At 33.8% G+C, this 140898-nt stretch overlaps 15 protein-coding genes across 30 annotated transcripts; 10 read left to right on the forward strand and 5 right to left on the reverse strand.

Moving 5' to 3' along the window:
- The first annotated feature begins 528 nt into the window (after nucleotides 1-528).
- LOC18051124 (cysteine desulfurase 1, chloroplastic) lies at nucleotides 529-6759 on the forward strand. The gene is made up of 9 exons (XM_006446295.2): nucleotides 529-888; nucleotides 1012-1171; nucleotides 2043-2229; nucleotides 3348-3493; nucleotides 3572-3644; nucleotides 3757-3820; nucleotides 4928-5027; nucleotides 6075-6233; nucleotides 6411-6759. Exons 1-9 carry the CDS (start codon nucleotides 572-574, stop codon nucleotides 6579-6581), a joined length of 1377 nt encoding a protein of 458 aa, XP_006446358.1. The 5' UTR covers nucleotides 529-571; the 3' UTR covers nucleotides 6582-6759.
- A 1330-nt stretch (nucleotides 6760-8089) lies between these two features.
- Nucleotides 8090-19354, reverse strand: LOC18051125 (protein DGS1, mitochondrial). 2 transcript variants are annotated; one of them, XM_006446296.2, is made up of 14 exons: nucleotides 19036-19354; nucleotides 18697-18811; nucleotides 18385-18588; nucleotides 16755-16892; nucleotides 16420-16581; nucleotides 16090-16284; nucleotides 14381-14481; nucleotides 13003-13092; nucleotides 12202-12274; nucleotides 12091-12119; nucleotides 11873-11996; nucleotides 9804-9914; nucleotides 8539-8639; nucleotides 8090-8402 (listed from the first exon to the last, which is right to left on the reverse strand). In XM_006446296.2, the coding sequence occupies exons 1-14, from the start codon at nucleotides 19245-19247 to the stop codon at nucleotides 8282-8284; spliced, it is 1776 nt and encodes a 591-aa protein (XP_006446359.1). In that variant the 5' UTR covers nucleotides 19248-19354; the 3' UTR covers nucleotides 8090-8281. The 2 variants fall into 2 exon arrangements, with proteins under 2 accessions (XP_006446359.1, XP_024047263.1); XM_024191495.1 differs by having other exon boundaries at nucleotides 8336-8427.
- Nucleotides 19355-20627: 1273 nt separating this feature from the next.
- On the forward strand, nucleotides 20628-22051 carry LOC18051126 (cysteine proteinase inhibitor). 2 transcript variants are annotated; one of them, XM_006446298.2, is made up of 3 exons: nucleotides 20628-20842; nucleotides 20968-21179; nucleotides 21787-22051. In XM_006446298.2, the coding sequence occupies exons 1-2, from the start codon at nucleotides 20741-20743 to the stop codon at nucleotides 21166-21168; spliced, it is 303 nt and encodes a 100-aa protein (XP_006446361.1). In that variant the 5' UTR covers nucleotides 20628-20740; the 3' UTR covers nucleotides 21169-21179; nucleotides 21787-22051. The 2 variants fall into 2 exon arrangements, with proteins under 2 accessions (XP_006446361.1, XP_006446362.1); XM_006446299.2 differs by having other exon boundaries at nucleotides 20630-20842; nucleotides 20968-21174.
- A 1410-nt stretch (nucleotides 22052-23461) lies between these two features.
- LOC18051127 (elongation factor 1-beta) lies at nucleotides 23462-25248 on the forward strand. The gene is made up of 5 exons (XM_006446302.2): nucleotides 23462-23916; nucleotides 24008-24080; nucleotides 24291-24411; nucleotides 24541-24654; nucleotides 24760-25248. The coding sequence occupies exons 1-5, from the start codon at nucleotides 23714-23716 to the stop codon at nucleotides 24921-24923; spliced, it is 675 nt and encodes a 224-aa protein (XP_006446365.1). The 5' UTR covers nucleotides 23462-23713; the 3' UTR covers nucleotides 24924-25248.
- Nucleotides 25249-25953: 705 nt separating this feature from the next.
- LOC18051129 (tyrosine-specific transport protein) lies at nucleotides 25954-33623 on the reverse strand. The gene is made up of 14 exons (XM_006446301.2): nucleotides 33314-33623; nucleotides 33189-33229; nucleotides 32794-32886; nucleotides 32650-32724; nucleotides 32491-32540; nucleotides 30988-31077; nucleotides 30779-30835; nucleotides 29576-29645; nucleotides 28626-28727; nucleotides 28497-28549; nucleotides 27505-27655; nucleotides 27325-27409; nucleotides 26470-26598; nucleotides 25954-26302 (listed from the first exon to the last, which is right to left on the reverse strand). The coding sequence occupies exons 1-14, from the start codon at nucleotides 33594-33596 to the stop codon at nucleotides 26121-26123; spliced, it is 1461 nt and encodes a 486-aa protein (XP_006446364.2). The 5' UTR covers nucleotides 33597-33623; the 3' UTR covers nucleotides 25954-26120.
- A 7119-nt stretch (nucleotides 33624-40742) lies between these two features.
- Nucleotides 40743-47433, forward strand: LOC18051128 (syntaxin-81). Of its 5 annotated transcripts, XM_006446304.2 has the most exons (12): nucleotides 40743-40902; nucleotides 41048-41140; nucleotides 42685-42784; nucleotides 43127-43210; nucleotides 43394-43498; nucleotides 43810-43953; nucleotides 44693-44935; nucleotides 45050-45181; nucleotides 45437-45902; nucleotides 46466-46759; nucleotides 46853-46894; nucleotides 47120-47433. In XM_006446304.2, exons 3-9 carry the CDS (start codon nucleotides 42707-42709, stop codon nucleotides 45578-45580), a joined length of 930 nt encoding a protein of 309 aa, XP_006446367.1. In that variant the 5' UTR covers nucleotides 40743-40902; nucleotides 41048-41140; nucleotides 42685-42706; the 3' UTR covers nucleotides 45581-45902; nucleotides 46466-46759; nucleotides 46853-46894; nucleotides 47120-47433. The 5 variants fall into 5 exon arrangements, with proteins under 5 accessions (XP_006446367.1, XP_024046896.1, XP_024046897.1 ...); XM_024191128.1 differs by having other exon boundaries at nucleotides 45437-46759; XM_024191129.1 differs by having other exon boundaries at nucleotides 45437-46759; nucleotides 46856-46894.
- Nucleotides 47434-60491: 13058 nt separating this feature from the next.
- On the forward strand, nucleotides 60492-73053 carry LOC18051130 (protein FAR1-RELATED SEQUENCE 3). Of its 3 annotated transcripts, none has more exons than XM_024190376.1 (6): nucleotides 60492-60807; nucleotides 61182-63607; nucleotides 63693-63782; nucleotides 64081-64230; nucleotides 68303-68419; nucleotides 72144-73053. In XM_024190376.1, the coding sequence occupies exons 2-6, from the start codon at nucleotides 61268-61270 to the stop codon at nucleotides 72186-72188; spliced, it is 2742 nt and encodes a 913-aa protein (XP_024046144.1). In that variant the 5' UTR covers nucleotides 60492-60807; nucleotides 61182-61267; the 3' UTR covers nucleotides 72189-73053. The 3 variants fall into 3 exon arrangements, with proteins under 3 accessions (XP_024046144.1, XP_024046145.1, XP_006446368.2); XM_024190377.1 differs by having other exon boundaries at nucleotides 61219-63607; XM_006446305.2 differs by having other exon boundaries at nucleotides 60493-60807; nucleotides 61284-63607.
- Nucleotides 73054-74079: 1026 nt separating this feature from the next.
- LOC18051131 (serrate RNA effector molecule) lies at nucleotides 74080-84259 on the reverse strand. Its single transcript, XM_006446307.2, has 12 exons — nucleotides 83510-84259; nucleotides 80691-80815; nucleotides 78871-78928; nucleotides 77654-77728; nucleotides 77481-77555; nucleotides 77361-77408; nucleotides 77136-77204; nucleotides 76230-77030; nucleotides 76094-76142; nucleotides 75304-75584; nucleotides 75027-75203; nucleotides 74080-74523 (listed from the first exon to the last, which is right to left on the reverse strand). The coding sequence occupies exons 1-12, from the start codon at nucleotides 83989-83991 to the stop codon at nucleotides 74463-74465; spliced, it is 2301 nt and encodes a 766-aa protein (XP_006446370.1). The 5' UTR covers nucleotides 83992-84259; the 3' UTR covers nucleotides 74080-74462.
- Nucleotides 84260-88679: 4420 nt separating this feature from the next.
- Nucleotides 88680-91755, forward strand: LOC18051132. Of its 2 annotated transcripts, none has more exons than XM_006446309.2 (3): nucleotides 88680-89086; nucleotides 90481-90808; nucleotides 91297-91755. In XM_006446309.2, the coding sequence occupies exons 1-3, from the start codon at nucleotides 88933-88935 to the stop codon at nucleotides 91511-91513; spliced, it is 699 nt and encodes a 232-aa protein (XP_006446372.1). In that variant the 5' UTR covers nucleotides 88680-88932; the 3' UTR covers nucleotides 91514-91755. The 2 variants fall into 2 exon arrangements, with proteins under 2 accessions (XP_006446372.1, XP_024047010.1); XM_024191242.1 differs by having other exon boundaries at nucleotides 88680-89082.
- Nucleotides 91756-94425: 2670 nt separating this feature from the next.
- LOC18050894 (surfeit locus protein 1) lies at nucleotides 94426-100045 on the forward strand. 2 transcript variants are annotated; one of them, XM_006446310.2, is made up of 6 exons: nucleotides 94426-94652; nucleotides 94755-94870; nucleotides 94984-95222; nucleotides 95526-95697; nucleotides 95781-96064; nucleotides 99479-100045. In XM_006446310.2, exons 1-6 carry the CDS (start codon nucleotides 94481-94483, stop codon nucleotides 99546-99548), a joined length of 1053 nt encoding a protein of 350 aa, XP_006446373.1. In that variant the 5' UTR covers nucleotides 94426-94480; the 3' UTR covers nucleotides 99549-100045. The 2 variants fall into 2 exon arrangements, with proteins under 2 accessions (XP_006446373.1, XP_024047756.1); XM_024191988.1 differs by having other exon boundaries at nucleotides 94540-94652; nucleotides 94739-94870.
- A 409-nt stretch (nucleotides 100046-100454) lies between these two features.
- LOC18050895 (non-structural maintenance of chromosomes element 1 homolog) lies at nucleotides 100455-105212 on the forward strand. Its single transcript, XM_024191350.1, has 6 exons — nucleotides 100455-100722; nucleotides 100863-101059; nucleotides 102803-102883; nucleotides 103910-104143; nucleotides 104606-104683; nucleotides 104771-105212. The coding sequence occupies exons 1-6, from the start codon at nucleotides 100455-100457 to the stop codon at nucleotides 105023-105025; spliced, it is 1113 nt and encodes a 370-aa protein (XP_024047118.1). The 3' UTR covers nucleotides 105026-105212.
- Nucleotides 105213-108312: 3100 nt separating this feature from the next.
- On the forward strand, nucleotides 108313-117464 carry LOC18050896 (nitrate regulatory gene2 protein). 5 transcript variants are annotated; one of them, XR_002907071.1, is made up of 7 exons: nucleotides 108313-108522; nucleotides 109120-110288; nucleotides 110564-110635; nucleotides 113040-113254; nucleotides 114161-114384; nucleotides 116140-116914; nucleotides 117286-117464. XR_002907071.1 is itself a non-coding variant. In XM_006446313.2 (6 exons), the coding sequence occupies exons 2-6, from the start codon at nucleotides 109181-109183 to the stop codon at nucleotides 116819-116821; spliced, it is 2301 nt and encodes a 766-aa protein (XP_006446376.1). In that variant the 5' UTR covers nucleotides 108313-108522; nucleotides 109120-109180; the 3' UTR covers nucleotides 116822-117193. The 5 variants fall into 5 exon arrangements, 4 of the variants coding, with proteins under 4 accessions (XP_006446376.1, XP_024046121.1, XP_006446375.1 ...); XM_006446313.2 differs by lacking the exon at nucleotides 117286-117464 and having other exon boundaries at nucleotides 116140-117193; XM_024190353.1 differs by lacking the exon at nucleotides 117286-117464 and having other exon boundaries at nucleotides 108313-108516; nucleotides 116140-117193.
- Nucleotides 117465-119843: 2379 nt separating this feature from the next.
- On the reverse strand, nucleotides 119844-120767 carry LOC18050897 (NDR1/HIN1-like protein 13). Its single transcript, XM_006446315.2, has one exon. The coding sequence runs from the start codon at nucleotides 120657-120659 to the stop codon at nucleotides 119889-119891; it is 771 nt and encodes a 256-aa protein (XP_006446378.1). The 5' UTR covers nucleotides 120660-120767; the 3' UTR covers nucleotides 119844-119888.
- Nucleotides 120768-123430: 2663 nt separating this feature from the next.
- LOC18050898 (probable inactive receptor kinase At5g10020) lies at nucleotides 123431-129187 on the reverse strand. The gene is given in 5 exon segments (XM_024191009.1): nucleotides 123431-124259; nucleotides 125456-126896; nucleotides 126899-127006; nucleotides 127009-127028; nucleotides 127591-129187. Coding segments are annotated over 5 exon segments (3078 nt in total). The 5' UTR covers nucleotides 128492-129187; the 3' UTR covers nucleotides 123431-123651.
- A 2559-nt stretch (nucleotides 129188-131746) lies between these two features.
- LOC18050899 (protein ETHYLENE INSENSITIVE 3) lies at nucleotides 131747-134765 on the forward strand. Of its 2 annotated transcripts, none has more exons than XM_006446319.2 (2): nucleotides 131747-131933; nucleotides 132428-134765. In XM_006446319.2, exon 2 carries the CDS (start codon nucleotides 132601-132603, stop codon nucleotides 134464-134466), a length of 1866 nt encoding a protein of 621 aa, XP_006446382.1. In that variant the 5' UTR covers nucleotides 131747-131933; nucleotides 132428-132600; the 3' UTR covers nucleotides 134467-134765. The 2 variants fall into 2 exon arrangements, with proteins under 2 accessions (XP_006446382.1, XP_006446383.1); XM_006446320.2 differs by lacking the exon at nucleotides 131747-131933 and adding an exon at nucleotides 131990-132195.
- The last annotated feature ends 6133 nt before the right edge of the window (nucleotides 134766-140898 follow it).

The following is a 140898-nucleotide window of genomic DNA, read 5'->3' on the forward strand; positions in this document are numbered from 1 at the left end:
AATGTCCTAAATAAAAATTTATGACTTTAATTAGTTAATTAGGCCTAAAAGTTTAATAATATAAATATTTTGATATTTTTATTTTTACCAATATTTATAATTTTATAATTTAAATTTTATTATTTATTTACTAATAATTTTAAAAAATTAAAATAAAACTAAAAATTAAAATGGGGAAATGGGTAGGGGATGCAGTTTCCACCTTATCCCCGTCCCCTCCCCAAATAAGAAATTGAGTAAAAAAATTTCTCCATCCCCTCCCCGAATAAAAAATTGGGTATGAAATTATCCCCATACCCTCCCCGAATGAGAAAAATCTCCAAAAATACCCGTTCCCGTAGGAATTTTTACCATCCCTAATCAGGCCGAATATCCGATCAAGGATTAAGGAACCACTAGCCGCCCTTATAGCCACGAACAACAAATGAAAACTTATAAAAAACAATAATAAAATAAAATAGCATAATTTTGAAAAAAAAAAGAAGGGTAAAAATGAAAATTTACATGGTAAGGCCAATAAATAAAATCAAAACGGCCGTCTGAGGATAGTGTAGTGGTTGGCGTCGAAAAAATGGAGGCCGTGGTTCCGAAACTGGCGTCCTTCAATCTCTTAAACCCTAAATCTAAGTCTAAATCCGCTATTAGAAGATTTTCTTCTGCTCTCTGCGTATCGTCGTCGCCTTCTGTAACTTCGACCGACTCAGTTTCGCTGGGTCACATAACCCGACCTGATTTCCCAATTCTATACCAGGAGGTGTATGGGTCGAAGAAACTCGTGTACTTGGACAACGCCGCAACTTCTCAGAAGCCCATTGCTGTTTTGAAGGCCTTACAGAACTATTATGAAGCTTACAATTCCAATGTCCACCGTGGCATTCATTTCTTAAGGTTCCTTTTCTTTCTTTTTTTTTAAAATTATTATATATTATATATTTCTCAACTCAATTTCAATTTTTTTTTTGAAAACATAATCTTGATTTTTTTTAATTGCCTGTGAATGAATGAACATAGTGCAAAGGCTACCGATGAGTACGAGTTGGCTAGGAAGAAGGTTGCTGCTTTTATTAACGCTTCTGATTCTGGAGAGATCGTTTTTACCAAAAATGCGACTGAAGCTATCAATCTAGTTGCTTATTCCTGGGGCCTCTCTAATTTGAAATCTGGAGATGAGGTCTCTCTTTCAACTTCAGCTCATTTTTCTTCTTCTTTATTGCAAATTCAATAAATTTACATGTTGATTCTGGGATTTTGGATTTTGATACTGGGATTTCATGTGACTAGTCTTGTTTGCAGAATTGCTTTATGAGGACAAAATCTATTAGAGATTGCTTGCGTAACTACATAAACACAGAGTTGTATGGTTGCTAAATGAATTAACTCAATCTAGGTTACTTTCTAGATAGTGGCTCAAGGTAAGATTGATGTTACTGATAAAGTTGAAAAGAGGATGTCTTAATTTCTCTTTATGCCTCAATGTGGTGTGTTGTGTCAAACTGTATAGGGCATTAACCGTCCTTTTTTCCAACTACCCAATTGCTATAAAATTTTGGCAGAGTTTTCTCAAGGCAGTGAAGTTGGTGTGTGATTTTATTAGCACATACTTGTCTGTGTTGTTGAGCAATTCTGTCCGTTTGGTGGGCCCAAAAAGCTTTGGTTTAAGTAAATGAATTGTGTTGCAATCTTTTGCTGATTCGGCGAGAAAGGAACAATGGATGAGTTTATTTATTTTGTTTTGGAGGTTTTTTGTGGACTACCAGTTTGGTTTTGTATCTATCTCTCTCTCATTTTCTTTTAAATAATATTTCTGGATTCTTATCAGAAAAAATAAAAAGTAAACAAACCATGAATATCTTGATTTTTTGCAGAACGAAGATGATCACCTCTTTGTTTTTTTAGCTTCTGGTTTTAAAGCATATAAGGACACCGGTTTATGGCCTAAATACATTTCAGTAATAGTATTTATATGGAGGAGATTAATTTTGGCTATTACATTGTTCTGCATATCCAGCTGAAGATGCTGTCTGACGTTATATTTGCTGCAGGTGATACTCACAGTTGCCGAACATCATAGTGCCATCGTTCCCTGGCAGCTTGTAGCTCAAAAGACTGGTGCCAATTTGAAGTTTTTGAATTTAAATGATGATGAAAGTCCTGATCTTGACAAGTTGAAGGAAATGCTTTCAAGGAAAACCAAACTTGTAGTTATTCATCATATCTCTAACATGCTTGGTAGGTATCTAATGATAGATATTTCTGCTTAAGGCTATTGGTTATTAGTAGTCAATGTTAGACACACTCTAGTTTCTTGTTCTCTTGATCTTTCCTTGTGTCTGGCACATACTTTTGGAACCAAACTGCCTGTCACTTCCTGTTAAAAATTGTCATGCTTAATGGTCATTTTTTTAAAAAAAGATATATAATTTTGGTAGGAGTGGAGAGCCTTAAGGATCATATCTGAGCCAAAGTAAGAGTGGGTTTGTTTTGGGTGGTAAGAAACCAAAGTAGCTTTGCTTATTACCTCATTTTGTTGATCGTAATCATTTCATTTCAAGTTGTAACTTGCCCATTGATTGTCATTCAGATTTTCCCACATCATTCAATGTAAGATTGCATACTGTATTTTGCTTTCAAACATAGAGGGAAGCCACTACAAAGTAGATATCTTCCTTTGATGAAGAAATATGCCTTAGTGGGTACATCTGGTGTAGAGTTAGTTTCCTTTTCTTTCTTTTGCATATGAATGGAAGCATAATTTCCCTTTTGCTTTATTTTGATTAATATTAAAGAAGTTTATCCATGCTGGAATTACAGTGATTGTTTTCTTGGAAGTCTATGTTGGAGTATCCAATCTTGTTTAAATACTTAATTGCGCTACGTTGGATGCTACCATTACTAGATTGCTCTTGGTTGCAAATTCGTGTTTTTGTGCTCATGTTTAGCTAGCTGCTTTTGGTTAAGTTTCTGGTCAGCTTGAAAATGTTTTTAGTTAGCTTTAAATTGATTTTGAAAAGTACCAACATTTGTTAAGTATAATATTGTTTCTTTTATTCTGGTTCTATCCTCCATTTAACAACGTAAGCTTTGGGCTGACTTCGCTTAACTGATAATGGTCTACATTACTAATATTTTGACGTTGCTTCTTGTTGTTTTGATGTATGAATTAACTTTCCATGGCAATGGTTGTGTATATAAAGGCCGAAGCTAAGTTGGTTACTCTAAGTGCATTTGTTTAATATATTGTATGGTTGATTTACTGATGCTACTAGAATAGTCCTACTAGGATGTTGATAAATAGTGAATACATGGAAAAAGATATACTCATACATTGGCTTTTTATTCATTTGTAGCTTCTATTCTTCCAATTGAAGAGATTGTACATTGGTCACATGATGTTGGGGCGAAAGTGCTTGTAGATGCTTGTCAAAGTGTTCCGCACATGGTGGTTGATGTCCAGGGCCTTGATGCCGATTTTCTTGTTGCCTCTTCTCACAAGGTTAGGTTGTTGCCTTGTAGGCTGAAGTCTAAACTTTATTATTCATTGTATTGAGCTTAAAAAATAATCATGCTTCAGATGTGTGGGCCTACAGGCATTGGATTCTTATTTGGTAAGAGTGATCTCTTGTCTGCCATGCCTCCATTTTTAGGTAAGTTCTTATATTCTAAACAGTTCTGCATCTGTGTTTATGACAGTTATGATGCAGATGGTAACTTACAAGCTGTTTCAAACTTTTTTTTTTTTCCTCCCAATCTCTACAGGTGGCGGAGAAATGATTTCAGACGTTTTTTTAGATCATTCAACTTTTGCAGATCCTCCATCTAGGTTGGTGGATTTATTTAAATATTGACCCAATCTTATAAATGAATGCATATCAGTGGAGGGCTAGCACCATTGTTTTCTGTAGCTTGTATTTATTGCATGAGTTTAACTTGGTGACTTGGTATTTATTAAGCTCATTTACATTGTCATCAAGACTTCTTAGAGTGGAGGTAGAGAAATATAAATCTTGAGCTTATATCTTTGTTTATAATTGGGTGAAATTTTCCACAAAACTGAAGGGGTTACACTTTGGAAATTGTGACATATCACAACTTATGAGGAGAAATGCCTTGAGAAATTCTTGGGAAAGTAGTAAGATTGGGCTGAAACTGATTTGTCTACTCATTCATCATGCTTTTAAGCGCAGAGTTCCTTTCAGATATCTATTTGTCAAGTACTTGTTCCTTTATCTCTAATTTTTACTTTGATTTTCATTTCCACCGTTCCCAATACTCTCACTGGCATTAAGAGTGGTTCCAGTATGGGTTGCCCTTTTATGTTCCAATTGATGAGTCCTTTTTCTTCTATTATTCCTTGGCATCTTTTTTCTTTGTTATTCTCACAACATTGGAAATCAGAGGTCGTCAGCTTTTACTTTTTGTGCTACTAGTCAAATATTTTTATGGAGACATCTCCTTGAGATGCCTGCTAGAAGCCAGAGTGACAAAAAGATTACCCAATGAAGGATTATGCCTCCGTGAGATGAGTTCAATCTTCTGTTTGATCTTTGCAGACTTCATTGGGTAATTCGATATGTTCCCAAAAATGCAAAAGGCATTTCATATTACATATAAGAAAAGGGATTATCCAAGGATCTAAAACCCCAACTCATTTTGGAGGTCATATTCTTCCAGTCTTTACCATAGGTGCCAAAGAATGAAAAATGCCCAAAAGGAAAGACAAAATCTGACACAGTCTTCATCATTAATCAGGCTCCTTAAATCTACTGGCAATTCCCATTAAATGAAGTTAAAGATCATTCTGCTGTGATGCATTTAGTTGTCTAGTAAAATGGTTTTCTTTTTCAAGCACCCGTTGTTTGGTTAACTTTTATGTTTGTGCTATGTGCTATTTTTGTCTTAATGCTGTTAAACTTTTTATGTGGATTAGATTTGAAGCTGGAACACCAGCAATTGGTGAAGCCATTGGATTAGGAGCAGCAATTGATTATTTGTCAACAATTGGAATGCAGAAGATTCATGCTTATGAGGTAAAGTGGATAATCTGCTCTATAATAGTAATACAGGAGAGACACAATACAACTCTGTGAGGCAGAAATATGTTACTGTCATTGACCATAGGAGTTGCTTTGTTCTCAAGGGTTCTTATGAAATGGGTTCCATGTAGTTCCCTAAAGTATCAACTAGGTCCAATCCTAAGGTTTGTCATTTATGCCAAACAGCTACTGTTTGAAACAGAGTGCATTAGCAGGGGCCTCTTTAATCCACAAAAAGGAAGCAAACAAAATCTCATGGACTTAGTTGATATTTTAACTAAACTCAGGGACCTATTTAATGAAACTCCTTTTCACAGTGTTGCCCACATCTGTTTCCTTATCCTTCTCTCTCAAAGGACTAGGATTTTGTATAAGGAATTTATTGTCATGTAGACCTAAAGTAATCGCTTAGTTTATTTTTTACATATGAGTTAAGGTTGAACTTGCAGGATTTATTTTTGTGTAGCCATTGGCACATTACTTTGTATGATATAGACTCGAACTTATTATTGGGGAATAAGGAGATAAACTTTTTTAACATTGTCTTGTGGCCCATGAAGAATGGTCTCTTATAGCTTGATTGGAGTGCGTTGAGTGTGCCTCAGTTTGTGTTTAGTTAGTGTTCCAAACTGTACTCGGGGAGAATTTTTGGGGAAAAAGAGCATTAGTATGTTTGGTGGGGCCGTGCAGGAGGTGTTTGAGGAGGAAGATAAGTCATCAATTGGTTTCTGAGATGAATTTTAAGGTGATGTTCTTTTATGGGGCACTCACTCTTCTCTGTTTTTACCATCTTCCCTTTTATGACTTTTTGGAACTTCGAACTTTTTGGTTTTTCACCCCCTTAGTTTCCTTAGTTTCCTTTTTTTTTTTCCTACTTTCTAATTGGCTTCAAGTGTACATAGAGTTGCACATGCTGTCTTATAGGCTTTTTCTTTCTTCTCATAAACGAAGAAAGGGGAAGAAAAATCAAAGGGGAACGAATTAGGATGCTATTCAATATAACTATATGTTCTTAGAATGTTTGCAATTGTGGTTTCACAGATGGAGCTGGCCAAATATTTATACGAAAATCTTCTGTCCATCCCAAATATACGCATTTATGGGCCCAAACCTTCAGAGCATGTTCAGCGTGCTGCGCTCTGTTCTTTTAACGTGGAGAATATCCACCCTACAGATATTGCAACTCTTCTTGATCAACAGGTACCATAACAAATAAATTCTTGTCAGTCGTACACTTGGAAAAGTTATGCAGTAATTGTTTTTTCCATTTTATTCTTGTTGATCTTTCTAATGGATAATGAAAGTTCAGGAAAAGCTTGCTTAATAGATTGAAATAGCAATAAATCAACAAATATAGCTAACATACTTAATTCTCAGTATGGCGTCGCTACCAGATCGGGTCATCATTGTGCTCAGCCTCTCCATCGTTATTTAGGAGTCAATGCAAGTGCCCGTGCCAGTCTTCACTTCTACAATACTAAAGAAGATGTTGATGAGTTCATCCACGCACTCAATGAAACTGTTAGCTTTTTCAATGTGTTTAAGTAGGGTTTCCTATTATTGTTCTGTACTCTAATTTATTTTAATCAACTGTTCAACCCACATGTACCATATTTATACACATGTTTGATGCAAATATTTTCTTTTTATGTGAATTATAATGGCCGACATCTGTAACATTTCTACATATAATGTACCACATCTATGAGTTCTTTTTTAATTTTTAGTTTTGTCTCCCGTTTTATGTGGTATTCAAGCTTTTATACGGGTCAGCTTACATTTTTTGTTTGGTCATTATCATGTACAGTTTTTGGAATTCCTGTGTTTCTGGGATTTGTGTAAATTGGAGTATTTGTTAGCTCAAATACATTGGACACATGGCTGAGCGCATCACAGCAATTATCACAATAATGTTATGGGATCATATCCGACATTCCTTCTTGGAAATTTTAAATTTGAGTAATATTGGAATGAGTCTCGATTAATATGATAATTTATTTGTAATTGTCAAATCCTTACGTGCTTAATAATTTATTTGATATGATAGTTATGGTTATTTAAATTCAACCGTTGAGATTTTTACTATTACTATTTCCTTTTTGTATTGGTGGATCTATAATTACTTTGTCCAGCACATTAGGCTACAAATAATTTGAACCAAGTACATTAGGCTACAAATAATTGAACGTATCTTGATTTATCAACACTATATTTTAGATTTTTTTAAGGTGGGAATTTGCGTCATAATACTCAAACTTTTTTAACATTTTAATATAGCATTCTTATGATAACATGAGACTTAAGCTTAGCAACGAGTTAAGTCAGGCTCGGGCCATGCCAAGCCTATCTTGACCTAATTACTTTAAAAAAAAATAACTCTTAAAAAGTCTGATCCTTTTATTAGGCATTTTTGTCATCTCTAATGAGACCATCACTACTTATAATAATTTTAATGCCTAATATAACATATGCTCTCATACCCTTTATATCAAAATTAGAAGCAAGCATCTTCTCAATCTCGTTTATCATTCCTAAATTAGGACTCAAGATGAGCATGTCATCAACATACAAACAAATGATCACATTAAGTAGCAACATTAGTAGATTTAAGATAGATACATTCATCTAAGTCATTAATATACATTCATTTGATACCAATACTCGATCAAATTTCTCCTAACACTTTTTTTGTGCTTGTTTTAAACCATATAATGACTTAACAAATTTGTCATATATATATAATAATAATAATAATAATAATAATTTTCTGATCAGGAATTTTAAAATGCGGAAAAGTACGGGAAAACTTTAAAACCATGCGGTTTAAAGTTTTCTTGCACTATACTGTTTTAAAATTTTCTTGCACTATGCGGTTTTAAAGTTTTCTTGTACTTTCCCGTACTTTAAAATTCCGGACTAGAACATTTATATATATATATATCTTATGTCTTTCATCAATTGTATATATTAATATTTTTTATTTTATTTTCATAAATGTCCCTAATTTAACTTCTTGGTTTTTACGCTACTTTTGACAAACATAAATTTGGTATTGCATAAATTTGAGAAAAGGATTATACAAATGTCCCTACTTTTGACCCCATAACAACGAAAGTAAAAATGATGCACCAAAGCCAAAAAGTCCATCACTTCTCTCCCAAAATTCAAAACCTTAAAAGAGGACCAAAAACATGCCTACCACAAAACTGCCAAAAAGGAAAGAAAAAGAGAAAAGAAGAAAGAAACAGCTATTGCCTTTTAAGTGAAGGAAGCAAACAATCATACATCCTCTCCAAGCGTGATGTTACTCTGAGCTTATAAGCAGTCTGAAGTCCAGGCTTTGCCAAATCAATAATATCCTGTCTCAAACTGTTCATTATACACTGGTAAGCACCTGATCAAATTCAGACTCCTTAAATTTAATGCTAGCACGCCATCAGATAAGGAACACAGACAGCATAAACTGAGGGAAAAAGAATAATTGAAATTGGTTGCATAAACTTACTATTGCCATTCACCAGTTTCTTTTGCATGCCCCTTCACAGCATGAAGTAGGCGATCCAGACTGTATAACACTAATCCAAACATGCAGTGTGCTTCTTTTTCCTGTAAAATACAGGTGCCAATAACTTTTCAGCCACTGGTTATGCCCATATTTGTTTCTCATGCACATATGCAATTATAAAATCAGATCAAGCTTCCAATATTAATGAAAGATCAAGCCAAGAAAAGAAGCAGAGCATTTCTTAAGCTCATGGAACAACAAGATCAAATTTGCAACTTGTATTAGACAAAGATATATCAACGGAATATTAAGACAATATATAAGGTAATTAATACAAGACAGAAAACATTAGGAAAAGAAAATCTGATCAGTTATAAAGAACAAAAACTGAGCATAACATGGCTAGAATACCGTCAAATTGGTTAGATATAATACAAAAACGTCATGTTTTCAACCAATTAATACATTCAAGGATTTAGAAGGAATTTCAGTTGTGAAACAAAAGACCTTATTAAAGTTAAGATTTGCAACAATAGAAATAAAATTATGGGCTCAAAGAATCAAAGAAGTCTTAAGATTTTTAGGTTTATGTAAACTGATAGGAACACAAAAACAACAAATAACAAAATACCCTTTGGTAAGAATTACAAACAGTTGTGCCCAACATCAAATAAATCTCAACCATTTAAATGGATTCAACATTTCAACTCATGCAATATCACAATATCTTGGTGGGCTTGACAATAACACCAACCCCTGGAAAGGTTTATTTTTACCATCACAGACTATTTGTAGAATAAAGATATTCTGTCAAGAAAAATAATAATTTACCTTGGTATCATCACCTGTATGACTAAAAGAGTTACGTTCTTGTAGTTAAATTAGAGTTACGTTCTTGTAATTAAATTTTCAAGTCACAATGTCATTAACATTGTTACCAAAAGCAGCAGTAGCAATAGAAGCTATGAGCCAAGAAATTTCTTACTATCTGCAAATCATCTCTATTTGATGTCTATTTTCTATACTTAATACTTTATTGCAAGATTTCAATGAAAAAGAAAATTCAGAACTTCCAGTTTTCTGAATGTGACAACCGTTCTAATGCAGGTCTCCACACAGACTGTAAGATCAACCTCGATTGAATATGATTGTCATCTTAGAATGTGTTAATACAAAGCAGCTAAGGGAGAAAAAGACCCAAAAAGAAAGATCCCAAACAAATTAAACTAATTAAAGGAAAATCTGGAACACATTTAACTTCTTACCAGTCCTTGATCAACATAGATTTGGTATTGCATAATCCTTTTCTCAACCTCCACAATGATTAGCCTCCTCTGGATTCGGGCAACTCTGCCTCTTCCTTCTGCTCTAGAATCCTGATTTATAGAAGCAAAAATATCAGATGAATGACCTAAGAATCAGCTCCAGAGTAAAAATACGAATTAATAAATGAAGACAATTGATATTATGACAAGCATCAAACTTTCGCATTCAAAGTTTAGGACTTTTCCACTAAAAATATGGAAGTCTGCAGACTTGAATTTACCATATCTCATCCACCAATGCTTGTCTCTCATGTGGATGGTCCTTAATTGGCGAAGCTCTCATTCCCTCATTAATTTATATCTCACCCACTAAAGCTTAACTTAAATATGGATACTCCTTAATTGGCCAAGATCATTTTCCCTCTTCTATATGTTGACCAACTTTTCATTCTTCTCTCACATTTTAGATTTATCGAGTGAGAGAGTGAGAATTTAGAAAGAGCTGCTCTCAAATTTCCAATGTGAGAGAAGCTTAAGATTTAAGTCATCAAAAATTTGAGAGCTTATATTTGTAAAATTCTTACTCTTTCACTTCAGAAATATAAAGTCGTCAGCTGAGTCGTTAAAAGGTTGCTTAAAAACCACCAAGGGCCACCATGAACACTGTTGCTAGACACCGAATATCACCCCTCTCTCCTAGAAAATTTTAGAGCAACTCTCTCTAAAAGTCTCACTCTCTCAATAGAAAAATTTAAAATGTGAGAGAAGAATGAAAAGTAGACCAATATATACAATAGGGAAGAGGATTTTGACTAATTAAAAAGTATTCAAATTTTAAGGCAAACATTGGTGGGTAAGATATGAATTATTAAGGGAAAAAGATCTCAGCCAATTAAGGAGCATCCAAGTTCCAAATAAAAGGCAAACATCGGTGGATAAAATATGAATCAATGAGGGGAAGTTCTAGAGAGAACTTTCAAAATTAAATTTTTTGGAATTTGAAAGTTTAGAACAAAAGCTTCAATCCTAGGAAAGGCCCAAAGTTAACAATAAAGCCCAAAAATCATAGGATAAAAATATCATTGGAAAGATATTATCCTAGGATTGCTATATCCTTAGAAAATCATCCTAAGATAAAATATATCCTATGAGGGAAAATCATTTAAACATCCTAGGAGAAAAATTATCTAAGCATGAAAATTTTCAAGGACAAAATATCCATAAAAATGGTCCAAGGATGAAGTTTTTAAGGATAAAATATCCTAAGGAGGAAATCGCCCAATAACTAAAATAAAAAGCCCAAAGATGAAGGAAAGAATCTCCAAAGACCAACCCAAGAATAAAGTATCACTTTCTACTTTCTGGGCAACTGTTGGATCAAGTTCAGAATGGGCCCAACAAAAGCCCAAACGGAATTGTCCCAACAAAGCCCAAAAGAGAATATGGTTTAATTCATCCTCGTCCTGAGGCAAAAATAAGAGGATGGCGGGGACATCTCCTCCTCAGACCCAAGGTGGAGGATGAGGACACCTCTCCTTCGAAACAATGAAAGGGCAGGGATACGTCCTCCTCAGACCTAAGGAAAAGGACAAGGATATCTCCTCCTTAGACCTGAGGAAAAGGATGAGGATGTCTCCTCCTCCAATCCAAGGAAGAAGACATGCATACATCCTCCTCCAATCTAAGGAAGAAGAAGAGGACAACGTCCTCAAATAATTCAATGAAGGTAAAAGCTCCAATGTGAAGGCTTCATTGAGAAATCATATCCACCGAGTCAAAGAAGCTACTCATCTTACAGACTAGGATTGAGTCAATCTGGCTAGACAATGTGACTCAAAAGAGGACACACATGATGCCCATAAAAAGGAAAAATAAATAAAGGGAATCATGATTCCTCCTGATAAGCAGAGGCAGCAACCAAAGCTAGTGTAGAATTAAAAGCTACAGCAAGATATCTGTGCCAACAACTAAACAGTTTATGAAACCACACCTTTATGGTAATACTCTCCTGTGAATCAGATATTATACACATGCATGAAATATAACAAGCAACCTTCAGTATTACTTACCTGCTTAAACCATGCACGCACCAACATGAGCAAGATAAAAGAGAGAATGAACGCAGGTAAGGCAGCAAGGACAGCAAAGTTGATTTCATTTGCTCTGAGAATCTGATCCAGTTCAAGCATTGCCCTGTAAAGACCCACATAATTAGGTCTTGGAAGGATGAATAAAACTAGGATATCAAAAACTTTGCTGTGTTCACGATAGCGATTCAAGAACTCACGTCTCAATATCTAACTTCAGCTTCTGAACCTGCAGTGCATGTAACCCTTGATACATTAACATAATTCAAACTGTACACAGCAACCAAAAGTTAAAAAGCAGCACGAACTACCTGAATCAGGAGAGCACGAGCCAGCTCTCCATTTACAAGATTCTGAATAGGATGCATAAGTTCCTTTTCATACCTACAATCACGATAAAATGTATACTTCAGTAGTTCAGAGCAAAGAAGGAACAAGAGTAATTTAAATTACAACAAAAGAGAGATGATTAAGTTATTGATTGTAAGATATTTTAGCACGAAGGTAAATTCTGCTTTATCTTTGACCAAAGGATGAACTCAGCAAATATATTCACATGTTCGACGATTTAGGATTATTCTTCATCAAGTTTTTCCACTTCGGCGCTGACACAGTTATACTGATCCTTCTATTTTTCTTAATGAGCAATTATGAACATCGTGACTAATAATTCCTAACCCTAGTGACATTAGGCTAAAAAAGAAATAAGCTGAAAACAGAAGATAGAAGAAATTAGAGGGGATAGGTAGAAAAAAATAAGAGGAGAAAAATTGAGAAGAAATGGAAGACAGATCAAGGGAATTAAGGAAGAAAATCAATATTCATCGTTTAACTAATTCAGATCTGCTGGATGTATTTTGCTTTATCTTTCCTGTTTCTCAAGATTTGAACCATAAGGAGAAGGTTTGCAATCCATATTAGCATCCCTTTCAACACATTGTTTGGAAAATAAAAAAATGGTAAACAGAAAAGGAGGATGAACTTTGAGGCAACAGACATAGTATCCCCCACAAATCATTTGTTTATTGTTATTAAGCAACTGTCTTTTAGCAAATCCTCATCGTATAAATCAATTATATTTGGCTCCAATTAGAACCAGAAGAAGATCCCACCTGGACATAACTATTTCAAGCATTTCCTGATCTGATGCATTCTCTGGGAGCTTTTGACCTTTAGTCTGCTCACTAAAAGCCAATAACATCCTGCATATAAAGGAATTATATACATGAAGGTTACAGGGGAATCAACCGCAAGAAGTCACAAAAATTAGTGCCAAACCACCCATCAACAGATGAGATTTCACATGTATGATCCACAACTAGGAATTCATTAGGAAACAGATACTTGAGGCTAGCCACATAACTTCAAATATCAGACCACATATCGTGACTATTTTACAGAAGAGCAAAATTAAATATTCCTCTGTCTCAGCCATCTAAGTAGCAAGGGAGAAATTCAGAAGTTAAAGTTTCTCTCTGATATAACATGATATAACTCATTATAGAAATTCAATTTTTTATCTGATATAACATGATATAACTCATCATAAAAGTTCATTTTCTTTTATTACAGTAAGCACGTCCTCAGTAGATTCATCTTTCCTAGGCTGCAATAACACCGAAGAGTGATTTACCCTTTTCTTTTTTTGGTTTTCTTTCTTTTTTACAGCTCTAAAACATTTTTACCAAAATTAAAGAAACTGATACTCCGTTCATGGTTTATCACCTTGAAGCTTTCTTTTTTCTACATTGAATTTAAAAAAGGAATAGAAAATGTGTTGTTAGTAGAACTTGTAAACATTGATAAAACATAGTCATGTCATCAAGCTCCCCTTGCTAACTACAACTTCTCCAGTCAACATGCATTTCTCAGTCCATTACTACGGATGAGAAGCTACAGATTTTTAGATTATCACTTATATGTTTCAGCTATACAGATGCATAATTTATTCTTCAATTAACAGACCTAAAGTGAAACCAGCCTCAATGTCTAAGAAAACTATTAACAACGGTAAAAGCAAGCTCCAGAAAAAAAAAGATGATTCGGAATTGGATACGGTTTGTGGAGAGAACAAAAATTAAAGCTAGGTTCTTGCCATCATCTTTTTCCCAATTCATTGCTGGCCTCAACTTCCTTTTTTTCAATTGTCGAAACAAAATGTTGGTTTTGCTTGGTCTGGTCAAGTTAAAAAGGATATCTGGGATGTTGGAAGGGATGAGATAGGTTGAAGGGTAGTTAAGACTGTAAGTTTGAGGCCAGATCTTTTTATACGGAATTAACGTAAGAAGAAATGGGTATCAATTACTTAGCTTTTGGTGTGGCTGTTCCTCATAAAGCAGGTTTATTTGCTTGGACAACTTCATTATGCAAGATTCTTTATCGCATAAACTCAAAAAAAATAAAAAAAATTCTGTGATTACAAGTAACATACATATTTAAAATGTAATATTGTAACATAGATGAAAGCGCAAGTCATTGTCAGGCATTAACCTGTGCAAAGAATTTGAAGTCATCTGTACCTCTTCAACCTCCATCACACCTTTGTGCCTTTTCCTAAATGTCTCAAATAGTTCATCTCTAATTGACAGAAGCTGGCAATGGATTGAGTTAGGACACAAATAAAGAAAGAGATGGTTAAGAGATAGAAATTGTGTCGGTTGTGGTTCTACATTGTACATATTTGAGAAGTAAACAACACAATTAGAAGAATGCAAATCCTCTTTTGAAACTCATTTGCATTCCTTTTATGTGAAAGTTAATCCTCATTTTCCATTGCATCAATCTTCTTTCCCACTTTGTTTCTATAATCATATGCTTTATGCATATAAATAAACAAAAAAAGAGAAACAAATGCAGAACCAACTTCATGATCCATTTTAATTCAAAATCATGTTTTACTCCTAATCATTCAAAAATACTTTTCATAACCTATTAAAAGTTAGTCATAGTGTTAATTTTGGAACTATTAAAGTCACCACTCTACCTAAAAGTTTAAGATTGCAAGGGCCCAACAGTGTTTTAGCTCCACACACCCCTTCACAGCCAAGCTCAATTTATTCAACAGACCATCACATGGATGCAAACATATGCCCACTTATTGTAATTTAATGAATTTAGAGAATGGAGAAAGAGAAGAAAATAGGTTCGAAATTGACTTTGATTTGACCTAAAAGCTTAAACTTGAATGTAAGAAGCCAACACTAGTACTTAAAACTCTAAAATGAATGTTACTGCACTTCAGTGTACTCTTAAGGTACAATTTCATGCTAAGTCTTTCCACATTTTCATTAAAATTTTGGCATTATAATAAATGTATCAATTATTAGAAATCCATTTCATTCATGTAGTGAAGCAGTTTGTGCCAGCAAACATGATGAAGCAGTTTGTGCCAGCAAACATGATGAAGCAGTTTATGCCAGCAAACATGCCTCGATAACTTTGGCTTTGGAAAATTGGAAAATTCTTTCTTGATCAAAATCAGATTAGGCTAGGGGAATCTTGATGAGAGAAGTATTCTTTTCTGTGTAAATGGCTATCATGACTTCCTTTCCTAACAAAATTCCTTGTGGGAATGAAATAAAAAGCATACATGAGCTGCACGTGAACATTTATGAATCTTTAGGGTAGTGTATGGTGACTGGAAGTTAGTGAAAATTTTCTATATTTTCATCCATTTGGAGGATATAAAATAGAAAGAGTAAAATTCTCTTGAGATGTTATAGCCTGTTGGTCAATAGAGTGGAAGAAAAGGGGTAGAGAAGTTCAAAGTTCTATGATGAAGAATTGTGTACCTAACCAAAATAAGGGCTTCAATCTGCACTGTTTTTGAAGAAACATCTAGAAGCTCTGATTTTACACTTAGGAAAAGTGTTGTCTAGAACTACTTTTATTCCTTTCTTCAGTGTGTTGAATCCTTTAGGACTGTTCTGATAGCATAGGATTTGACTTCTAGTCCTTTGAGCTTTTCACATATTTTCAATCAACTTTGTTTCTTACCAAAGGAAAAAAAATTCTTGAATTTTGAATAGAAAATACTTTTAGCCTCAAATCTGTACCAATTCTACATAAACTTCATTAATGTCTTATACAACTAGCTTTCTCAAAATTCCATGGTAGCACAAACGAGTCAAAGCACTGTATCACCCAAGAATCAAGGTGAAAGTACTCAGAAGAGAGAAAAAAGACAAATTATGTCATACCGGTTGCTCTACATGGTCATTGAAGAAGCCAACCATTGAGTCCTTTGCTTCACAAATCCAATTCTCAAGATCAGAACTACCCATTAAACTACTATGCCGTAGTAGCCAAATAGAACAAAATGATAAGCCAACAGCTCCACAAGTGTAATGGACCCAATATCGAGTTATCTTCCTTGGCTTTTGGTGTTTAGCAACCTACAAGAAGAGCATAGAAAAGCACTGCAATTTGTATGTTTCAAAACAACCTAACATTTTGCAATTGAATCTCATCAGAAATAGCCAGTCAGCAAATTTATCACTGGTGGCACAAAAGATGGAAGAATTCCATACCATATGAGATAAGTATACATCTAGTTTTTGTAGATTTTGGTAAATCAAGTTAATAGAATCTTTAATTTCACAATCTGTCCACTGAGACCCTCCTTGATTAACTTCCGGCAGTTTCTCAAATAGTACAGGAAATGAATGACTCCCATCAATGGAAGAGTCGCCCTGCATAGCCATCAAATAAGAAAACAAAGGAATCTGAAATATATTTTGAGGAGTAAACAATAGAAGCAGACTGTGTAAATCTATATGACAATTGAAGTGGAAACAATTCAAAAGAGAAAATTGACATACAACAATAGTCACAGAAGGAACAGCTCGATGGACTTTGAAGTTACCTGACGTGTTGCATGCAGATGACCAATCAATGCCTCCAACTTTGAGAAGAGATCATTGATTGTGACCAATAAAAAGGGCAATAACTTCTCAGGATCCTCCACCAACTCTTCCCCATATTTCTCAACTTCCATGTAAACCTAATTGAATAATCAAGATTTCATGGTTAACTTACTATTAATGATTTAAAAAAAAAATTGAATACAGAATTAAGTAGCTGAATAGGGAGTAAATGTGAGTCTATATGACATAAATGTGAGTAGCTGACTTGCACAGGAGACGGACACAAACACAGACAGAGAAAAAGATAGAGAGAGAGCCCAATTCATGTACTTAAACATGGTTCTTCACAAAGTCCTCGAGCACTGTGTTAAAAGCTCAAAATGGGGACCCAGCCAACAATCAAAATTTGTATTTCAGAAGATAAACAAAGCTGAACTTTAACCCGACAGTGAATATAACCAAAACTGAACTGTAACCCGACAGATGGCAAAAGTAAAAACTACTACCGTTACAATCGCAACATAGAAGATACTTTGTTCGATCAGTAGTGAAGAGCCTTAGAACAGATTGCAAAGAGATAATTACCAAAAAGGCAACATTTACAAGAGATCTCTTGCAAAAGATGGCATTCATCTTGAACTACATCATGGATAATACGAAGTTACCAAGCAGTGTACAAATTAATGTCAACAGAAAAAACTATCCATGAAATACAAGGCATCTAGCATTTTTAAGTTGTAGCCTGTCCTAACAATCAACTAAGCTTGGAAGCATACAAATCTCATAAAAAGCCAACAACCAATTATTCCTTCTATGTAAGCCACCTCCTGCCTCGTACACACTCAAGTCACCCACTGGCACCTAAAGAGAGGAACTCCTTAAAGCTTTATAATATTACTATTGATCAACGATTGGAATCACAAAGTCCAAATTGTCAGCACAACATTATACCCAGTTTATATGCATTTTATCTCCTCAAAGGAAAAACTTAATGTCAAGATACTTAGCAAATTTCAAAACACTCTACATGTTCCATATTTTTATTAGTCCCTGCAGTGGCCCAAAAAGCATGTTGGGTGACATATCAAAACTAACGATTATAAAACAATAAAAAAATTTTAATTGGAAAATGATAAGTTAAAGGAAAAGCTTCAGACCAATGTTCACAAGTGAAAATTCCCAAGCTGATGCTTATTAGGTACCAATGCTCACGGAAATAACTACCAGCATATCTCAGTATAATATCTAAGATCTTTGAATACTTCCTATCATTAAATAAACAAAGAGTATAAAGATAACAAGCTAATAATACTCTATTGTTCAATCTTTAAAATCTAGCAAAAGAGATATATTGTGATATTCCTCCAGCAAAGAACTTGATTACGCTGGGGTTACTAAGCCCAATTAATAATAATCTGTGCATGTTTTGAGTAAAAGGTCACAAAAAATGGGAGTTTCACATGCTTCACTTTTTGCAAACACAAACATGAATTACCAAATGCTACATATATATCATTTATAAGAAGTTGAAAAAAGCCATAAAAAGCAAATTTTTGCAAGGAAGAAGAATAGGACGACAAAACATCATCTTAATATATACAAATTGAACTAAGACAAGATCAGGAAAACCTGTGCTAAAAATGTAGCAAGAGAAGATCTTAAGGTAGTCAAAACAGTTATCCTCTCAGATATGTGAACAGACGCTGATTGGCATAGATGTTGAACAGAACCACCTTCAGCCATACAGTCTCGTAATATCTGAGCTGTTCCATTGATAAAAGCAAACGGCCCTCTCTCAAACATCATGAAGTAAGCTTTTTGAGCATTAGACCCCTAAATGAGGAGAAAAAATGGTGTAGAATTAGGAAATCAACAAGTACATAACTACATTAAGGCTCTATTTGGTATTGAAGAGTTATGGCTTAAATGCGGCTTACTAACCTCTGCTCTAGATTGCCAAAATTGCAAATTCTTCTGAATATTATGCAAATTCAAAAAGATGTGCTCCATTATGTCTTCCAATACATCGCATATCCTACATGCCTCTGTCATAACCCTACATTGTAGAATTTCATATATATATATATATAGACACACACATACAATATTAAAAAAATTTCCAATAATTTCATATGAATCGATGTTGAGGCAAAAATTGACAAAAGCAGCTGCTAGTATGGTTCTGCAACTCATAACAACAAAATAAAAGCCTGGACATTCCATTCAACTCAACAAGTAACTTCAATCAAACTTAAAATATAAATGGAGAAGAGGACGTACACAGAGGAGTCAAGTGAATGCGAAGGCAATGGAAGAGGGAGAAAAGGCCGGCGTTTGCGTGATGCTTGAGGATATAGAATTGAGATTTTCCCGAGAAAATTGGAACCCGAAGAGGGAAAGAAAGTGGCAACTCGCTTCCAGACATAATTGGAGTAGGACGAAATTAGGGTCTTCAAATCCTTTTCAGCTCCACTTTCAGACTGCCCCTCCATTTTTCAACTGCCTCAACTTCTCAGTATTCTCACACTTCGCAGCTTTCAACTTTAAAAGTTCTGCGCAATCCAACTTTCTGGAATTTGAACGTTTGGTTCCGTAAGTACTGTACATATCCAACTTTATATAGTGGACCTCGTTTTGATAGGAAATTACGTCAGTATCCCCACTCACTCTCGCTTGAGCACGTGATGTTTACGCATAAGCATTTTTACCGATCGATAACAGAATCAATATTGCTTCCGGTCGGGGTTACCATTAACTGAAAAACTAACGAAAAGTTAAACCCGACCGGTATTATTTTCAATTGAAAAATAAATGAGACGAAACTTGTTACATGGTTTTCTTAGGCCAAAAACTAAGTTATGGAATCATCAAATTGGAAATGACACTTAAAAATATATGATGCGCAACAAAATGTGTAAGCCAAGGCCAAAATGGAATGAAATGTTGGCATGAGGTTTCGGCAATTTCAACTCTATTTTCACACTAAGAAAATCTGATGTGCAACAAAGGGTGTTTTTCCGTAAAATTGTGCTCACAATGAGGCTATTTTATGTCCATAACAAGACTAAGTTGTCGGCAAACCAAGGCAAGGCAATAAGTCGTGGCCCATAGTTAACCTCGCCCGTGCAATTTCGTTTGTGCGAGAAATAAGAATAACCGTGTTTATTCTCTTTTGCGCCACAAATGGCCAACCCAAGTAGCCAACGCACGAAAAGGCCAGAGAGGTCAAGGAAAGCCAAGGCAATGCCAAGGTTGAGGCAAAGGTGGTGGCGACTGGCGAGGCAAAGCCAAGCAAACGAAGGGAAGGCCGTGCAAGCCACGGCCCATAGGCACATGAAGGCCGTAGGCCATGCAGGGGAAGCCAAGCCCATATGGAGCCTATGGCCTTTGTATGCCAAGCCCAAGCCTTATTATTATTTTTTGAAAGACTAACTTATATATTATTCAATTAATAGAATATTTTATTTATTACTGTGTTTACCAAAGCCACCGCCTACATTGCAATTTGTCCGTCAATGCGAAAACAGAATAATAGGTAACGTCCATTTTGCTTCGTTGACTCTCCAAATGCTTAACAATTACGCAAAGTGATGTATTCTTGAGGATTTGCCATGTGGTAAGGTAAGAAAGTCGGAATATACGAACGAAGTTTAGATTAACAATAGTACTACTCTCAGCCGCTGCATGAAATGAATCACGATCAGCTGTTTCCATAATATATAATTAAACTCAATTTTATTATAATATTATTTATTTGTTGTATAACCGCGTGATAAAATTGTACACTAGAATATCTCTGCGTGATAGGATAAAACAAGTACGAGCCAAGCCACGTGTGTGATGACGATGACTTGAGTAAACAACTAACGATGGAGACGATTCAAATTGTGCGTCGCCCTTGTCTCTCGCTCCATAAGGAAAGTAGAAAAACACAACAACTTAAAATCTTTCTCATCGCTTTATCATCAGACTTACGCAGAAAACAATGGCTACAGTAGGCGGTGTTCGTGAGGTTGAAGCAACAGCCAACAATCAGGAGATCGTTAATCTCGCACGCTTCGCTGTGGATGAGCATAACAAGAAGCAGGTAGGTACTTAGGGTTGGGGTCTGTTTGTGGACGATAACGATTTTGGAGATCAATTGTTTTGCTGATCATCAATTGATGAATTTTGTTGATTGATTTCTTTATTTATTTTTATTTTTTTGGGTAGAATTCAAATCTGCAATTTGTAAAAGTTGTAAGTGCGAAGCAGCAAGTGGTTTCAGGGACTCTGTACGACATCACCTTGGAGGCTGTTGAAGGAGGTCAGAAGAAACTTTTTGAAGCTAAGGTCTGGGAGAAGCCTTGGATGCAATTCAAGGAGTTGAAAGAATTCAATCCTGTTGCTCAGTCTCACTCCTCAACCGCTTAGCTTGTGGTACCGTACGACCATTTTTTTTCTTTTTTACATTATGGGGTTTTATAATGGGGAAACAACAAACTTAAGGATCTAAGAACATTAGAAACTTAGACCTTAGGGGCCAACACGTAAAATTATCATAGAATTAGAGCAAATTTCAGCGAAGCCCATACCTTTGCTGAAATTGGGTTTTCGATTGTAATTGTTTTCATTGCATATGCAAGTCATCGAGTTGCCTTGGGTATGGATCTGAGAGTTTCTGCTATTCTAGCGGAGATTAATTTATTATTGTACTTGGAGACACTAAAGGATTTGGTAAACAATGTCTTTTGTAGTTTACAAGACAAGCTAATTTTATATGATAAAAGCTAGTGATAATATCTCCAGTATTTTTGTTGAAATTATTATGTAAAATCGTACTTACCACGTAGTATTAATATTTATTTCATAGCAATTTTTAAGTTACAGTACCTTAATACCAAATAAGACATTATTATACCTCTAAAGCTTTTGGTTTTGGACCATGTAGAGAGTTAAATATTTTGAACTTTTGTATATGTATTTGACTATTTGCAGAGATGCGCTTGGCATAGTTCAACAATTGGTATTCATTGTACCTTTTAATTTCAGGTGACTGAAGATGACATCTACGTGTAGCTTGCAATGGATCAAACAAAGAGACAGTATCAATAAGAATGGAGCTATAACCATGTTCAGAATATAAAAATAAATGTAACCGGATTTATGAGTTTGGTTCTTTAATCTTTTGCAAGTTATGTGTCGATTATTTATGGTAGTAGCTGCAACTCAGCGCAACTTTTATAACTGTGTGAAAAATAATTGAAATGACCTTTGGTCTGTAATATATATACAAGATTAATCTCTTTCTACTTTATCTCTTTAGTTTTTGGTTTAACTTTGCCATTCTATATGCAAACAATTTGTCTATCAGGCAAATTGTTTCTCAATTCTTTTGAATTGGATTTTGCCTATTTAGAGTTGCAGCCGCGATGATTTTTTAGCAGGGAGGAGTCTGTATTACCAGGAGGGACAGGGTATTTTTCATGCATCGCGTTCAGAGGCGATGTTAGCCACTTTAAGTACCGGCAGAAGGATTTGGCATGGCCTTTAAGTACTCCAGGTTCTCTTCCAAGTCAATATTAAGGTGAACGTTTCTGTTTCCCACCTTTGAAGTGCCAGCTGCAATACTACTATTCCATTCCTGGATTCTTCGCCCTTGGATGGTCTTTCAAGGTTTGCATTGTTCTTGTCCTGGTGATTTGAAATGTGTTTGATCATCTTCGAACTTTTCATGATGCCACTCCCTCTGCCCCCGCCCCTTTGAAACGAAGTCACTTTGCACTTTGTCATTGATAAGTCACTTTGCACTAGATCAATCTTTGAAGCTCATAAGAGGACAGCCAGCGTACAAACACTTCCTGCTCATCATCTTACTATAATAGACACTTGGTGCTGTCATTCACAAAGGAGGTGAAAGCTTAAAGAGCCATATCCAGCATTAAGCGGTCAAATTAAATCCGAGCATAGAGCAAATAAAGCTGCTTAGACGTGATACAAATACAATCGCTGCAGCCTGCAGGCCCAAGCTAAAGAAGATACTCCGTAAATTGTGCTCTTACTAATCACAAAAGATTTGGTATATACTGGATGAGCAACAATCTTGTGTTCCATCAACTCAGATTAACTCAAATCCGATGAATTCTTAAAAAAAGGACACATTTGTATTTTTGTCAAGAATTCCATCTCAACTATTTTCTCTCTTTCTTCTCGTTTCATTATTTAATTTTTCTTTTAATTGCATAAAATTTATTTGTTGTTTATCAAGTCAATTTTTTTATCTTTTTACTTACAACGAACCTCCAGTAACTTCCATTATGTACACATATGAGAAAATAGAGGTGTCTAAAGACATGACTCGGAAACGCATTAACCACAAAATTTAAAGCTTAATAAAGAGAAGAGTCTAGAAATTGACGCAAACGTAATCATTAGTAGTAATGATCTACCTCATAACTTTCTTTTTCAGATATTCCTAAGTTATAAATTTTTTATATTTACATTTAAAGTATCTATAGAGACAATCTTAAATTAAATGAAATCTAATGCAGTTAAAATTTCTACTCTCGTGAATATTTACTCTACCCAATAAATCTGACTATGGTGAGGAGATATTTACCCCCACATAATATTGAGGTAGGAATTTATTGCCCTTGGCAGTTTCCACTTGGCCATAGGTATAATAGAGAAAAGCAGCATTGTCCGGTAACTTTGAAACCAAGAATTCTTGCGGCCAAATTTGAGGGCGAGATTTGTACTTTTACCTTTTGTTTTAATTTAAATGAAAGTAAAAAGAGTGAACTTCACTCGCCGCTTGACTTGAGTATATTCGAATCCGATTTAGGGTTTTGAGGGGCACATATATATATATATATATATATATAATACACGCACACATAATTATCAATCGCAAAAGTAGGAACTGATTATCCTGTGTTGAAGTTGTGCGTCTCTTCTTGCCTCTGCCTTGAAGACTAAAATGGCCATCACCTTTTCAGATCTCCACACAGAGTCAGGCCTTAAGTCTCTCGATCAGTATCTTTCTGGGAAATCTTATATCTCCGGTGATCAACTGACAAAAGATGACATCAAGGTCTACGCTGCCGTTTTGAAGAAACCTGCCGGTTCTTTCCCCAACGCCAGCAGGTGGTACGACAGCGTTTCTTCACATATCGCCCCAAGGTTTGCCTTTTCTTTTTCTTCTCCCGTTGCTACAATATAATTTAATTGTTATAATACAAATTACACTAATGTTAATTATTGGCATCGGCAGCTTCCCTGGCAAAGCCGTTGGTGTGAGAGTTGATGGCAAAGGTGCTCCAGTTGACGCCGCCCCAGCCAAGCCTGTATGTATAATTTCATGCTCTTATTTAATGTATCACTAATTATACTAATTTGATTTGTGTTGAGTGGTTTTGTCTCCATGTGAACTTAACAATGTGCTTCTATATTATGATAAAGCTGTAATTTTGCTGTGTATTGGAGCAATCGACGAGTACGATAATTGACTGAAATTTGTTGGAGTGTTTTAATGTTTTTTTTTCCATTGTAATCAGGCTGCTGCTGGAGGTGGTGATGATGATGATTTGGATCTCTTCGGAGATGAGACTGAGGAGGATAAGAAAGCAGCAGAGGAGAGGGAGGCTGCTAAAAAGCAATCATCCAAGAAGAAAGAGAGTATAATTTCTTCTCTTTATATCTGATTTGTGTGATTAAACAACATTGAAACTGTCGGGATAATAATATAACTTTTGCTTCCTGCTGCAACGTCCTTGCCGTTATTGATTGCCTTTTATACCATTTTAGGTGGAAAATCATCGGTACTTTTGGATGTAAAGCCTTGGGATGACGAGACAGACATGAAAAAGCTAGAAGAGGCAGTTAGGAGTGTTGAGATGCCGGGTCTCTTTTGGGGAGCATGTATGTGTTTTTATTTATTATCAACTTATTTTACTAATTTTATTTATAATAGACATGACGTAAACAACATTTAACATGAATATTCTTGCATTGAATTTGTCACAGCAAAATTGGTCCCAGTCGGTTATGGGATTAAGAAGATGCAGATCATGATGACAATCATTGATGATCTTGTTTCTGTGGATTCACTCATAGAGGAACACCTCACAGTTGAGCCCTGCAATGAGTATGTTCAGAGCTGCGACATCGTTGCCTTCAATAAAATTTAAGAATCCTCTCATTGTTTTGCCTTATAGTGCAGCCATTTTTGGCTGCAATTTAGTTTTTGTCGTTTTAATTGTGTTCTGCTTTTTAATGGTTTTGCTTGGCCTGCATTTTCCGTTGCTAAATTGAGAAGAAATGACAAGATGATCTTTCAAATTTCCTTGATATACTTCTTTATATTATCCATTGCCTCACTAATATCATAGAAGACTCTGATGGTGTATACCAAATATGGAGGATGTGTTTTAAAATTTTAATGCACATGAAGAATGGGATGTAATATTGTTTTGTAGCGTGCCTATTTATATGATGGTACACTATTGCCCTGAACGTCTGGCTCCGATTGCATAACCTTGAATCACTAAAGATGGTACACCCCTAGAATGGTCTGTCAAAATCTTAAATGGCTTTATGTATGCTTGCTTTTTATTTATTATTCGTAAATCTTTTTCATTTTCAACTAAATGCATCACAATAATGCTGAAGAGTACCCCCAGCCTTGCCTTCTCTGCTTGGTTAGTGACATGCATGCCAGTTACACCCAGAATCATAAGATTCACGCCAGGTTCTAGAAAGAGATACACTTATTTTCAGGATAATATTAGGATTTAAAAACATGCAATTACTCTTTGCCCCGCTTTAGGAACACCACATATTTTAAAACTCAATAGAGTCAATAGATTATAATATATTAGGTTTATCTATTTGGATGTTTTTTCCGCAAGCGAACAAAACCTGGCAGCTTTTGCAGATGAGGAGGTTGTTGGCTTTGGCTTATATGGTGTCAGTTCATAGTTTGATAATGAGAGGGGGGGGGGGGGGGAGAGAGAGAGAGAGAGAACGAAGGCATTTAAATTTATCATTTAAAAAATTCACATACCCTACCAAATCCTGCTGAATTATCAATGCTTCAAGCCAACAGCCATTCGACCTTTGTTACCAAATTCAATCTCATCGTCAAGAATTTACAAATTAGCCTCCCTAAAGCTTTAGATAATTACTTTTCTATACTAATCTTCATCAGCGATCTCTGTATTTTTTTTTTTTTGTGGTATAAATCACTTTTAACACTTACATATATAAATACAATTTGCAGAACAAAGCAGGGTAATTTGTAAGACTCAAGTGGAGGATCATAACTCTTGGATCAGAACCAGAATTTCCCGTGATTTTAATTACTCTATGCAACAAATCCCTGGCATTCATGGGAGGCCAAACTTCTCCAGTATTTCTGAAAGAATGATGTATCCTGCACCTCCAATCACAAGGGATAGAGTGAGCTTTCCTCCGGGAACAATTCGTGGTATTGTCATTGATGGCGACGAACTGGAGTACCTGTCTGACCATGACATTACAGCCGGAAGAATTCCAAACAGCACCAACACTAGCCCCAAAAAAAAAAAATTGCAGCTCATTAATAATGAAACACCGAGATAAATAGTAACTGAATTGTCAATGTCTGCAGCATGTACAAAAGCTCCAAACATCAGTGCGTGGAACATGAATCCGAAAAGGAATCATATACAAAAGAAAAGAATGGAGCAGTGATACCTCCATAAGTCCCAGCAAAATCTAGGGCTTTGAAAAATATTTCAGGATCTAACAATGACAGTACCAATGGTGGAATCAGAGTCAGCAAGTAGGGCTGAGGACTGCTTTGACCAGATGGGAGTTTCAGCACTGAATATTTACAGAAATGAAGAGAGTAAAGAATCTTCTGAAAGTGGGAAAACTTTATAAACGTGAATAGTGTAAATTTCCATTTGAATCTTGTAAAGTACTAACCAATGAAAGACCCTATATGTACGAAGACCTTTTAATTCAAGAAATGTGTTATTAAACCTTTGCAACTTCATACACATTAACTAGTCAGACAATATGCATAATATGAAATCTAATATACATTAATTGAATCCATATGCCTGTTATAATGGCATTGCTTCCCTATTTGATGCATTTTTACGAATGATTAAGAAAACAAAAGAACCATTCTGCAAACTAATTCCACAACATACGATGCCAATATGCATATTTGTACAGTTATGGCCTTTGTCTTTTTGACACTTCCCATGACCAACACCAGATATCTCCCTCAAGTGAAACCCAAGACACTTGATAACAGCTTTTCATTGATCCATTGCAGAAGACAAGCAGTGCAAGTGCAAGACTTTTGAGTACAAAATTCTGCTAGGAAAAGTTAAAACTCGAATCTACTTATCAAGGCTGTGCTTTAGAAAACATAATTCTTTTTTCTTAATATCAGTAATTTGTTTCCTCTGTCAATAATTTCCTAGTACAATGATAGGCATGTTGCCGGGTGATACGGAGGAACTAGCAGCAGAAAAGAGCACAATAAATAAAGTCAAATAGACATCAGTCTAATTTGAAAGAAAGAGGACCACTCACAGTCGGCAAGGAAATCAGACAGGCCTAGTATAAATCCAATATAAGATGTTGCAATTGCAAGAAATGAGAAAACCTCTATAATAGGCTGCACAATAAGAAATTTCATCACAGCAAATCCTTCATGTTTGAGTTAGTTTGAAGTTTGGTTCAAAAGCACTAAGATTTTGGAAGGAAACTCACTCCAACAGCCCCATTGGATGATCGTAATTGTTGTATTGGGTCAACAATCTGACCTGAGTTCATTTCAAGACCTGAAATAGATCCTAGAATAACAGCATTCCAGACAAGAAATAAACCAAGGGGTATAGATGTGCCCACAACAATTGCAGTCCTGGAAAAGAAAGAACCCAAGGATTAAAAACCCCTGTTAGGTGATAACACAGTGGCTCAAAATTTTAAAAAAATATTGGTAAAGATAAAGATAGATGACAAGCCATGTCCGCTATAAACAGCAAGATATGAATATAAACTGTGGCCCAGGATTTTAAATTTGAATCTGAAACGAAATCATATATTTCTGTGTAGTACATCATGGGTTTTGTTTTGGAATGTGATAGACCCATAATAAAGCCTGTTTGGTAGAACTGCTGTAGCTGCCATGCAACAAGGCATTTTAACTCAATTTTAACTTCACTTGCATTTGGAAGTGTGACGTGGCTGGGCTGCATGGGGCCTAACAAATTCAAGCTAAGTTGATTTACACAAAAAAAAAAAAAAATTGGTTTAAGAAAGTTCCTCGCCTCTTTCCTAACTAGCTGTGATTTAAATCTCTTCCATCTAAAGCTTGTTGGAAGTTACCATCAGGTAATTTCTGTACATGATTACAATCATTCTCTTCACAGATAGCTATAAAATATCTGGAAAGCAGAAAAAGCTGCTGTCATTCATATAAAATGGAAGTGATTCCAATGCAAGTATAAGCTTTGAATCAATCATTACTTAAGAATTAACAAAACTATTTAGCCTAGTCCTGCTATTTTTGAAAGGATAACAAAAACATTAACTAAATATTGAACTTCGTAATTTGTTATTTTAACTTGATAATTAAAATTGCTTCATGACAAGCAAAACCGTGATGATAATATGCTTCATTTCACAATAAAAATAAACCAGATGATCAAATACTATTATATTTCAGAATCAAGGAAAAGTGAGATGGAAAGATCTGTCACCTTACTTTTGAAAGGTTTCCTTCAAGATTTGTACAAAGGACAGGCACTACATTCTGAACAAAGCAGATATAATATGTTATGACTGCTTCAATACTGCATTACTGCAGGTTGAGGATGTACGAATGTTACCTGGTAAACAAATGAAAGCGCAATTATGGGTATACTCATAGGAACGGCTTCAAAGTTGGCTTTCAGAAGAGCATTCCATTGCAGGTCTCCAGAGGCAACAAACTAAGAGAGAAAGCTTTCTCTATATTATCATGTGCGCATAAGTAAACTTTCCACCAGAAAATATCAGTTTGGACTGTGATCAATGTATAAAAGTGAAAGTACATATAGATGAATCATAAAAAATAGATGAGACTAGAGGTCATGAAATAGACTGCTAATTTTTCCATAAATTTGGAAACATTTCTTATTCACTTTGGCAAGAAGTACAATTATCAACAGCTTAGCCACGTAAGACTTCTTTACTGCAAATCAGAAAATTAGTTTTGAATAGCTGAACATTAAAGTTCGAACCAGTTATAAAGTGTGGGATGACTATATTTGCAAAGATTGTCGCCCAACTAAATATTGCTCTTTCTTATTCTTGCAAACTAAGATATTTGAAAGGTCTTAGCCAATTGTTTTATGTGTATCAAGGAAACTCTTCAAGAAGGAATAACTACCAGAAATCTAGAAAAAAATCTTTTTATAGGTATCGAGAATTGGTGAACCTCTATTAAAATTCCAAGAGAAGGGAGAGTAGCTAAGGTGGAAAAAAGGATCATGGTTTCTTATTTATTTATTTTCCTTCTTATGATGCTGGGGTTAAATAAAGATGTTAATGAGAAGTTTCTGGTACTCTATTCCTAGATTCATTGTTTCCTATCTTTGAGAAAAAGATAGTAGTAACATTTTGACATGGTAAACCAATTTGTTGCTTCACTGGAGGCAGAATTGGCTAATATGATCATGCTCAATATGAGCCTCTGTTTAAAGACGCCAGTGGCATACATAAAACTCATTGTTTTTACATAAAACTGCCATAACCCAAAGAACATGGAATTTGAAATGATGAAAAGTTGTGTAATTACCACGAGAGCTGTGAATGAAATGATGATTCCAACTACCAAAGCCCCATTGACAGCACCAATAAAGCGTTGGCTACGATCATAGGTAAGCGAAAAGTCAGTTCTAATTTAATTGATAGATGCATTCACTCATTCAGGCAAGAGAGACAGAAAAGTAATAATTTTTGTACAGAAGCAACATAAATTTAATAGCTAAATATCTCATGAGGTCCATGAACCTCAGGTTTCCTCCATTAAGCCCACAAGATTTCAATGTCTAATGCTTTTCATACATTGACTAACCTATCTATTAGTAGTTGTTTTATTATAGTATTGAAAGCTTAGCAAAAGATGACAATGTAGAACTTAATCAAGCAACCAGACTCCTGGTGTTATCTAGTGGTATGTCATTCTGTGAATGGCACCAGGTCCTCAGTTCAACTTTTAACAACCAAGTGAACTAGGCCAAGAAGAAGTAAATTTGCTAGATAACAGTGACATAGCTCATACACATCAAAATAATAGGGATAGGGAGATGAAGTTTTCAAATCAATCCCTTGACCAATTAGTGTATGATTTCTCTTTTATTGAATATGTATTCCTTATTGAGTTTAAGTCTATTTCCTGTTTTATTTTTGTGTTTCATATCTGGTTCTCTATAAGTAATAGGCAGAAAAATGAAGAGAAGATGAAAAGAAGAAATAATTGGAAGAAAATTGTGAAGCCATAATGAGTTTGAGGGAGCTCGGTGAAACTAGAACTAGGTAGTCTTGGCTACTTCAGATTTGCACTTCATTGCCTAAATCATGACAGGAAGAAGGAATAAATGGTTGAAAATATTCAATCGCAACTGCAAGAGTGCTCATCCAAAGTTTTTTCTCTTCCTCTTTTAAACAGTATAACAACATGTTTTAAAGCGACCATAATAAGCTTTTAAGGAGAAAACGAAAACAAGGCTTTAGTAATGGAGATCCCCATTAAAGCTAAATTCCTACTATTGAACCATTTCCTAATAACTCAAACTTTTAGCTCAATGGTAACTAACAGAAAAGTCTTAACAACTTTGAATTTTCTGTAGTGTTTCTCCTTTTCTCAAACTTCTTGTCCCTATATTCTTCAATTTGATCTTTAAGTGAGGACCCAAATGATTTAAATTATCATATGGATATTGAAGATGTAATGACTTGAAATATCAAATCCAAGAAAACAGGAATAAAGCAACAGTACCTTCCAAAGTAGCACAAGCCTCCCAAAATCAATGAGAATAAGGTTGCACTCTCCCATCTGCAATAATAATGCTGTCCATCAACACCTAACAAAAATGCAATAATTCTTGAAATATAATCCACAAATTACTCATCAAGAAATTATATTTTAAAAACAGACAAAAGGCAGTGCAAATTTCGGTACACAAGAGGATTAGAATTAGTACATACAATGGAATGCCAAGAAAATTTGTCAAAATATCTGAAGATCGAGCCACATATGCAACAAGAAGGGCGTAGTGTATAAATATGTATGACCAGCTGCAAGTAAAAAACAAACTGTCTCAGCTTGACAATATAATACACAGCAATCTGTACAAGGCCATATAGGTGGCCAGAACTCTCAGCTCATTGTCTTCCAAGTGTTGTAGTGTGAATACAAACTCACTTGCCAGGGAAATGTAGTTCAGAATGTACATAATCATAAGAAAACTCACTGATCAGATTGCAGTTCTAGGTAAGGAGTAATTGATTCAATAATTTGAGAGTCAAAATAAGGTTCATGACAATGGAAAAAACAAATTTACATAATTTGGCATCATCAGAAAACAGTAAATGACATCATAATATTCAAAATGAGATATTAGAGAGAAAAAAAACGAATGCTGAGATGGAAATAACATCAAAGTACTCTGTCAGCAGTCAGTCAAGTACAAAATTAGTTCCATTAGAGAAAATATGCTCAAAAGCCAACCCTTGATAAATTTTCTGCTTTATTGAAGGTTTGGTAAAACCAACCAACTGAAAAAAAAAAAAAAAGAATCTGCTTTTCAAGGATACGTGGAAACAAATTACAGTACTCAACTTCCATGTTGAATGAGATACTCACTGCCTGTGAAATACATATTTCCTTCAACAAAGAATTTATAGAAAATAATATTGTGTGAGAGAAAGATGAAAAGAGAAAAATGACATTCCAAATCCTACTTTCATTTTGGGATACGAAGCCTGATTTTGAGTTTGGTGTTATACCCCAAGGTAGCGCAAGAAAAGGACAGTCATGGATAGTTCTAATTGAAAAAAGTTCTAACCTCAACTATCCAAAAAATGGCTTTCACCAGATATCAAAAAGTTATATTACATCTTAAAATGCAGTAATTGTTATATAAATCAACCACTGAGAGGATGTAACGTTATGTTTCAGAGGTGTACAACATTTTACAAGTCAAGAATGAATTTTATAGTACATCAATATAAAAAATACAATGTTTTTACGCAATCTCATACACCTTAGCAATTATAATGGTAAAGGTTTCTTTTGCCATCTAGTATATAAGGATTGTTGATTCTGAAAATAATACAATAAAAACAACAGAACTTGGAATCTTACGAGACTGTTCACCATCTGTTAATCTTTTCTGTTGTTATCTTTTTGTGGAAAATGTTAAGTCAAGAATATGGTATCAATTTTTTCCTCAATGCACTCTGCTTCAACATGAAGGAAAAGCAACAGTTTCAGATCAGTATCAAGATTCATGTGAGGCATTAGTTTTAAGAAACTTGATCCACATCAACCGTGACGTGCTCATAATATGCCGATTTTGAAGCACCGAATAAAACAATGATGAATAAGAATACATTATCAGAAAAGAATGTAGATATTACTTCCTCTTTCATAATGCTTATTCACATACACATTGACGTGAAGATGAGCATAAACAAATATCAGCCTACCTTGCAATTTGAACTCCAACTGTACCAATAGTTCTCATGGCCATTGACACCTGAATTATTAACGCAGAGGGAAAATGAATTGTATCATCCCCATAAACCAGAAGTGAACAACTAAGAATTTGTTTTTTTTTTTTTTTCTATATGAAAAAAGCTACTTACCAATGATACACCACCTGAACCCAGTTCACACATTGTGTTGACATTGACTTCAGCAATGAGCAATCCTGTCACAACCTGCAGGAATAAAGGAATGGTAATTATATGCCGAAACATCTCATTTCAAAACATTAATATATGAGTTACCATGAAAATCCAACAAAGAATGACAGCAACTGCAGAGGCCAAAAATCCAGCTTCTTGAGTCACAGCAGGAATTGCCAGGATCCCAGCACCTACCTGATAAAAAACAATCATCCACTCAATCACCAAAGTATAATTAAACTATGACTCCGTTTGGAACTGCTGTTGCGGACACATTTGTAAACTACTTAGTAAACACTTTCAACTATAGTTTAGAAGCTAAGGTGATTTCACTCTATAATTGTTCACTGAAAAATTTTTCATTTGAAAGATGTCTTACCAAACACCATAGCATAGGCTTTTATTTCACAGTAGTTGTGGCTTATGACTTACAAGACACAATACCACAATACCAAACAGACCCTAAACAATATGAATTTTCAAAATAAATAACGTACTGTTGTGCCGGCAACAAGAAAAATGGCACTGGATAAACTTCCTGTAAAGAACATTAAAGCATCGATTCAGCAAATGAAACTATAAGAAACCAAAAAAAAAATAGAATTAAAAAAAAAATAGTTACCAGATTCCCTCTTCAAAGTGGCTTGGTTAAGATTAGAAAACAGTCTCTCGAATTCAAATTCAAATTCTTGTTCGGTGGACTGACTCTGCCTATTAGAGAAACACTTAATTACTCTAGGAGTTGGAGATTGAGAATGTAGTTGATGTTTAAGTGAATGTGTAGGAATTTGAATACATTGATGGTGCTTCTTTTCTCTTGTTGTTGTTGTTGATGATGATGATGATGATGATATTGATGGGATTAACAATGTTGGAATTTGCATACAACTTAAGAGAGCAGACATTGTTTCCTTTTAATTATTTATTTGAGTTTCTTTCTTTCTTTCTTTCTTTCTTTCTTTCAGTGCTGTGAGCATGAGCGACAGCAAGAAAGAAATTACAATGAAAGGAATTTGAACTTGCTTTTGGAATTTTTTGATAACGTGGTACATTCCTGGACCATACATCCATCCATCATCCATGCTTTCCTTTTTGTCAAATTCTATAGTGTGGACAAGTGCCCGCTAATATTCTCAACAGACCAAGTGAGTGTTTCCTATTCAGTCCACGAAAGCAGTATGGCAATGGGAACTAAAGAAAAGTATGCATCTCGTGTAGTAAATTTTTTCCCTTTTTCTTGCGGTTAACGCATTGGTTCAGGGATTTGTTCATTCGTTGGCAAAAACTGTTGCTCAAAGGATTATTAGGCCTCGAGATTGTGCAGCTGCTTGCGTCTGGAGGTGGAAGGCTTGGCATCTCGACTAATTATTTGCATTTTCGATCCCAATTTAATTGCTCCACGGAAACATTTAAGTATTTGTGATCTTTATTCATGCTTTGAGCAGGTTGATAATGCTGGAGCTTCTTCGGAGACAGTTGATTAGGATAATTTGAAGGCCTTAAACAATGTGGATCCAAGTGCTTGGGTAAGTTAAAAAAGTTTTTATACCGGGTTTCCCCAACAAGGGATATACACGTATGAGAAAGTACAGGGGTGCTTGAATATAATAAGAGTTGGACTATTAGCACCCCTCTCATCTCCTCATAAAACTTCGTTTTTAGTTATATTTATTTTATTTTCAAAAATATCTTTTTTATTATATACACTTTTTTAAGTTCTTAATTTTCATTTGATTTGTTTTATTGTTAAAACTCAAAGTATTATTGTGCTATTTTTTTAATTATTTTTAATTTTATTATTAAATCTACACACAAATTAAAAAGTTATATGGGTGATAATTTTTTTAGTGTTAATCATTGACTGAAATAACACATATTTTAAATTATAATTTCAAAATAATTTTAAGTATAAAAATATTTAATCAATAAGAAATTAAAAGAGAACAATAGATTATTCTAAATTTGTAAAATTTATTTTAGTTAAATGGGAAGTAACATATAGGATTTTTTTTTTGAAAATGATTATTAAGAATTAAGTAATTTGCTGGAAAAAAAAAATTATATGTGTTTAATTTTCAATTGTCCTTAATTGTAATTTTATTTAAAGTGGAGTTTTGTAAGAAAAATGTGGGGGTGCCAATAGCTCCACTCATATAATAATGGGAGTCAAGTTTAAGTTGGGCTTTCTGAAGGCCCTAAATTTTAAATTGAGTAGGGTTTTTGACACCCTTCAAAACTTCTTATAAAACCTCTTTTAAACTGAAATTACTAAAATAATTAATTACAATTTAACTCATTTATTATTTTTTTTAAAAATTAAATAAACACTTAAATATATTATTATTATTATTATTATTATTATTATTATAAAAAATATTTTACACTCACTCCAATCGATGATTTATGTTTATATTTTAATTTTAATAAAAAATATTTTTGAGAAAATTATAGTAGTTTAAAGTTATAAAAATAGAAACTTTATAACAAGAAAAAATATTAATTTAATATATTTAGGATTTGTATGTAAATCTTTCAACCTTAAGAATGAAGTGAAGAGACTTTAGTGAGAAGTATAAAAGGCTATGGGCCTAATTCAACTCAAAAGTTAATTCAAGAGTTGAGAGTTGTCCAAATACTGAACCCAAGTTCAATACTAAGTAAATATGGGATATTTTTCTTAACACTCCTTATTAGGTGTAGGCTGAGCCATTCGATGTGGGATATTTTTCCTAACACCCTTCATCATGTGTAGGTCTATCTTTTTGTCATGTGATTAGGTAGTGTAAGCCTACTCATGCATGAGCTAAATTTGATTAGTTCTTGTCACATGAAAATGTAGCGTGGGCCCATTAATACATGAGTTTTTAACTCTTATATTCTATAAAAGTGTATGGGTCTAACTCAACTCAAAAGTTAGCTTAAGAGTTGAGGGTTGTCCGAGTCTTATATATTTAACTCAAATTCAATACTTACTCGATATAAAATGTTTTTCCTAAAAATTAGGTGCTTGAACAACTCGACTTCCGGGATATATATCTATATGCTTGATAATTATCAAATTGTTTTTTACGTAACCATTTATTTTTTCGCATAATCATTTTGTTGAACTCACACATACGCGCGTGCCCACGCGCACACAAACACACACACATGCACACATGCAAATGCACACGTACACACATGCACACACATACGCATACGCGCACACACACACACGTTCAAATACACACTTGCACACATGCACACGCGTGCACACACAGGGAGAAACAAAGAGTTCCTATGTTTTGAGTGGCTGGTAGTTGCGTTATTGCTATATATTTTTAGAATTATTTTCATTATTAATTTTCTTGTGAAGATGTCGGATCTCAATAAAAGACACGTACTACAAGGAAAAGAGAATACTTGACTTTTAAAAAAAAAGATTTGTGAGTTAATAAGAAGTGTCAAATAGACTTGATACCTCGTTGAAAACTAGGTAAATGTAAAATATAAATGACATTTTTTTACAATGTGTCAAAAAAATGTATCTTGTAAATAAGCTTATAAAAAACAAAGAAAATAATGGCAACTTTCCGATCTCCGATAATGATGCCCCCAACTACAACAACGATGTTGAAGAGGTGATCTTTTAATTTGTTGCTTGCTTTATGTAAGAATTCATTTTTTTTTTGTTATTGTTAACTTCATAATTGATTTTATCCAATTACAGATTAAAAAATCAATAATGTCAAATTAAGAATTCCTTATACGTAGTTGAATTGAATTGAAGAAATTCAAGTGGAATCAGTTGAATCACTTCGAATTTCAAAATTTTCAACTGTTTGTTGACGTATTCAAAATCTCTATTATGTGAATCTTCAATTAATCATTTTATGTTCAACTCTAGCAACTGAAGTTGCAAGTTGAAATTCAGCTGATGGTCGTGAGATTATTTGAACTTCGTATCTCATCTTCTTTCTTTTTAATTTTTACAACTTAGTTTGATATAATTGTAGATATGCAAAGCCTTCAAATAGCTTTGTGAGGGATTTAGTTGCAAGTTGAATTTTTTATCGTTGATTCCACTCAACGATAAAAAATTCTGGACTTAGTTGAACGAATTGCTGTAATTCCTTTGCTTTATATTATGACTAAACTTCATTTTGTATTTATAAGACTTTCATAGAATTTTATTTCAGTGACTATAGCGATCATATTAAGTTTCCTCGATGAGCGATAAATGGAAAATTCATGGAAAGTTACAATCCTCACCACGTAATAGTGCACCTACCCGTCTTCATCGATATTGTTTTTTGACCGGAAGGCCGAGAGCTAATTATCGAGACTTTGGACTATCCGGACAAATATCAACAAAACCACCTTCCTGAGGGCTAATTAGGGTCTAGTTGCCTGTAAATGTTATTTTCATTTTCTAGATAATTTCCTTCATTTAGAATCGCATATTAATTTGCAAATTATGAAAGATAGCCCTTGAGGTTAGTTTCATTTGATACTGAATATTGACTGATGCTTACGTGTAGAGATGTTACGGTGATTTAAAGATTTGCCAAGGTGAAGAATTGCTGAAAAGTCAAAGACTTTTGGTGAGTTTATTCAAATTGGTTGAAAAAGAAAAGGTAAGCCACATGCATAATTGACAAATTGGAGGAAGTTAGCACCGCATGTTAACAATACAGTTTATGTGTACTTTAGTTAATATATAGTTTAAAAAATAATATCATAATTATTTAGACATTTATGTGTACTTTCATGTTAACAATACAGTTTTAGGTTTGCTTTTCTCACTTTGTTGTTTAGCGTTGGCTTAAACAATAATATATATATATACACACACGCGTATGTTTTGCAACAAGAGTACAAGATGAAATCTTAGAGAATTTTCTAATTAAAATCAATGGTTATTCATATAACAAAACGCATGTTTGGATCCAATTTCACAACATATAATGCTAAAAATTATTATTAAATCCGAAAGATTCTAAATTTCTAATCATCAAGTCCTGTGAGCAGACTATGTCAAATATCATGCATCTTTGGCCACCCAAATTTACATACAAATACAAATATAAGCTCTGTCCAACAGGTTAGAGAACTGGGTTTGCAATTAATTAAAATATATATTCTCATGATTTGGTAAATCTAATAAATAATATACGTATATATTCTGATCTCCAAAATTTAAAAAGAAAAATCTCTCTATCTCTCAATTTTATATAATATATATTAAAGGCTCCCTTAAGCCACCCACTTCACTTTCCTCGATAACGGAGAGAGAGAGAGAGAGACAGAGACAGAGACGGTTAAGTTTTGGGTTTCTTGCTTCTGCAACTAGAGGATAAATCCAAAGGGATCGCATTGATCCTAAGCCTTAATTATAATTCTCATACTTAATATTCATTAGGACGATGCTATCCCTCTGGATTCCTCCTTCGGTAGCTCATATGTATATATATAATCTCTACATATTATCATATTTTATCTTATATGATGTTTGTGTGCCAGTTTGTGTGCCAGCGTGTGTGTGTATATATATATATATATATGTATGTATATGGGATGGTTCCTACACACTCACCATGCATCACCATGACTGTTCATCTCTGCTCTCCGAATGACTCGCTGATAAACTCACCGGATAGTTGCCCGATACACCACGTAACGTTGTCGCCGAAGAAGTGGAAGACACTGCAAACTTGTCTCCTAAATCAAGTAAGTCAGGATGTCACATGAGCAAATTTACCCTTTCTGCTTTGTTCTTCTTAACTTACTATTATTATTATTCCCTTTTTTTCCCTTTTTCTCGCTATCAATTAATATCTGTGTTTACATTTATATAGCTTGTGTTGATAGATCATAAACTCCAAATCCCACATGAGCATATATATTTGGGTCCGAGTTTTTCTCATAGATGCGAAATTGGCTCCAGGAGGTCAGCTGATGATCATCTATATATGTTACTATTATAGTCGTATATGTACAGTTGTCACGAATGTGGGTTTTGCTTATTTTATACAAACACAAACTCAGTTTCTGGTACTTACGAATTATTATAAGCCAAAACTGAAAACAAATATTTCATTTTAATATTTCTAATTCCATCAGCACATACATATATTTCTAGCAAAACATTAAGCAATATTTTAACTAAATGGTTGAGGTTTCTAAGCAGTAGAATTGTTATTTTTTTTCTTAATTAATTTTGCTGCGAGTTATCTGTTTCCTGCAATAAGAAACGAGTATGGAGCTGCTATCAATGAATCATCGTTAGCAGAGGAAATTTGTTTTTTGTTTTTTGTTTTTTTTTTAAAAAAAAACCAAGTGGAGGCTAGCAATGCATGCAAATAAAACAGTCATTAAAACACGTCAATGATCAACTGACCAAATAATTGTAAACTTGGAGAGGAATTTTATCCATGATAATTTTCTAGTCACTCTCTGCTTGACCAAACAAGAAACGTGAAGAGTCAAGACTCCAAGTCACAAGCTTAAAGGACTTTAATCAGAATCTAAGGCACTGGATGATTATTATGCTAATTTAAGCCTTAAGTGTTCGCTTCTTCTTCTTCTTTTATGTTCCCCCCCTCCAACTTTGGGGCCTCATATTGAGAGCCTCAAAGGCAAAGAAATCACATACATGACATGTAATGAGACCTTCAAAAATGTCCTTTAAAACTTACTCAAATTTTGAAATAAAGATTAGTGCATGCATGATCAATCTTTCTGTGATCTCCCTTCTTAGAGAAACATCAAACACCCTTCTTGAATGGGCAGTTAAAAAACAACAAAGTCAATGTGGCCATTTTCCTTGCATCTTATATTAAACTTTTACTGGTGTATATATGACTTTTATTAGCATTTAATCAATAGAATCCAAGCACCCAAATAGCTTTTCTGCTAATATTTATCATGTGATATGATCATTGTCATGTTGTTTTGGTGGAAGCAAAAAACTTGAAGTGCTTTAATGAAAGGAACTGAAGCTGAATATATTACCATTGTTATCAGCGGCCTCTGCAGTGCTTTTAGGTTCAGTAAACATGCAAACGTGGTTATAAGAAGTAAGGGTAATATCGTAATTTCGGTTCACTTGCATGTAAATAATTACATTAAGTAGATAAGCAGACATTAATAAAAGAGTATTTAAGTCCATAAACTGTGTAAATAGCACCACTTCATTTATTCCCGATATAGTTTTTTGAATTTTGAAAGCCTAATTTTTTTTTTTTTGAAAAGTGAAAGCCTAATTTTTAAATCAAGGGCAACCAAGTCTTTTTCAATCAGTTAACGGAGTATTCATCAAAGAGATAACGGCCGAATTTGTTGATTTGGGGGCGCGGAGATGGTTGTTGAAACATAGGGTGCGCGCCAACTTTTTGTTGAAACATGTGGGGGCTGGCGAAAAATAAGGGTAATTTTTAAAAATCTCCCATGAGGTTTGGATTTGTTGTAAGTAGATGGCAAGAATCTGTTTATTTATAAAAAATTTTCTACCGTCAGTTAACTTTAACATTGACCGTTAGTTGACTGTGCAAAGACAATATTACCCTTAACAACAATTTGTAGACGGAAATAACTAAAAAAAATTTAAAATTATTGGCGCAAAAAGCACAAACTCTATTTTTTGACAATTTTATCCTTGTCAATTCTAAAAATTTACAATATCATAGGTAAAAATTATAACTATTTCATTTTCAATTTTTTAATTTTATCTTTTTTGTAGAAATTTTAAAAAAATATTAATAATTTAAAGAGAATTTTTTAAATTTTTAATTTTATCTTTCTTGTAGGAACTTTAAGAAAATATCAATAATTTAAAGAGGGTAAAATAGCCAACAATTTTAATTTTTTTATAGTTATTTCCGTTTATAAATTATTGTTAAGAATAATATTATTTTTACACAATCAACTAACGGTTAATGTTAAAATTAACTGACGATAAGATATTTTTTATAAATAAATTAATTCTCGCCGTCTACTTGCAATAAGCACAAAACTGAGGGGAAGTTTTTAAAAATTACCTCGAAAAATAACCCTCAAAACTGAAACCGAATCGATTACAATTACAGACACATCTTCGATTGCAATTTTTTCCCCCACGGGTCACTTTCTTTCTTCTCCAAATCTCGCAGCCGACTGCTTCAGTCTCTCCATCACATCTAAGATAAGCAGCCGTCGTCGTTCGTTGCTTGCCGTCCGTCATCCGCACCTGAGGTCAGTTTCTCTATCTTTTCTGCACAGTTTCTTTCTTTCTCTTTTTACTTTGCCATTGTTTTGATTTTATTTGATTTTATGATATGGGATTTATAAATTGAGATTTTCTGAATCTAGGTTTTTTATTTTGTAACGTGATTTACAGTTCCATCTTAGCTGATTGGTGTTCTCAGTAGAAGATGAAGAACAAATTGTAGCTCTGGCTCTGCCCATTTGCTTCAATTGTGAAGACTGAAGGGTAAGAGGCCGACGCCCTCGCGCTTCTATAATTTATGGATACTGTGTCATGGGTTACTCTTGCTGGTAGAAATTCAGTGATATATTCTTGCTTCTATAATTCTTGCCCTTTTTTAAATATAGGTATTTAATTTTTTTAACGATAAAGAGTAGTGCTACTGTATAATTAAAGTTGGAATTAATAAAAAAATTTATATCGCAACTGATTTTTTCTTAGTTGTCTTCTGGACTGGAAAGTAATTAAATTAATCCCAACTGATTACAAGTGCTACAACAACTTGAAGAACAGTTTGAAGATTTAAAAGTAAGAGTGTGTTGTACATGGACACAATTCATTGATGCATATATGTGCTGAAAAGAAGAAAATGTTACGTGATGGGGTGCTATCTTGGCTTTTGCAATTCATTGATGTAATAAACTGAATTCTTGCACAGTTGCATTAAACTTTCAGATGTTTGAGTGCTAACTTGACTTTTGCAGAACAAAATTGAATTCGCTAGATTGATCTCAGGATAGTTTATGAGAAAGATATATTACCATTAACTATATATCACTGTTATACATTTTTTCCCCCATTGCATTCATAATTTTAACAATACGCATGGTTTAACTAATGATTCATTTGTTGTTTAGTGGAGGTATATGATTATGATTTTTCTGCCAATTTTTTTTAAATGTAGGTCTATAACGTCGCTGCAATGTTGAATGTTTTCATCCTCTTTTCTTTCATATTCTTTTATTTCATGTCTGAATGTTTCTGATTTTCCTGGATGATTGTTTAGTTTCAGTTTCATTTCTGGTTTTCGAATTCTGTAAAATGAGGTGACAAATTCATGTGATTGATCTTGATGAATTAGTTAGTGAGTCAGTTTATCTAAACATTATGTATGAGTTCTACATCACGGTTGCTAACATTTGGTTGATGATTGATTATATTTTGGAAGCATTACAGGTCATTAGTAAAGCAATATAAAAATAGGTCATCAGTCCCGAATTCAGATGAGAACCCACAATCCAGCCCATAACCCATTTCTCTTACCCTCACTGACAGAGTTGAATCTTTCTAGCTCCAATGGCAGTGTTTCAGAATTCTTTTAGTTGAGATTGATAAAAAATGAATACCAATCCCTTGCAAAGACTGAGATCTGCTTGAGTTTCAGCAAATTACAGTACAATTAGTCTGTCTTCATCCTCTTTTTTCCCCCCTTTTATGTGTTTTTCCTTTCAACATTACTGTCCGATCTTGTTTACCAATTTTTAGATACGTTATGGAATTGAATTAATAATTTTTTTTAAAAAAAGCGTTATACCGATTCTTTAACAAGGACTCAGTATCTATACAAATGGGTATCTTTATTTTTCTCAGAAGAATCCAATCTCAGCTTGTTTGGTAACCTTATATTCTCGCATGAATTTTCCAAATTTGCATTTCTATGACACGGGTTTATTAGTAATTTTCTATTTTTCTGTTTAATTATGAAAATGAGGAATCTTCATTTGATTTCTCAAGTGTGTGAGGTGTTGATGGTTCTATTTTTGCTGAAGGTATTACCTGTGGTGATAAATTATGGCGAGAATTAGGGATAGAACTGAGGATTTTAAAGATGTGGTGAGGCATACTGCTGTTTCTTTAGGTTATGATGAGGTATGTTTACTCTGTCAGTTCATTTTGTCTCTAAATGTTTTTTTAGGATGCTTTTTACTGTTGAAGAGTTCTTTGGAAAATTTGAGTTATTGGGGTAGGATTTTTATAGTGTCTTGCAATATGTATATGGCATCTATATGAAAGATCCTAAACATCGTGTGGACGATTAATAATTTTGTATTTTGAGGGCAAAGCACGGGTAGCCCTGTAAACTTTCTGGAAAAGGATATTTATAACATTCATATGTGTGGATTTGCTTGTTATTGTTCAAATTGCAATCACCACTTCTGATATCTTTTAAGTCTTAACTCCAACTTCCCATGTTTTGATTGCTTTTAACAGTCCAAACTGGCAGCCATAATGGCTTCGTTCATAATTCACAAACCACGGGAAAGATCGTCTTTTACCAAAGCTGCTCTCAAAACGGTATGCTCACGATTGTTGCTTCGTGCTTCGAAATATGTTAGTTATTTATTCCACACAATGGTCAACTTTGCTGGAATTCAATTTCACAGGAAGAATTGTTGTTGTTTACTTTCTTCAACAAATAAGAAATCAAATATATGTGCTATCCATATGATTAATAAAGTTTTTCACTCCTTTTGTTAGCTTGAAAGCGTTGGAGCTTTGAAACAGTTTATTTTGAATCATAGGAAAGATTATGTTGAGATGCACCGTACAAGTGAGCAAGAAAGAGACAGCATTGAGCATGAAGTAAGTATTTGTCTGTTATGAATTTTTTTGTTGTTATAAATTTTTTGTAAAGGAAAAAATCATTGGAGACATTGTCTTATCTTTCCGTCTTGCACGATATACAATATTCTAGCTTATTGTAGATTCATTGACAAAACTATCTGTGTATCTATCTACTTGTGAAAGTCATTTTTGTGTTTATGCAAGAATCTATGGAAATTGTTCATATCAAAATGCAACATGTGATTTTTTTTCTCGGTAATGAAACTGCATATTTTCGAAGAGTAAATTGTTTATTCCTCAAATGTTGATGGTGTTTCAAATTTATGCAGGTTACGGCTTTTATTAAAACTTGCAAAGAAAAAATTGACATTCTCCAAAATAGCATAAATGATGATGAAGCAAATTCAAAGGGCTGGCTGGGCCTTAAAGTGGATAGGTCCAACGCTGATACAATAGCTCACAAACACGGGGTGGTATGACTATGTTTATCTGCTGTAATGCATATCCTATGTTTAATTTACTTGCTTATCTCTTGATATTTGAGCTTGATTAAATTTTTTGTGGTGTATTTGAAGTCACGTTGAAAATGAAAACTAAGAGGCTTCTTTCTCCCTTAGCTATTTGTTTATAACCAAGAAATTAATAGTCTTGCAAAATTAGATCTTAATAGAAGACTAGCTGCTTCTTCTCTGCTCGTTCCCTTAATTTTTGACACAATCACTCAATCGTTGCCTTGGTTTTGAATGGTTAGGGACTTGTACACATTGTACACGCTGCTCATGTTGCTTTCATTTGATGAAAAGGCACTCGAATGTTGATAGATTTGTGTTGGATGGGCAATAGTACTATCAGTGAAGGGGAACACAAGTTATTGAAGGATATTAACTATCCATAAATAGTGGCAATTTTTTGTTTTACAACTATGGATTAACTTTGTGGGTTTCACTAGGATAATATGCTTGGTAAACAAAAAATTAGTTCATTTGTTTCCATTGTGGAGCAGTTAAGCAATTGCTTAACGAGTGAGCTTTTTCGGAACTAACTCATCTTATTTTCTGAAATTCTTGTATACCGTTTTCTTACGCTGTTGATTCAAGAGCAATGTTTTTCTTGTTTATTTTCTTGACTGTAGATTCCATTGGGTGACTTCTTGTTTCTTAGCACATTGTTTAGCCAATTAATTTCCTGTATACTTTTATTCATAATCTGCAGGTTCTAATTTTAAGTGAGAAACTCCATTCAGTTACGGCACAGTTTGACCAGATGAGAGCCATCCGTTTCCAAGATGCTATTAACAGAGCAATGCCAAGAAGAAAACTCAAGCGAGAGACTGTTTCAAAATATGCAGATACTTCTAATCCTAACAAATCTGATATGAGGGAGCTTGATGAAATTCAACCTGAACCCCTTACTGTCCAGCAGCAATTATTGGATGATGAAACACGTGCCCTTCAGGTTGAATAGAATTTGTTTCCTATAATTTTCACAGGGTTTTCAACCATGTGTGTCCTCAATAGCATTAGATCCTTGTAAAATCTATGGTGCTTTTCTGATGAAATTATTATGCAGGTAGAGTTGACTAGTCTCCTTGACGCTGTTCAACAAACCGAGACTAAGATGGTAGAGATGTCTGCATTGAATCATCTGATGTCAACACATGTTCTGCATCAAGCCAAGCAGATAGAGCATCTGTATGAGCAGGTCAGAAACTTTTACAAAATTTTACATATATAAAGTTTGCTTTTTGAGAACTCTACTTGTATCTTAATTCAATAATCAAAGGAGCATTTAACAATTGTTGCAATACAGTAAATTGAGACATACCTCTTTTCTCTTGTTATCATCATAATTAGTCAGGATTCACTTTGTGTTTCTCCATTGGTTGGAGTTCCAGTGCTGGGATTATATTATATAACCTCTCTTATATTTCTTTCTCCTAAACTTATGTTCACACAGGCTGTTGAAGCTACAAAGAATGTTGAGCTTGGTAACAAACAACTATCTCAAGCTATCCGACGGAACACCAGCAGCAGGACCTTTCTTTTGCTTTTTCTATTTGTACTTACTTTTTCAATCCTCTTCCTTGATTGGTATAGCTAAAGAAATATTCATTTCCCCACTTAAAAGGGTCCCTTTTAGTCTGACAAAGTAAAGAGAAAAATTGTGTCTATTAGTTATTCTTTATCAATAACTCAAAAAAATTGTGTCTTTTTGAATAAACTCAAAAGCCCATATTTTGAAAAAAACTCAAAAAAAAATGTGTCTATTAATTAAGAAGGTTAGGGTTTTAGGGTTTCTCCTGGTTGCATTTTGTATAATCAATTGCAGCCTCAGTCTTAGTTGCAGAGCTTCAGTCTTAGTTGCAGAGCTTGTTGTGTCGTTCAGACAAAATGGTCAAGGGACACCAAGGAGAGGGAGTCAGGTGAGGTCCCTATGAAAATGATCTCACTCACCCAATAAATAACCCTAATTTTTTACTTTGATTTCCCCTTTTTTCTCTATTTAAAAAGTTACTTGTGTTCTCATTTTATGTCATCAAGAGTTAATCATCAATTCATCGTCTTTTGTGTTGGAAATCATCTCCTCTTTTTTTTTTATTAAAAAAAAACAAAATTAGTTGTTTCTTACACATTTGCTAATAATCAGTCAAAAGTTCAATTTCAATCGTGGGTTTTATTTCTAGGAAATTGAAATGGTGTTTTTACTTTTTAGTCTTAACCAAGTAAAGCAAAATACTGATTTGATAATTCAATCATGTGTATACTATTAAAATTTAGAAGTAGCTTCTGTGATGTGTTTTGTTTGATGCTCTCTGTAACAACAGAAGGATTAATTTGTGTTGTTATGAGGAGTTTGTTCAAGGAGAAGTTTTTAAATGCTAGCGTTAGATATTCTATTTGATAAGTAGTGTATATGGTTTGAAAATTTTTCATGACGATTATCCTATCCTTAATTCCTTAACCACTCTTAATCTGAGTTTTATAGGGACCTAGGATAGCATCGGAAGAGCGAGGAATCTTGAAATTCTTTTTAATGCTATTACAACTTTAAGGTCAAAGTCCAACCAGTACCCAAACACTTCATTGATCCATATTGAGGGAGTGAACACCAAGGAAGAGGTGTCATGGTACTGTGGGAAGCGTATGGCTTACATTTACCAGGCTAAAGTGAAGAAGAATGGATTGCACTATCATTGCATCTGGGGCAAGTTCCAAGGCCTCATGGTAACAGTGGGGTTGTTCGTGCTAAATTCAAGTCCAATCTGCCTCCAAGTCCATGGTATCTTAACCATGTCATTATTACTACTGTTATTAAATGGTTCCCTTGTCTTCAGATTTGATTTTTGAGTTTTTTTTTTTAATGTCGTTCAAGGAGACAGAGTTAGGGTCGTCATGTACCCCGGCAATATCTGAGGTAATTTTACCCTTTTGTTCATATGCATGTCAGTTGCATTGTGGTATAATTATAATTATTTGGTTTGAGAAGTTCATATTTCATGCTGTTTGCTTTGCGAAATGCCTTTTTTGTCCTTATGTGAACTTTGTTCCTAGTATAGGATTCAATCAGTTGTCTCCAATGCAAGATTCTGTCCTCTCAGTTGGGCCTGGGTTCTGATCCAGCTCATATTTTCTGTTGCAGGTCCTCCAGCCCCTAGATGTCGGATTAAGGCTGTCGACAACTTGGAAGGAATCTCTGCCTTTTTACTTGTGTTATAAGCTAGGTTTGAATTCATGTGTTATGGAGCCGAATCATTTTTGTTTCATTAAGATGGTAAATGAGACATTATATTCACTGAAACTGATGTCAGATCTTTTTGCTCCAGCAGTTTCTATCTCATTGCATATTTGGGTGATTTACATGGTTGATCTAAAACTTCAGTTAGGTTCTAGCAACCATATTCTGCTATTATTTCAAGTACTACTTCTCGACGTATCAAGTTTATGAAACCATTAACCTTGTTGCTTATTTGTTGACATACTCCAGTATGGACCAACCTATTTGATTTTTCTGGTTGCATGGAGTGTTCCGATTTCATGGTATGATGTGTTATAATCTGTTCATATAATTATATGATGCTTCTGTGCTGTTTTCAAGGTTCTGTCCCTTGTTTATTTGGTTGTAACCCTTAGCAGGGGCAAGCTTTCCCGGTGCGAACTGAATCTGAAAAGATTTTGACCTTTTTCTCCACTTGACATTGTAGGATTCAAGGATTCATGCACTTAGTAAAATATTTGTTTATGCTTAATAAGTTTTGGTGGAGTAATTATCTGAAAAAGGCAAGATTCAAGAACAAAGCAGAACGTTACAATGCGGCCTCCGATTTTTAATTTTTCAGAAAAGATTTGATCGTTTTGGTGGTATATGACCATTGATTCGTTGGATTATAAACATCTAAATCTACCCAAAAGATTTGAAGACTTTGTTGAATCAAGTAGATTTGGAATTAGAGAGGGTAGGGCCAGCAACGTGGAATGCATTTGCATTATCTCGTGTTATGTTTATATCTTGGGAGGGAGATTTCGACTAGGTTAGTAAGTTATTAGACTAAGATTTTGACTTCATTCGAATCATTCCTAACAAATTGCTACATATTATTGTAAATTTCGCATTTACAATGGGTTGTCTTTAACTAATCTTAATTAAATTAAAGTCTAAGGATGTGTTATAATTAAGCTTCAAAAACTAGTTTAAAAAAAAAAACTTGAATAAGCAATTAAAAATCCAAGATCGACGGCAATAATGAAATATTGACTGAATCAAGTTTTTTAAATACTTAAATGTGCCATTTCTTTCTTAAATAAATGTTGTATTGAACTGTTGATAAAGCATCCTTTCTTTGTTTCTTTCCTTTTTAATGTATATATGAAAAATTATTTCTTTAGCATACTGTAAAATGGATAGATAGATCTGGGTCTGTGCACATTAGCACGCCAGAAAATTGCCATGTGAGAAAACGCAAACATTATGTAGAATATTTGTAGAGGAGCACTAAGGAGAATAAATATTGTGAAAATATCTCTTAATATTAAGAAATAGGTGGCGAAGTGAAACAACTGCATAATGTGGGTCCTGTCAAACACGTTTTAATGGGAATCCATCAGAAGAATACGCCACGCATGATTCAATATCCGAAACCTGGAAATATTTTGTAAACATGAGTGAGCCAGAACCTGTGATTCACATAATAAAATTTTTTAAGTAAAATTTTAAAAATTAATTAAGACTGCATTTGGACCAACTTTTACAGCCTAACCCCCCTTACTATTTCTCCGTAGATTAAGGTCCAATTTCTTGGATTATAAAGTCTTAACATACCTAAAACATGTATCTTGAATTTTTCTAATTTATTTCACTCGTTGTTTTTTCATCAAAACTAATTAATGGTCAATTATTTCATATGTATAAAATCGAATTACATTTTATTATAGCTTCCAAATATCCAATTTATTTTTCTTATTGAATAACCTTATTTTATTATAGCTTCCTAAGGGAAAGAGAGACAATTGCTTTGTGCTGAAACTGAGCCAAGAAGAAATATAGCAATACAACTCTGGTTTTTAGATATAGTGTTGCATGGGCCTTGTTGATACGTATAGTTTCCCATTAGATGGTGTAGTGCAATTGCAGAAAGTTTTTTGAGTGTTTCTGCTCAAAGGACCTTTGATTTTCCTCTGTCGTATGTAGCTGTGGGGTGAACCAAGTTTTCCACTTGTTTGGATTCATAATGTGTAGTGCGGCGACGGCTGCGAGGGCACTCAAATCAGTGCTACAAGGGATTTTTGCTTTCTTCTGAAGGGTAAGAATTGTGTATCAGTTGGAATGTAATTGACCACAAGTTCTTGATTTTGTTGTTTTAATCATTTTTGAAACTGGAAATGGGTACCGAGATATTTGTACTTCTATTACAGGGAGAAGCTGAATCCCATGAACCTGCTCCTTCTGTACATGGCTCCAATAGCTGTTTTGTTTCTACTCTCTGCACTTTCTCTTGCAAGGGATCATCTGGTATCTGCTATTCAACTCAGCGCTCGCCTATTTTGTTAACCCTGCCAACTTTTTGGTTACAAAAATATACAAGTGCTAGTTTTGACTCTCCAGGCATTCCTAACCAGCCCTCTTGATTGTTTCTTCCCTATATGTTGTTATACAGTTGCGATCATTTTTTTTTTCTGCATACTTCAGCGTCTAGGCCTTGAAATGTCAATGTTCTTCTACAGAAAATCATTTTTTTCTACAGAACGTACAAGCACTGTGGTAATCCCCTATGCTGGTTCTGAATTTTGCTTACTTGTAAAATAAGGAGGGAGAATGAGAATTAAATTAGTGTCGGGTCCATTATTATTGACTCATTGCATTACTGCAGCCAATGGTATAGCTAGAAAATTAAATCAGTGGGAGTAAAATGACCGGCATAAAATATAAACAAGGAAAAACTTTGGTAGTTCTCCTTATACTAAAGCTTGAAATGATGTCTTATTTAGTATTTTATTTTACTGTTTTTCTAATCTTATTAATTTTTCTCCTTATACTTCTTAGGAAGCCAAAACTTTAAGAGAAGGCAGTCAAATTGTAAAGATTGAAGAGCAATTTAATTCTTTAAGTACTCTTCTAATTTAAATACTCTTGGAGAATCACCAAAAGACTCTTTTTAATTTAACAAATACTTATTTGCTTAGCTATTTAACAAATAGAAGAGTGAAAAAAATAGGTTATTTCCTAAAAAAACTCTTCAAATAAAAATAAGTTTATATTATTTTTAAATCAAACTTTTTCTTCTACCAAAATAATAGTAATTACAACACTTCTCTCGCTTTAAGAATAATGAGAGAAAAATAATAAAATATTAAATCAAAGGTCTAAAAGACTCCTTCAATAAGATTTTTTAAATGAAACAGTGCTTCTTTCTCTTTAATATTGAAGAGAGAAAAATAATTTTATTTGAAAAATCTCTTTTTTTTTTTAATACATTGATATATTACAATCAAAACTCTACTGATATTTACAATCAGTAATCAGTCGGGACTCTCCCCGAATAATCATATTACAGCACAACCTAAATATCAACCCTCACCTAAAGTTGGAGGAAAATCTATCCTCACTATTAATATTGGAGGGAGATCGATTCTACCCCAATATGAAGAGACAATTAAACCCATATTATACAAGGGAGTCAAGTCCCAGTGTTGTGCGAGCGCTGGGACTCGAACCCATGCCCTCAAGGTTGTTGAGGGCATGGGTGTGCCAATGAGCTATGGGCTGCGGGCCCTCAAGCTTGAAAAATCTCATTTGAAAAGTCTTTTGAAACTCTTTTTATTGATGTGGTTTTTTAAATAAGTGGTAAAATCTTATTTAAAGAGTTTTTTGGTGGTGCTGTAAATATATGATTTTAGATATTTTTGTTTCTTTTTTTAGATAATAGGTTTAATTTAATTTATTTTTAACATTAAAATAATGCAAGAGATCTCAATAATTGAATCCTAACTGGAGTCCTAACTGTTACGTGTTATTTTTCTATTAGATAATAAATTTCATAACTAGTAAAATTAGTATTTCTATCATCCAATAAATAAATATTATATTAGTTGAGATTCTAATGATGAATTCAACTACTGATATCCTTAACATTACTCTTAATATTTAATAAGATTTTTTTTTGCTAAATTAAATCAAATATCAAATTAGATGTTAGGGTTTATTTTTAACGGATGCAATTGGACTTTGGACATTTAAATTATGTAATTGGACTAATAAATCATAAACGGATGAGATTTTTGTTAAATTTTAAAATAAATCTAATCTTGAATTTGATGTATCTAATCTTGAATTCTAAAGGGTAAATTTATGATTTCAGGTAATCTAATAGAGCAAGTCATTTGAATTTTTTGGACAAGTTGAGGCAGCTGCCTCAACTTGTCTCTTAGTGGCTCCACCACTAATTGCTGTGTTCCATTTAACGAATATCTTTTCCAGTCCAATGTTTCATGCTTATTATGTAATATAAATATATAAATTACGAACATAATGTATAAGTAACATGTCTAACACATACAGCTACTGTGTAGAAGGGTGTTGAATGTTGATACATATTTTATGTAGTCGGAAGTTTTTAACTTTTTCAGCTAAAGAAAATGTGTCCACAGAGGATTGATTAATTCCAAGCGAGATGACAAGAAATGAACTTAAGGATATAGAAATACCAACAGAGGAGACACTGGATGGAATAGTGAGAAGATGAAAATGCAATTGAAGCCAATGGGTGGGTGGCCAGGCCAGCAGATGGTCCAAGGCCATTCTCAATGCCAAGAAGTACCCCAATCCAATATGTGCATAAAATGTGTTCATCCTCGCTGTGTTAAAACGGATGAGAGAATTGGCATGCCATGCAGGGCAGGAGGGATAATGACTGTTGAAGAAGAGGCCAAAGGTCCTGTCATGTCATGTGCTCACTTTTACCAGATGGAGGCCCTACAGGCTGCTGTTTTGATCAGAAACAAGTGGCTGAGTTGAACATTGCTCTTCAATTTCAGCAAGTTGTGAACTTAACAAGTCAACAAGTCGGCAAGTCATATATGAATATTCTATCTTTTATAAACATTGATTTTTATTTTTATTTTGGTTTGAGAAGTATAAATATTGAGTTTTAAAAATGAAAATTATTAGCGTTATATTTGTAGCTGGTTTTATGTATTGAAATCAAGGACAATTATAAGCAGGGCAAAAACCCAAAACTTTGGTTGCAAGGCTCGCGTATTTCAAAAGATGAAAATATATGTTAATTTCTTCTATCTTTCAATAAGTACTTTATTCGTATTATTTGAATGTATCAAGTTAAATAACATTTAGATATATATATATATATATAAAAGTAAAAGGACAAAAAAAAATCTCTTAAATTTCGGTTCAATGTTCTTTCAAAAAATAAAAATTATAAGTTACTGACTTCTAAAAGGATAATATAAAATATTAATTGTTATAGCTGGATGTGAAAGCGTATTGTGCTTATTTTCACATAAGTTCAAGTCATAACATAAATAAATGTTGGTATTTAATAGATGAGATTTAGATATAAGTTGAAAAAAATAGATTTTTTGAAGTGAATATTAAACTCGAGAAGAATTATGATTTGTTACTGCCTATAAGAAAAGATAAATTATAATAAATTTGTGGGATTTCAGTGGTGGTGTCAATGATTAGACCATTTACAATAAAAACTATTATACAAAAGAATAAAGATATTAGGAATACTAATTAATTTAGGGATATTTTTTTAACTTCTATTGTAATTTACACATTATTTTTTCTTAAATTTCTCAATAGTGCTCGAAAATCAATTCACGTTCAATATTTTGGTGCTTAGTATTTTGTTGAAAATTTGTACTAAGCTTCTTTAGATTCAATTCACGGTCAGCCATCACCAGAATGGTACATGTTTGATTTCAGGTGGAATTTATTAATTAGTGCATGAGAAAGCGTGTTTAATAATTACAATTACGTAACAAATTTATAATTTGAGAAAAATTACTTAATTTCACAAATTTATAATATATATTTTTTTAATTCGTGAACAAGCTGATGCACGGTGACTAATCGAACAAGCCAAGGCGCATCTAAAATAAATAATAGACATTCAAAAATTTTATTCTAAATAACGTGGCATGTGATGTGTTGTTTATTAAATAAGAGTGGAACTATTAGCATTCTGTAATTTTTTTTTCATACTCTTTTTCTATCAAAACCTACTTTAATTCCCAAAATATCATTTTCCTTTTTTCAGTTTTTTTAATTAAAAAAGAAAAATAATTCGGTTTCTTCCAAACAACTCTAATTATAAATATTGTTTTTATAAATTTTTGAATTATTAAATCATAAATATTTTACTCAAAAAATCAAATATATGTATGAATTAAGTAGAATTAAAGTGAACTCAAATAGTTATTATTTATTTTTTTAAACTAAAAATAAGTTTAGAAAATTTTATAAATTAAAAATAAGTCTACAAAACTTATTATTAGAAAGTTTTGTAAATTAAAGTGGACTCAAATAGCTATTATTTGTTTTTTAAAATTAAAAATAAGTTTAAATTAAAAATAAGTTTTGTAAATTTCTCAAAAAAAAAGTTGTTTGTGAGAAAACAAAAATTGTAAAAGATTTTGGTGTAGTTGTATGGGTGTAAAGAGTTGAAAAGAGAAATATAATGGTATAACTAGATTTATTTTGTCCTTTAATGTAATTGTAATAGGAGGGGTTTTATAAGGATTATAGAGGGGTGCTAATACTTCAACTCATTAAATAATGGGAGCCTCTAAGTTACAATCATTGGGGTTTTTAATTAAATATGCCTTAAAAGTAGGGTATTTAGTTAAATATATCTCATGCTTGAAAATTATGTAGATATATCTTTTTATGTGGTACATTGCCTAAAATATCCTTAAAAAAAAATATAAAACACACACAACTCACAACACTCTTTACTTCTCACTTTTTTTAACTCCACACAACAAAAACTCACAAACAGTTAATGCACTAAGATTTTTGTTTGCAGCTAGGTGCATTATTCATCCCATGAATAAGGTATCTGAAACTTTTTTTTTTATTTTGTGTTATCTATTTAATTTGTTGACATTATATTATTTTTAGGGTTTTGTTTAGTTTGTGATAAACACTAAAGCAACTCATATTTTCATTACATTTGCATCATATGACTATTATTTGATGGATTTTATAACTATATTTGTTAAAATCTGAAGTTGTTGTCAAATTTTTTTTCTGCACCCGACATACACGACAATAGTCGTGTATGTCTGTATTTACACGACTGTAGTTGTGAAAATGTGTAAAAAATTCTAATTATTATGATACCTTATCGTTCTATTGGTTCAAACAATATATTTTTTTACTATATATATCGTTTTACTATTATTGGACTATAGTCGTGTGTGTTAATAAGTCACACGACTACTAGCGTGTACGTATGAACTTACATACTATAATTGTATATATATGTAGAATGTTCCAATTGTTATGAAATCCCAACATTTTTTTAAGAAGAAATATGTTCTCTAATTTTTTTTTTTGAGAGGCTCTAACTATTTATTGAGTCATGTATTTTTGTAACTTACATGACTTCTGTCATGTATGTATGAATTTACACGACAACAATCGTGCAAGTTTGAAAAATATAATAGTTGTTATCACACCTAACATTCTGTTAGTACAAAGATTACAATTATTTTTTTTATTAAATATATCATCTGACTTAGGGTTGAAATTATGGATAAGGGCTCATAATTGACAAAGCCCATAACATATGAGCTTAGTCAAGGGCCTGAATGAAAAGCCCGGACTTTATAATAAATAATAAATATATATATTTTTTAAAAAAAATTGTATAATATATTAATATATCATAAAATTGAAATAAAAAAAAAACTAAAACAAAACAATTTATAATATTGAACTGTGACAAAATCCCTAAATCGGTAAATCCCTCATTCCCTCACTTCTCACTCACCTCTCAGTTCTCACTCACTGTCACGGCGTCACCGTGCCGGTGTCTCACTGTTCTCGCCGCCGGCAGCCAGCAACAGCGAGCATCTCCAGATTCCAGCAGCGTCCAGCCAGCATCAGCCATCAGCGACCCACCGTCCAGCAGCAACAGCAACAGATTCCAGCAGCAGCAACAACAGATTCCAACAGCAGCAACAGATTCCAGCAGCAACAGCAACAGATTCCAGCAGCGGCAGCAACAGATTCCAACAGCAGCAACAGATTCCAGCATCAGCCACCGCCCAGCCACCCAGCAAGGCAGCAACAACATCTCCCGCGTGTCCAGCAGCGCCTCCCACCCACCAGCACAGCCGCGCGATTATCTAATTTTTATAGAAAGCTCTTAAGGTTTTTGTGTTCTTATTTCAAATTTTTACTTCTTCAGGTCTTGCTATGTATGAAAGAAGTTGTTCAATGTGGTTAAACTTTGATTTGTGCTTAAATCAGATATGTTTAGCGAAGCAATAACATGTGCACTAGTTTTCGGGGAAACAAAATAAATGAGCCATTACTTAATTAACTTAGCATATTCCTTTCTCAAGTCACCAGTGGAGAGTGGAGAGTGGAGGCTGTATTGAATATATTACCTAATTTATTGGAAACGGTGGTGTTATAATTTTTCACTCTTTTTTTTTTTTTGTTCTGTCAAAGTTTTAAGTTACTGAAATGGAATGATTCGGATCAACACATATCTTTACATGCTTGATTTTGTTTTTTTTAAAACAATCATTTGGTGATTTCTGGTGATAATTTAATTCACAATTATGAATCATTACAAGATTACAATATGTACATGTTCAATTGGGCTCTCACGATATTATGTATTGGATAATTATGTTTTGAAAATTTATAGTTTTATTTAAATTTTTTTTGACAATTCATAAAAGCCCAGGCCCGTCGGCCTGTCCAAAGCCCACCCAATTTGGATGGGCTTTAAGAGGGCCTGGACTTTTTAAACATTATATGGGCCTAGTCCTGGGCTTAGCAAAGCCCGACCCAGGCCCTTAAATTGCCAACCTTAATCTGACTGTTTACAGAATTATAGTTGTGTATTTTAGCAAGCTACACAATTATTGTTGTGCAAACATTCATATTTAGTGATAAATTTTTATCTTTTTGTTTCACAGATGAATAAATGTGTTTGTGTGGCTTTCTAAGAATAAGTATTGAAGGGAGGCGACCAGAGGCTTATAAAATATGGACCAAGTGTTTGGGTTGAAGATGTCAAAAATTTATGACGAATGTTAAACAACTTCTATTGTATTACGACTTATTTACAATTTCAATAAGTATTGGATTTATGTTATTTGATAGGCAACCAAACTACAATTAGTTTCATTTATTTGAAGTTTGATATGTTAAAGTCTATATTGATCGTGTCATCAATATAATGAATGTTTTAGGAGAGTTTTTATTTTGTGCACATACCCAAGTACAATCGTGTATTTTGGCTGTTACAGAACTGGTCATATTTATTTCTAAATACCCGACTGCAGTCGTGTATCTGTGCAAATACCCGACTACAGTCGTGTATTTTCTCACAGAGAGCTTGGTAGTGTCGTTAAGGTGCACCAAATTTAAAACCTTACCATTAATATAAATAATTAGTACAGAGCGAGTAAGGATCCATCCCACAGAGACTATGCTCGTTATATTTATTATTAACTCCAAAGCAAGATTTAAAATAAAATAATAGTAATAGTAATAATAATAATAATATAAATTAATCTAACTAAAGAAAATGCCAATTAAAAATAAAATGGGGTTTATGAATTTTTAACTAAATAATAAGAAGTAAAGAAATTAAAATTACGAACAAGAATTTAATAAAAACTCTAATTAAATGAGAAAGAAATAATAATAATGAAAACTTTGGTTAAAGGATCATTCGCCACCACCAAACATGCACATAATATATTAATTCTATCATCAATTTATATTGAAACTATCAACCGTAGATAACAATAAGCTCTGTTAGTCTCAATCTTTCCTTAATGTGTCGTTAGACAAAATAAGCTCTTCACCTAATCTCTAACCATTAAATAATTTAAAACATGCTCTTAAAATTTAAGATAATGGAAGCATTAAACAAAGAAAGATATTAGGTTGATCTAGGCAATAAACACACAAGCTCGGATTATTTAACCTAGGTTATGTTCTTCAATTGAAATCACTAATTTCAACCTGCTACTAATGATTAAAATATCAAGACAATTACGGATCAAGAATTTTAATCTAGCAATAAACACACAAGCTCGGATTATTTAACCTAGGTTATGTTCTTCAATTGAAATCACTAATTCCAACCTGCTACTAATGATTAAAATATCAAGACAATTACGGATCAAGAATTTTAATCTAGCAATAAAATTTATTCAAGTCCTATCTAATTGGCCACTCAAATAAAACAAGAATAAACCATGAACATTAATTATAGAAGAACATAAACAATCTCAATTAAATAAATTAAATGATAGAATTTAAATTTAATTGCATAGCATGTTTAGGGTTTTAAATTCACCCTCAACCAAATAAAAATCTAGCCTAACATAATTGAATTGGGAATAAGAGAATTGATAAAACCAATCATGGAGATTAATTCAAGCGGCTGTTGATTTTCCTCTTGCTGCCGAATTGGATCTGCCCTCCTCCAAAGTCTCTTGCTGCCCGAATTCTTCTCCTTTGTTTTTTTTCCTTCTTGCGGCTCTTGGCTTTTTCTTTTTCTTGCCGAATTGGATCAGCCCCTGCTCTCCCTCTTCTCCCTTCCGTCCAGCAGCTGCTCTCCTTTTATAATGCTAGTTGACCGAATTCTTCTCCAACAAATCCAAAGAAATCCTTTTTCAATTAGAATTGAAATTCTTTTCCAATTTAACGCCACCCAAAGCCATTAATTCCAACTTTTGAAAGTCAATTGTGGGCCCGTTTAAATGTTTTCCACTTTTGCAATGCCATGCACGTGTACTCCAATTGCCAATTGGAAAACATTAAATATTTTAATTATTCAACATTTCTCAATTGGATTAATTGCTTTGATTTTTGTCTTCCAATTTAATCTTCATTCCTTCTCAATTTGAATTTCTTCATGCCTTTTTATTATCCACAATCTCCAATTAATTTCCTATTCAATAAAATAATACAATGAATTAAAAATAAGAAATAAAAATAACTAGCAAATATATAAAAAAAATAAAATATGTATATTAATTAATTCCCTATTAAATTAAAAATTAACTAAAATAACTAGAATATTTAAGATCAAAATAAGAAAAAGATGGAGAAATTAAAAGCAAAATATATGGAAAATATGCACTTATCAGAGCTTGTCATGTTTATTTCTAAATAACCGACTGCAGTCGTGTATCTGTGCAAATATCCGACTGCAGTTGTGTATTTTCTCACAGAGAGCTTGTCATGTTTATTTCTAAATACCCAACTGTTGTCGTGTATCTGTGCAAATACCCGACTGCAGTCGTGTATTTTCTCACAGAAATCTTGTCATGTTTATTTCTAAATATCCGATTGCAGTCGTGTATCTGTGCAAATACCCGACTGCAGTTGCGTATTTTCTCACAGAGAGCTTGTCATGTTTATTTCTAAATACCCGACTGCAGTTGTGTATTTGTGCAAATACCCGACTGCAGTCGTGTATTTTCTCACAGAGAGCTTGTCGTGTTTATTTCTAAATACCCGACTGCAGTCATGTATATGTGTAAATACTCGACTACAGTCGTGTATTTTCTTACAACGTATTCCCTGTGCATATATGGCAATCATGTTATATCACATAGATTGTACAAACTATCTTATCTATCATTAATATAATTAACAAAGAAATAAAATATATGTCAAGTTATTTTTAATTACATCAAATATCAACAACATCCTCATCATAACTATTACATCTCATAGTCCAAAAAATGACACTATAAAGTTTTTTTCTATGACTTATGCCCAAATAACTTGACAGCCAAGACTTTTCGAAATTGTGTAACATGATCTTGTTGGCAATATAAATTGACATCAAGTCCATGAGCTAGGACCTCCAAGTACTGCAACAAAAATGCTCCACAATCACCAGAAAAGCCCAATTTGTGAGTCATGTGTGCCTTGTGTTTTTGCAGCGGTTGTGGCAACGGAAAGTCGGGAGAAGAAAGTAAGGCGTTGGGTTTAGGGGACGGTGAAGAATAAGAGGAGAGCAAAGCGCCAATGGCGCGCGAAGCGCATGCGGAACGGGCACGGAGAAAAATCAGTGTGGAGGAGAAGCAGCCGAGCTCATTCCCTTCGCTTCTTGGGCCAAAGTAGTGCAGTCTTTCCTGGCCAAATCAAGGATTGCTAGTTAAGAATGTTCTTTAGGCGAAGAGAGGGAGCTTTGTATCTCTGAAGAAGAGACAATAATCAATTGGAAGAACGAACGCGATGGTCTATGGTGCGCGGGATAGGTGCCCCTCTATTTTTGTAACTGGGTTCTAGTCTTTGAACTCGAAACAGAAGAAACAAATAGAAGCATTGAGGGCGCTATATCGTGAATGCTTTTGGGAAATAAGATTTTTAATTAGGGTAATTTAGTACTTGCACAAAATAAAAGGTATACGTGCAGAAATTTGAAATACAGGGGTGTATCTAGATAAATAACCTATTTTAAGAGTATAGCCAGGACAAATCCATGCAATCATTGTAACTTACAGCTCTCATGTGAACCACACAAAATTATAGGACCTGCAATTTGTGTGGTTCACATGAAATGTGTAAGTTACAATAATTGTAACTTAGCATTTGCCTTAAATAATTGATAGTTTTTATAAATGTAAATAAATAAATTATATTATTAAATTAGTTGGTGAATAAATATTACATAATTTAAGATGAAATTTTGAAATAAAATTTTAAAACGTGTAGATGCACGGCTAGAGGGGTTATTTAAAAGTATATTGATATGGGTGTTGTGGCGGCCCCAGGGGTAGAGGTGGCAAAAATACCCACCCGATCTGGACCCGAACCGTATCCTGGCGTTGCGGGCCGGGTATTTTATGAAGCCGGGTCGATCTTGGGCATCACTTGATAAACTCGGAACCCGAATTTTATTAAAAAAATTATAAAATATATATTATTTTAAATATTTTATATTTATTTGACTCATTTATTATACATATAAAGTTTTAAACACTTAAAGTTTATATTTTCATGTCAAATTTTATTGAAATAAATTTAAGACTTATAAAATTACCAAAAAATAAAAAATATATACACATAAAATATTTAAAAATATATAATTCGAGTACCCAAATTAAAACTTGGCCCGGACCGATTGCATCCGGACAGGGTCCGGTCATGGCAATACCCGGATCCAGCCTGGGGTTTTGCCATCTCTACCCGGGGGGGAAGATAAATTTATCGATTAAGTTTTATCCAGTTGTAAATAGGCGGTGTACGTGGGGAGATATCGAAAAAAATTGCCCAAAATTAAAATATCCGTTTGATAAATGCGGGTTTAATACCCAGCAGAAAGATCCGCTTGATAAACCGGGTTTAATTCCCAACAGAGACGTACAATGCGCGACAGGCCTGTTTCTGTTTTAAGTTTTCGTTTTGTCAAATTTTAAAAAGTTAAAATTAAACAGCCAATTGAATAATATAATTTTAGGGTTTCTCAAATTCTTTCCCAAAAATGATGATGTGATCAAACCCACTCTCCCACTCTGGAACATTTTTTCTCGTTTGCCATTTCATCTTCCGTTTTGTACTTGATGTACTAGCGACTTCAATTTTCATTCAGCACAAAGGTACTCTCTTTCTTCTCCCTCCCTCTGGAGTATACGTGTGTGTTTGCTTCATACTGAGTTGCGAGTTGCGAGTTGCGAGTTGCTTCATTTGGTTTATGTTTCAGCTCCATAAACTTTAAATTTTGTTGTTGTGTTATTCTTTTGTGGACATGCATGTTGAATCAAGTTCTAAATGCTGAGACTGGGAATTGGGTTGCATTCTATCTGAGTTCTAAGTTAGTGTATGTGCATATTGCCGCTACTTAAGATTCAATATTCTACTTCAATGTTATTCTTTTTATCTTTTCGTCTATTCTTTGAACTTTGGTTTCTTAGAAATCAAACTGGTTGTTTTCCATTTATGTCATAATTAAGATGGTAAAAACTATGTGCAGATTGCATTAACGAGACAGAAATATATGTGTATTACAGCTGCGCAGTTGATTCTCAATTAGTAGAAAGAAATGAACGTTGAATTTTTATGGATGTTGATGTAGTTGAAGTTGAAGGGGGTATGGGTCAGCGTGGAGTGTCAGATGATGGAGAAATTGAACCCAATGAAAGTGCAGAAGCAAACAATGCTGAGAATTCCTCGGCCCATGGTGATGATGATGGGATTATGGACCCTTACGTGGGTATGGAATTTCATACTGAAGATGCTGCCAAGACTTTCTATGATGAGTATGCTAGACGTGTAGGTTTTAGTTCCAAAGTTTGTCATTTTAGTCGTCCCAGGCCCGATGAGCCAATTGTTTTTCGAGAGTTTGTGTGTGGAAGAGAGGGTTTGAAAAGAAGGCATGGTGAGAGCTGCGATGCTATGCTTAGGATAGAGTTGAAGGGTCAGAACAAATGGGTTGTAACAAAATTTGTGAAGGAACATAGCCACCCTATGGTCAGTCCAAGTAAGGTGCATTACCTTCGTCCCCGAAGGCATTTTGCCGGTACTACGAAAGCTGAAGTTTATCAAGGTGTGGGAATTGTGCCAAGTGGGATTATGTATGTGTCAATGGATGGGAACCGTGCAACTGTAGAAACAAACAATCGTGGAGCTAGGACAGCTACCCCTGTAGAGACTCGGACAGCTCCTCCCATAGAGTCTCGGACAGCTCCCCCTGTAGAGTCTCGAACAGCTCCCCCCATAGAGTCTCGGACAGCTCCCCCCATAGAGTCAAATCGTGCAGTTAAGAACACTGGGGCCCTGAATTATGTTGTAAGGCCTGCTAATAGAAGAAGGACATTAGGGAGGGATGCTCAGAATCTGCTGGACTATTTCAAGAAAATGCAGGCTGAGAACCCAGGTTTCTTTTATGCAATACAACTTGATGATGACAATCGTATGGCTAACGTATTTTGGGCTGATGCAAGGTCAAGGACAGCATACAGTCATTTCGGTGATGCAGTTACATTAGACACAAGGTACAGAGTATATCAGTATAATGTACCATTTGCTCCGTTTACTGGCATAAACCATCATGGACAGATGATTTTATTTGGTTGTGCTTTACTACTAGATGATTCTGAGGCTTCCTTTGTTTGGCTTTTCAAGACGTTTTTGACAGCGATGAATGATTGCCAACCCGTCTCTATAACCACAGACCAAGACAAAGCTATACAGATAGCAGTTGCTAAAGTATTCCCAGAAGTTCGCCACTGTATCAGTAAGTGGCATGTCTTAAGAGAAGGCCAGGAAAAGCTGGCTCACGTATGTCTTGCACATCCCAATTTTCAGGTAGAGCTGTACAATTGCATCAACTTGACTGAAACAATAGAAGAATTTGAATTGTCTTGGAATTCAATCCTTGACAAATATGATCTCAGGGGACATGATTGGCTTCAGTCATTGTATAATGCTCGTAGTCAATGGGTTCCAGTTTATTTTCGGGATTCATTTTTTGCTGCAATATCTCCTAATCAAGGATTTGATGGTTCCTTTTTTGATGGTTATGTGAATCAACAGACGACAATACCGATGTTCTTCAGGCAGTATGAAAGAGCTTTAGAGAACTCATTTGAAAGGGAGATAGAAGCTGATTTTGATACAATTTGCACGACACCACGCTTGAGGACACCGTCGCCTATGGAAAGACAGGCTGCCAACTCTTTCACTAGGAAAGTATTTACAAAATTTCAGGAAGAGTTAGTTGAAACTTTTGTGTACACTGCAAATGGAATTGAAAGTGATGGAGCTATCAGCACATTCAGGGTCGCCAAATTTGAAGATGATAGCAGGGCGTACATCGTTACATTTAATCATCCTGAGATGAGAGCAAACTGCAGCTGCCAAATGTTTGAATATTCAGGGATTCTCTGTAGACATGTATTGACAGTTTTCACAGTCACAAATGTTCTTACATTGCCATCTCATTATATCTTGAAACGATGGACAAGAAATGCAAAGACTGGGATTGGAGTGGATGAACGCACTGCCGAACTACATGGGCAAGAGTCTTTGACAATGCGGTATAATAACCTATGTCGGGAAGCAATTAAATACTCAGAAGATGGGGCAATAGCCCAAGAGACTTATAATGTTGCTATGAGTTCTATTAGAGAAGGCTGGAAAAAGGTTGCGGTTGTGAAGAAAAATGTTGCCAAAGTTCCACCTCCTGGTTCACATGTTAGTGGCACTGGTTATGATGACCGGAAGATCTCTGCATCACCTTCAGATAGTACTCCTTTGTTATGGCCTCGACAAGATGAAATGACAAGACGATTTAATCTTAATGATTCTGGTCCTGCAATCCAACCTGTTTCTGATTTGAATCTTCCACGCATGGCCCCTGTGTCCCTTCACCGAGATGATGGTCCTTCTGATAACATGGTTTGTATAAGGAAACTTAGATTTGTTTCTTTGCTAATTTGTCCTTTATATTGACTTGGCCCGTATATTTGGCCCTTTTGTATAGGTTGTACTCCCTTGTCTAAAGTCCATGACCTGGGTGATGGAGAATAAGAATTCGGCCCCGGGGAATAGAGTAGCTGTGATTAATCTGAAGGTACATATCTTATAATCTGAAACCATTGTGGCAAATGGGAATTGTTGGATTATGACCTATGTCAAGTTGGAATTATGGTTTATCTGACAACTAACAACCGCTGTAATTTAAATACATGGTACCTTTGAGTAATGTAAAAATAATCGTTTGTGATATTCTTTGGAGCTTTCATTGAATTTTTTGTGTGAACTTCAGCATTGGGTGTGGAACAACTGGCTGTTATGATCTATTGCCCTTTATTAACTACAGAATGGGAGCTATGGTTTTTTATTCATATATTCCTTTTATTCTTCTGCAGTTGCATGATTATAGCAAGACTCCCTCAGCAGAATTGGAGGTTAAGTTTCAGCTCTCTAAGGTTACACTGGAACCCATGTTAAGGTCCATGGCATATATAAGTGACCAGCTTTCAACGCCAGCTAACAGGGTTGCAGTCATCAATTTGAAGGTATGAAATCGAAATTCAAGACCTATGATCCCATAAAGCTTGCTTCTGAATTTTGGTAACCTGCAGCTCTTATATCCTTTTGACTTTTTGCTTTGCGGCGAAAGAAGGTAACATATGAAATGCTTCTAATATTGTCAAACTGCTAAGTGCTAACTTTTAATTAATATAAGCTCATAATTAGTTATTTCCACCAAGCCTGCACCTACATTAAAAATGAGCATGACTAGAAAGAGAGTTGAAGCTTTTGTGATTAGACATCTTGATGGTTGGTCTATATTTGGGATTATTTAGAATCTAATAGTTTTGGGCTCTGTTCAGTTCTACACCGCTGAATATCTGTTCTTAGTATCTTATTAAATGCATCTTCCTAACCGAGGTTTGGTGGTAAAAGGAATAAAATAAGACAAAAGAGAGAGAACTGGGTTCTGATGCACTACACAGACAATTTACTTCTTCTTTTTCTATTGTTGATGTATGGATTGAAATCTATTTTCCTTGTTAAAAAAAATAAAATAAAGATATTAGCTTGGAGATAGGCGGTAAATTAATGGGATTTTGAGATGTAAACATTGTAGTTTCCAACCTTTATTGAGAAAGTCATTGTTGGGCAGCAAAAAGCGCTTAATACAATGGAACATTTGCTTTCACGTTTGAAAATCTTAACAATTGATAAGAGCAAAGCAGATTCTTTTTTTCCCTGATGCCTTTTTATTTATTTTTTGGGTTTACACCCTCTTCTCCCCTTGTTTACTGCTTTAAGAATTTTTTACAGTCCAGTGGTTGGATTATTTCAAATACTGTGATGAGAGGTGTGTATATGTGCATGTCCTGTTTTCTGAAATTTTGGGGTCAATTATGCTTTCATTTTTTGTTTGGTCTTCACTTTTAAGTGTCCCATTAAAACCTTTACTCACTATATTTACTGTACTTGTTCCCTATGATATAGATCACAGCAACAATTTTTATTATATTCAACCATGAAAGAAATTGTATGAAGTTTCTAGAAGAAATTGTAAGATGTATTTCTAGAAGAAATTGTAAGATGTACACTTGAAAAACTGTGGCACTCATTGATTAATTACAGTTAACAAGGGTAAACTAGGAATACACTAGCCGACAGAGGAGCATATTAGACATTGCATTATGACTTATAACCAGAAGATGAAACTGAAATCAGTAGACATAATTTCAGCATAATGTTTAACTAAGTTGAATGAACTCTAGATGATTTATTGTGTTGAAAATGAATCAAGATGGAAAGCAATTTAAATTTGTTCATAAAAAAGGTAGAGACCACCCTCCTTGTAACGCTTGCTTTAATGCCTCTTTAAGTTCTATTTCATAGTGGTACTCGAAGTTGTATGACTGATCTGCATGTTTTGGCATAAAAAAATTCAATTGTTTTTTCTGATCATGCATCAAACACTGGAAATTCAGTGTTTGAAAAACCATTTTCGCACTTCTATAATGTCTTATTCTTCCTCATTGTCATATCTATAATGTCCTTTTCTTCGTCATTGTTATATCTATGTACAGTGTGTGTGTGTAAATGCGGTGGATTACAGATTTACAACAGATACCTACCATCCCTAGTTCTTCTGTATACCTTCTCTGGACATGAACATATTTTGAATTAATATATAGTAATGCCCTAGAAACGTTTTTATTGTACTTGTTTGAGTTGGAATCTTAGATTTGGTTTTGTTAATGAATTTGGGGAAGGTTTCTAGTTTCTTGTTTTTGTTACTTGGCCACAATTTTTAGGACCTTAAAATTATGTGTTTTAGGAGACTTGAGGATTATTGGAATAACAAATATTCGTTTTTCTGTTTATCTTACCCCTTTTCTTATCCCAAATTCTCACTGTTTGCCACCAACCAGCTTATATTTATTCTTTTCTTGCTTATGTCTTTGTCAATTCGTAGTTGTTCTCTTTTAAATATTTTCTTAATCAAGCCTGTAATAATTTTCTGCTGATTTTTTCATTGAGAAACAGTTCCAATTGATTGGATTTATCCATTTTTCATCTTTCTTCTACTTTTTCCCTATTGTTTACTATGAAAATTTATGTGGTCTTTAAGCCTTTTTTTTGGAAATGACCCTTAGGTCCCAATTTTTTGTTGAATGTAACACTTAGGTCCCCAATTTTTCATAATACTCTATCAGGTCCATGTTGTCATGATAGTGGCTGAAAATTTATCTTTTCAAGGACAAAATTGTCTTTCACTATACCATTTTTCTTTTTCAAATTATAATCTGACAAGTACAGTAAAAGAAAAAATAGAGAAAATTCTCACATCCTTTGACTCTTCCCTTTCTTTTTTCTTTTTCTTTTTTTAAAACAGGAAACAGAGAAACTTGTATTAAGAAGAAACACATGTACAAAAAGTGAACAAGGTGTCCACAAAAACCCCTTAAGATCAGGAAAAGATCTATACAATAGAATACTGATCAGATTTTTGACTTTTCTCTTTCTTTTCGACATTATTTGTCTGTGAAGTGGCATAGCAAAGACCACCAAACCCATGCGGGTATACTCATACTGAATTTTGTTGTGAAAGAATTGTGAAGAAAGATGAGAGTAAACAGATATCTTGATGGCTAATTTTGAGGATGGTATTGGTGGTGGTAGTTCTTGGAGGTTCTTCTTCTTTTTTTTTTTTCCTGTTCTTCGTCTAACTTCTTGAATTTTTTTAATTATTTGTTTGAAGGGCTCATGAATGAAGGTAAAGGGTCTTTTCTGCAATTAATGCTAAATGTGATTTTTCGAAATGCTTTGATTAGTGGATGTGTGCAAAATGATGAACTAAAGTTTCAAAAGAGCTGTTTGATAAAATTGCCAAGTGGTTTTGGATGAGAGATTTTGAACAATTCAGTGGCTCAAAAAAGTTTTTGGGTTTTATTTTTAATTTTTTTATGAGTTAGATTTTTGAATTCTTAGAATGATTCATCTTTTGAGTTTGTTTGAAACTTTGAATTGTTTCTGTCTTTGTTTTGATTTCATTTACCTTGGAAATTAGAGGCTGAAGTTTATGAGAGATACAGAAGTTTGTGAGAGATACAGAGAACAAGCGTTGAGAGAGGGAATGAAAAACAATTTTTATTTTCGTATTCTTTTTTTTAAAAAAAAAATCATTAATTTGTAAGCTAGATGTTTTTGGTTTATTTGAAGGGGTAAAAAGGTAAAATGTTATAGAAGTATTATACTCTGTCACAGATATAACAATAGGGATTCAATGGAGTCTTATGAAAAATCTTAGGCGCTGGGGTGGCGCTTTTACCCCCCAAAAAAAAGAAAAAAAAAATTTGGGGACCTAAGGTCATTTTCCTTTTTTCCCATCTTCTTCTACAGACCCTAGGTATTTTTGTTTTTAATAGATTTACCTATTTCTTTTGTACAACTGTATTTTACCTTGTCAACTAATTTCACAGCCTTAGGAATTGTAGCAGGGATCTCATCCTTTACCCCTTTTTAACCACAAAAATGTTAAGAGGAACAGTGTGGATTAGTCGTATGTAGATTTTGGTTCTGAAGACGTTGGAATCAGCATATGATGAGGGTGTTAAAGTTAATTGGTTGCTAGATTTAGAAGGGAATTACTGTGCTTGCCTCAGGCTACAATATTTTGAAGCACTGGTTTGTTAATGTGATGAATGGGAGTACTGATTGGATCCTTCCTTTGGTAATACAATGATGAGAATGGGTTCAAAGTTGAGGTGAATTTAATATTGTCAAGCTGCTTATTTTTAACATTTATGATAGTCCATTAACTTCTGAGTTATAGTTCCCGTGGGATTTTAGAGAGAATGAAGGAATACTTAACTGCAAAAGAGAGTTGGAATCTTTAATCCTGTCTACTTTCTTTCTCTCTCTCTTTCTCTACCCTTCCCCATACCCCTCCCAATTTTTAGAAAAAATAAAAGTGACAAGAACATTATTTGTTGTATATCATGTGATTTTTTATTAAGATTAATGATCTCCCAGCTAGAAATTGTTCTGTTGGCTTATTACTTGCTCTCTTTTAGTTCATTATTCAATTAGTTTATTTATTTTTTTGTTCTTTCATTTCAGCTTCAAGATACTGAGACAATTTCAGGAGAGTCAGAGGTTAAATTTCAGGTCTCCAGAGATACCTTAGGTGCTATGTTAAGATCAATGGCCTACATCCGGGAGCAGCTTTCAAACACTGTAAGCATTGACTCTTTGCTCCTGTTATCACTATGTTTTCTAGTGCATGAATTATGAATATTGTTCTTTAATACAATGTTTACATTTTCCCTTCTTCCTTCAAGCACTGTTTTCCTTTTGAATTTTTTAAACGTTTCTAGCAAATACTGGACGTTTACATGATTCGTCGAATCTTTTCAACAAGCATGATGTATAAAGACAAAACTGATGTGATTGCATATGCTGTCAAGGCACTTTTCTTTTATGCTAATTAAACTTAATATTGTAATGAACTTTTCATTGGAACATTCGTTGTAGTGTTTGGATTTATTTTTTTTCGAATGCATATTTCTGCATTTTCGAAATAATACTGCTCACTTCTGAGGAAGTACATTGAACTTTACACACACGCACGCACAGAGTAGTGCTCCTATCTGTATGTCCAGATTTTTCCCAATATCCAGACATTTACTCTCAGTTGTTAACATTATATATATATATATATATATATTGATTTGACCAGTAACTGCAGCTCTCTCTCTCTCTCTCCCCCTCCCCCCTTCCCCCATCTCCATTTAATATATCTCCAGAGTCCGGTCACTAGCTTTCTTCAATGTCAGGGCCAAAATTTCTCTCCTTTATCAGACATCATCATCCACCATAGCGCCATCACCAGTGACAACATTAATTTCAGAAGCTAATGCTTGCCCAGCCAAATTAATTTGTTTATAAAAGCAAGTTTGCAAAAAACCTCATGAAAACCAAAGCTTTTTTCTTGTGATGGTATTGACCAGGAGTAATCCAATGAGAGAAAATAGACTGGAGAGGAATTTCACTCATTTGAAAATTTTGTTCCCGAATTTTTAAGTTTTTCGCTTGTGTTTTGATTTTTTTCCTTCATTGCTCAAAATTTGCAGAGGAAATATAAGAAATTGTTGAAGATGATTTTTTTTTTTTTTTTTTTTGAGAATATCACTAATCAAAGTAATTGGCTCTTTCATTTTGGCATCCTTCTATTTTATTTCTGGAATCAATTTATGAATCATTTCATGTGTTCCCTGGCATAATGCATTTTTTAAAATTCAAATTTAACAAACAAACGAAATTTTATTTAATTTGTGAGAATTTTTTTTCCTTAAAAAGCTCAGTCCATGATTGCCGAAATTTCAATAGCTTGACTTTCATCTTCTTTTACTTGTGAAACTAATCGAGAAAGGTTTTTCTGAAATAATTTTGATAGAGATTGTTAATGTTGTAGAGAGAGAGTGAGTGAGTGAGTTTGAAGAAATTAATGAAGAGAGAATTGATGCAGTATTATACTTAATAAAAAAGGATGATTCATGGGGAGAGAAAAACTGCAGTTATCAGTCAAAATCATGTCAGTAAAAGTTTTTTTTTTTAATTTTTGAAGTTATCTGCTCTCGGCTGTTTGATGTACCCAACGGCTGAGAGTAACTAGTCCGGATATTGGTAAAACCCGAATGTCCAGATGGGAATGCCATTGGGTGTCTATATTTTAGATATTAGTTTCACTTTTGGATCCATAATGGGCCTAATTGGACTACCTTGGCAAGTTAGATGCATCCTTGTACTCTGGTCCAATTAGCTGACCTGCTGCCTTCGTCAACAAGAAAAAGCACAGGGAAGTTATGCTATTTATTTGAAACCAAATGTGCAGGCCTGTTGTTCATCTGTTTCTTTTGCCTTGGTATTTGGACTTTTTGTTCACAGACGGCAGATATACTAGAACATGTCATAGTCTGAATGCAAATGAGTCACTAGGGATAGGGTGGTGAATATCCTACCTATTCCAGGCAATGGGCAAAAAGATATCAAAGTTTTCCTCTCTCTGTGAAAGCTTAATAAAATTCAAACAGCTTAGAGAGTTTATGGATCCATGTTTCTTTTTCCTACTCCTTCCAGGTTCCCATACTAACACTCTCTATCTTCTTCCCCTGTTTAGAACCTGCCCAAAGTACTATATTTTTAAATTATGTACAAGGAATGAAAAAATGAGAGAAATAACATGTGATTGCAGTGCCTATTAGATGCCAAAGGAGTCTTAGACTATGTTTGGGAGCTTGGATAAATTGTGGGATTGGATTAGAAATTGGGACTAACAAAATAATCTAACGTAAGGTTTGTTTGGTTGCCATGGACTAATAGAGTAGACTAAAACTTAGTCCAAAACTAATCAGATTATAATCCTTATTTTTATATGGGTTTAGGTGGGATAAGATTAAATGAAAAGTTTGTGTCCTCTTTATCACTCTTTTCTTTTTCATTTAACCTAATATTTTAGGAAAAAATTAAACTTGGAAGCTAATTTCATAATTTTTTTAACCTTTAATTTTAGATCATATAGAATATCAAAATTTTATTCATTAATTTATTTAAACTAGTATTTGAATATTATAACATAAATATAATCAATTATTTCTTTACAATAATATTGGAAATTGAATATTAAAGTCAGTAAAAATATTATATTATTTAAATAGTTATTTAGCTTTATTAAATTAAATTAACATAGTCCCTTTCGATATTGTACCAAACAAAAGATAGTATTATATATAACCCAGTCCAATCCAATCTAATCTAATCCAATTTAATAATAAAGTTAATCCAATCCAATCCTGCCTTCCAAATGTAGCCTTATATCCATGTCTTGTGTTAAAAATATGTTTTGATTGGCACATTGGAATGGTTAGACACATACAAGTAGTACCGAAATGTAGTTCGTTGGTAACCAATGTTAACGTAGATGGAGCACAAGCAGCCCATGTTGATGTGGATAAGACCTTAAGAAACTTCCATATATAGTTGGAAGAGAGAGCTATGGATATTAACTGTATAGTTAATGAATATACTTCAGTAATTTGACGATCCTTGTTCTATTTCTTTTGTAGTCTATGTATATGCGTGAACCTGTGTTCTGTTTGCAGAGTAAACTTAACCTTGAAGATCTAAAAGAATATTTCTTTTGTGTAAACGGTTCGCAATTGGTTGGTAATTATGTCAAAAACATGTACAATCTGAAGCTCTTCATCTCTATATGTTATTTTCTTTCTCCATAGCCTCTCACTTACTGATTTAAGGCAACGATTTATATCTCCTTGTCTAGCCCTTCTGAATTAAAATAATCCATGATAAAAAATCTCCAGTCATTCATGTGTTTTCTTATGCTTTGTCTTTCTATCTTCCCATAGACATCTCTAGACTTTGCACTACACTTTCCAGGCCTGTTGTCTTTCTATATATAGTTGAGACCTTGTAATCAGAATTAGCATCTATTGGAGTTTCTGATTGAAGTAACTGCCTGGAATAAGATATGGTGCCATCTAACCTAGGTTAGACATTGTATTTTTTTGTATTTTTTTAAGTCAAAAAGGCCTTAAAGTGGTGAACTTGTCTGTTGACTCTCTGTGATAGTTCTCCACTTGAAAATGTTTATTAACTTGTTTGAGTATATAACAAGTGCAATCATATAGCGTTTTTCTTGTATGATTTAGCCATTTAGCGAGCAGGTCACTTATTTGCTGCAATTTTTATAACCTTTATAATTTGAAATTAACACAAATGTGCTGTTCATCAAATTTTTAGGTTACACTTTGTATTCAGTGAAACTGCTTATGTGTATTAGCAATTTTACAATCAAGCATTTATTTAGGACCATGAATCTTATTTTCCCCTCAAATTACTTCTAAGAGTATCCTGACTGTGAGAGGTTTTTCTATTTTCACAGGCTGAGCCACAGTCAGAACCTCCATCAAAGAAGCATCGTAAATAAGTCGTTATTTGAATTCTGTTCCCAGGTGTGTTCAACTAACTTGCCTCTATGGGTGGAAAGTGTTCACCAAAAATTTGGTCACGTCTCAAGGAGCCATGTTGCTCTGTTTCACCGAATTTTTGATCACCAGTCAGTCTTTAAGGCGCTGGGATGCTATGTTTAGTTCTTGTATTGGCTAGCCTTCTTTTAGCTTAGTTAGGTTCTGCATTTTTCTTCACTTTGCTTCATCTTTGTGTAAGCTTTTTCTGTACCATATTTGTACATGAATGCATCAGATTCGGAAATACGAGGCATCAGAGAGAGCCCTAGTTTAAGGGTTTTTTTTTTTTTTCTAATCCTCGCTGTATGATAACCTTAGGAATAGTTGAGACCTTAATGGAGAGTGTCAAATTATCCAATTTAATTCTGCTTGCTGTGAATGCTTTTCATGAGCAACCATTGTTGTAACAGTTAGCGTGCTATATGTTTTTCAGTATCTTACGTTTCATGCGTGCATTATTCGTTGTGCATGCCAAAGCAGTAATTGGAGACGTTAGGAGAGTTGTTCTTGGGAGTGATTGTCCAGTGTTTTTGCAAAATTCGGCTGCCTGCACCCAGGCTCTCTCCCATTGTAGACTTTGAATCTAATTATTTTCAAAAAGTTGAAACCTTGAAACTGCAAAAGCAAAATTCTGTGTATCAAAGAACGAAGACCGATTGGAAGGGAGTTCGGAGGAGTGGTAACAATTTATCGGATATTTCTTGCAGTTACGATATTTTAGTTCAACTTTGATGAGTAGTCATGACCGGTATGTTCTGTAATACAGTTGTAATACTGAGTAGGCCAAACTGTACTTATACAAATTGGTATGGAAGTATTATATCATGCTTACATGTCCCACAGTTTTTTCACCTTCGGTGGTATGGGAAACGTGGCGGTTATATGATACCATCACATCGATTTGTGTTAATAGAGTGTGTATTCTTGGTATAACCATTTGTAAAACACACAAGTTAATTTGTAACAGTAAGAGGAAGTATTGTACACGTGACTACATCTTTTTTATCATTGAAAATGTTTTGTAGAGCTAGTAATTTGTGTAAATTTATTTTGTATAAATTAATATGGTATAAATGTTTTGGTTGAATGAAACATATAAAATTATAAAAATAAATTATGTAGGTCATGAGATATTTAATCTAACTAATTAAATGGTATTATATAAGTTTGTATCCTAACCCTAGACACTTGCTAAAAAATGTGAATGCATTGTGTGTGGACTTCATAGGTCAAATAAACATGCTAGCACCCTTTATCTCTGAAATCTTTTGCCACTTACATTCCCCTGATTGCAAAGAGGCGCTTCTTCGAGTTGGACTACATGAAAGCTGAACAAATGTTGCGAGTCCTACACATTTTCCGATAAAATCGGTTCGTTTTTGTTTTCTTTTTTGGGTGGGGGGAAGGGGGGAGGGGATGGAATTACTGTTTATGAATGTATATGTGTATGATAAAAATAATTAAGCTTATGACCTGTTTAGTATTGATGTTCTATAATTTTTAAATCAGAATTATCGATTATTATTAAAAGAAATTAGAGTCATGAAATAAAATATGAGATAATTATAAATTTTAAATAATAATTTAGATAAATAATAAAAAAATTATATATTTTTATATATTGTTGGAGCTGGGGAGTTCGGTTGACCCTCGAATCATTTCTTCAATTGCTGGCTGTGCATCAGAGATTATATCTAAAATAAGTAAGCGAGACTCAATTGGGATAAAATAGTATAAACAACGTGAGACAAAACTATTATAAATCGCGCAAGTGCCAGTCATCGTCATTGGACATTATAAATAGCATCCGCCATAAGGTTTACGACACATTGTCAATGAACACCCAATATAAATAAGATTTGAAAGAAAAGGAATGAACCATCAAAAATCTATTTCCATTGCCCATAGTTTTAAACCCACCCAACCCCCCAAATTTATAAATTTGGAAAAAAAAAAAAAAAAAAAGATGTCTTGTTTCAAGTCTGTAAATAAATAAAAGTGGACCAAAAAAATTACAGAGTTTTATATCACTAGCACAGATTACGCAGGCAGGCAATATTGCAGCTGCAGCAGCAAAGAACACTACCATCAGACGGGATGTAAGCACGGTGCCAGCAATCAACGTCCACAATGGGTAATCAAGCAAAAGACCTGATTTCTTCAATAACAGGAACACTACAATACAATCCTAGTTGTCTTGAATTGTTTCAAAATCCCACCAGTTAAGAAGATATCTACAAGCTCCTGTAGTCCATGACAGTAACTTCATCCTCTGGTGCATCTAGGTCTTGATAACTGAATGAAACAAGAAAATGAGTTATAACCAAATTCCAACCAACTCCATTGAAAAAAAAGTAGGAACAATGTGTTTTAGACAAAAAATGGGTTTGCTAATAATGAAAATTTTACATGCATCAATATAGCAGTCACAATCTGAAGCCACTCATGTATTTCATTACTTTAACAATAATGATAAAAGGAGTCCAAACTGAAAACATATAATAAAGCTTCCCAGGAAAAAATATATATAGAGAGAGAAAGATGGAATGTAAATTTAGTGGGTGAGAGACCAAAAATAAATAAATAAATAAATAATTGAACTAATTTCTCTAAAATCCAAAATAATTCCCCCAACGTTGATGCCTTGACATTCTTGACAAGTTGACCATAACCGACTTCAGATATTGATAACAATTTCAGCCATAATCCCAACCGTCAAGTTTAAATAAATTATATATGCGTAAAAAACAGCAGTAAATAAAAACCATGAAGTTGGCCAAAGATGCCCCAATGAATACCTTCTTATACGTCGAGGATCCTGTCGAAAGGCTGGAGATAAAAGAATAGGGCCTGGACCACTTATTTGGGGTCCAGGACGTCCGTGTCTACCACCCCCTTCAAAAGGAGGGCCACCCTGATCTCTAATCATCTGCATAGCGACTTCAGGAGGCGCTGGAACAAAGGGCCCCAGTGGACTGCAATTAGAGTAATAAGTAAGCTGTCTAGAAAAATAAAATCTACAGCCTATCGGCTTCAAGATGACAGATAAATTTGTTGCACTAACTGTTGACCTACCCAGCACCAGGAACAGGCATCAATACTGGTGGAGGAGGTATATCTGACGGAAAAGGAGGAGCAACACGAATGCCTTGTCCACCAAAGGTATCAAACATCGATTCATCGCGATTTGCCCCTTCAGGAACATCATCATTGGAAGGAAAATCACTTGCCTGTGCATTATCAGACCTATCGTATCTATCACTGCCATTAGGCCGATAGTCACGATCTCTACGGTTACCACGTTCATCTTTCAATCGGTTGTCTGGACCTAGTTTGCGTCTCAATGGCCTGTCCTTCTGCAAAGAAAAAACAAAAATACAAACATATAAAAATATGAATATAAATATAAATAAAATAACATTACTACCAACAACAATGAAAACAATGAAAATGATAATCATGAGTTAAAGCCCTAATAACAACATAAACAGCATATAGCAGAGGTTTCCAAAGGAGTAGGTGATTATTATTTTTGGTCAATTCTTTTAATTTTATTTTGTAACAGCTTCAGTACGTTAGTGAACAGAAGTTGCAGCTTAAGACAACAGAAACTAAAATGCAATCTTTTGGCATATGCAAACAAAAATCAGAACAAGTGAACAGAATGAGGGTTGAATACTCAGTGTGTATGTATTTGAGTCTGTCTGTGCAAATAAAAACACAACTGAATGTTACTATCAAATAACTACTGTGACTAACTCGTTTCCAATGACATTTTGTCAGTCAAATTAATATTTGCATGTATAGCAACACATTAGCACATTAAGCCACACATATTTTTCTAGTATAATCGAATAAATCATACCGGCATGGGTTGCTGCATAACAGGGGTCCCACCAGGTGCATCAGGATCACTGTAAATGACAAAAAAAAAAAAATTGTGATAAATCTTCAGAAGAAATGTATAGAGAAACCCAACAAGCAACAAAGTCAAGACTTACTTCATGTAATTCTGGAAATACAGCTCTTCGCGCACTTTGGAGGTGAGCTCTATCACAAGTTCTGGGTGCTTGAGTTTAAGATGCTTGTGCACAAACTCAGCAGCATGAAAAAGCTTTGTGCAACCTTTGGCTCCACAACCATACTTCCAACCATATTTTTCATCCCTAATCTTTCGGACAAAGGGATCCAGAGCATCAACAGCAGCAGCATCAATCTTATCCTTAGCAGTCATTATTTCCAAGGGATCTTGACTTCTCAATCTCTCTTGCCAACGAAAGTCAAGTTTCTTTTCCCACTCCGCTCCATTATTAGTTATGTCAGAACTCTTTCCCTCAGCTCTCACATGTCTGAGACCCTTGGCTTCACTTGTTTCAACCATCCCATAATAATCCACGCCATGTATGCGCCACAGATAAGTAATAAGTGTATCCAGCAGCTCAACTCCCTCGAGGCCCTTAACAGAGGTCAAGCCTCGAATGATAATAACTGGACCAGTGGAGCCATGGGATTTCTCCCGGTTCATTTTATCATTATCAGATCCACATAAAATATTTTCCGTAATTCCTTTCTCAGAGTCAAGTTTACGAACAAGGGCCTGCGCTTGTTCAATGTCAACTTGAATTCTTCTTGGCTCTGAACTAATTGGGTGAGCCTTAGGTGCAGCAGAAAGAAGATCAGTTTCTTTAGCTGGTCCCCGACCGTGCCGTCTTCTTTTACCACCATTGTCTACATCATCATCAGAATTTGGTTCACTCGTCTGTCCTAATTTATTTGACGATGATGCATTGACACTGGGACCTCTGCATTGTTGAGTTGGAAACATTAGTTTACTGTAATAAAAACAAAACACTGGCGACCGGCAAAATATCCACATACACATTTTAAGGGTGAAGTATGGATCTTACAAGTCCAATGTTCCACTCTGTAAATCAAGCAAAAAATCCTTTGCCACCTTTCGTGCAAGATCATTCCTCCTAAACAAAAATTCCCCATTGAATTAATTCAATATCATAAAGATAATTAAATGCCAGAGAAGAGATGATTATAAAATTGTTGGTGAGAACACAAAACTTTGATAGCATGTTTCCAACTTCATAGATACCATGGATCTGATAATCAGTGGATCTCACCTCTCTATAACAGCAACTAAATTTGTTGGATGATATTTGTCTTTTAACCTACAAACAAAGCACATATAGTAAGAACAACGAAGTGTACAAAGCAGGAATAAAGTGAAAGACGAGAAGTACCATTCCTCATCTTTATGAGCATCAAAAAATACTCGCTTCTGAGTTGAAATATACTCCGACTTGTATTCTTGGTATCTACAAAATCAAAGGCCACCTTTATTATTATAATTTCAAAACTTCAGGTCCGATGTATGCTGCACAATCAAACTCTATAAAGACCAAAATAGTCCCACCTGCGTTCTGCTTCAGCTGGCAGTATATCATCTTCAAGCTCCTGGATGAATTGCTTGTATGACATCAAGCCTTCCCTGAAAGAATTTAATTTATATGTATTTAGAACTATAAATGAAATTTCAACATCAAATGGAATGTCATCTTTATTGAGGTCAAAATAAAGGCAGGGAAAAAAAATGGGAAAGCAAAGAGAGAAACAAAAACAATGGAAAATGAGCAATCAAGGAAATTGGATCAAACTGATAACTATTCCATATTTTCTTCTGTCACATTTCTCTTTCATGAAGCAACTACAGTAACAGAGATAGGGTTGATATCTTTTTTGAATCATGAAATTGTATAAGCTTTAAAGTGATCTTTGAATTACTACCTCTCAATTTTGAGACTAAAAACAACTCAATTTCAAGGGAACACTGAAATTGCAAGAAAGCAATGATTTCTTGTTGCAACACGTGCATTCTCCAGGCTGTGTATAAGGACAGTCAGAGCTGGTGATGCAACACTAGTATGCAAGTCTTTAATTTAAAATGTCAGCCTAACTTTAGTGTTGTATCAAAGAAAGTTTCTGAGTACCAAGTAAATATGTATACTCAAATTTGCTTCACTAGAATTCCGATACAGCTAATTGAAGATCTGCAACAATGAAGATACTGATGAACAAATTCATTTTAACTTAACTATCTCACAAGCAAACTGCTTTTCAACTACCTAACAGTTTAAAACACACAAAACTGTTCCACCTGAACCTTGCTTTTTAACAGGCTAATATAAGATAAAAATGAAAATACAAGAAAGGACCAGACACCCACTTATGCGTCACATACAACCCTGCAGAAATACTACTTAGTATATATACAACCCAAATGTAAGCAAATCAATAAGAGTACAAATGTGCCCGTGCAGGTGTGTTACACTCAGAAAACTGTTCATTTTCATTCAACTAGCTCTCCACAACTTTAGTACGAAGTGAAACCTACTCCCCTACTTATATTAACTCCTCAATTAGATAATAAGATTTCCCATCACCTCCCTCCAGACAGAAATCATGCCTTGTAAATAATATGGTAAAAAGACAAAATTAATATTTTAGTATTCATGCAAGGATTTAAATGAGTTGAACAAAATCAACTGAACAAAAAATCATGCAGTAACAATCAGAAGAAGAATAAGCCAATCTCTCTGAAAACTAAAGTCCATAACATCACGGAATGCTTACCTTTGTGTACTCCCTGTGTTGGAAGCATCACCATATCCACCACGACTTGAGTCCCATTCTGCAAAAGTAACCGAATTAGTTCTACTAGAAAAACAAACATGAATGCTATATACATTTCTGCACCACTACAGAAATTGCCAACAGCAACGAGATTTAGAGTATACACTCTTGTATCTGTCAAATCAGAATCACACATACATCCTACGATATGCAACAGAATTCCCTAGATATTTTTTAGTATATTCTCATTCCTACAGATGGTGCAGATGCAAATGCTGTACATATATTTTAATAATAACTGTGATAGAAAATTAAAATCAAACTGTTCTCGTAAAGCTCTGCCCCAAACATATCCACAAAAGCTATATTTATAATATTACATACGAGCTACTAATAACAACGAGATTTAGATTATAAACTATGGCATCTGTCAAATCAGCACCACACATATGGCCTGCAATATGCAACAGAATTCCTTAGATATTTTTTAACATGTTCTCATTCCTACAGATGGTGCAGAAGCAAATGCTGTACACGTATTTTAATAATAACTGTGATAGGAAATTTCGCAACACTCTGCCCCAAGCATATCCATAAAAGCTATATTTATAATATTACATACAAGCTACTAATAACCAAGAATGCTACAAAGATGTAATCATATAAGATCCGAAATCTTATATTATCAATTTTCTTTCTACACGTTCATGGCAAATGAAGGTTCATTCTCATATAGTTAAAATGTATATATGTGGTCAGAAGGACATACAATTAAATGTATACACCAAATCTCAATAGGAGACCTATCACAAATCATAGGGTAGTTCATATCCATATAATCCTACACCATCTACGTTCAGAATGTCACATAACAGTTTCCGCATGTCGATATTTTCAAAATTATGCCATATCGAAGCACGCAAGAATAAGTTTCAGCACCACCACCAATTTGAACTAACTACAGGTGTATGTTGCACCAGATAGCAATAATGCCTTGAGTCGAAAACCAAAGTAGATGCTCCATGTCAAAGATCCAAACACACATTACAATTTATATGTGCGTGCCATGTCCAACAGACATGCTTGATTAGGTCCATTTTAAGTATATCACTAACCAGAATAATTTGACAAACCCATCTTTGAAAAGGAGTTGACCAATAAGATAAGAAAATTTCACAACATATGAAAAATTGAAAATATGTGCAACAAGAAGCATGCAACCAGACCCATGCATACATACACACATCATCTATGTGATTATATCAAGCCAGGACTAACATTGGTCACTACGCTAAAACGAACATGCCTAAACAAAGGCACTGTAAACCACAGAATTGTTCTATGAAAGTCTGTTCCTTATCTAAAACACGTGCACACTCCTACAATAGGACACCTTTTTCCAATGCTCTTCTGACAAACGTCAATTAGGTATAAATTACATGCTCCTTTGGCCAACAAAATATCATTTAGTATAGATGTGATTTTTTTTTTTTTGGCATAAAAAACTCAGACTAGCAATAAAAGCAAGCCCATAAAACAAGTATTTCAATTTTTCTTTTTTTCCTTTTTCCCTTTCGCATGAAATCTCCTAATTAGGGTCATCTGGTGAGTAAGAGAGAGATGCATATAGAACAACACCAGTGTATTTGAGAATTTAGATGATTCAGAAAACTCAAATGCAAAGAATATTCATCGCATATTTTGCTAACTATTTAACAAATTACTCGGTAAAAAAACAGTACTAACATTTGGAGTACAGGAGGACCAAATCAGATCATAAATTTGAAACTGTAGCGGTTAAAAAGCAGTTAACCACTTACCAGATGGACCGCTTTGATACCCACCGGATGACCGACCAGCAAACCGGCCATGAGGCCTTTCGTCACCGTAGCCAGGCCTGCCCCCCATTTCCCGTTCATATCCACCAGTGTAATCATACCCAAACCTAAAACACCAAAAGAAACAATAGATGACATGAGAATAGTATGTGCAAAACAACTTGCTAAGAAGGGAAATCTTGTTTTCCCCTTGTGGATAAGATGGAAAAAGGAAATCAAATAATGATACAAATTGAGAAACTGAAGAAATATCCTACACAGGAAAAGCACACAGAGTCCATAGTTAGGAAGCTACTGCAATAATAATGGAAGCAATACAGTTTTTGAGAAAAAGGGTGAACGTATGCCATGCTACAACATTGGCTAACCATATCCTATCTTCAGTGAATAGAGAATCTGCAAACTATATGCACCTAATGACCTGATTTTAGTGAGTAATTTTTCTTCAAGTGAATGTTGCAACCACTTAAAGTAGAAGAGATACTACTATATTAATCCCCCCACAAGTCAAACCACTCAACTTAACACTAAAATTTAAACTCTTCCCAACACCCTTTTGCTTCCATAATGCTTATAACATCATGCTTATGCAGTAATTTAGATAATAACTTCAATGACACCCCTTTGCCAATCTTTGTTAATCAATTTTTTAAGTACTTTACATTTCGTATTTTAAGAAAATATAAGTCTAGTCACACCCCCGCAAATTGATAATCTGCTATCATGTTTCATTTCATCATATAGTAGTCCCATGGCACGGTGGTGTCTTAATCACCATTTAAATGAAAAATAATTAAACAAATAAATAAAACATGCCTCCAAAGAATGCTAGAAAACTCATATTATGTGAAAACCGAGATGTATCACTAGCAGAAGAACTGCAAATTTACTTAAAGATAACTCTATGAAGCTCTTGCAAGACATCTAACACAAATTTGACATTCCCGTTACTAGGAGTCCATATAAAGAATCCAATTATGCTGGAAACTAAGGATGGTACAAGAAAATGCTGATTAACTCCATTCTAAGATTCCCAATAAAACATCTCATAAAAGCAAAAGGCAGTAAAAGAAGATATCACAGTAACTCAGCAACAGTTTTATGTATGGAGTGGTGTAAGAAGGAAAATTGCCTCTCAACTTGTCAGATGGATCCACCCAATATTTGGATGAAGTTATTGAAAATGTAGTAATGTACATGGAAATGATTCTTTAAATCATAGAACTCTAATGCTATGAACAAACATTTATCGAATTTCAAGAACAGTAAGAAGTATTCTCACGCTACCATCAAAAGATTCAGACATATGGACCAGAGACTTTCAACTAATAAAGTTATTATCATCACATTTGTGAAGCATATTACAAACCAAGAAGGTCCTACCAAAAAACCATTGCTAAGATATTCTGGCAACAGATTAAGCAGCCTCTACAAGAAGTAAATTCCAATTTTCCTATAAAAGTCATGTTTGTAGGGCTTCTTTTATACATCCCATGTAATCATCCTTCTCGCCTTAGTTTTTCATCTCCTATTAAACCTTTTAATATTAAAAAAATTAGGGAAATTATCATTCGTATACCCTATATTTGCTCTGTTATCAAAAATACTACAACACTTTGAGGGTGTATCAATCGTCCACCCTTAGTTGACAAAATGTATCAGCCGACCACCAAACCGTTAGTTGCCGTTTGAAAGTTAACGGAAGTACAGTGAATTGACGATTTTACCCTTGAAAATTATCACTTGTATACCCTTAAATTCTCTTTTTATCACTTGTATACCCTTAAATTATCACTTGTATCATATGAAAAGACCAAATTACCCTTCTGACGTCATCATACTTAAACGGCAACTAACGGTTTGGTGGTCAACTGATACATTTTGTCAACTTAGGGTGGACGATTGATACACCCTCAAAGTGTTGTAGTATTTTTGATAATGGAGTAAACTAAGGGTATACAAATGATAATTTCCCAAAAAATTAAGCATTTTTATTCTCAAACATCTTGTTTCTTCAACTGCAGCTTTCTATAGAATGTTACCACAGGTCTCAAATATAGCTAAAGAAAGCTCTACACCTCAAATAAAAACCAGAATCAAGGACTTTGTTCACACCGCTTTCTTTTCAACACAGACGATGCATGCAATCCCATTTAGGATACAGCAGCTTTCCAATAAAGAAAAAATAGAGTTTATCTATATTACTGCTATAATCAGGGCTTCGTCTCCACTGTTGTCAAAAAAAGAGTTTCACAATTAGAAGAATAAGATTTTGCCTATTCTAAAGATACCCATGTCTCACAACTGTAGAGAACTGAAAGAGATCGGCAACATGTAACCAACATCGTATGCCAAGAACAGGAATGAAAATGCAGATAGCATTGCCATATCTTTAAAAATAATGATAGAATTTATCATCCTCCGTATATCACCACAGACTCATAATATTGTTAACTTCATAGCCCTTTCTTTTCAAGGACACCTTTTAGTTCACAGGAAATTGATATTTTCTCAACAAAATATACTCATACTTTACTCAAGGTTTACTTGTTTGATCCCTTCATAAGAAGATTACAATCCAGCTGAACATTTCAGTTAAAAGTTTCTAAATGTTATTCTTAATCATCAAGTAGTAACATGCAGCTTAAATCTTATCATATATGCATAAGAGTGAATGTTCATATGACATTTGACCAGGCACAATTATGATCACCTAATTTTCCCAATAACCAGCTCTAAATTACCTCAATTTCCATAAATATTCCACATCATAAACATCCAATCAATTAATCACATCTCACCTTCTATCAGGCCCAAAGCCACCACGCGGACTACCTCGCCTAGGCTCATAGCCTCCATCGTCTCTCCTCGACCGCTTATATGGAGGGGACCTTCGAGGTGGCGGAGAGTGCCTTCTATCTCGGTAAGGCAAAGGCGGAGGCGGAGGACTGACGGTGCTCCTCCTCTTATAATCCCTATCTCTCTCCCTAGGCACCGGTGGCGGGGGAGACCGGTTCCTGTCGTAATAATCCGGTCCGCGGCGGTTCGGTAGCGGCCTATCGAAGTCCCTGTCGTCACGCCTCTCTCTGGAGTCTCTCTCGCGCCTTCTAGTAGGTGGCGGCGGTGGTGGCGGTGAAGATTGAGGGGCGCTGTTGTTGGTATTGTTGTCGATGTTGTCCTCGTTGTCGTTGCCGTTGCCGTTGCCGTTGTCGTCTCCAGCGGAAGATTTGTCTTTGCGGCGTCGGTCCAGCGAATCGACCGCCATGTTCATGACTTGAGCCATCAGTGCGAGGAACCCTAGAAGACCCAATGAAATTAAATGAGAGCTTTTTCCCCTTTTTTTTTCTCTTTTTTCTCCTTCAGTGTGTGTGTTTGTTCTAGTCTGTGAGTAAATTGCAACTGTTCGGGGGTTTGGAATTTGGATCGATCGAATCTGTGAGAGAGAGAGAGAGGTGGAAATAATATTTTAAAAAGCGGAACAGGTAAGTATTTTATGAGAATACCTGGTCTGGTGTGTATCTTGTGTGTCGATTAATAGAGTTTTTAATGATTTTAGTTTTTCTCTCTTTAAACTTACCATACACGGTTTTCTGCGATTTGACGGAGGGGTTTTAACATTCACCTCCCTAAACGTTTTTCATAATAACACTTAGATAGGGTTTCTTTCTTTTTTTTTGTCCCTCCAACAATTATAAGTCCTGATGATAGCAGTAGGGATGGCAAAATCTAATTCCGAATCTGCATTTTTGAGATTCGGATGCAGGTTATAACTGTGTAGATTTGCGGATATATTTTTTGAATATTTGGATCCACATAATGCTAAATTTAAATATAATTTAAAATTTAATAAATTTACCTGATAAAATTTAATAAAATTTAATCATAATTCAACAATCAATAATTTAACACTTTGAATAATATTCAATAATACTAATCCACAAATAAAAATACTACAACATAAATCAAACATTAAGAATAATATAAATTCAAATCTAACACCACTACAATTCCACAAATAAAACACCACAAATCCACATAAATTCCATTGAAAACAATCCAAATAAAAACATCACTATATATATATTAAAAATAATAAGGATCTAGATACTCAGTTTTTTGGATGCACTTACATTCGAATTTGGATCTTAATTTTTGCATCAAAATCTGAATTTTTTTAAATTTGAATATTTTAAATATTCGTACGTTCAAGTCAAACCCATATTTTTTTTGTCATCTCTGATAGCAACCAATTATATTGACATATTAGAACAAACTAAAAGGCTTGGCCCATACTTTCACCAAATTGTATATTATTTTGTAACTTTACTTCCTGTCTTGATTGTGTTTTTATCTAAAAATCAACATTAGACCCATCTAATCCGTAAGTACACATTTCTTAGTAGACGTAAATCATTATTTCAAGCAACCATCAGATCATAATTTAGAAGGTAGAGATGTACATAAAGACTCAAATTACATAAAACTCTTGGTTAAGCGCCCACTTAGGGGACCTTAGGCATTATTAAAGGCCTTGTGATATGGGCTAATAAAGAATCAAGCATTTAGGTTTATCGCAAAACTAGGCACCAATTACAATATTTAATAAGAGACCTTGTAGATGATGTTGAAAATTGATTAAAAAAAAGAGTAAAAAAGAAAGATAGCTTCAAATTTGGTGGCTTAACCACCAAATTTGATGGCTAAGCCATCAATTTTGATCAAGGTTGGTGGGCTTGATTTTAGGCAAAATCTTGCCTATAAAAGGAAGCTCTCATTTGAGAGCTTGGTATCCTAAATCCCAGAGAAAGAATCCAAGTTTTGGTGAGAAATTAAGAGAGAGAAATATTTTTAAGCATGTAGTTATATTGAAGGAGCATTTGGCTCCTCAATATGGGTATTACGGGTTTACTTTGTTAAGGGATATTTCTCAGGATTATGTATTTGGGGCTTGGGTGAGAGAAAATTATTTCTGAGAGTGGTTGTAATAATTTTCCACATAGTGATTATTTTTCTCTGGTTGTCTTTCAACAACGGCCGTGGGTTTTCTCCGGATTTGGAGTTTTCCACGTAAATCTTGTGTTGTGTGATTAGTGTATTCTCCATTTAATTTTTCTATTAATTTGTTGCTTGATAAATTGCTTGGAGTGATCTTGAGAGGAAGCTCAATTTCCTAACAGTGGTATCAGAGCCATTGATTGAAGTTTTGGTGTCGGGGTACTGTTCACATAGACAGTATTATTCACGTATACGGTACTATTCACGTGAAGCAGTGGGAACCAATCCAAATAATCTGTGGTGAAGAGAATAAGAAGCAAATATGTCAGCAGCTGGTATTTTTCAAACTTGGTTAGAGTTTGATGTTGTTGAAAAATTAATGGGAGAATGATTTTATTGGCTTGTGGAGAATTCAAGTCAAAGGTGTATCCAATCTGGTATGCACAAAGATTTGAAGGTGTGGACAATTTTGGCACCTCAAGAAAAATGTCAAGAAGGCGGAGTGGGCTCGGCAAATTACTCCAGAATCAGTAAAGAAGATATTGATATTCTCGCAGATGATGAGTTTCCTTTTAATAGGAGGCTGGGTTAGTTCTTTTGGCATGTAGATCTCCAAGTTGCCATGAAAGAGAACATGTTATGATCAGCGAGGTCCACAAGTTTGCACGCGGGCATTGGCTTGGTATAAATGCAAGGTGTGTGGTGGAAAAGTTTATGTCATGGCTGAACAATTCTCAGGGAAACCAAGCATGAGAATTGCACCATAAATTTCAGCAGGATATTTTGACATGTACCGAGAAAAATCTTAGAATGGTTGATTCTAAGTGATATACTCTTTATGGTGGAGTATGATAATTCTCTATGTTGAGAATTATGACTGTTGGTGAAGATAGTGTGTTTGTAGTAGTGGCTAAGAATTTTTTTTTAATCAAGGTGGAGATTGTTGAAAATTGATTAAAAAAAAGAGGAAAAAAGAAAGGTAGCTTCAAATTTGGTGGCTTAACCATCAAATTTGTTGATCAAATTTGATGGCTAAGCCACCAATTTTGATCAAGGTTGGTGGGCTTGATTTTAGGCAAAATCTTGCCTATAAAAGGAAGCTCTCATTTGAGAGCTTGCTATCCTAAATCCCAGAGAAAGAATCCAAGTTTTGGTGAGAAATTAAGAGATAGAAATATTCTTAAGCATGTAGTTATATTGAAGGAGCATTTGGCTCCTCAATATGGGTATTACGGGTTTACTTTGTTAAGGGATATTTCTCAGGATTATGTATTTGGGGCTTGGGTGAGAGAAAATTATTTCTGAGAGTGGTTGTAATAATTTTCTACATAGTGATTATTTTTCTCTGGTTGTCTCTCGACAACGGCACGTGGGTTTTCTCCGAATTTAGAGTTTTCCACGTAAATCTTGTGTTGTGTGATTGGTGTATTCTCCATTTAATTTTTCTATTAATTTGTTGCTTGATAAATTGCTTGGAGTGATCTTGGGAGGAAGCTCAATTTCCTAACAGATGATCCCTTATTAACCTAGTTTATCTCAAATAATCAACCTTAAGATAGATTGCCAAGTGATTGGGCATCACAATATGACTTTCATAAAGCATCAAAATCTATCTTTTAAAGAGGGAAAAAGAATCCTCCCTAAAATATAAAAGAGAAATACATTTTAAACCCCAACCTTTACCTCGTAGACTAAGGTTATGTATCATATAAAAGAAATATGTTTTCTTAAATCATTTAACAAACTATCCATAACCACCACTCATTAGTAGCCTTCCACCATTAATAGTTCTTCTTTGATCGAGCGACAACACTATAACCCTCATAAACCCTACTTATGGTACCTCGAACTCTAAAAAATTGACAAAATGTTATCCTTTATTCCACATCAAATTTTGCCCAATTCACACACTAGTGACAAACCATAACTCACATCCCAATCACACATTATGGAGCCCCAGTTGTTTATAATCCGCCCTCCCGACATCTATCATAATACAATTTCATGTAAACTTATCGTTGTGAACTCTATTCGATCCTTGATTATCTATAAACCCCAAAGTAATATCCGAACACCCAATTCTCCATTATTTATTAGTATACTCCGATCCCTCACCATCATCTATGACCATATGAGTATGTGATCCATTTAAGAAAGCTGTTCAACGTTTCAATACAAAAATCATTAGGCCAGACCAACACTCAAAGACGCTCGTAGGCTTTACTGTTATTTTGCAATTTCTAAAATATTGAGACCATAAGAACCATTTCGTATAAGAAAAATATTGGCATAAACAAAAACGGGTATATACGGCGGGTTTTTTATTTAAATATACCCCATTTATCCTTAAATGCCAAATCTATACCCCATTACATACATATACCTCCTAAAAGTGTAAAAAGTCAAAAATAACCTAAAAAAATCATCTATTTACGTTTACTTTCTCTCATGACTTCTATATAATAACACAACCAAAGTCGAGTATACTCGACTTTTTACCCGACTTAATTAAAAGGAAAATTTTCATTTCAATTTAAGTCGAGTATTCTCGACCAATTACCGAACTTCAATGAAAAGTCAAGAATTTTTGCTGAATGAATATTGGGTAAGGTTAAATTAAAGTCGGGTATTCTCGACTCTTTACTCGACTTACTTGAAAAAATTGAGAAATTTTCAGATAATTTTTTATTTCAATTGAAGTCGAGTATTCTCGACTATTTACCCGACTAACATGAAAAAGTCGAGAATTTATGTTGAATTATTAATTGTGTATAGTTTGGTTGAAGTCGAGTATTCTCGACCATTTACCCGACTTCGAAGAGTTGGGTTTAGTTTTATGAGGATTTAGTTGTGGTTATTTTTGTACTTTCTCTAGTTTTTTAGAGTATATATGTGTAAAATTTAAGAGTGTTATAATTTTAGGTATATATTGGGTATTTTAAAGGGAATGGGGTACATCCCACACAATTCTCCCATATACGGCACCAACACTCAAAAACATCATCATTGTTTTGGACTGGGCCTACCCAAACCCGAATCCGGATTCATCTCTTTTTCTCTCCTTACGTTGTGCATCCCACAGAGCCAGATATTCAGATCTCTTGCTGTCACCAATTTTGATAAAGGCCATTCAAAAAGCAAGACGTAAATGTAGGCGCTACCGATTTCACTAACACTGAAAACAAACCCTTAAAAAATTATAAATTCGATACCTAAATCGGATTATTGGATGATAATGGACGGTTTGAGTGCGGAAGATCTGTCCACGATCGGAGGCATCGCCACCGTGTCGCTTTTGCATTCGTTCATTCCGACGCATTGGCTTCCTTTCTCCATTGTCGGCCGTGCTCAGAAATGGACTCTCTCAAGAACCCTTTTTGTCAGTATGTTTTTTTTTTATTAACGTCAATTAAATCATGAGGATATTGTGAAATCTAAATACTAATCATCGTTGTATATCAATTTTAATTATGGATTCTTGCAATTTTTTAGGCTTATGGAAATGTGCTTGATACTTGATAGCAATTTACATATCAAGGTTTTTTTTTTTTTTTGGCGGTACGGTTCTTTGGAAAAGTTGTCTTCTAGATAACAAAAGTGATACATTTGAAGCAAAGTCTAGCTGTAGAGCGGCCTCCTTAGGACTCAGTCTTCGGTTGGAGCTTTTATGAGTGAGCAAGTAAACTGATAAAAAAGCCAAAAAAAAAAAAAAAACAGTAGCATGCAAGGATTGGTTGATAAGCGAAAGCAGCGAATAGAAAACAATCCCGCGGGCCTTATGCTTTCAACCAACTGATCCCTACATGCCACATAAGCTCCACCTCAGATTGTACAATATAGCTTGTATAACATTTTGTAGATGTATAATTATTGTTCACATAATAGTCATAGTTTTGAAATTTGCATTTCTGATTTATCTGGAACAGTCAACTCATTTTAACAATTTTTTGCTCATATTGTGGCGTATGCAATTGACATGTCCAAGGTAGATCCCTTTCTGAAATTTCAAAGGATAGAATGGTATGATATCTTATTAAAATTTACACATGCATTCATGGAGCATGAGATAATGGGAGAATCTTCTGTTTGGTCATGCAATTTTTTTTTTATATTAAAAATGTTGTATCTTTTGGTACATCTGACTTGCATTTTACCTCAAATGATTTGGATGATTTTTAAGTGCTAGGAAATTTGGATTTAGATTTTCATAATTGCTTTTCGGAGATTCTTGATGGCTTAAATTGTTATTAGTTTGTATGGATCTGAATTTCACGTTTCTGACTACCATTTAAAGCTTATAGTGGAGCTAATTTAGATACTTTCTAGTTTGCTCATCATTGCCTTAATTGAATTTTAGTCATTTGTAGCCTTTCTTCATATTTCAAGAGATCTGAACTTCATGTTGATTTAGCTACTTTTCAAGTTTGCTTGTTCTTGATTGAGTTGTATTCATTCGTTGCCTTTCTCCAGATTTCAAGACATGCTGCAGCTCCTTGATGGTTTCCTTTAATAAAGTTTTGTTTGCTATCTCTAAAAAGTTCATTCCTGGATTACATGTTGAGTAATATATATATACACATAGTGCATGAGAAAGTTGCAATTTGTAGGTACTTCATGATTTTCTCAGGAAGCTTTGTTTTTGCCTTCAATTATATGATATCTGTAGTTATAACAAATAATCTTTTATATTTGTGCTTAAAGGCAAAGAAATGAAAACTTTAGAATATTGATTTTCTGCTCCTGTTACTTAATTTACTTCTGTTTTTCCTTTGTGCAGCTGCATTTGGAGCAGTTTTACATGTACTATCCACGTCACTTCTTGGAATAACTGCAATCACCATGGCAAACACTATTGCTGGTGAAGATACAGTGCATAAACTCGCTTCACTTCTGCTTGTTGTTCTTGGTGGTAGCTATATATTGTTGTTTATATCTGGGAAGGGTGGCCACAGTCATTCACACAACCAGCCCATGGAGAAAATGGCTGTTGCCGGGCTCGTCCTCGTTCCTGCGTTATCTCCTTGTGCAACCACACTTCCAGTGTTCCTTGCTGTTGGGAATTCATCCTCCATGATGGTGCTTGCCATCATAGTGCTTCTCTTCAGGTATCAATCTGATGGCTTTTGAATTTTAATTTCCTTATTTGGGTTTTATTTTCCTCCAACTCTATCAAAATTATGGTAAAGCGGTGTTTAGTTGGACAAATTGACCAAAATCCAATTTGAGCAAGTTGAAAAGATTTATTGCATGTGCCACATGAAGGGTTCATTTTGCTAGACTTGCAAACATGGTAAGTGAATCTCTTCTTGCATACAGACACAAACACACCTACAATGCTTTATTGTCAAAGATCTGTATTGAAATTTCCATAGTTGTAGATTTGCACCAATCTTACTACAGATGGCATTTGATTATTGCCCTGCTTACATGATTGAATTTTAAATAGTTGATTGAGGCAGGCTTTCACTTCCTTATTAATCATAAGCCTACTTGGACTCACTGCTTAAGTGACTTGCCAAATTTCCTGTTGTACTAGATCTGAGCTGCTGTTCTGTTTTATAAGAATATCAATCTGGTTGTATTGTTTTTGCAGCACTATTACAGTGATGACCTCCCTGGTGGCTTTATCATTCTATGGTGCAAGCCAACTCAAATTTCACTGGGTGGAGCGATATGACAAACTGCTTGTAGGTTCGGTGCTATGTTTGGTTGGAATCTTGACACTCATCTTTCACGATCACCATCACCATCATGACAGCGGTGCAGTTTCTGGTGTAGATCATTCACATAGGAAATTGATTGTTCTTTAGTCATTTCTAGTATCCTGCAATATGTATTGTGGTGAGTGTTAAAATAGAGAGAACGCATTGGTGTGGACCTGCTGAACAGCTACCATGATTCGTATATCGAGCTTGTTTGTTGTACTTGTTCATTCTTAAGTATCTCCACTGGGTGAAACTGGATTGAGTTGTTCTTCGACTCAATCCTTTGCTCTAACAAGTTCTTTCACAGTTGAGTTCAAGTACCAATACCGGGCAATGGTTGGAGTTTAGTGGTTGAGATTTCTCATGAACATCCGAACTCTTTTTTTTTTTTTTTTTTTTTTTAAAAAAAAAAAAACTTTCATAATGATATTGTGAAACTGAATTCCAGGCTTCCAGCTTAAAATATGTATTCTTGCTAGTTAAACTAATAATCGGTATTGTTTGAAGGGAAATTATTAGTTGTCCACTCTAGTTTACTCTTTTATCAAAAAAATTATAAAAATTTAAATTTATTTAATTTTTCATTCTAAATTTACAATTTGTATTTATTGTCCACTGAAAACATTAACTATTCATAATTGGTGACATTACAAGGGTAATTTAGATATTTATGTAAATAAAAAATAAATTAATAATTTAAAACATAAAAGTTAAAAACTATTTTCTATAACGAAGATGCAATTAAATTTATTTAACACTCTACTCTAATTTCTTCCTTAGATAATACAATTTAATTTATCTTCACAAATGAACATAATTAAACTCAATCTATAAATTCCCCTAAACCCTAATTTAGAAATACCCAATCAGTCCAATATTTTCCTTAAATTTGATTTCATAAACGCCCAACCTAACCCAATTTGCTGTGTCAAAACCATCGTTGCTTTTGTTTGTCGATATTACCGCCACTTCCACCAGCCTCGTGGATAGCCGCAACTACCACAATACTCCTCATGGCCCCGTGCATGTTTTTGCCAATTACCGTAGATGGATCATGGATGGAAGATTTAGTTATGAAGTATATAACACAAATTTTGTATGTGATTTGCGAATCCTAAAAAGCTGTAGAGAGAAAAGATAACGAAAAAGATAATGAGATGCATTTTATTTTATTTTTGATTTTATGTGATAGATGAAGGATTTAATACAAATTATGGTTAAGGATCAAAATCATTAGTAATTTTGTTTTAAAACAAAGAGTGTGTCGGGTTTTGATTTTTTTTTTCCTTATTCTGTTTATTATGTATAGTACAAAGTCAAAAATACCCTTAAATTCAAAGGTAAAATGGTCATTTTATTTAAATTCTATTAAATATCTTAACAATATTAATTTTTTATTGGACTATTGATATAAATTACAAATTTAGGATGAGAAATTGAATAAATTCAAACTTTAGTAGTATTTTTTATAATATGATAAACTTAGGGTGAATGACTGATAATTTCTCTTGAATTCAAGGATAAAATAGTTATTTTATTTAGATTCTATTAAATATTTTAAGATCAGGTTAGAGCATCTCTAAAAGGATCTTTAAATTTTACTCTTCAAATTTTAATTTACTTATTGATGTGGCAAATAAGTATATAGAAAAATATAATCCCCTCCAAAAGATTCACCAAATAAGAATAAATTAATATTATTTTAATCAAATATTTTCCACTATTAATTGAATTGTTATTATATTTTTTAAAAGAAACATAAATAATAATTATTGTAGTCTTATCTTTTCAATAAATAATAATAAAATATTAATAGAAGAGGGAGAAACTCACTCGGCAATATTGAAGAGTGAAAAACAAATCTTATTTAAAGAATCTAAATTAACGTGTCTTTTGGAGTGTTTAATATTGATATAACTCTTCAAATAAGAAGTAAAATCTTATTTGAAGAGTCTTTTGGAGATGCTCTTATTTGAACCCACTGATTTTCTCTCTATACTCTCTTTTCAATTAAAAATTTTATTATCAATTTTTAAAAATAATTACTTAATTAGCCCTTTATTCTCTTTCGCCTATGAATTTCACAAATTTTCATCAATTTATTTAGATACATTTTTGTATCTACAAATAATTGATATCACAAACTAAGATGAACAAAACTCATTATTGAAAATTGAACATCAACAATTTTTTATCAGTTATGAAAGTTAATGAATATCAAGAAATTAATTTTTACCAAACATAAAGTTAATGAATATATATAAAAAAACAAATCTTATAGCTGGAAAGTATGAGTTATGGATCATAATCTAATAAGAAAGGCCAAAAAATGAATTCAAAAGAGAGTGAAATTGAATGTATAATTTATAGAATGTAAGAGTAGAAAGAGAATAGGCAATTGTAAGGCCGAGATAGAAAGAGACTAGTGAAGGGTAATTTCGATATTTTTAAACTTTAGATTTTTAATAGTGAATTTATTTTTTCAAATGGGTGTGGAGAGAAATTTGGTAGGTTCAAATAGCTCCATCTATGTTTTAATAATATTAACGTTTTGGTGAATGATTAATATAAATTATAAACCTAAGGTAAAAAATAAAATAAATTCAAATTTTTGTATTATTTTTAATAAGAGGATAAAATTAAGTTTGGATGACTGTAAATTCTCTTACTTTAACTATTAAGTTGGAATATACTGAAAGATATATTTAGATCATGAGAAATAACAAAATACATTAGTTGTATACGCCATCAGGGTAAATTTGTTTGTCTTAAGTTTAAATTCTGCTCCCATGGATGAAAGAAAATTAGGTCGCTGCTAGGCTATATTTAAATTTAAAAAAAAAAAAAAATTGCACAGGCCATAAGAGAGAGATTTTCAAAGAATTTTAAATCTGAAAGAAGGGCAACATGTAGACTATTCACCAAGCAGATGAGAGGAGCTGAGGAGAAGTAGTGACTATTTATTAAAAGTGGTCCATCTTCGTGAAATAAAGGCAAACGTTTGGGTGACCGAATGATATTTTCCCTTGAAAGTTTTACTGAAAAATAAAAGCGCCCGTCTTTTGAAATCAAATGAAAGTGAAGGAGAAGATGGCAGTAGCCTCCATCTCCAAAACCCTAACGAAACTTGGTGGTGGTTCGTCCTTTTTGCTTAGCCATAGGGCCCCACCACGTCTCTACTCTAGTTCTGCAGCTGCTGCACTTTCCTCGGCACCGCAGCTTTCTTCTTCTTCGCAGGATCAAGGTATTAACATTATTAAGATTATTTATTTATTTATTGTTATTATTTCTTTATGATTAATTATGAATGATCAATAATAAATACGGTAGCTGGTTCAATTGGCAGAGAATGTTAGAAAAGGCTCCGCCCCCAGTTCCACATGGTCAAAATGGTTGCTGTTTTTACCTGGAGCCATCTCTTTTGGACTTGGAACGTGGCAAATTTTTCGAAGGCAGGACAAGGTCTTGTAACTTGACTTAATTAACTCTCTCTTCCATTACCTTGTAGTGAGATTTTATTTTAATGAAGTTCAATAATTAAATTAATTATGTGTGTTTTTTCTTAATACATGCAGATAAAAATGTTGGAATACAGACAAAATAGGTTGCAAATGGATCCCTTGAGGCTCAACATTACGTCTCCTTTAACCGAAGATCTTAAGTCTCTGGAGTTTAGAAGGGTGATATGTCAAGGAGTTTTTGATGAGCAAAGGTCAATCTATGTCGGTCCACGTTCTAGAAGCATTTCCGGAGTCACGGAAAATGGCTACTATGTAATTACACCTCTGATGCCAATCCCCAACAACCCTCAAAGGTTTGTTGTGTCAGAGCCTTTTGTTTTTTAACTCATAACTGCTCAAAATAACTGTTACACGATCAGTCTACTTGGGAATTAGTATCCTTGCGTTTGTTTCTTTAAATCATACTGATTATAGTTCATATACTTGGAGTTGCTGGTGAAATATTGTTTGTAATTCAAAAGGATTCCAGACTTTTAATATTTTAAAGGCTTCATGATTCTACATTTCCTCCTTTTAGAAATGTTCATTTCTCCTTGTAATCAATATTCTTTGCTCTTCTTCCTTTCAGCTGACAATGTAATCAATATTCCTTTTAGTGTGAAGTCACCTGTTCTGGTCAACAGAGGGTGGGTCCCCCGCAGTTGGAGAGACAAGTCTTCTGAAGTCTCACGAGATAGTGAACAGCCTTTAAATTTAGCACCTTCTGTCCAACAAAGTCAGCAAAGCTCTTGGTGGTGGTTTTGGTTAAAGAAGCCTAATATTGTTGAGGTTCTTTATTGTGATCCCATGATGTTTTGTTAGTGGATATTTCAGCTTAAACAAGCAATCTTTACTTTTCTTGAAATCTACAGGATGATGTCCCTTCTATTGCCTCTGTAGAAGTTGTTGGTGTTGTTCGTGGGAGTGAGAAGCCAAGCATTTTTGTACCAGCAAATGATCCAAGCTCCTGTCAATGGTTCTATGTGGATGTTCCTGCAATTGCTTGTGCTTGTGGGCTCTCTGAAAACACTGTCTATATTGAGGACACCAATGAAAATGTCAATCCTAGCAACCCTTACCCTCTTCCAAAAGATGTCAGTACTCTGCTTCGGAGTTCAGTCATGCCTCAAGACCATCTAAATTATACATTGACATGGTGTGCTTCTTACCTTTCTCATCTTAATTTTTGCACATGGACATGCACTACCTTCCTGAGATAGTTTTCATGTTACCATTTTGATGATTTCAAATGATACAGTTTTGATTGATATTGCTTTTATTTTGCTTATGGTTGCTGGAGGAAAGAACTTGTTCCCAAGTTTTTTCAGATGAATCATTCATTATTTAGATTGGTCATCCTTCTTTTTTTCCATGACAGCATCAAGTATGACTGTTTTGATACAATCATGTGAATTAATGAGCAGTTTTAATAGGATTTGATACCTGCTTAATAAATTAATAGAATTAGGAAAATTAGATCAGCAAATGTCTTTTGAGAGTGTTTTTGGTTGCATGACATTAATATCATTTCAAGAGTAATACAAATATAGAAAACTTTCCTTGCTGATGATGGCATCTTACAGACATACCATATTAAATGAGATTCAGATATTATGTATTGCTGTGTTACTTCTGGAGTCAGTGAGAGTGTGATTCCTCCCACTCAAGTGTTTACTTCACTAAATTGGGGAGGGATTGGGAATCCCACTCCGTGGGCCCCACCCATTTTTGGAGCGGGGAGTGGGAGTGGGAATCCACTCCCACCTCTCCCTTTTCTACTCTTTTTTTATAATTTAATTCAATTTAATGTTTTAGAATTAATAAAATAAAATAAATAATATTATATTTATTTGAATAATATTATTATATTTAACTAAATAATAATTTGCATTGATTCTAAGTTTAAATTATTTAAAAATAATATTATTATATTAATAGAGAATTAATAAATATAATATTATTATATTTATTTTAAAAATAATAGTACTATATTTATTTAATATTAATAATTAATAATAATAAATAGTTTATTCTAAGAAAATATTAATTTTGTACTAAATAATATTATATTATTATTTTATATAATAATAAATTTAATATAATTATATTTAAATTTAATATAATTATATTAAATAAAATAACTTTTCATTTTATATTAAAATTAATAAAAAAATGTGATGTTCATAATTAAGAATATTAATAATTATTATAAATTTACAAATATAATAAAATAAATTTTTATTCGTTAAATATATTTTTTATTAGTTTTGTAATTAAAAACTATAATTCTTTAAATAAGGATAAAATTGTAATTTGAAACTATTTACTCTAAATTCAAGACAAAGTAAACACATAAATTGGATTCTGATCTCAATTCCATGCTTCCATTCCAGTGTAAGTAAACAATCTACTCTCACTCCCACTCCACATTCCCAATCCTAGGATTCCCACTCTTCAGGATTCTCACTTCAATCCAAAAAGTAAACGCTACCTATGTCTCTCAACAGAAGCATGTCATGGCTCTTTTTGTCAAGAAAACATCTAGAAGTGAATAAAAAACTATTTTATCATCAAGTTCATGAAATCTACTGCTTTGATAACAGGATCAAGGTCTCAATATGATTGGGAAGCTATTTCAGTTTTGCACTGAATCTTAATTGCATCTTGTTTCATTTGTGTCTTAGCGGGAAAAGTTTGATGTGTCCTTGAAAGGATTATCTGTTAACATATTTTGTGTAGTTATAAATATTCTGCTACTTTAGCTTGTAGGACAAGGTCAAATACAAATGAGAAATTTTCTCTTTCAAAATGGTTTGAAAGTAGTTCTGCAGGAGACATCATGCTCAAAGATTACAAGAGAAGAGTTGGAGAGATAAGGCTTTAAGAATCAAGATACAATTTGGCATTTGGATTGGATGTTAACATTTAGAAGTCCTAAGTCAGTATGGGAATCTGAAAAATTTATGAGTTCTGATCAGGTCGAAATGCTAGACTGTCTCATCCTTCACATTTATAGTTGTGTCAGGACATGAAAAACAACTGAAAGGAGGTAAAGTGAATTAGTATGGGTAGATTACGTTGGGATTAAATTTAGTATTCATGTAAGTGATAACAAGATTGTTGAGGAAGAGTTGCTATAAGTACCAGTCAATTAAGGTAGTGTTTACTTTCTGGAGTGGGAGTGTGGAGTGTGGATTCCTCCCACTCCAGTGTTTACTTACCTTAAAAAATGGGGGAGTGGGAGTGGGAATCCGTGGGTCCCACTCAATTTTGGAGTGGGGAGTGGGATTCCCACTCCCATGGGGAGAGGTGGGAGTGGGAATCCACTCCCCCCTCTTCTCATTTTATCCTTATAAAAATAAATAAATAAATAATATTTAATAAAATAAATAAATCATATTTAATAAAATAAATAATATCATATTTATTAAAAATAATAATATTAAACATTAATTTTAATAAATATTAATTAATTATTTATTTAATAATAATAAATATTTTATTCTAAAAAAATATTAATTTTGTACTATATTATCAATAATAATATTTCATTTGTGTTGCTATTATTAATAATTTTTATTCACATAATTTAAATTAAAATTAATAAAAAATTATGATTTACATAATTAAGAATATTAGTAATTATTATTAATTTATAAATATAATAAAATATTTATTTTATTTTCCAAATATATTTTTTATTAATTTTTTAATTACAAATTATAATTCTGTATATAAGGATAAAATTGTAATTTAAAACAATTTACTCCCAATCCAAGACAAAGTAAACAAATAATTAAGATTCTGATTGACAATCCATACTTTTATTTAGTCTAAGTAAACACCCTACTCCCACTCCCACTCCCACTCCACACTCCTAATCCAAGGATTCCCACTCCTCAGGATTCCCACTCCAATCCAAAAAGTAAACGCAGCATAAAAAAATTTAAGAACAGTGATGACGATTAAATATTTTTTATTGTATAAGCTTCGGGGTACTAATGATCAAATTAACTTATGCATCCACTTGCTTGAAGAAATGGCTGAATGCAGAGGTGGTGTTGTTTATGGCCCTGAATATTTGCTTTTGGATGGTGATTAATTTGGCATTGCAGAAAGTATTTTGCATGTAATCTTTCACATGCACCATTAGAGTCTGTAATTCTAAACTAGATTCATTATAAGTTAATGATCATTGTTTTTCTTAGTTTTTGTCTCATCCCAAATGTATCTGCATCAATAAATTTCAGGTTTAAATTGGAATAATTCCCTAATAATTAACAATTACACTCACAAAATAAATTTTTAAATTTAGTTGAACTTCCAATTGGCTATTGTTGGAAATAGAAAGTGAAACTTGGCTTGAAGGGGTAAAGATAATATGCATTACATACGAAGATTATACATGCAAATTATTGACTTTTAAATCTCTAATTAAACTACATATGCAGTACGACTCTCATATATGAAATTACATCAATATGAGAAATTCCACTCAGTGAAGTCTAGGAAATTTGAGAGACCTGCTGTTGAACTTGTTGTAAGATATCTCCTTTTCGTTTTCGACCAGGTATTCTCTTTCTGCTGCTGTTACATTCATGGCTTTCAAGAGACTGAGGCCTAAAAAGAGTCGGAGGTAGCAACTCTTTGAATTAAAAGATTTGAGCTTCGTTTGCTAATCTTTTTGTCATTCGATACTGCACAGGAACTCAATTAGCAAGAATATGGAGTAATTCTGTTCAATTACATTAAGTCTTTTCCTTCTCTAGGCAAAAAAGTTTTTATCTATTAGCATTGATCATCCAATAATTCACGCCATTGTTGAACTGGAAATTTCGGTTTGTTAACTCACTCAGCTGGTATCTTCTTGGTGGCAGTTAATTCATGAAAATATTGTAACTTGGTGATGTGATTGAGTGGTGCTTCACTTTGTGGGGAAGCTTTTGTTTTTTTCGTCATCCTAAGTTTCCTGTATTTTATATTATCAGAAATTGAACAAGGATATGACCCTAGATTTAGGGCAACATGGAGTTGTTATTTGATTTTTTTTTCTTTTTTCTTTTCCCCTTTCTTGAATGATGATTGCGATCGCGATTCACCTAGCTGAGCTTAAATTATTTGTAATATTTTTCCAGTGTTAAAATATAAAATTGAAATTAGCATTTTCTTTTCCCCTTTCTTGTGTAACATGGAGTTGTTATGGGTTGAACCCATAACATGCCACCAAGCATACTCACGGCTCGCACCCAAAGGGAAAAATTGTAGATTTTATTATAGTAGGATTTTTATAAATTAGCATTGAATAAATTAATAATATTCTTAATATATATTTTAAAAAAATAATTAAATAAATATGTTTAAAATACTTTTTACGGTGCAAGGAATATTCATGAATCTGAATTATTATTATTTTTTAAAGAACGAATCTAAATTAAAATTTAAGGGGAAAAAAAAAGAGTAAAGTAATGATAATTAAAAGAAAAGGGACAAGCACGTGTGATGCACTGATAAATGGAACTATCAAAAACAAGATCCGGGCTCGGCCTATGCTTGGCAAAACCCGGTCCGGTCCGGAGCTTTTGCGATTGCGACTTGCCAGCCCTAATGTTTCCCGCCATATCTCTGAATCAGTATTTAGGGTTCTGTCTACGAAATCAATCAAGTATTTCTCAAAAGCCAGATTTGAAAGTAAGCAAAAAATGCCGTCATTGAACTGGAAGCATCACGCTCTCATTCAAGCGTTGATGACACGTGGCCCTCTCAAGGAGAAAGACTTCCACGCCATCTTCTCTGGCCTCACTAGCAAAAGCCCAGGTTTTGCTTTTTAATTTTTCACTTGTTTTTAATTTATCCTTTCCTTTGATTTTTTTTTTTAAATATGTGATTGATTGAACATTCATTTATATATTCATTTTTTTCCCTAAATCATCAATGTAATTTGTAATTTGATATAGGTGCTCATCAAGGGCTGTTTAATGAATATCTTCTAAACATAAACAAGGAACTTTCCTCATGTCAGTTTGAGTTGCGAGCCTGCCGAGACCAATATGTTGGCCAAGTTTGTTACGGCGTCGTTAACAATGTTGCTGATGAACAATCCAAGCTTGGAACAAAGTATACAGTTCAACAAATTGCCTTCTTTAAAGGAATTGTAAGTCCTGTCTCAAATTTATACCCATTAAACCAAATTATTAGCTTTGCAACTGTTTGTTATTGAACCAGTGACTGACAAGCCAACTGTACCTAAAATTATAGGTACATGCCAAGATGCGGCTCATTTCCAAATACTATATAGCTAATTTTAGCTACTCTGCATATTATGGAATTGCACTTAACTCCTCAACATATTAAAAGTTAATTAGTAGCAACAGTGACAGTGGAACTCTAAAGTAAAATTTAATTGACACCCAAATGACTAGTAAGATATGAAGTCAGTCCTGCATCAGTTGATCATCAAATAAACTCATTCTGGAATTTCATCATACTTCCTGGTTAAAGATATTAGATTTCACGTTTCAAACCATTCAAGCATTAGAAGCTACTAATACACTCATTCTTGGTGCATTCATATGTGCTTGATATCCTCGTCTTCTTGATGGTGGAATAAACAATGATATCATAATCTGCTTGTTGCCAAATATTAAATTTACATGGAATGATTAGATTAGTGTTGTGGGGAGGTGCACAGCTTGAAATTTTGGAAGGCCGGACTAAAATGTGTTTTTCTTATCAAATGTGTACTCGTAATTACCCAGAAGTTATTTCTTTATAATAAATCTTAATATTGTGAAGGAATACAAATGACTAATCATGCGTCGTGAGAAACTTTCTGGACGTATATCCAAGGAGCTGTCCCTAAGGAAATTTTAACCCATTACTTCTTATTCAGAACCCAAAGGTTATACTCAGTTTATCCCTCCTATATTCTGGAAAAAGGTCTATTTTGAGTTCATTCTTAGCTTGAAAAGTTGCTTTAGGAGCAAGGATGCATCTAATTAAGTTTTCAAGAGTTATGAAATGCCTTTTATGCAAAATCTCAATCACTCGTTCATCCAAAGTTTGATGAAAGTTGCAACTTGGTGTGATGTCTGCTTTAATATTGTATAGGGCACAACTCACTATTTCATACCATAAAAGCATGCTGTTTTATGTCCTTAAATCCTTTGCTTGTTTGTTGTACTTTGGTTTTGCCCTAGTTCTGATCTTTAGACTAAGTATGTCAATGTGGAGCCCTTGTCTATGGTAGTTAATATTGGTTGGGACGTAGATCACTTTGTCGATATAGTCCTTTCCTAATAAGGGATTCCTTATTGTAATATAGTAAAGACCAAGATAAAAGACAAAGAAACACAAGTTCCAAGACACTATAGGACAAAATATACTGCATTGGAGTGTGTGTTTTTCTTGTCTTTTAGTTTATCCCTTATTGGAAAATTACTCTCTCTCTCTCTCTCTCTATATATATAAATATATGTAAGCATTCTCAGATGTATTGAGATTTAGAAAACTTTGTGATGTTATGTGTTTCCTCGTCCTTCCAACTATAAGAACTTTATTTATTGGATATCAATTGTTATGAGATAAAGCCAAGTTTGGGCTTCACTATAATCTCTTGTTTACTTTGAATTCTAAGATGCTTCTTTTAACTTTATTCAATCCTATTAGGAGGTACTTGGTGACTTGATTTTTTGTTAGTACCTCAGGAGTCTTTTAATATGTCCTGAAAGCTTTTTAATTGATTTATTTTACTCTTTTGAGCTGCATAGATCTTTACATGTATGCTTTGTTTTGGATATCTTTTACACAATTTCCTGTATTTTTTCTGCTAATACCTAATAAGCTTTCTCTGTTTTATCAAAAAAAATAAGTTATATGCATCTGATGTTGATATCAGTTAGAAGCAATTGCCCAAGATGTGATGGCTCAGGGTAGCATATCCAACATTGACGCACTCAATATAAGATTGGAGAATCAGGTATTGTGACTTTCTTCCATTGGCACATCTTGTTCATTAGAAAATTTAATCCAGTGTGTTGCATATGATTTAGGAGTATATGTGTTATAAATTTATTTCTAAATATAAACGTTTTTGTATATATGCATATCGTGTAGCACACCAAAGTGATAGTACTCATTTCCGGTATGATGAAAGTTGTTGTCACATATCATGCTTCAAACTTGTTTTTGAAATGCTAATATGGAAAGCAAAAATGAGAGTTTGAATCTGGTGTTTTTAAGAGCTGAAAACGCATCTGGCTGTGTTTTCTGAAAATAAAATTTAAGATCTTAGAACGCATCTAGCTGCATTTTCTAAAGTAAAAATAATAAAAATGTATGCAGTAATATTATTTGAAATGACAAAAATATACAGCACTGTCTCAAATCAGAAATATCTAACAAAATAGAGACACAGTTTATAATTTCTAGGTTAATACTCCAAAGCAGCATACTTCATTGTGTGAAAGCATTATTTTCATTTGCAATTACTTGCTGAATTAACAAGTTACATTGTAATAGTAAAAGCATTGGGCTTTAAGACTTGGAGATCTCAGCAGACAAACATAGGTCAAACAAAAGCTTCTTGTTGGTGGTATTGCCAAATAATGTCCTCATACTCTATAGTAGGCAGCTACCTGTACCAACTATAAAAAAATGAGAAAAACAATTTTCTAAATAAGGTGAGGAATGGAATGCACGTGCTGTGGACGTTTGAAGTAAGAAACAGCTTTTATGAGGTGGAGTTTGAGTTTGGATGTTATTTGGGGCTTCCAATTCTTATGAATTTAGAGTAGTTCTCCTTCTACTTCCATTGAGTTCGGATCATGATGCTGCTTGTTTGTTTATTTTTATTCTCTGTTATTTGCTATTGGTTTCTGTATTATAATGAGCTTCTAGTTGACTGCTTGTCTATATTTTTTTGCACTTGTATTTTCAGTTTTTGAAAGTAATGGTATTTTCTGTTTGGAAAAAGTACTTGACAATTCTCTTGGTTTATTTTCAGGTTTTGTCGACTCAGGGATCACAGTTAGTGGATGGTCCACTTCCTGCTGCATTCAGAAATTTTACAATGTCTCAGAAGGAAAAAACTCTGGATGAATTTGTGCAGGACCAGTGGCTTTGTCGCACCCCAGATGGAAAAATTGGACTTGGTGTTCGATCTTGCCTTGATCTGCGGGGTTGGTTCCGCAATTTGGATGTTCCTTTTTGTGAAGTGTGCAATGAAGCTGTAGTGAAGGTATTACTCAAATCGTTTCCCTGCCACTCCATTGGACTTGCATAATCTGTTGGGTTGGTGCAATTCGTATTATTTATGTTTTTCTTTCATGTTTTCACTTAATTATTGTGTGTGGTATAATAAACCCTTATTGCAAATTTGCATTATCTGAATAGTGATATAATTGGAAGTTGTAGTTCATATGTCTCAGTTCTTTATGAAAACCCACAACTAAGTTTGAAAGTAATGATTATTTGAAGTTTTGGACAAATATAGCTTCTAGACAGGTCTGTTAATTGGAGGTTAAAAATTCTAGACATGTATACTTAAAAAATTTAAAAAGTAGTTCTTAGTTCTTATATATATAGACACAAACACATATTTTAAAGAAAGTCAAATGCTTAGTTCTGAACATTTATCAAAAACCTCCAGGTTTTAAAATTCCAACTGCCACTGATGTTGAGTTGTAACTGTTTCTGACAGGGAGAATTGTGCCAAAATGAAGGATGTGCAGTTCGAATCCATCACTACTGCCTGAAGAATAAGTTTTCGCGAAGAAGTGTATCGATCTTGTTGCATTCCCTTTTGTCATGTATATATAATGAACATATTTCTCATAGATAAGTCTGCTAACTTGATAATTTTTAGGGTGAAATACTTTGTCCACGCTGTGGCTTGAAGTGGCCGAATCAAGTACCAAAGGCGGAAATCTTAGACGAAGAGGAGGTGCCAAATGCTACAATTCAGAGCCAGCCAGCTCAAGGACCCAAGAGAAAGAGAACTAAAACCAATGAAACTCATGCGAAAGATGCTGTTGGATGTGGTTCCTCTCAATCTTCTGTGCCCAATTCTGATTTTAGAAGAATAACTCGGCGTTCTTCCCGTCCTGCCAGCCAAAGGTAAATATTGTTTCTGTGCTCATTTTAGGAGTATAAGATGGAAATGGTTGTGTATTTTGCTAGCTTCAATGTAAATTGTGTGTTATGTTTTGAGGACAAACACCGTGGTACTACTAGTCAACATAATATTACTGCAATTCCTCAAGAATTGCCGACTTTCAGGTGCTCTATAGACCGCTGGAATTGGAATATGGGATAGTTTTGTTTAATAGATAGGCAAGACAATGGTGACGTATTGATTACTAAACGCTGAAACTGAATTATTATAGTTTTTAGATAATTTTTTTAAAATTAAAAACTAATTAATTTGCAATTATTACCCTAATGGTTATGAAATGTTTAATAATAATAATTTGAGTAAGAACATTGAAAGTTCTTTTAAAAAGTCATCACAAATTATTAATTATTGGCAGTCTGGACAGAATCCTAACAGTCATTATATTATTGTTCAAAGATTCTTATAAAATTTTATTTTAAGGTGATACTGATACCAGAAGAAAGAAGCTACAGTCTGATCAGAGCACATGCTTGTAAAGTTTTGTTCAACCAGGGTTCTTTTGGCAGCTTTGCTGAAAAATAAAGCTTGGTCTGTAAAAAAGTCTTAATTTACTTTTTTTGCAAGGCCACATGTACAAGTTCTCAACACTAATAGTGTAAATTTTGGTTTATCCCACTTAGAATGACAATCTTTAATTTATTTTTTTTTGAAAGTTCAGTTTACTCACATTTTTCATTTAAAAAGGAAAAAAAAAATTCAACAAACACCTCTAATTTTTGAAGTCTTTTATTAGGAAAAAAAAAGTATCATTTTAGGTGGGAGTAAATTAAAATTTATCCTGATGTATTCTTTCCTCTCCATTGTTTGTTTGAGGACTTACAATTGGGAAATTGACCCGTATGCTTACTCATTCTTATTGATCTTTCAAGAAATTGTACCAACGAAGCTTGTAACTAATAATTAATTACTGTTATTTTTATTATTAAAAAATGACCTACGGAAGCAGATGGTATGGTTTCTGTACGAGTTTCCCTAAAATACTCGACTAGAAGCCAAATTCCATGAGTCATTTTTGACATATTTTATATGTCAAGTTGATTGTAAAGTCGCAACAGTCGTCTAAAGGTTTGCTTGAAAGTTGCTAACTCTATATTTTTATTCTTTATTCGTCGCTGCTTTAATTAATTTCATTAACCAAACAAAACCCACCCAAATGCTTCTTTTGGACCCACTTTTAATCTCACTCTCACCACACAAAGAGCTAATCTCTTTAAACCAAAAAAATTAAAAAAAAGGAGAAAAAAGAAAGAAAATGTTAATTAAGGAAAAAGAAGGACCAAAGGTTGTGCATTTCATGGCAACAGTTTCATGATGATGTACTTTTTTGAAACATCTAGTAAATGCCAGCTATTTTCTTGCAATTAAATAATTAATAAGGTTGATATGATTTGATTTCTGCGCTTGTTTTGTCCATTTGCATTTTCCAGCTTGTTAAATGTTAATATTTATCCCCACCAATATACCATGTTATGTTTTCTTGAAATTTCTCTTCTGTTAGGTAATTTCCATTTTATTTATTTTTTTCTCCTTCTAAACACATTAAATTTCATTTGAGATTGAAGTACTGTAAAAAAAAATTATAACTATTAAATAAAAATTAATAATATATAATAAATATAAATTTTAAATAATAATTATGATAAAATTATTAAAGATATAATAAATTTTTCATTATACAAGTAAAAAATTATATTAATATACTTTATAAGTTACAGCAGTTAGTGTTTATTAAATACTTTAGTACTATAATTTTTAAGTTATAACTGCACAATTTCAATCCCAAACGCACTATAAATTTCCCTTTTCTATTTATCAGTGATGAAGTCTACTGCATGGTAATTGTAATTCTGTATTTGCTCGTAAATGATTTTGTGTTATTGCGAAAATAACTTATTTGTTAAATTTATTCATGCACTAAACTTCAAAGCCAAAAAATTAACTAGTTTTTTTTTTTAAATACGTGGAAGAAAGCTAGACTGACGGCACTCGGCGGTACGGGACACGTGTTAAAATCAGATCTACGGTTGGAGAAAATAAAAAATTAAAATTAAAGATTTTAATTAAAATATACAGTGACTGACCACCGGGTTCTGTAACTTGTGCCCAAAACTTTAATAAGAGCCAATCGAGTCATACCACCATTAAAAAATATTATTATAATTTTATTTCTTTTTATTTATAATTCTGCGAGAGAATTTTTGTGTGAAAGTTGCGTTTATAACTCTCGCTTTTAGCAGCAGCTTGTCTTTACTTAGGGCCAGTTTGGCGTTGCAGATACGAATAAAATAAGTTATTTGTCCTGTACAGATGAAATAAATTATTAATTAAAAATATAATTTAATATTTAATAAACTGTGTTGTTGCGATTGTTATAAATTAAAAAAGTATAATACATGCGTTTGGTAAATTTTATTACGAAAGTACTGTTGTATTATATAATAACTAAAATAAACATACATTTTAATTATTTTTTATTTTATGTTTAATAAATTATTTAAACATATTTTTTTTTAAATATGTAAAATTACATTAAAAATAGATTGCCAACGAATTTGAAACAATTAATTAACAAAAATATAAATATATAGATTAAACTTTAAAAGCATAGTTATGAAATTAGCAGATGAACTTATCACATCAAAATTAGAGAGAATGTACTTAATTATGGTGGTAACTAAATGTAACGGTAAAATAATATCTAATGATTTATATATTAGGATTTATGGATAAATAAGATATAATTATTTTTTTATTAAAATATTAAAGTTATAATAGACATTTTAAAAAATCGTAGTAGCTTATTGAATAAGCTACTTATAAAAAGTAATTCTTTACTTATTTTTAAAGACTGCTGATAAAATAGAAAAATTATAAAATAAATTATTTTTATAAAATTTATTAAATATTATTTTTATCAAAAATTATGAAATAAATAATTTATTGAATTTTAACTTCAATCGCAAACGGAGCCTTAGTGACGAAGGAGACGAAGGTGTCGCGAAGAGATTTTAATTTTTTTTTCATAAAGAAAAAAAAAAGGTTCACTTTTTAAGGGGGAAAATAGTTCTTTCGATATTGATAAATAAAATAAGTAAAAAAATGACAAATTATTTATTATTATAAATAAATAGAAAAAAGGTCGAAACAAAGGAGGTGGGGACCACAGTCCACAAAGTGCTGTCTTTTCCAATATGCCTTTTGCATGGGAACAGCAGCCACGGGTTGCTGACTCGACTCGACTCCATCGGATTCATTTTACAGAATTTGATCTGATCAGTACTTTTATTCTTTTCTGGAAATAAAATAAAATAAAATAAAAGATGAAAAAGGCAAAAAGTAACGGTTAACACTTCCTGTGTTGGTGAGTAGAGTTATTTATGTGAAGGATTCACTTCTCTCTCTATAGAGTAACAAATCCTGATTGAGTTTAGTATAAGGTTGAAGTAAGTTTTTTTTTTTTTTTTTAAATTAAATTTTGTAATTTCATTTTATTTTATTGATTATGATGCCTCTGTTCTTCAAGTTTTCTTAGCAGTTATTGTTTTTGTCTTTGTGTTTGATTCAGCTCTTCTATTTTATTTTTATTTTTATCTACTACTCTGTGTGCATAATTGTGTATGCCATGATGAATTCTTAATTGGTGAATTAGAAAAGAAGATGGGTCTTAAAACTTAATCCTGTCGTGAATTTTGTTCCCGTAGGTATTTTTTGGCTGTAATTATTTATCCTAGTTTTATGTTTTATTGTATGTTATCGGTTTTTGTGATTTCAATTTGATTTTGTTTTCTTCTAAATTTGCTTTTGGATCCTGGATTTTCTCTTTTCAGCATTCTTTTGTTTAGCTTTTCTTTAACTTATTTAGTGAAAAGATGGAAGCTTCATCCTTAGATCCTATGTTTTAACTAATATAAATATTTGGTATTGTTCTGGGACCTTCTCAAACTTATTTTATACGCTGTACATACATTTTGTTAATAGTTTTGAGATTCTTGGAAGTTCCATTTCGTTGTTTTATCTCAAATGCGTGTATTTATTTACAGGGAAAGCCAGAGTCCTATTTGGTCGTACAGACGGATACCTTCCAACATCTAGAACTGGATAATGGGGGTTTCCAGCTCTAAACTAGAAGAAGATAAGGCCCTGCAGCTATGTCGGGAAAGGAAAAAGTTTGTTAGGCAAGCACTTGATGGAAGGTGCTCCTTAGCAGCCACTCATGTTATGTATGTTCAGTCCCTAAGAAACACAGGAACTGCTCTCAGAAAGTTTGTTGAACCTGAAGGTCCAATTGAATCTTCTTTGTACACTTCTACTAATGCAACCCCCGAGCCCCTATCTTTAACAGGAAAGTCCCCTTCTCAGTTCTCATTTTCTCCTAATTTTTCACAGCATGTGGAAACGACTGGAATCCATTCCCCGTCTCCGTCTCCTCCTACCTCTAGCAGGTTTCAGGCAAATCATATGAAATTTAGGGGCTTTTCTTACAAAAAAGTTGAAGAAAAGCCTCCTTCACCAGCTATTGAGGCAGTAATATCATCAAATACCCCACAAAATACCACGCCGCGTTCCACTGAACCAGCTGAATCATCACAATTTGAGGATTCACCCCTCCCTCCAGAAACCCAACCATGGGATTACTTTGGTGACCATCCAATTGACCATCAATTTTCTTTTCAAGAAGGAAGGGGAATGAACCAACAGTATGAGAGTGCTGATGATTTAAGACGGCTTAGGGAAGAGGAAGGAATTCCAGAGCTAGAAGATGAAGAAGAGAAGGCTTCTTTTCATGAGAAAGAACAACAATCTCAGGATTTGGAGGATGACTTTGACGAGCCGGCCCCACAGACTCTTGTTAGACCTTTTGAAAATCGAAACAGGCTACATGATCATAATGCACCGAGTGCTTCACCTACCATGCCTTCTGCAGAAAGTGTTGCTTCTGAAAGTGAGTTAGTGAATGGGGGCAGAAGCAACTCTCCTCCTTTATCGCCAGTCAGAGCAACTTCCTCTATAGCTGCTCATCCAACTGACCAGAAGGAAACACCAGTGAAAGAAGATTGTATTGAAAACAAGGTTGCCTCTAAGGACTTCTTCTCAAGCATGAAAGACATTGAACTTCTCTTCATAAAAGCCTCTGATTCTGGAAAGGAAGTCCCAAGAATGCTTGAAGCAAATAAGTTGCATTTCCGTCCTATTTTCGAGGAGAAAGATAGTATGAACTCACTGACTCCCCCTGAAATTACTGTTTGGGAAAATATTTTTGATGCTTGTTTTTATTGCCCCTTCTATTAGCTATAGTTTTGTATGAATCTAGGGATGCTGTGTGCTTTTTCTGTGGGAATTTTTGTTATAGTTTGGTGCTCTATGGAGGGCTAATAATAAAATCGGCTTTACAATATGTATTTTTGTTTTTTTTTCCCATAGGTATTAACTCCCTTGTTATGAATTTGTGAGTTATTTTCACTAACACAAATTTCACTTTTGCAGGTGATTCAATGGCATCTACAATCTTGAAGGCCTGTTTTTCTTGTGGTGAAGACCCACCCCAAGTTCAAGAAGGTAGGCCTCTTTATCTTTTTAGTTGCAATAAATACACTATAATGACCAAGAAACAGTAAAGATTTCTATTCTTCAATATCACCAAGTATAATGCTTAATATTCAGGTTAGACTTAAGGTTTAATAATATCTAGCATAGTGGTGGATTGATCTTTAATTGAATTATTATTAGGCACTATTTTTAGTGACCATAAGGTGATGTATCTCTGATTTTTGTTCGTACATTTTGAGTTTTGGACCATATTCCTGGGATTAGGCCATGATTGGACTTGACATATTGAAATATCGATGTAAAGACACGGTTCTCTAATTTTAGTTAAAATGCAAGTGATTTGTTTCTTAAATCTTTGTTGTTGTTTTTTCCCTGTAGAAGCCCATGCTGCGTCTTTTTCATAATCATTTTGAGATTTCTTTCATTGTCACGCCTTACTGTTTTGGTATGATTCACAGATCTCTTTAGCCAGGGGGTGCATAAGGCAGTGTTTTTTTGCCATTCTTGTTCTTTATACTTTTGAAGTGTTGCTAGTCCATCTTACCTGTCTATCCTAATTTTCCTTGAGACATTCTTGTTAGAAGTATTGTTAAAATTTGAATTCACATATGAATAAAAACACTTGTAAAAGCTAATGTGGGAATGTTATATCATTGCTCCCTGTCCCACAGTTTCAAGGGAATCAAAAGAAAATGAATAACATGAGGCGTGTGACAATCATGTAACATGCTTCATTAGTTTGTGGTTTTAATTTCTAGTATTATTTTTCATATATTACCTAGAAACCCCTGGCCAGAAAAAAAAAATGTAACTATCTACCAAAAAGTCTTAAAAATTTTGCTAGAAATATACCCTTAATCCCATTGGAAAATGATTGTGTGGAATTTAGGGAAAAATGCTTTGAAAATTGTTGCAATTTTACTAGACAAAACTTGTAGACCATCTAACAGAGCACTATGCTTTTAATATTTTTGAATTATTTAGGAAAGTATTAATACTCCAATACCACAAGAAGTTGAATTGGTTGTCATCAATTGATGCACATTCTATAGTTGCATTACAGAATTAAAAACTGGTGAACTGGCATGTCAGAAATGTATAAGAAAGACTATCATAGCCAGATAGATAGTGTAACTAGACCCCTTCAAAGTTCAAAGTCTTAGTGCTCCAACACAATAATAAATTTGTTTACTTTAAAAATTTAAAGCTTTTATCATAGCATATGTTACCGAACAACAGTACATTCTAGAAACTATTGAAGACATTTTCAACTTCTATTTAGAAAGGTGAGAAACAACTTATCATTTTTAAAAAGTTTGTTTTGAAACCATTCTTATCACTGTTGTTTCTGGAAAACAGAAAACAAACTTTGAGAAACAATACTAAGAATCCCTTAGCATTTTTGCTTTTAATACTCCAAAAGATAAACATAAAATCTTCTGCAGTTTGGGCTGACAATTTTGACATGATTTACGAGCACAAATTGAACCTAACAATAAAACTATTTGTTTATGTGTCTTTGTAAACAGTCTAGCAGTTCCCATGCATGGCAGCTATGCCACTTCCATTCCACATTGCAACATCGAGCTGAGATGTCCCACTTTCTTACTTGGCCATTTTCAGTTCCCATTACTGTCTAAAGTTTGTACAGAATTGGGTTCTTCTTCTAAAGACTTGGGTAGCCTCTGGTTACAATAGCGTCAATTTGTTGTAGTTATCTTGTAGAGTTATCTTGTTAGTTGTAGTAGATATACTTAAATAGGTATATCGAAAGGAAAGTAAGAGAGGTTTTTCTACCATTGTTAGTTTATAATTTGGAAAGTGGTCCTTCCAAACAACCATCTTTTATCAAATTTATTCCTAAAATCCATGATTCATGCACCTGATTGCATGAGTGTACCAATTTTAAATTTTTCTTGGTGTTTCGGTTGAAAACAGCTCTTTACACCATACACTAGCTTTGTTTGAGTTGATCTATCATCTCTGGAAATCGATTTGCAATCAATCTATTTTATTCTTTGTGTTTGGTTGATCTGTTTGTGACGTAACTCAAACTTTTATGCTGAAACTCAATGATTTTTTATATGTTCATAATTATAAATGAATGCCATAAGATGATTTAAGCTATTGTCACATTTCATCAACTCGACAATTATCAGTATGAAATTATGTAAGTTATTAGGGTTGTATAATAGTAATGCCCTTATCTTGACATGGTATTGACAATTAAAAACTGTCTGGACAATGAATTGTTGGATTTCCAATCATAGATTTGCATTTATTACTTGCTAAATGTTTAATAATCTGATAAAGCCTCTGTCTTCTGCAACCACTTTTATGGAATATTTTTAATCAAATTGTGGCCGATCGTTCTTTCTTGGTCGCTAAACATGTCTTTTATATGTTTGCTCAGAGCCTGTTCAAACAGATGTAAAGTACTTAACTTGGCATAGGACTACATCATCTCGATCATCTTCATCCAGGAATCCTTTGGGCGCGAACTCAAAGGATGATGTTGAGGACCTTACCGGTGATATTTTTGATAGTATTCACATGATCTCAAGCAGTCATGCCTCAACTTTGGATAGGCTATATGCGTGGGAGAGGAAACTTTATGATGAAGTAAAGGTACCAAATTTCTTATTGTGGTTATAGTTTTGATTCTGGAACTTCTTATATTCACACTATTTTCTTAGTGGTTCATTAGATGATGATCTATTACAAACTAATATGGAATGAACAAAAGCATAGGGAAGAATCTCATCCATATTTGGAGAGCAATTAGGTTTAGAATTCATGATATATTGCTGTTAATGTAGTTGTCGACTTAATTATGTTAAGACTTGGAAAAACTGATGCCGGAATTCTCTTAACATTCTTTTGAGCAGTGATATTATGCTTTCAAATTCAAAATCTTAATTTAGTTTTCAATATTGATCAACTCTCCTGCAACATCCCACCTGTAGTGGAGAGAAAATAATGGGAAAAAATCAGTTTGGATGACGGCATGATGCCATGGAGTGATATCTCATATGAAATAAAAAATTTTCGTCTAAATATTTGAAGTTGTCTTTCTTGCTTTGCCTTTTGTTTAATTTACTGGAGTTCAATCATAATTATGGTATATGCCATTTAGAGGGGGAACAGAAAAATAATAATATTAACACCACGCTCTTAGTAAATCAAGATGCTGTTTGAGTCTTTATGAAATGAAAATGCAGATGTTTCATATGTTTTATGTACTTAGTTTATTTGTAACTTGTCTTTTGACTAGGATGGACAGTTTTTTCTTTTTCTTTTTTATTTTTTAGATAAATAGTTTCTTATTTAGTTGAACCGGGTTTAGTGAAATCAATCTAAAGCATCAATCCATAAATCTTAATCGTTCTTTTTCAAATCTTAAAATTTTCTATACATTCTATTTCAAAATGGCATGAGCCTTTCTTCTCAAGTTGTTTTGCTTGAAAGCTTGAGAAGTTAAGGGTGTTTTCCTTGTCATAAATATATTACTTTACCAAGTCATCTTGAATCCAGGCTAGTGAGATGATCAGAAGAGAGTATGACTCAAAATGTAGAATTTTAAGACAGTTGGAATCAAAAGGAGTAAGTTCCCACAAAATTGATAAAACCCGTGCTGTAGTCAAGGATTTACACTCCAGAATCAAAGTTGCAATTCACAGAATTGATTCAATATCAAAGAGGATTGAAGAATTAAGGGACAAAGAGCTACAGCCACAGCTTGAGGACTTAATTGAAGGGTATGCATTTTTACTATCTCCTTTATTATTTATTATTGTTTGTTAGTACCTGATTTAACCATTGCATATATTTCATCTGAAACAATTATCATGGCTACTTATTATTATTTGATGTCAGACGTACGTGCTTCTTGTGGGACTCACTTGTCCCAAGAAACATTGTACATTTTTAAGCCTGCAACTTGTTATGACATGTGCTAAAAGTTTTACTTGTTTATGAAGGGAACGGATTGGACTTTTAGTTCTTTGCTTCGCAAATTACTAGTGAAGAAAACACACACACACACACACACACGTACATGTATATACATATATATACATACAGTTAGGTTCCAATCGTTGTTATTGATTCCATCTCATGTAAGCAAGTTTTATTTTATGGTTTGCGGACATGGACAGCCAGAGGATTCATTATTGTTAAAAGGATTATGGGTTATGCTTTAAAAGACTAGTAATTCCATCACATATTCACAAACACATCCCCATACTTTTTTATGTCTTTTTTCCTTTTTGTTTCTGGATATCCAAAAAAATATTCTTCAAACTCATAGAACAACATAAAAGACTGCAACATGTAATAAATAATATAGACAAGGTATGCGTGATAATTTCTTTGTCTAACAGTATTAGAATTTGTGATGTCTAGACTAACCTCCTTTCATAACTTTGCTTCAATAGAAAATTGTTACTTTTTCATCATTTATACGGACATGTTTAGATGTCAGATTTTGCAAATAATTCATTTACTTTTATTGATAAATATTTTTGTTCCTTGTCCTCGCATCTCCATATTTAATTCTTGCTTTATTGAGCTAGGATTGTCTTAACGTAAGGAAGCATGTCATTAATTTTCAAAGTAGCAAAAACTTGGTGTTGGATATTCTTTCTTGTACTTACAGTGGTTTTTTCTTCAAACTAAGGATGCATTTTTTGTTCAATAATGTTGACGATTATTATTTTTTGGTCCTTGAACTTCTAAGTTTCAGACTAGCTTCTATCTTTTGGATATTCTATTCTTTATTACTTCATTAATGTTGTTTGACATTGATTAATAAATCATATGGTTTTCAAGTCTTTTGGTTTGGTTTAATAGTCGTTGAAGTTACAAACGGAGTTTGAAGAGTGGAAGCATTAGTTGCATGACTTCGTTTCTTTCACATTTCCGCTCCATCCCCTCTTCTGTTTTCAGGATTTGAATTTCTACTGGATTCATCTCTTCACTCTTAACTTGAAGAGTAGGGAAACACCATCCTGCAGGGTGGCTAATTATTATCTTTTTATTTGACCAGGAGGTCCTACCTGTATAGTTACCATTAAAGTTGATTTATTGCAATCTGAAAAAAAACAAACTTTTCATTTGCATTCTGGAATTAATGAGTTTGTGATTATGGGCTAGACTTATGAACTAGGTGAGTGAAAGCCTGCCTGCATTTGCATTTAAGTACTGCTGCAAGCTCCTTGCAGCAGTATTTAAAAGTTCCTAGAGGGATTTTGTTTACTTGCAATTTCCATATTTTCTTAGATTCAGTTTGTGTCACTCTCATTTCTCAATTTTGTTCTGTTACAATAATTATTATCAGCTTTACTTAAACAGGATTGCGTCCTTTTGTTTTCTCCATTCTTCCTCTCTCTCTCTCTCTCTCTGTGTGTTTTTTTCTTTTTTTCCTAATTATTTTACATTAAATTCATTGAGGTCATATTACCTTACATTGTCCAGCTAACTTGCTGTGGTTTTTATCCTTGTATTGATGCCAGGTTAAGTCGGATGTGGGAAGTGATGTTTGAATGCCACAAGCTTCAATTTCAGGTCATCTCGGTAGCATACAACAACGCCCACAGCAAAATCTCCATAAAGTCAGATTCACATCGGCAGATTACCATCCATCTAGAAAATGAATTAAGCTCTCTCTCTTCAAGTTTTACAAAGTGGATCAGTGCTCAGAAATTCTATCTGCAGGCCATAAACAATTGGCTGGTTAAGTGTGTCTCTCTTCCTCAGAAGTCTTCTAGAAGGAAGAGGTGGGCGCCACCCCCACCACCATTGAGAAATTTTGGACCTCCAATATATGCCACCTGCAGTGTCTGGTTGGACTTGCTTGATTGGTTGCCTTCCAAAGAACTCACTGATTCTATCAAGAGTTTAGCTTCAGAAACAAGTCACTTTTTACCTCGCCAAGAGAAGAATCAAGGGAAGAGTGGTAGTGAAACAGCAGTTAATTTGTTGGCAGATGATGCTTCGGAGGACTGGATTTCGGGCTTTGACCGTTTCCGGTCAAGCTTGGTGGGATTTCTTGGCCAGCTGAACAACTTTTCGGAGAATTCTGTACAGATGTATGCAGATCTCAAAAAGGCCATCCAAGATGCTAAGATTAAGTACGATGAATTGGTCAACCGAGAAGCTAAGAGTAGCAATGATCAGTTGAAATCACAAGCTTAAGTCTTGGCTCTTAAATAAATCTGGAAATTGGAAAGGAAGAATAATTGCGCATTGTTCATCAAGATATGGTGCGGAAACACTGAAGCATTTTAGGTATGAGTTCGAATTATCGGCATTTTTGTTCAGTGAAAAGAAATAAAAAAAAAAAAAAAGGGTGGGGCATTTGGTTGGAGGTTCTTTTTAAGTTATATTTAAGCAGAAATAAAAGGAAATAAAATTAGTTAAAACCATTTGTTGGGGTAATTAGGTCAAGGCTGTAATTATATTATCAAGTGAAATGATTGTAAAGAGAGTTGTTGAAGTTACAGAATCTACCTTTGTAAATTTAACTTATTAGAAAGTTGCATAATAAATTCCCACTCCTCAATCCTTGCACCCATTTTAGCAAAATTACACTGAAGGTTGTGATATTTTGCTAGCTTAAGTAATTAATATTTAAAAAAAAAAATCAATTTATTGTACAGGTGTTTTTTGAAGGCTATAAGAGAACAGAAGACATACAGTTTGTTTGAGTTTCTAATGCCTGATTGGCTGATGAAAATGGTAAGCCGTACTTACAACTAGATATGCTACTATAGTTGCCAGTGCTCGGACCCATGCTCAAATACTATTGACAGGAAAATCTTGGGGCAGGGTTTTTTAAGATTTAATGTAAATTAATTTTGGTAATTGTTTGATTGTAAATATCAGCAGTAATTTAATGTAATGTTAATAATATTTTAATTGTAATTAGTTGATTGTAATATAAGTATTGGAAAAAAAAAAGAAAAAGGATATGCCCATTATAGTTGAATTTAACAATGAAACAACACAAATAGTTGTATCAACACCGAACACTTATAAAAGTTTGAGTAAAAAAAAAAAAAAAAAAAATTAAACTATCAGCTCGGATGGCATGAAAAAATTGGTAGAAAAGTAAAGACTAAAAAGTAGTTAATAAAAAATAGAAGAGGATTTTCTTAAGTTACAGAAAAATATTATGTTGGTCATCAGATGATAAATTCTTTTATATCTTCTTATAAACTGCGTGTCTGTCAATTCAATTTGTACAAGAGTATTATTGGCACAATTTATTTGTTTGTTTGCGTTGTGTCATCATCATTCATTTAAATTTGATGATGTTAAGAAAAAATTAATGACTTTCTAATTATTATTATTATTATTCTCGTGTTCTTAATATCAAAATGCAAGCTGAAGGTATTCGCACTTCTCCAATGTATCACACTTTGTACTTTTATTTTGTTCAATTTGATTTAGTCCAAAGATCTGTGAGAACAGACAAATTTCTTATGTTGGGAAATTTTTGTGCAACAATTGAAACTTGAAACTAATAAATGATTGAGAAATTTATATTAAATAAAAGAAAATGAATGGAAACGTAATCTCCTGCAATTCCCGTCTGCTCAAAATTTATTAGTAAATGTTATTGACTTATTGTTGTTGTCGGTCAGTCATGATACTGCTGCATATTGTTTAAAGAAAATTAAAAAATTATTATTATACTAATTCAAAAGAAATAATTAGGACTAAATCAAATGAATTGAGAGCAAAATGAAGTTCTTTTTTTTTTTTTTTTTTTTTAACGTTTACACTCTACAATTTACAGACGTATTATAATCTAGGGTCTATCGGAGCTCTATACGCAAATATTTATAATACAAGTAAGTTATACAACCAACAAAAAAAAAAAAAAGGAAATTAACTCAGAAATTTACTCACATACATCCGAAAAATAAAAAGAAATCTATTCATATTTTATCTATATTTTTATTTTTATAAAAAAAAAAACAAATAGAGCCCTCGTAAAATCTCGAACCAATGCTCCCAGCAGCAAAAAAGAATATTTGATTCTCAAGTATGTCTTTGTCTCAACTTTCACTCAAATTATAATCCCCTCAGCCGCGGTAACTTCTTTCGTGCTTGAATTGAGTTCAGGTAAAAATACAAAAACAAACATTGCTCTCATTCCCAAAGTAGAGGCCTAGAAAAGTAGCTTGAGTACAGGCCAATCAGCTTGTGCAATGTTAATTACAGGATTATTGCAAAAGCTATAGCAAACGGATTCAAACCGATTCTCTCCCAAATTATATCCCCAGCTCAGAGTACATTTATACCCAATGGACTCATTACTGATAATGTGATTATTGGTTACGAATGCCTCCATAAGATTAGGCATAGTAAGGGTAAAAGAAATGGATTGGTGGCCTTAAAATTGGATGTGAGCAAGGCTTATGACATGATTGAATGACAATTCCTTGAACAAACAATGACTAAGATTGGCTTCTCGAAAAAATGGATTGAGTTGATAATGAAGTGCATAACTACTACTTCTTTTTCAATGATCCTAAATGGTGATCCAAAATCTGAAAAGGGATTTTTCAAAAGCTGTAATTCAACATGTCCCTAGAAGCTTTAATGCTTGTTCCCATTCCTTGGCTAAATTTGCTTTCAAGGAAAATACATTTGCTATCTGATCGGGAACAATACCAAAAGAAGTGGGAAATGTATTAAACAGTGTTGTTTGATTAATGAAAGAATTTCTTTCTATTAAAAAAGACAAAAACAAAAACAAACACATGAATTGGAGTAGTTAGGCACGTACACTTGTTACTCGCATTCCAAAAGTTAAGTAAATATTCTCCAATCAAAATCCACTCTACCAAAAACTTTGAATTATTCTCCAATTTGTTGCTTATGTAAGAAGTTTTATTACTTCATACTTCTTCATTACATATGCGACTTTATCCTTAATTAGATAGAGAGACAGAGTCTTTTAAGGCCCAGTCTTTCGACGCTACAAGAATATATATTTTAAAAAATAAATAAAAAAGTATAGTCCAATGGTAACTTAATTTCTTTTTCACCGAGTGAATAGGGTTCGAATACCAAGTATCTTGTTTCCACACAAGAAGAATTTTACAAAACAGACTAATAACAAAGTATAATAATAAGTGTGTATTTGCAACAAATACACCACAAATAATAATAATAATTAATTGTATAATCTAATAATCCTACAAAATTACAATGAATCCTTTTGATTTGAAATTTTTTTTTAAAATTTTTTTTACCAAAGTTTGACAGAGTAATCACAGTCCTTAGATACGATCTTCGACTGAGACGTCAGCTTATCCACCGTTAGATCACATCTCACTTTTACCTTAATCGTCCACGTCTTAACCGACCCCACTTTTATTTTAACCGGCACTCTTAAGTTCACCTTAAACGGCACCGTCTTGCCACTCGTCTGAGCAGCAACCAGGTCTTTGCGCATAGAGCTGGTCAACTCGATGGACGATCCTTTCAGCAAGGTCTTGAAAACCGTGACATTGTTGCTCGGCTGGTAAAACTGAGGCCATTCGCCGTCGCACAAGGCGACGTCCTTGTAGGAGACCTCCACCGAGCTGCCTCTCTCGTAGTAGATTCCGATCTTGTCGTTCGGATTGTCGGCGGTGACGGAGACGTCGAACCGGGGAGAGACGACGGAGGACGGCGAGGTGAGGTTGAGGCCGGCGATGGAGACGCCGTCGACGGAGTAGTTGGGGGATTCGGGACGGAAGACGAGGTAGAAGACGCCGGCGGCGATGGCCAAGAGGAGGACGAGGAGAAGCAGCGAGCAGCAGCAGAAACGGAAGCAGCAGCAGGTAGTAGTGCTGCGGGATTTGCGGCGGCGGCGGGAGAGGCCCTTGATGCGGTCGGCGTTCTCGGGGGGCGGAACTCGGTAGATTTGATCCTTCGGGACTTGGATGACGTAGGTTCCTGCGGCCGCGGGCGCCGGCGGATGTGAGGGCTCTTGTTCGCTGCGCGGTGTCGTTTCGGGGTGGATCCTTTCAGCCATTTTGAGCAGCAGCAGCAGCAGATAGCGCTACGACTGCAGGTAAGTGAAAATATATATTAAAAAGTGTTTATCAGAGAGTAAATTCGTTTATGTTATTATATCATACGCACGCAGCATAGCATATATTTTGATAAAGAAACCGCGTACGCCCGCTACCGCGTATGCCTAAACTTTGGTGGCCGTGTCTGACAAAAACAACAACAACAATAATAATAATAATAATGAATTTTAGAAAGAAGAAAAAAAATAAATAAATACGTTACAGACTTATTTATTATAATATAGGCTAGAAAAATAATATTTAATTAAGAGCAATATTTTTCAAAGAAAAATACCTGTTTTTATTTTTATTTTGGAGGGAGGGAGGGAGTAATTATTATTATTTAATGCACGACGTGATTACATGCACTTTTAATTTCAAAATGCGTTATAACATTGTTTAAGTGACAATTTTAAATTCATTTTACTAATTTTGAAAAAAAAAATGGGCAATCAATTCAATTGGATTGCGAGAAAAAAGATAAAATTGGACAGTGAGTATATTACGTGTTGTTTGGAATTTGAGTTGGGAAAAAGAACAAAAAGACAAACCAAAATGGAATATTTGACAGCTAATAATAAGCACAGCACAGATAATTGAACCAAGTGTGTATTTTGTTTGTTGTTCATGTGCTCACAATCACAATCCACCAAGTGATGCCTTGCACGACGTCGACTTATATTGCACCTGAAAAATCTGATTGGATTATCAGATTCAACTTTTATAAATATATGATGTATTTTTTTTTTTTTATCTCTTCTAATAAGAGTATTCATCTAAGTCTCGGTCAAAAATCAACTCTCAGCACTAATGTATGGGCTTCTAAAAATTTCGATGTTTCAAGGGCGCTTAGATAATATCAACATACTAATTTCTGTTTTTTTTCTATAATTTCCTTTTACGATTAAATGAAAGTTTGTAACTCACACTACAAAATTTATATGTAATCAGCAAAGAGAAATGGTTAACGTAAATTGATTAGACAAGAGTTCTCTTAATTATATAGATCTTAAACAACACAACACAACTCAAAGCTAAATTAGCTTTGAAGATTTCTCAAAACTAAGCCGCACGCACGCACGCACGCACATGGTTTACAGTTTCTACATTAAAAGCAGTATTACGGTATCATCAAACTAAGAACAAATGAAATGATCAAATAAATTTTAAAACAGTATATGTAAGCATGTTGGTATGTAGGAAGAAGAAGCACAAACCTGTTAAAATGTTAATGATCAAATTAAACTCTTCGATCAAATCAAAAGCTGCCTCTGCCTCCGCCTCTGATCTGGTCTTGGGTTGCTAAACTTGTGTTTTTGAGGGCGGGCGGGCGGGCGGGCGGGCGAGCGAGCGAGAGAACAGGTAAGCATATCGTGCGTATGTGTGTGTATATATGCGCACACACTCACACACACACACACACACGTACAATAAAATATTTGAATGAGTAAAATATTAATTTATTTATTTTGTAATAAAAGTAAAGTATCAAAATGGGCTAATGGTAATGTGTTTGAGGGCGTGGTATTACAGTTCATAATTTGATGTCATGTGAAGAAATGTATGGAACCTTCATATTCGCAGCTGCTGCCTCATAACCATTTCTTTAATTTCATTTTCTCCGCGTGGATAGATTAACGTTTATTTAGCAGCTGGCGGTATTTGTGTTCTTTTGGTTAATTGGGGAGAGTGATGGTGACACCCGGGGGCTAATTTAATTTATTAATTAGCTTGACGGTCACTCTTGCTGGGTGTATGTATGGACAATTGTCTGCATACACTCCCAAGATTTAGGGCTCAAGTAATCATAAGACAAAATTAATCATCCAAAACTAAAACAGCACTATTTATCATCAATTTTAATCTTAGAAATATAAACTTGGTTTGTGCATTTGAAATTTTGAAGCTTAGCTATGTTGGCAACTGTTAATGTAAGTGCCCTATCACTTGCTTTGAACTCTTCAAATTCTCATTAACATTTATAATATATGCGTTGCGTGCGCTAAACATCTCTAAGAAGCAATTAAGCAAATGGCTGGCTTTTAGTTTTAGCCTAAATTTGCAGGCAAGTACAGTTAATTCTTTCATCTTTAGTTCCTGTTCTTTCCTGTTGGCTGGTGCAATCTATGCATGGTTCACGCCACCCATTTTGGATTTTGCATTTTTTTACCCCCTCCCTTCCAGACTCTCTATATTTGACAATATCATAAATTAGGAGAGGGCCGGACCATAATTAAATCAACTACAGGCTGCTTAATTAATTAATTATTTATTATTTTTTTCCCAAAAAATAGAAAGGTGAGAAAAATTCAAATCAATTTTTTATTCCTTTACCTTCTCACCATTCGAATTTAGATGACTAGCCAAAAGAGTGGTATCACGCAACAACAATGTAAGAGAGTTTTAACCTAATTTGTTCCTTATGGCAATTATTCAATGGATATATCAAACTATGTCATCGTTGATTTCATTTACGAAACAGTTAGTGAATTTTGCATATTTTGTAGTGTTATTTAATTGTATAAAAAAATTTATTTTAATATAGTTTGTATGACTTTAATGAAAAATTCTATTTTGCCTTCAATGAATTACTAGTTAACATATTTGCACTAATGATGAGTTAACGGAAAAATATTTTAGATTATTGTTTGAAAAGTATGGATGAAATGAGTTATTGCATTAAATCTTAGGGATGAAAATGACTTTTTCCCTACTAAAAATAACTAAGAAAGAAATTAAATTTCTAAGTTTAAGGGTTGAAACAGAGAAAGAATGGTTAATGTACAAGGAACTTAAAGTTCTTTCCCTCTGACTCCTGAATCTGATATGCCTACTGAGCCATTATTCAATAAGATTAACAGAGAAATACTGTTGAACTTACATTATGAGTCAAAATCATCTAAGGTATGAACCAATATTTGGGGTTAGTAATGCTACAGAGGGAGCTTCTATTTACCTTGACTGTCTTTTTTCTAACACTATCGTCGAGAGCTCTTCAAAAACTGACATCATGTCTGGCCTTTCAGAGGCCGGCAGGATACATCTTAGGGCCACCTGTAACATATCACTGAGAATTCTAGGAGGCTGCTCCATATCATGCCCATCCATAATCAGCCTGTCGAAACACTCACCAGACCGATTTTCAAGAGCTAATAACCTAACCCAGTCTGTCAAATCAACCACTCCTGGGTCCACGCAAACAATCTCCCCAGAACTCTTACCGGTCAGGAGCTCTAGTAAGATAATCCCAAATGCATAGACATCACTCTTTAGTGATGGGCATGGTTTGCTTGTGCTAGCAAATTCAGGAGGTCGGTAGCCAAGAGCACCTGCATTCAGAACTTGGTCTGCTGTGCCAGCTGAAGTCAAAATTCGGTGAAGACTGTAATCAGTGAGGACTGCATTCATGGTCGGATCTTCTAACAAAATGTTAGTTGATTTGAGGTTGCCATGGGGTATTGCTCGCTCGTTATGTAGGTAATTCAGACATCGAGCCACATCGACAGCAACTCTGAGTCGTTCATCAATAGATAAGGGTGGCAGTTTTCTTGGATCTGTCTCTGCAGAACATGAAAAGCATCAAGAGCATCAAAAACCCAAATACGTTAGGTCCCCTGGCAAACAATTTTTACTTGACTTTATGTCAGTTTTTAGGAAAATCCCCTTAACTAGTAATTAGATAATTTACCTTGTCTATACCATGAACTTGGTCATAAACTTGGCTCCGGCACTTTTGACAATTATAGATATACGTAATGGCAAGACAACAAAAAGCATTTCTTTTAAGAGCGTGCACATTAATCAAACTCAATAGAGAAATAAAGGAGCACAAGTAGCTAACTAGGACTCACCATGCAAATTGAGGGAACCACCATATCATATAAATTCCACTACTTAAATATTCATTGACATGAAAATGCAGAAAGCAGAGATGAAAGTGAAATGAGTTATGGGATGCGAATCCATTTCATTCAACTGACTATCAATGTTAATTTATAGAATGAAGGACTCCATGAATCCAGCTGCACAACTGAATTCTTCCATCAGCAATTCAAATGATTTCATTCTTAGTTGAATGTTGGTTTTTGATTATTTATTTTTTTGTGCAAGAACACAGGACTTTAGGGAGGTATATTCATAATGACTCTTCTGTAACAATGACACAAAATATAATCCTACAACACAATAAGAGAGAGAGAGAGAGAGAGAGAGAGAGAGAGTTTACAGAAAGCACGAAAGGATGTGGAACGCATTTTGACATTAACAGACAAGAATTGATGATATTAAAAATGCTTGAAAAAAACACTTTATAAGTACTGAAAGTTACAACTTACAAAAAACCAAACCTTGGTGGTCAATCGCTTTCAAGTCGAATGTATATGTCAAACTAGATTGTGATTCTATGAAGCAAAATTACACCTTTGCAGCAATCTCTTAGTAGGTTTGCGTGGTTTCTGTCTATTTAAATATGTGCATTCCCCGGGTATCAGTTAAGGGGATAATTCGACGACAATGAGAGGCTATATGGAATAGAAAATGATAAACAAATTTATGGATGACATGCGATGCGGAGAATTCTTTGAATATACATGCAATAGGATAATCAATACAAAATATTCTAAGAGTTCCAGTTTTTTCAGATCGATTACCCACCATCTGAATTGGCCATCTTTCAAGGTATATTTCAAAATACAGAAAGTTCTAAAAGCTCTACATTACTTTGTTTAGAAATAAAACCAAAGGACAAGACCTTTACCTTGCAGATAGACAGCCAGCGACTGTGCATTAATATAATTTGATATGACTAGCTTCTCATGCTCCTTTGGGCCCCAGTAGTAACCTTGCAGGGAAACTAAATTTGGATGCTTGATGTTCCCAAGTTTCTTTACTTCCCTCGCAAATTCTTTCTTTCCTTTAGCTATTCCCTCCCTCAACCGTTTGACAGCCAATATACTACCAGAGTCAAGCGTAGCTTTGTATAAAGTTCCGTGACAACTCCTTCCGATAACTTCTGCTGGAGCATGTGAAAGTTCTTCTGCTGTAAACATCAGTGAGACATCAAAGAGATGCAAGTCACCAGCTAATTTTTCAGGAGAACAAGCATTGAGCACATCAGAATTCTTGGTGAAACGCGAGTTTTTAGATTGTGATGGATTTGAAGATGACAAAAGAGACACAGGGGAAGATAATCCTTCATCTTTTCGTACTGAATCAGGATGATAAAGTTCTTTAGGCTTCGTTACAACTGATGAAGTTTCCCCAGCATCATAAGCAGACTCCATTGGGGATGACGGTAGAGGGTCTTGATGGAAAGTGAAGGAAGATAAAGAAGGATCCCCCTTTTTGTTAACCCCTGATTTCTGAGAGAGGGAAGAACTCCCTTCTGAGAAGGCTTTTTGTTCCCCATCTCTTTTAAAACTGTCCCTCCCATGTCTCTGCCAGAGAGCCCTAAAATAAATCAACATGCACAAAAGAGCTACCATTGTAACACCGCAGACCAAACCCACAATCAGTGCAATTTTAGTAGCAGGTTTCATATGGTTCCCATGCCCTCTCAAAGTCAGATCTGGAACATCTTGCTGTGATGGCGAATTTGGAAAAGTAAGCAAGGAATTTCCAGGATGGAATGCTGAATCAGGAAAGTTCCTTAAGTTTTCAGGTACAACACCAGAGAGATTATTAAATGACACATTGAATTCTTTTAGACCATTTGGAAGGCCATCAGGAATACTGCCTTCAAATTTATTGTTCGACAGATTAAGATAGACCAAGTTGTGAAACTTACTGATCCCCGGGAGTAAACGCCCGCTTAATGAATTATAAGCTAAATCAAGGGATGTCAGGCTCAAATTTTGAGTAGAACCTGTTGAAGGATTATTTTGGATTTCCTGAAGAGGTAATGGGCCAGAGAAGTTGTTGCCTGACAGGTTAAGATCAGTCAATTTTGTTGACGTGAAGAAGCTTGGAAGAAGAAAACCATTAAGATGATTGAGACTAAGATCAATCACTTTCAGTTCAGGGTATGTTCCTAAAACTGCAGGGAGATCACCTTCTAATGAGTTGTTTGATACCTTGAATGAAGTCAGCCTTAAAAATTGAGAAGTTTGGTTTGGCACCATTCCAGTCAAGAAGTTAGAGCTCAAATGAATATCCTCGACATAATTTCCCCAATTCTGCATTCTGGACAGATCCCCTGAAGAACCTTATTGTATTCAAATTTACAAATGGGGCCGGGACCAAACCTTAGCAGGTTAAGGAACCTGGATAATTTGTTAGAAGATAAAATAACCTTCTTTAAAGTTGGCCGAGGGTATAACTTCTCACTGGCCCTGCCAAAAGTGTTAAATATTATAAACATCAACAATAAAATGAGAAAGACAGAGAGGCGGTATTAAGAAATCATATACAGAATTTCTAAACTAATGTTTAAGATCATGAACATCAATAGTGGTTTATACTTTATACAACAGAAAATAAATCCCACAGCCAAAATATGCGATTGCTTCATCATAAATCTCAAGGAATTTTTGAGGACTTCACATCATGGTTTCATACAAGATAAAGCACAAAAAAGCAAAAGGATTTTAATTTGTGATATTTGGATATTTTAATTAGCCATTGTTTGGTTTCTCCTGGAATTCATCTCTTCTCCCCTTATTTTTTTTTCCCTCCCCTCTTTCCTCTCCTATTCTTTCATCTCTTCAAACCAAACATGGCATAAAAGATTGCATTGCCAGCATGCAATTGAATCCACTAATATTGCAAGCAAAATGAAACGTATATTACTGTATGAATGGATAAAAATTGGTATTGCTTTGAGCCATATTCAGCACATTATTTTTTGACAATTTCATAGTTATAAATATAATTAGACTGATAAAATCAAAGTACCTTCAAGCTGATTGAGGCTGAGATCCAGTTCAGATAACATCATTGAGCTTTCCTGCAAAAGAGCAACTGGTAGAGACCCTGACAACTGATTGCTTCCAAGCCGAAGAATCCGAAGTGAGAATACAAAGTTGAAGGAAGGTATGGCACCCACCAAATGATTATTACTAGCATCAAACACCTCTAAATTATCGAAATATGGCATTCCATCATGAGGAAAGAGCTCTCCAACTAAAGAATTTTCACTTATATTTAGATACTGTATCGAAGAAATAAAACTGGAGTCTCCAAGGCCCAAGTCCAATGAACCAGAGAACTGATTATTGCTTAGATCAACGTGAACCACACTACCCAACTGGGACAGAAGATGCATAATATCACCTCCAAAACGATTAGCCCGCAAGTCTAAGTACTTCAACTTCCCAAGACCACCAAAACCAGAAGGAAATGTACCTTCAAAGCTGTTTGAAGAAATATTCAAAAGCATTAAATTCTTCAAACTAACAATGCCGGAGGGGATCAATCCATGAAACAAATTGTGTGAAAGGTCCAAAAACTCAAGAGACTGAATGGAGCCAATGTCTGTGATATTCCCCATCAATTGATTGTTTGAAACAGACACATTGCACAGCATTTTAAGGCCAATAATGGTTGGGAAACTAAAATTTCCAACTAAACCCATATCATTCAGCATGATAGATGTGACATAACCATTAGTGCAGGTTATCCCAAACCAGTTTCGGGGACACCCATCAGATGATAAGGACTTTGTATCCCATGAATCAATAATTTGGCCAGATGGGTCTTTCGCTATGCCTTTCTTTAGCTGCAGAAGAGCTTCAAAATCTGACTGTCCTAGTGCATTCACTACCAACAATAACACTATCAAACTGACTGTCTGCATTCTGTTTACAGGAGTCCTAATCCCCCAAAGATTAGAGAGGGCATGAAGCCAAACGCCGTATTACAATTAAACAAGAATTAAATGGTACAAAATAGGCTAAACCACTTTCAGTTCATAATAAGGGAATTGAAACAAGTCAAATCAATCATGCATTAAAAAGGGACAAAGCCTTAAGTAAAAAGACTAAAAATTCATGCATGAATATCCCACATTTTCAAGAAAAATGAGTAATAGTAGTAACAAACCAAAAGAACTGCTCTTTCATCCAAACTCGGTGCATGAAAGACCCCAGAGAAAATTGAGAACCCACTTGGACTTGGTAAGTGTTGGAAGAGATGAAGGTAGTGAATAGTTAAAGGAAGACTATAATGATTCAGAGATTGGTAGTGGTAGTGGTAGGTGATGCTGTTTATTAGTTGAAAACAAAGTCGAGGACAAGAGATAGAGACAGATTTACTTTCACTTGTGTTGTGTTGTTTGTTTTCGGGTAGAGCCAGAGCAGTTACTGTTACACTTACATGGCAGCACCAGCTCCTAAACTGTGAGCTTAAGGTGGGTTGTTGCCTTGTGCAAATTTTTTTCCCTTTGCAATTTCAACTTCATCCAACCGATCCCAACGCGTTTCATATGCAGGGCAATGGAAAATGCCAAATGGGAAACCCAATGCCTTCTTCACACTACTCTCTCTTTTCTTCCACTCTATTATTCAATAAAAAGCTAAACCTTTGAATAATCTGTTTAATCAGCATACATTACTAGCGGCCATGTTACTCACCAGTGTTACAGCACATTTAATGGGCATTATCGATACTAATTGGAATCGGTTGAAATTAGTATAGAATAAAATTGAAATAGGTTAAAATCTAATTATGGAATAAAAATTAAAATAAATTATATATTTTTGTTGTTGGAATTGAAATCGAAATGAATTATATTATCATCAACACGTTTATTTTGTTTTAGAATCCGAATAAATTGTTATAAGTTGCTAAAACAATCTTAATTGATTATTGTCAATTGCAATGATTTATTTTAATCATTATAATTATTATTATTGGTAAACATTATTTTATCACTAAAATTTCTAACAATTACATTTTACCACCTATTATTTCAACTTTTATCATTCTATCATCAAATTTTTAAAAATAACAAAATTTTGTAGAGAAATTATTATAAAAGTCGATTTTAAAGAGTGTGTGTGTATAAAATTGAATCCTATAAACTTTGAAAAACACACAATTAAGTTTATATAACGATAAAATAACAAATATTATTATTCTTTTGACTTAATATACTAAAATTTCTAAAATGCCCTTACAAAATCAACAATTTTCTAAAGGAGTTAAACGATTTAGAATTAAAATAATGAACATTGAAACATTAAGTGAGAAAAATAGTTCTTATAAAAAAAAAGTGAGAAAAATAGTTGTCGAAAGAGAATTAAGTGGTAAAATGACAATAATTCTTTAATTTTGCATTACATTATGTTTCTTTTATCATTATTGATATTATATTACCTCAATCAACGATGACTAGGAATCTAACGGGAGTAATTAGGAAATCTAGTGTGTTTGATTAGTTATGATGGGAAAAAAGCAAAAAGAAAAGAGAGAGGGTTAGTTTCAAAAATCAGAAAAGTTTTGTGGTCAGTTCTGTAAATTTCCCAATGTTGTGACCAATTTACAAATAGCGATTTGATTTTTATAGGATCAATTGAGCAGCTCTGCCTTTACATACATCAAGGGTTAAGAATTTGTGAAGTTTGCGCCCCGTTTTGTAAATATGATTTTATCTCATATTTATACAATAAGAAATTTAAGATATCATTATAATTTTTATTAACACTTCAATATCAAATACAACATAAATAGTGTGAGTATAGACATTTTAAAAGGCAAATAAAAGAAGATTAATGTTCTCTCCCTCCGTAGGATTTTTTTTTTTTTTAAGAAAATATAAAATCTTCCTTATCATGACAAGTGGAAAACTATAATTGTCGAGTGTTTTTAAGCTTTTAAGAATAGTTATTGTAGTGTTTTTTTTAAACTAAATTATTGAAAATAGTTGTATTTTGTTTTTCACAATTTTATCCATTTAACATAATTTTATAATTTTTAATCATAGCCTCATTAATACTCAAACGACCAATTTATTTTTATTAAAAGACCTTCTAATATAAGATATACTTAAAAAAATAAATTCTACTTAAAAAAGTTATAGTAAACCCCAAAATCTTATTCTACGAGTTCACATATCATCTTAATCCAAACGTTGCGCTCAACATTTAAGGGTATATTTGGAATTGAGGTTGAGCAGTTGTACTTTAAAAGTTATAGCATTAAAGTATTTGATAAACACTAACTATTGTAGTTTGGAAGTTATATTAATTTGATTTTTCACTTATATAATAAAAAATCTATTATATCTTTAATTATTTAATGAAAATTTTTATTTATTATATATTACTAACTTTTATTTTATAATTATTATTTTTTTCACAATAACTGTAACTTAAAAATTACCGCATCTCAATTTCAAACGTACTCTAAATCTATGCATTGTGTTATATAGGTAAGTTATTATTATAGTTTTTATGAATAAAAGGATAATAACTACCCCCAGTTTGGGAAGAAGAAATTCCTTTTTTTTTTTTTTAATTTAATGGCAACTTTAATGGAGAGGATAAGATCCAAGTAAACGGGGAGTCAAACTGAATTCCGCGAATGCAAGATTTCCACCCACAGTTTGCAGAATTTGAGGATAAGATTTCGAGTTTGTCGTAAAAGGCAGAAATATCATTAAATGAAATATCTCAAGCACAGGAGTTGGGAGTTTACCAAATCCAAATAACAAAATAAATGTATTCCCACTTCACTGTTAAGGCCCCCCCGCCCCAGGCGTTAACTGGTGAGGATAAGAGCTGAGCAATTTGCAAAATGGCCGGAGGGGTCAGGTCACCGTAGACTATTAAAAGCAAAAACGATGCGACACGTCACACACACAGACGGTCCCCACTCTGCATTATTCATTCCTCTCTCTCTCCCCATTTGATCGATTATCGTCAACTCATCATCCCCATCATCATCCCCATCCTCATCATGATCATCACGGAATAAAATATTTATCACGTGTCTTAAAACTCTCTCCCGTAGAAACTGCCATCCCAATGTTTAGATTGGATTAACCTGACCTTCATTTACCATTTTCCCTTTATTTTCTTTTCTTTTCTTTTTTAAATATAATAAATAATAAATATAAATAAAATAAAGAAAACTCATCGTGTCATGCTCCTCAAAAGTTTTGTAAAACGCCTCACTTTTTCATTCAGTCACGTTCATTTTAACTACACCTAAGCAGCTTCTTCTCTCTCTCTCTCTCTCTCTCTCTCTCTTTCTATTGACTTCTGAGTTGCTGCCCAAGACCCGTCTCTTCCGTTCTGGTACCACTTTTTTTTTTAAAAAAAATTAAATTCAGCTTTATCTGATTTTATTATGCTTTTCTAAAGAATTTCTGTTTCTGGGTTGTTTTGATCTGTTTGGATTGAAGTTCTTGATGTTGATTGTGTTTACTACTAAAGCTGTGATACCTGTTTTCGAGATCAATCTTCTCTTCTTTCTGTGCTTACTTTCTTCTCGGGAAAGTTGAACTTAACTTTACTAATTTTCCCGGGAAATTTGTGAGGATTCCACCTGTTATATATGGTATGATCTGTCATTTGATTGCTGATGATTGCTTGAGTATTGTTTGTTAATTTTTTGCAAATCAATCTATTTATGAATCTGTTTAATTGTTTTCACTCGCGATGTTTAAGCAAGTTGCGTCTGTGTTGTCAAATAATTGTTGTCTGATCTTTGTGGTAATTTAATGTTTAGATGGACATTTCTGCTAGAATATTATGATGATGTTTGTTGGTTATTATCATGATTTTTACAGGTAAAAAGGGTTGCGATACTTGGGCAACTTTGAAGTTTTGATACAGTTGTTGCTCATAGATAGTCAAGAGAAGGAGGTGGTTTTATTGCTTGAAGTTTTTTTTGGTTGGAGTCCTATTAGATTAGCGAGAGACTTGCAAATTTGGGGTTTCTGTGGGTGTTAACGCTGTGGGAATGATGATGAGTTTTGATGAGATGGGGTTTTGTGGTGACATGAACTTCTTCTCTGCTCCTCTGGGAGATGCAGATATGGCCGTCCAACCATCTGAACCGGAGGCTACCGTGGAGGATGATTATACTGATGAAGAGATGGATGTTGATGAGCTTGAGAGGAGGATGTGGAAGGACAAAATGCGTCTCAAACGGCTGAAAGAACAAAGCAGGGGCAAGGAGGGAATTGACATGGCCAAGCAACGTCAGTCGCAAGAGCAGGCAAGGAGGAAGAAGATGTCGAGGGCTCAAGATGGGATCTTGAAATACATGTTAAAAATGATGGAAGTTTGTAAAGCTCAAGGTTTTGTCTATGGGATTATTCCAGAGAAAGGAAAGCCTGTGACTGGGGCATCTGACAATCTCCGTGAGTGGTGGAAGGATAAGGTTAGGTTTGATCGTAATGGTCCAGCTGCTATAGCTAAGTACCAAGCTGATAATTCAGTCCCTGGCAAGAATGAGGGCATTAACGCAATTGGTCCAACCCCGCATACCTTGCAAGAGTTGCAAGACACCACCCTTGGTTCACTCTTGTCGGCTCTCATGCAGCACTGTGATCCTCCTCAGAGGCGGTTTCCCCTGGAGAAGGGTGTTTCCCCCCCATGGTGGCCCACTGGAAAAGAGGAATGGTGGCCGCAATTGGGTTTGCCCAAGGATCAAGGTGCTCCACCTTACAAGAAGCCACATGACTTAAAGAAGGCATGGAAAGTGGGTGTGTTGACGGCAGTGATCAAGCATATGTCCCCAGATATTGCCAAGATTCGTAAGCTTGTGAGGCAATCTAAGTGCCTGCAAGACAAGATGACAGCCAAGGAGAGTGCCACATGGCTGGCCATCATCAATCAGGAGGAGGCCTTGGCTCGAGAACTTTATCCCGAATCTTGCACTGTGTTGTCCTCTTCTGCAGGAAGTGGATCTTTGGTCATTAATGATTGCAATGAGTATGATGTGGAAGGGGCTGAAGATGAGCCAAACTTTGATGTGCAAGAGTGTAAGCCTCAGAATCTCATTTCTTCCAGTTTGGGGATGGAAAGAATGAGAGAGAGGTTACCGAATCAACAACCACCTTATGCAATCAAAGGAGAGGTTGTCTCCAACTTTGATTTTGTTCGGAAGAGGAAGCCATCTAATGATCTGAGCATGAAGATGGATCAACATATTTACACATGTGAATACCTTCAGTGTCCTTACAGTGATCCTCGTCTGGGCTATTGTGACAGGACTTCAAGGGACAATCACCAGCTGACATGCCCATATAAAAGTGGTGCTTCAGAGTTTGCTGGGTCTGATTTTCATGTTAATGAAGTGAAACCAGTTATTTTCCCTCAAACATTTGCCCAGTCCAAGCCAGCAGGTCCAACGTTTAATTCTGTGCAACCTTCCTTTGATATATCAGGACTTGGAGTTCCAGAAGATGGTCAAAAAATGATTAGTGAGCTCATGTCGATCTATGATAACAATATCCAAGGAAACAGGAATGTGAATCCCAGTAACAACGCCGTTGTGACAGAAGGTCAAAATACTCTTCAGCCAAGAGCTCAGCATCAGCAGGAGTATTACCATGGTCAAGGAGCTGTAATGGATGGGAACTTGTTCGAAGGATCCAACATGCATGATAACAATCATCTGATGTTCCCACGAGAGGAAAATCAATTTGATCGGTTTAAGATTATGAATTCTCCATTCGAGAACAACAGCAGCGGCAGCAACAACAATTTTAGCTTGATGTTTGAGTCTCCATTCGACTTAGGATCCTTCGATTATAAAGAGGATTTTCAAGCAGCAGGGGTGGATACCATGCCGAAGCATGATAGCTCAGTCTGGTTCTAAAAACAATGCCAGCTTCTCATCCTCATCCTCTGGGCATATTTTATGGCTTCGGTATTGGCTTATGATGTGGTAAAACTTTAATTATGTTAAAAAGCTGTTAGTTGTATTTTTCTTTTAGCTGTAGAAATTAGAAGCGAAGCAGGTTGTGAGATGGGCTAATAAGAAAGGTGGTAAAATTCCCATAGAAGATGCCTGATGCTGTTACTGCTAAATTATGTGTATGAAGTGAAATGTCAAATAAATAAGTTAGTGTAATTTTGATTTGAAAATATATTAATGTTCAGTCGAAAGTTGAAACATGGTCAATAATTTATCACGTGGGCGGCAGGGAAAAGAATAGGAATCTGATGGTCTATGTACTGTCGTTTAATGGGTTAGTGGTGGGGGGGGTCGGTCATTATGGTTCGTTGAATGATATAAATGAATGGAGGAGTTGTCGTTTTCTATATTTTAGATTGTAGTTGGTGATCCCATGTGGCCACACCCATGTGAGTGGTAGACCCAAAAACGCTATCGGATGCACAACAAGTTGACCAGCGATCGTCATCTTTTTTTATCATCATCAATTGGTGAGTGGTGGGGTCAGTTGATCTGCATTATGCCTCCGCAAGCTAATAAGCTGTCGACATTTCTATGTTCAAAGTTTGGAACTTGTCAGTTATCACTTCACCCTCACTCGTACCAACTAACCTAATAAATAATTAATACTTGTTTCAAGAAAATAAGTAAATGAAGATTAGTCAATCACATGAGCAAATACAGATAAATTATTAACTGGCCAAACCACTTTGAAATTATTTTTAAAAGGAATCTTCAAGTTTTTGTTTTAAGGATCCGTAGTTACAATTAATGTAAGACACACTCTTTATATGAATAGTATACAGATTCTACACATGTATTGTTCATGTGATTGGGTGTATCTTATAGTAATTGTAATTTAGAGATTGCCTTGTTTTAATATTGTTCATGTGAGCGGATCTATGTTACAGTAATTGTAATTTAGAGATTGCATTGTTTTAATATTGGTTTTAACTTTTCTCAAGACTCTAAAATTCTCAAAACACAAAAGAAAAAAAATTCCTTTTATTTATCATTTTAACCTTCTTTCAATGGCTATCTTTACGAAAATTCATACACAAAACCATTCAAACTTATGAAATTCACACAATTATAATCCTAGTAATAGTGGTCATTACGAATGTAGCAATTCAAGTTCCCACACAGCATTGTGGCGGTTAAAATTCATTCCTCAATTATAATCCTAGTAATAGTGCCTATTGTGAAGGTAGCAGTTCAAGCTCCCAAACAACATTGTGGCCACTAAAATTCCTTCATCAACTATAATCCTAGTAATGGTTATGAAGGCAACAACTCAAGTTCCTGCACAGCATTGTGGCAACTAAAATTCATTAGTCTGATTGTAAATATGAATACTAGTCTTATATAATATAAATTATAGTCCGACTCTAATATCAATGTAAAAAAAATCATTTTTATTTAACACATTTTCATATGGTTTATCTAATATATAAGTTCTTATTTAAATTTCATAAGCTCTTTTTAAAAATTTTTAGTACTATTTAGTTGCATTTTGAGTAGAGTTTTTGGTAATTAAATAAGTTATTTTATCTAAATTAAAACTCAAATTTTGAGATTTTGAAAAAAGTAGTTGTAGAATTTTTTAAAGCTTTAAATTGTCTAAAGTATTCATAATTTATTGGGAAAAGGACGTCTACACACTAAGACTTAGGGAAATGGTCACAAAGATCCCTAAGTTTTTACAAAGAACACCAAGACTTCTTTTTTATCATAATATCCTTTGAATATAGTAATTAAAAAATGAACTTTAAAGGTTTTTAATTAATACAAATAATATGATCTATTTAGTAGACTAATAGTATTAAATTATTTTTAACATTTAAAATAATATTAAAATTATTATATTTATTTTAATAATATATCTTTATTTGTTATAAAGATTTTAAATAAGGGTAATTTTTAAAAACCTCCCCTGAGGTTTGGACTTGTTGCAAGTAGATGACGAGAATTGATTTATTTGTAAAAAACCCCCTACCGTCAGTTAATTTTAACATTGACCGTTAGTTGACTGTGCAAAGACAATATTACCCTTAACAATAATTTGTAGATGGAAATAACTAAAAAAAAAATTAAAATTATTGGTTATTTTACCCTCTTTAAATTATTGATATTTTCTTAAAGTTCCTACAAGAAAGATAAAATTTAAAATTTAAAAAATTCTCTTTAAATTATTGATATTTTCTTAAAGTTTCTACAAAAAAGATAAAATTAAAAACTTGAAAATAAAATAGTTATAATCTTTACCTATGATATTGTAAATTTTTGGAATTGACAAGGATAAAATTGTCAAAAAATAGGGTTTGTGCTTTTTGCGCCAACAATTTTAATTTTTTTTTTAGTTATTTCCGTCTACAAATTATTGTTGAGGGTAATATTGTCTTTGCACAGTCAACTAACGGTCAATGTTAAAGTTAACTGATGGTAGGAGGTTTTTTACAAATAAACAGATTCTCGCCATCTACTTGCAATAAGTCCAAACCTCAGGGGAGGTTTTTAAAAATTATCCTTTTAAATAAATATTTGGTTAAATATATTTTACAATTAACAAAATATCTCCCAATTAATAATGTTAAAATTAACTTTTACATAAAAATTCAAAATAATTTTTATTTTTATTTTTTTTAATATTATGTTTCTATTTATTGTTAAAAATTACTTTAATATAATAAAATAGGTCTAATAGATTGTAAAATATAAAATTATTTTTCAAATGTTAAAATTTTTAAAACGTATATATTATTACATTTATTTTAATGTCATATTTCTGTTTATTAAAAAATTTTGAGGTAAATTCTTTTGCATTTATAGATTCAAAGTGTATTATGGTCAAAAGAAGGTTTTAGTGTCTCTTATTTAAAAATTAAGTGCCTTTGTGACCATTTCCCCAATCCTTGGAATGCAAGTGTCCTTTTTTATTTATCAGACAATTTATATCCTTATGTTCATAATATAACTTTAAAAAAAAAAACTTGTATAATTAAAATAATTTTATAATTTTTGGTAGAAACTTTTATTGATAAATAAATAACACATGTATATATTTTTATAAAAGATCTACTCAAATAATCTCTTTTTGAAAGGCTACAACAGAGTTTCTTTTTTTTTTTTTTTTTTGGTGGTTTTCTCGTCTTTCACCAGTTTTGGGCTTTTACGTATAATATTGATGCTCAGAAGTCAGAATGCTGCTCTTTGCACGCAAACGAGTGAAAAACATTGCACAGAACGCTGCAAACGACACCGTTTCTTGAGAGCCAGCGTAAAATGACATACTTAAAAAAAATAAAAATCAAGTCTTTTCTTCACTCTTCACTCTATCGATTTCCTCCTTCCACCCATTGCAACTCACGCTAAATGCAGTCACTCACCACTAATCGCAGCCCACTTCAACGAACTGCCGTCGCACTTCGTTGTTGGTGCGAACAACCGTTATGTCTCAGAGGGGACACCCGTCGCTCACTAGTTGGGGTGCCAGAAACTAGATACAGGAGAGATTAAGTTACACATATATACAACAACACAATTTAGTTTTTTTTTTTTTTTCAATATCAAAATGATAAATTTTATTCAAATTGTTTAAATTCCATAATAACTAACGTGGTTTGTTTACTAGATATTAATTAATATTGATACCTAATTATTGGTTAAGTTTTTTTAAATGTCTCATTCTTTATCTTATGATATAGATTGAGCAACCAGTTCGTTAGAATTTAAAATTTTAAAGACTTTTAATTTTAGCTCTGCTATGAGTTTGTAAATGCAGTTTATTGATGAGTTTAGACAAGGCGCTAAATTCTTTAACAATTGAGCGAGAGATATAAGAGAAAAAAATTAACATAGATGAGGAAGAAGATAAGAGAATTTCTTATTAAACTTAAATGATGAATTTTAATTTTATAGAGAAAAAAATAAAAGAATAAAGAGTGAACTAAAAGGAGATAATCTTTATATTTCTAAAAAATTTCATAGACTTACAATTAGGGCAATTAATAATAAATGGATCATTAAAAAAAAAAATTCAATTTTTTCACGTCAGCATTCGGCCCCTGCTCGTACACTTTGGCACCACTCACCACTCACGGCAGCCTATGCTTTCTTGATTGCTTCGCTAGTGGATAACTTGATTTGCCTTTGCTTTCAATAAGGTGGTGTGAAATTTACAAAGCCACCTATCAACACCTACTTTTTACCAGCTGTGTTGCTCCCTTATGATTGGATATGATGAGAGTAAAATGGGGTAAGTGGGTTTTGCTCTGTTTTATGGGAGACAGGAAAGTGCGGGATACCGAGAAGGGGATTGGTGCAGGATGGTGCTTGAGTAGTGATGGCAATGGGCACCGCCCACAGTGGGTTTGTCATTACCAAACTCAAACCTGCACAAAATTTAAATTATTAAATCCACCCGCAACCCGCAGCGGGTTTTAATTTTTTTAAAAAAACCCACCCGCAACGGGTTTTAATTTTTTTAAAAAAACCCACCCGCAACGGGTTTTAACAATTACCAAACCTGTAATGGTACCCGACGGATTTTTTGCGGGTTTTCGTATTTAAAATCACAAATGTTTAATATATAAATTTATAATAATAACCTCAAATTCCATATAACACACTCAATTTTATATTTAAATAATGTAAATAAAAAATTAAAATTTCCACATTAATCCAACACAAATTCTCAAATTTAAGTATAAATTACACAAATTCATTTAAAAACACAAACTAGTATCTAAAAATAATGATTACATTTCATATTATCATTTAAAATAAGCTCCAAGAGAAGATATTCATTTCATTCACCACTATAAGCACCCATCCAACATAATGCCTATAATAATAATTAAGATTAATATTTTCAAATACTAATTCGAAGGGAAATGCCTTTAGTTTTCTTTAGGTTATAACTTTAGAATAAGAGATGGGCCACATACTCGCATACACAACTTTGAGTCTTTGGCTATTTGGTAATTTGAATAATGACATTATTTTCTTTATACATTTTTATATTAAAATTAAATTAAAAATATTGGGAAAAAATATTGCGGGTTTGGTGGATATCCATGCGGGTATCCACCGGATATAAGGTTAATACCAAACCCACCCGCATCCATGTGCGGGTTTTAGTTTATAATACTAAACCCGCCCGCAACGGATAAAATTACCCGCAGCGGGCGGGTTTTGGTGGGTGGGTTTGGGCGGATTTGCGGGTACAATTGCCATCCCTATGCTTGAGTGATTCGTTGAAGGTGGCGGCCAGTGGAAGGAAACGGTGTCATTTAATGAACAACGACAAGGCCATTTTGCGTTTGAACCTGAGGCCGCTCTTGGAACAGAACATGTAGTTTCTCGTATTTAAATATTTAATGGTTTTGGCTCTTTTATTAGTTTATTGCCCTTATTTTTTTAGAAAAATGCTGAGGAGAGAGAAAGTTGAGAGAAATAATAAATAAGATGGTAGAGAGAGAGTGGGTAGGTAAAGTGAGAAGGTAAATTTCTCTCATTTTCCTCTCCCCTACCACCACTTTATTTTTGTTTGGTCAACTTAAGTAGACCCTTAAAAAGCGGTGCCGTTTGTGGCGTTTGTGCAATATTTTGCAATAAAATAGCATTTTCCATATCATTAGTGGTTATGTTGATTATTCAGTTTTCTTCGTTTTCATTGAAAAGGATTAGTGAATTTTGCAATAAAATGAAGATTTTGTTTTGCACTTTCTACAAATTTCATGTTTGATATTGTGTTTGAATATGATTGGAGATTTCCTGTTTTGGAATGATTGTATAAAAGTATGAGAGAAGCAAGATACTAAATCTTGTGTTTTATGATTTGTCATCTAACAATAAAAATTTCAAGTACATTCTTACTCAATTCTTTAAAAAAAAATTAAAATTAGCTACTGTTTATTTTTGTAATTTAATGACTTAGTGTTTTTTTTTTTTTTTGCTTGAAATCTGAATGTGTCTGAATTTAGTTAAAGTCTAAATAGAATTGAATGTATATATTTGCATGATATGCATTTTTTTTCAACATCTGAATATAAGTGTTAAGTTGTTTGTTTTTCAAAAAGAAAATATCTAAAATAAGATATCTTGATATATATAACCTCATAAATATTAACAATGCTTATAATTATTGGTTAAACACGTGACAAGTTATAAATAAATTATTTGATTAGTAAAAGAAAAAATTGATCATGTTTACCTTAACAAAGCATAAAAAAATAAAATATATATCTAACACATGTATTTTTTTTTCTACATTAATAGATGATACTAATAATGTTATTTTCAATATATTATATTGATGGTTTTTCTTGTTAATTTCATAAGTCAATCACAAAC

Source organism: Citrus clementina, unplaced genomic scaffold (genome assembly GCF_000493195.1).
Source record: "Citrus clementina cultivar Clemenules unplaced genomic scaffold, Citrus_clementina_v1.0 scaffold_2, whole genome shotgun sequence".
NCBI classification, from domain to species: Eukaryota; Viridiplantae; Streptophyta; class Magnoliopsida; order Sapindales; family Rutaceae; genus Citrus; species Citrus x clementina.

Bases quoted from the DNA above. Each gene is read 5' to 3' on its own strand.
- LOC18051124 (XM_006446295.2), top strand. From the start codon at position 572: ATGGAGGCCGTGGTTCCGAAACTGGCGTCCTTCAATCTCTTAAACCCT. The intron at 889-1,011 runs GTTCCTTTTCTT...GAATGAACATAG, and splicing joins CGTGGCATTCATTTCTTAAG to TGCAAAGGCTACCGATGAGT. The intron at 5,028-6,074 runs GTAAAGTGGATA...GTGGTTTCACAG, and splicing joins AGAAGATTCATGCTTATGAG to ATGGAGCTGGCCAAATATTT.
- LOC18051125 (XM_006446296.2), bottom strand. From the start codon at position 19,247: ATGGAGGGGCAGTCTGAAAGTGGAGCTGAAAAGGATTTGAAGACCCTA. The intron at 18,589-18,696 runs GTTAGTAAGCCG...CTCCTCATTTAG, and splicing joins TTTGGCAATCTAGAGCAGAG to GGGTCTAATGCTCAAAAAGC. The intron at 14,482-16,089 runs GTATGACATAAT...ATCCATTGCCAG, and splicing joins ATGACCATGTAGAGCAACCG to CTTCTGTCAATTAGAGATGA.
- LOC18051126 (XM_006446298.2), top strand. From the start codon at position 20,741: ATGGCTACAGTAGGCGGTGTTCGTGAGGTTGAAGCAACAGCCAACAAT. The intron at 20,843-20,967 runs GTAGGTACTTAG...TTTTTTGGGTAG, and splicing joins ATGAGCATAACAAGAAGCAG to AATTCAAATCTGCAATTTGT.
- LOC18051127 (XM_006446302.2), top strand. From the start codon at position 23,714: ATGGCCATCACCTTTTCAGATCTCCACACAGAGTCAGGCCTTAAGTCT. The intron at 24,412-24,540 runs GTATAATTTCTT...ATACCATTTTAG, and splicing joins ATCATCCAAGAAGAAAGAGA to GTGGAAAATCATCGGTACTT. The intron at 24,655-24,759 runs GTATGTGTTTTT...AATTTGTCACAG, and splicing joins GGGTCTCTTTTGGGGAGCAT to CAAAATTGGTCCCAGTCGGT.
- LOC18051129 (XM_006446301.2), bottom strand. From the start codon at position 33,596: ATGTCTGCTCTCTTAAGTTGTATGCAAATTCCAACATTGTTAATCCCA. The intron at 31,078-32,490 runs GTAGGCTGATAT...TTTTACTTGCAG, and splicing joins GTTGGAGTTCAAATTGCAAG to CTGGTCATACATATTTATAC. The intron at 26,303-26,469 runs GTATCACTGCTC...TTTTGGGGCTAG, and splicing joins TTTTGCTGGGACTTATGGAG to TGTTGGTGCTGTTTGGAATT.
- LOC18051128 (XM_024191128.1), top strand. From the start codon at position 42,707: ATGGCGAGAATTAGGGATAGAACTGAGGATTTTAAAGATGTGGTGAGG. The intron at 42,785-43,126 runs GTATGTTTACTC...TGCTTTTAACAG, and splicing joins TTTCTTTAGGTTATGATGAG to TCCAAACTGGCAGCCATAAT. The intron at 43,954-44,692 runs GTATGACTATGT...CATAATCTGCAG, and splicing joins TAGCTCACAAACACGGGGTG to GTTCTAATTTTAAGTGAGAA.
- LOC18051130 (XM_024190376.1), top strand. From the start codon at position 61,268: ATGGATGTTGATGTAGTTGAAGTTGAAGGGGGTATGGGTCAGCGTGGA. The intron at 63,783-64,080 runs GTACATATCTTA...ATTCTTCTGCAG, and splicing joins TAGCTGTGATTAATCTGAAG to TTGCATGATTATAGCAAGAC. The intron at 68,420-72,143 runs GTAAGCATTGAC...CTATTTTCACAG, and splicing joins GGGAGCAGCTTTCAAACACT to GCTGAGCCACAGTCAGAACC.
- LOC18051131 (XM_006446307.2), bottom strand. From the start codon at position 83,991: ATGGCTCAAGTCATGAACATGGCGGTCGATTCGCTGGACCGACGCCGC. The intron at 77,409-77,480 runs GTACTTCTCGTC...CTTTGTTTGTAG, and splicing joins GCTCATAAAGATGAGGAATG to GTTAAAAGACAAATATCATC. The intron at 77,205-77,360 runs GTGAGATCCACT...ATTTTTGTTTAG, and splicing joins TTAGTTGCTGTTATAGAGAG to GAGGAATGATCTTGCACGAA.
- LOC18051132 (XM_006446309.2), top strand. From the start codon at position 88,933: ATGATAATGGACGGTTTGAGTGCGGAAGATCTGTCCACGATCGGAGGC. The intron at 89,087-90,480 runs GTATGTTTTTTT...TCCTTTGTGCAG, and splicing joins CTCAAGAACCCTTTTTGTCA to CTGCATTTGGAGCAGTTTTA. The intron at 90,809-91,296 runs GTATCAATCTGA...TTGTTTTTGCAG, and splicing joins ATCATAGTGCTTCTCTTCAG to CACTATTACAGTGATGACCT.
- LOC18050894 (XM_006446310.2), top strand. From the start codon at position 94,481: ATGAAAGTGAAGGAGAAGATGGCAGTAGCCTCCATCTCCAAAACCCTA. The intron at 94,653-94,754 runs GTATTAACATTA...TTCAATTGGCAG, and splicing joins TTCTTCTTCGCAGGATCAAG to AGAATGTTAGAAAAGGCTCC. The intron at 95,223-95,525 runs GTTTGTTGTGTC...TATTCCTTTTAG, and splicing joins ATCCCCAACAACCCTCAAAG to TGTGAAGTCACCTGTTCTGG.
- LOC18050895 (XM_024191350.1), top strand. From the start codon at position 100,455: ATGCTTGGCAAAACCCGGTCCGGTCCGGAGCTTTTGCGATTGCGACTT. The intron at 102,884-103,909 runs GTATTGTGACTT...GTTTATTTTCAG, and splicing joins ATATAAGATTGGAGAATCAG to GTTTTGTCGACTCAGGGATC. The intron at 104,144-104,605 runs GTATTACTCAAA...TGTTTCTGACAG, and splicing joins GCAATGAAGCTGTAGTGAAG to GGAGAATTGTGCCAAAATGA.
- LOC18050896 (XM_006446313.2), top strand. From the start codon at position 109,181: ATGGGGGTTTCCAGCTCTAAACTAGAAGAAGATAAGGCCCTGCAGCTA. The intron at 110,289-110,563 runs GTATGAACTCAC...TCACTTTTGCAG, and splicing joins TATTTTCGAGGAGAAAGATA to GTGATTCAATGGCATCTACA. The intron at 113,255-114,160 runs GTACCAAATTTC...TCTTGAATCCAG, and splicing joins AACTTTATGATGAAGTAAAG to GCTAGTGAGATGATCAGAAG.
- LOC18050897 (XM_006446315.2), bottom strand. From the start codon at position 120,659: ATGGCTGAAAGGATCCACCCCGAAACGACACCGCGCAGCGAACAAGAG.
- LOC18050899 (XM_006446319.2), top strand. From the start codon at position 132,601: ATGATGATGAGTTTTGATGAGATGGGGTTTTGTGGTGACATGAACTTC.